This window comes from Microcebus murinus, chromosome 9, assembly GCF_040939455.1.
Source record: "Microcebus murinus isolate Inina chromosome 9, M.murinus_Inina_mat1.0, whole genome shotgun sequence".
Taxonomy (NCBI): domain Eukaryota; kingdom Metazoa; phylum Chordata; class Mammalia; order Primates; family Cheirogaleidae; genus Microcebus; species Microcebus murinus.
In genome coordinates, this window is record NC_134112.1 from 97,774,088 (window position 1) to 97,904,889 (window position 130,802).

The 130,802-nt window shown below is 46.6% G+C and overlaps 7 protein-coding genes and 4 long non-coding RNA genes across 17 annotated transcripts; 4 read left to right on the forward strand and 7 right to left on the reverse strand.

Moving 5' to 3' along the window:
• Window positions 1-2,296: 2,296 nt before the first annotated feature.
• On the reverse strand, window positions 2,297-7,207 carry GIMAP6 (GTPase, IMAP family member 6). Its single transcript, XM_076006728.1, is given in 4 exon segments — window positions 2,297-2,696; window positions 2,698-3,413; window positions 4,869-4,992; window positions 6,967-7,207. Coding segments are annotated over 3 exon segments (933 nt in total). The 5' UTR covers window positions 6,967-7,207; the 3' UTR covers window positions 2,297-2,603.
• A 2,737-nt stretch (window positions 7,208-9,944) lies between these two features.
• LOC142872885 (uncharacterized) lies at window positions 9,945-12,902 on the reverse strand. The gene is made up of 4 exons (XM_076006233.1): window positions 12,861-12,902; window positions 12,309-12,438; window positions 12,035-12,167; window positions 9,945-11,419 (listed from the first exon to the last, which is right to left on the reverse strand). Exons 1-4 carry the CDS (start codon window positions 12,900-12,902, stop codon window positions 10,699-10,701), a joined length of 1,026 nt encoding a protein of 341 aa, XP_075862348.1. The 3' UTR covers window positions 9,945-10,698.
• Window positions 12,903-13,004: 102 nt separating this feature from the next.
• LOC142872947 (uncharacterized) lies at window positions 13,005-18,824 on the forward strand. 4 transcript variants are annotated; one of them, XR_012921055.1, is made up of 4 exons: window positions 13,005-13,365; window positions 15,513-15,721; window positions 18,154-18,435; window positions 18,640-18,824. It is a non-coding gene; the product is annotated as an uncharacterized LOC142872947 (long non-coding RNA). The 4 variants fall into 4 exon arrangements; XR_012921056.1 differs by lacking the exon at window positions 13,005-13,365 and adding an exon at window positions 13,596-13,701 and having other exon boundaries at window positions 15,513-15,662; XR_012921053.1 differs by lacking the exon at window positions 15,513-15,721 and having other exon boundaries at window positions 13,012-13,365.
• A 7,949-nt stretch (window positions 18,825-26,773) lies between these two features.
• On the reverse strand, window positions 26,774-43,161 carry LOC142872948 (uncharacterized). The gene is made up of 3 exons (XR_012921057.1): window positions 43,027-43,161; window positions 30,907-31,052; window positions 26,774-27,493 (listed from the first exon to the last, which is right to left on the reverse strand). It is a non-coding gene; the product is annotated as an uncharacterized LOC142872948 (long non-coding RNA).
• Window positions 30,726-37,499, forward strand: LOC105883165 (GTPase IMAP family member 2). Its single transcript, XM_012786139.3, has 3 exons — window positions 30,726-31,108; window positions 32,029-32,064; window positions 36,176-37,499. Exons 2-3 carry the CDS (start codon window positions 32,037-32,039, stop codon window positions 37,159-37,161), a joined length of 1,014 nt encoding a protein of 337 aa, XP_012641593.2. The 5' UTR covers window positions 30,726-31,108; window positions 32,029-32,036; the 3' UTR covers window positions 37,162-37,499.
• Window positions 42,358-64,446, forward strand: LOC105883120 (GTPase IMAP family member 5). The gene is given in 8 exon segments (XM_020289666.2): window positions 42,358-42,612; window positions 44,909-44,957; window positions 46,148-46,506; window positions 53,180-53,195; window positions 58,398-58,469; window positions 58,472-58,566; window positions 62,035-62,083; window positions 63,352-64,446. Coding segments are annotated over 7 exon segments (1,557 nt in total). The 5' UTR covers window positions 42,358-42,612; window positions 44,909-44,914; the 3' UTR covers window positions 64,275-64,446.
• Window positions 64,447-65,168: 722 nt separating this feature from the next.
• Window positions 65,169-66,762, reverse strand: LOC142872949 (uncharacterized). The gene is made up of 3 exons (XR_012921058.1): window positions 66,650-66,762; window positions 65,681-66,010; window positions 65,169-65,298 (listed from the first exon to the last, which is right to left on the reverse strand). It is a non-coding gene; the product is annotated as an uncharacterized LOC142872949 (long non-coding RNA).
• Window positions 66,763-68,057: 1,295 nt separating this feature from the next.
• On the reverse strand, window positions 68,058-73,955 carry LOC105883166 (GTPase IMAP family member 5). Its single transcript, XM_012786141.3, has 3 exons — window positions 73,730-73,955; window positions 70,426-70,474; window positions 68,058-69,865 (listed from the first exon to the last, which is right to left on the reverse strand). Exons 2-3 carry the CDS (start codon window positions 70,466-70,468, stop codon window positions 68,982-68,984), a joined length of 927 nt encoding a protein of 308 aa, XP_012641595.2. The 5' UTR covers window positions 70,469-70,474; window positions 73,730-73,955; the 3' UTR covers window positions 68,058-68,981.
• Window positions 73,956-97,538: 23,583 nt separating this feature from the next.
• LOC142872950 (uncharacterized) lies at window positions 97,539-101,664 on the reverse strand. Its single transcript, XR_012921059.1, has 2 exons — window positions 99,466-101,664; window positions 97,539-98,910 (listed from the first exon to the last, which is right to left on the reverse strand). It is a non-coding gene; the product is annotated as an uncharacterized LOC142872950 (long non-coding RNA).
• Window positions 101,665-103,925: 2,261 nt separating this feature from the next.
• TMEM176B (transmembrane protein 176B) lies at window positions 103,926-112,943 on the reverse strand. Of its 3 annotated transcripts, none has more exons than XM_012786175.2 (7): window positions 112,876-112,943; window positions 108,440-108,648; window positions 106,144-106,254; window positions 105,759-105,815; window positions 105,319-105,546; window positions 104,363-104,482; window positions 103,926-104,253 (listed from the first exon to the last, which is right to left on the reverse strand). In XM_012786175.2, the coding sequence occupies exons 2-7, from the start codon at window positions 108,641-108,643 to the stop codon at window positions 104,161-104,163; spliced, it is 813 nt and encodes a 270-aa protein (XP_012641629.1). In that variant the 5' UTR covers window positions 108,644-108,648; window positions 112,876-112,943; the 3' UTR covers window positions 103,926-104,160. The 3 variants fall into 3 exon arrangements, with proteins under 3 accessions (XP_012641629.1, XP_012641627.1, XP_012641628.1); XM_012786173.2 differs by lacking the exon at window positions 112,876-112,943 and adding an exon at window positions 112,473-112,592; XM_012786174.2 differs by lacking the exon at window positions 112,876-112,943 and adding an exon at window positions 112,473-112,577 and having other exon boundaries at window positions 108,440-108,664.
• TMEM176A (transmembrane protein 176A) lies at window positions 112,804-117,442 on the forward strand. Of its 2 annotated transcripts, none has more exons than XM_012786177.2 (7): window positions 112,804-113,071; window positions 113,748-113,938; window positions 114,537-114,647; window positions 115,726-115,782; window positions 115,950-116,168; window positions 116,685-116,795; window positions 117,164-117,442. In XM_012786177.2, the coding sequence occupies exons 2-7, from the start codon at window positions 113,750-113,752 to the stop codon at window positions 117,203-117,205; spliced, it is 729 nt and encodes a 242-aa protein (XP_012641631.2). In that variant the 5' UTR covers window positions 112,804-113,071; window positions 113,748-113,749; the 3' UTR covers window positions 117,206-117,442. The 2 variants fall into 2 exon arrangements, with proteins under 2 accessions (XP_012641631.2, XP_012641632.2); XM_012786178.3 differs by having other exon boundaries at window positions 112,869-113,071; window positions 113,716-113,938.
• Window positions 117,443-130,802: the final 13,360 nt, after the last annotated feature.

Consider the following 130,802-nt stretch of genomic DNA (forward strand, 5'->3'; position numbering starts at 1 on the left):
TTCCTTCACAGCTGCTTTGACCCATCAAGGAAGAAAAAACTCTACTGATTCAAAGAATCCTCCAAATTCCTGTTTTTCATCCTTCACCCCAGTGTAGAGATACTTTTAGAAAATAACAAATTCTAAAGGTTGCTATTATCACAGCCTCGACCAAGACAGTCTTCTGTGGTCACCATCACCCCACCACTTCTTTCTTACTAGTACATAGACAGCAGAATTTCTAGAACATTCCCACACACGTCTTCCCCATTCTTCTCTGAGGCTGAGGAAGTGATAGCTATGCAGCAACCTCTATCCTTCTGCCTAAGATGTTGAGAGGCATCTTCCCTGCTATTTAGTCATAAAAGAGAGAAAATATCATATTTGAGGTAATTAAAACTGTTTTTAATGAACAACATGTTAGGGGGTATGAGAATGACATATTTTGAGTTACTTGCCATTTAGTTACTGGATGGATCTCACTTGGTCCAAGGCTTGTATTTTCTGTTACAAAATTAATTAAACTAATAGAGTTAAAATAATAACATATAAATTTTAAAAATGTACCTCCTGTGCTAACAAAAATGCAAATGATTTTTAGTTTCTACTTCAATACCTCTGGGGTTTTGAGTCTGTTCACTTAGAAACAAAATGGCCTTGATTTATACTTGAAATATTTACCAATTCCCTCAAACTTAATAAATACATAAACGTAAAACAATTCCAATTAGAATACCAATAGGGTGATTTTTGGGAAATGAAACAAGCAATTTTAACTTTCACGTAGAAGAATAAATGCCTGAGAATAACAAAATATAAAATTATAAACCAAGGAGAAAATTGGCTCACTACATTATAACCAAAGCCATTATAATCAAATTAATATTTTATTCACATAGGAGTAGAAAAGTAGGAGATATGAAGCAAAATGAAAATTCTGACATAAATCTTAGGGAGTATGAGAATTGAATATATGATAAATGTAGCATTTTCAGTCCAGTGGGAAATCAATCACTTATTTCATAAATGGTTGTGGTACAAAGGGTATCTTAGCATACACCAAAATATGTCTCTGTTCTGCTTTGAGACGCTTTTCTGAATCTTTCAGAAATACTTAAGCTTTCTCAGGCGTCTGCTGCGTCTGGGTGGGACGGGTCGTGGGCTTCTGGGCAGGAGGCCGCAGGGTGCTGGGCAGCAGACGGGCATCCACGCAGACCTGACGCTGTGTCCTCTTGATTTCTGACCGTCCCCCAGCATGGTCACCACCTCCATTCCCATCCCTGCCAGGATAACGCATCTAGATAGGGATTCTCTGCCACTCAGCTTGAAGAGGGATCTATTAGGAGGCATCTTCCTACTTCCTTCTATCCTCTTCCCATCCATTAGTCAATCTCCCCAGGAACATCTTGAACCTGAAAGAGGTTGAGATGCATCTGAGGTGCATCAGCTTCCTCACGCAGGCAGACAGCTTGCTGAGGCCAGAGCCAGGCCAACATCTGTTCCCTATTCATCCTGTCCAGTATTGCTTTATGAGCCCTGTCTGTAGGAACAGCTTTGCAGGAAGATACCCACGGGCTGCAGAGTTCTCCCATAAACCATGCAAGCTGCCGCACAACATGTTTAAGTCATTCGATTGCTTTCTTTGCAGGTCACCTTTCATCCTTGCCTCCTCCCATTCAGCTCCCACAAATACCTGCCAGGGAGCCCACGGGCCCACGCAGACACTCACCCCACCTGCACTCTCCCCTCTGCCAAGGGAGAGGGTGGGGCTGCAGGTAAGAGGAGGCAGGCTGAGAGCAGCCTTTGCCTCTGACAACAGAAGGCAGACATGGCGAGAGGGCCCTGCAGCCCAGGGAGAAGGGGAAGTGCCAGATGTACACACTCCCCAATCTGAGCCCACCTGGCACCTCTAGGGGCCTCCATGTCCTGTAGCCAGGGCTAGGGGTCCACTCTCTAGACCAGGACCCGGCTTCCTGAATACTCTGTCCCTGACTTCGCTCATCTTTGCCATTAGGAAGCTCCCAGGGGACTTGCTTGTGACTGCTGAAGAGTGAATAAAAGGGCTGCTCCTCCTGCCCCTTTCCTGTTCCTGCTCCCTGTCCTTCCCAGCCCAAGATCCCTTCCTCCACATGTCTCAGAGCCACCGCCAAGCTCTACCCAAAGGACACAGCAGGTGCCTTGACAGTCATTGTGTCTTCCCCCTTCGCAGGCAAGGACAAGGGCAGTGAAGTCACCTAATCAATGTCTCACACCAAGTTGCTGGCTCAACCTTGGCCAGGAAGTTGTGGGAGTCACAAGGAAGAAAAAGACACAGGCCTGCCCTCAAGAAGCTTTTATTCTGTCACGGCACAGACAAGTATCCCCGAGAAATGCAATACCATGAGATGGAAGGTCCCATATGCGGACAGGGTGCTGCTGGGGCACAGAGTGCAGAGGCCCCAAATGTTCTGGAAGAGGAATGAAGGACCTGGGATGTGAGCTGGGCACTCTGGGCCCCATCCTCGAGCCCCCTTCCTCTCTCACCACACCAGACGTCATGGCCTGGAGACCGGGCAGCGCTGGAAGGAATAGACAGAGCAACAGGGGTCGGACACAGGGGTGCAGGCGCTGAGGGAGTCCCTTGCTCAAGTCCAGCACAGGCTCAAAGGGTCAACCCTCCCCAGCAGGCGCCGGGGAATCTTCTGATTCCTCTGAATCGGGGACAGCCCTTCCTTCCAGCCGGGACTCTTGGAGGAGCGCTTCCTCCGAGCCTTGGCCCTGGGTTGTCTGTCTTTGCTGCACTTCTCTGAGCAGAGAGTTTCGCTGGGCGTGCTGGCAAGCCTCGCTGCTGTAGCAGCGGCCGTCGTTCTCCCACAAGATCTCCTCCACCTTGCCCATGAGCTCCCGCAGCTGGGCCTCCCGCTGCTCCGGGGCCGCGGCCCGGTTGCTGAAGCCGCAGTGGCGCCTCATGCACTCCAGGTCCAGCTGGGCCAGGGCCTCGTGCTGGGTCTCCCGCAGGTACTCGTCCAGCGAGCCGCCGGCCAGGTCTTCCTTCCGGGTGAACACCAGGACGGTGTGCGCCAGCACCTTCTTCCCCAGGACCTCGCGCAGGCGCGCCACGGCGCGCAGGTCCTCCTCGGTGAAGCGGCCCAGCTGCGCCACCAGCAGCACGGCGTGCGGCCCGGGGGCGCAGGCGGCCAGGGCCTGGCGCACGGCGGCCGCGCCCGGCTGGCCCTGCGGACACAGGATGTCGGGCGTGTCGGTCACCTCGAGCTCCGTGCCGTCCCACTCCCGCCTCCCGGTCTGGGCGGCCTGGGTCACGGGTCTGGTACTGAGCTTGGACTCAAACACCTCCCGGCCGAGGATGCTGTTTCCTGTCGCGCTCTTCCCACTTCCGGTTTTCCCCACCAGCAGGAGCCGCAGTCGCCTCGGGGTCCGCTGCCTCTGCCTCTCGCCTAGAAGCAGCAGGGAAAGCGGAGGGAACTGGGTTAGCACCCGTCCACTGCATTTGTCCTCGTCGGGCGCCCCGGGCGCCGCGGCACCTCAGGGCCAGGTTGTCCTGGGTTGGGGTGGGAGACACGAAGGCCGAGGTCGGCCAAGAAACCTGCCCCGGGCCCCGGTCTCAGCCTTGAAGAACGCAGGCGGGTTGGGCCTTGAAGGTGGGGCTGAACATCCTCACCCACCATCGGCTGAGAGAGGAGACTTGGAGGATCCAAGGAAACACTGAGAAACCTACTGTCAAGATTTTTAGGTGTGACTGGGGCAGAAGGCAGGAAGGGCATTCTCTCCTGGCCTTGCGGGTCCCAAGACCTGGAGTACATAAATAAATGACGAGTAATAGTTGATTTCCAAGTCTGGTCCCCATTGAATACATTGGTGGGTCTCAGATGACAGAGCACTAAGCCTCTCAGAAGCAGTGTGGGCACCTTCCTGTCCTGAGTCTCCTTAGCAAGGACAGGTTTTGCTGCCCGGGGCTGCCTGGCCCACAGCCCCATCCTGACTGAATGACTTTGGCTCCCTCCAGCTTCCCCCAGGGGCTGGAAGCGGATTTGAGTGAAGGGGTGGGACTTTCAAAGAAGCATGGATGGTGGATATTCATCCCTGTCCACCTGGCCAACGCAAAGGTGGGGGAGACAGTAATCCCATCTGAGCAGCCTGGAGCCAGCACACACCAAGGACTTTAAGCCAGATATATCACTTTAGCTCTGGAGATGATTTTGAAAGTAATATCTAACCTTGATTGCCGTAAGAAAAGGTAAAACAGGTGTTAGCACACATATTGGTAATTTCCTAGGTGGTAGATTAACCATTTAAGTTCATAAAGTCAAAATTCATTCATGTTAAAATACGTAATGAATCACAAATCATTTCTTCTGGCCAGGAAATGGGTGGGTTTCCAACACTCCTAAACTTTGCCTCCCCAGGTTAAACGACAAAGTTAGTCCCATGAAAAATTAAGCGCCTGACCCTGTGCAGTAATAGCTCTTGCGGGAGGAAGCCCCTGGGAAGGCTGATCCCAGTTCCGAGGCAGCAGCTGAGGATGTTCTGCTTGTCCTCAAGGTGCCCTTGACCTTTCTGCCCCTGACATGTCTGAGCCAGCCAACCAACCACGCAGGATCTGTTGGCATCCCAGCCTCGGTCCAAGGCCAGTTGCTTTCCTCAGGAGGGAAGTGCACCATGTGAAGACCCTTTTCTTTGGGACTGGCTTGGAGACTCAGTAATCAGTGCTACTTCTCATTCCTTTTGCCTACCATACCTAGCAGGGGGTCTGTCCCCTCATTTTTGGCTGGCGTAAAGAAGGGCCCTACCCCAAAGGCCCTCCAGTGGTGGCTGAGGTGGGTCAATCTCTGCAGGCACAGCAGGTGGTGGAGCACTGTCCCACCTGCACATCCGGTGATCCCCATCTGTACCTGGCTCGTGTGTCCCTTCGGCGAGGGAAGTAGTGCTACCTCCTGACAGCTGTCCTGCAGGATCCTGAGACAGTTCTCCTGGACAGTTGTCCGGGGCAACCTGTTCATATTCTTCTTTCTCCATCTGGAGAAAACAATAATATGTTTTACTGATTTTCCAACTGAGTTTTAACAGGCCCTGCCTTTTGCCTTTCTCTTGCCAGAGGGAAGTTTTTTGCATTAATATAGGGGTGAGGGTGGGGAGTGAATGAGGAGAGGGATGCAGGGGTCTGAGACTCTCTGATGGCTTTAGGGACCCTCTTCTCCCCACCACCCCACTGTGGTCGATCATGAGTTTAAGAAGTTTCATGGAGAAAGGTGCAACTGGCCCAGAACTGAGGAGTGCATGGAATGCACATAGACAGAGGGTCTGGAGCTGTTCTGGGAGGAGGAGGAGGAACAGAGGCACAGAAGCAGTGTGATCCTCATCCTGTGTGTCCCAGGAGCAGCAGGAAGGTCTGTGTGGCCATGTGCCTGGAGGGCATGAATGGGCAGGAAGTCATTGGGAGGGGACAGCTCAGTGGGCCTTGGGGACAGACTCTGGAGAAGGCTTGTCAGTGAGGACTGCAGGGGGCTGAGCTGGGTGGCCAGTTGTGAGGAAGACGACAGCCACTGGGACCTTCACAGTGCGGGCAGAACCCTGCCGGAAGGAAGCCAGAGGCCTCGGTGCGCAGAGGAGAGGCAGCCGTCAGTTAGCTCAGCCATCGGTGTGGAGGCTGGGCCTGACTAGATGCTCATGAAGGTCTCTTCCCCTACGAGATCCCAACACATTTTAGAACATTTTTTTGGAGCAACTCTTAGTCCTTTCTGCAAACAAGGGCAACATCATTCCCAACCAGGAACTCCCGTCACCCTTCCTATGAGAGCGCGATGTATCCTTACTTCCTGGACTAACATCATTCTCTATTTCAGGAGCCCATAGTGTTGTATCTGCTTGAGTTTCTCTGTAGGATTGGGGAGGAACCTGCATGGCCCATGACTGTTTTTCCAGAATGTGTAGAATGTTCACAGCCAGATGAAACAGTTCCAGATGACGTATGGGGGTATGGGAAAGCCTAACTCCAGGGGAACCTTGGTAGACAGGGTTGTCTCATTGCCACAACATTGTAGGATGTTTGTTCTACTCTGTTCACCTGGCAAACGCTCCAGTCCACTCCAAATCCCAGGAGCTAGCCCGTAGGAGGCCAGTGTGGACATTGCTTTATGACTGATGTCTTTATACAGTACAGGTCAGCTCTGAAATGACAGGCCGGGGATGGAGGGAGCCCAGGAAGGTTTGCTGACTTTCCAGGAGGAGAGAGGAGGCAGGCGCAGTGGACAGCCTCACTCAGACCTGGACAGCCGTGTTCTAGGACGAAACAGTATTTCACCTTTCAAGGGGAGGTCAGTGCCTCCTAACTCTGTGAGCTGGTGGCCTGCAAACTGTAGACCCTCTCCATCTCTTTGTCCCTGGCTTCCTTACATCTCTCGGGGGAACTGAGGCAGCTCTTCACCAACATAATCTCATTCCTCTTTTAGAAAGAAGGGTGGCTTAACAGAAAACAGTGGCTGGGTGCGACTAGGCTGGGGGTGGGAGGACCCTGAGAGCGAAGTTTAGGGACTGCGCCCTGCACGGCCCAGAAAACGGGTCTGCATCCAGGCACCTCGCTGCCTCCACCTAGACCCCGCCCCGAACAGCACCTCACACGATCGTCACACTTGTATTTTTTGTCTCCAACTCAGAAGATGGAGCAGATATAACCAACGTTGCCGTGCTGTTCAGAAAGAAAGCAAAAATCACAGAAGCATCGTATCAAATCTGAAGCAGCAAGTTTCCCGCAGAGCACAAAGTTCTCCTGACTTGCTGGTCCTAGCTCTTTCTATCACATCACACACGCACACACATATACATACACAACACACACATCACTCCCACAAACACACATACATGTAAACACATGCACACACGCACACACTCAGACTTACCACTCGGCCAACCCCCAGCAAGAGGAAGGGCCCCATTTCCTGTCTCCCGAGCCCCGCACTCCTGTGAACCTGTCTCCCGCCTTAGGGCCAATACCTGGTGAGCTCCTCGAGGGACGAGATGGAGGCGGCAGAGGAAAGCTTGCAAGGCCAAGGTGTATGGACGCGTGCAAGACGAGGCCAATGTTTGCTTACATTTTTCAGCAAATCGTGCTAGAGATCGCAGCTGGAGAACTGCTCGCAGAGAGCAGCGTGGCTGTGAGGAGGGAGGGGCAGGAAGTGGGCAGGAACACGCCGGGCGGTGGCCTCCAAGTCTGTGTAGCCTCAGAAACAGAAAAACAGGATAGCACTGGTGGGATCCTTTTTATCCTGAACCAGGATTACTAGAACTCAGAAGCTTAAATAGTAGCAGATCCCTCAGAAAACTCTGTGTCAGAAAAAGTGATTTTTGACTGAGTTCTCTTTTTTTGAACTTTGCCCATTTCCCAGGGAACTCCTCTGCTTCAGTATTGGGTCAGACGTGCATTGTCTACTTTCTCCCACCAACCTCTCCTTCCTCGTTTCTCTCAGAACAGGGTCTGATATTTATTCTAAGGCACAAATCATTGATCATTTCAATTTTTGTGTCTCCTGGAAGATTTGCACTCTAACAAATGCAAAAAGAATGTAGGACTTGGCCGAGCGCGGTGGCTCATGCCTGTAATCCTAGCACTCTGGGAGGCCGAGGCGGGCGGATTGCTCGAGGTCAGGAATTCGAAACCACCCTGAGCAAGAGCGAGACCCTGTCTCTACTATAAATAGAAAGAAATTAATTGGCCAACTACTACATATAGAAGAAATTAGCCGGGCATGGTGGCACATGCCTGTAGTCCCAGCTACTCGGGAGGCTGAGGCAGGAGGATTGCTTGAGCCCAGGAGTTTGAGGTTGCTGTGAGCTAGGCCGACGCCACGGCACTCACTCTAGCCTGGGCAACAAAGCGAGACTCTGTCTCAAAAAAAAAAAGAATGTAGGACTAAAAAAAGAGCGCTTGTATGGGGAGAAAGGCATTTTAGACATGGACAATGGGAGAAAAAAACCCTCAACATCCTCAAAAACACATTTTCTAGGATTTTACCCACATATCTGACCACCCTAATTAAAAGGAGGCCTTTGAAGGAAAAAATTGAGAACATTTGAGCATAGGGGATGATATCATTATCACATGATTTTAAAATGTTAAGATTCCCTCAAAAATCCCACTCAATCTAACATACTAGTTCTAATTTTCTCTAGTTGTTATTCATGGATTTTGACAATTATTACATAGTGTATATATCTTCCAATGTTCTACTTTAAATTATTCTGTAAATGCCTTAGCATGAATAATTCTTAGAAGTCATGTGTTGGTCTTTACCATTCCTTCCATGGTATACGTAATTAGAATATTATTACTGCACCCATCTATTTTGAATTCTAACGGTTGCCATTTTCTGAAGGCTGACCCTGGAGGGTTGCCAGGACCTGCAGCTCACTGAACAGGCATGAGATCCACTTAGCATTCAGCCACCAAGATTTTGGAAGTGTTTGTTACTGCAGCATAATCTGGCCTAACCTGACTGATACAGAATGTAAATCTGATGTTGGTTGTTTTGTTTGTTTGTTTGTTTGTTTGTTGCTGACTCTCACTGTCAGTGATTTCTTTTCTGGAGGAATGTCCACAGTCTTTGTGAATTTAAATATGGATATCCTGAGGACAGAGATCAAGGTGGCTTTACTCAAGAGAGGGTTTGCATATCTTTTTATCAGGAACTGACAAGGGGTGCTGGTGCTACTGAACCAAGACCACTTGAGCCCCCTTGTGAGATCTCTGGCTTAATACAGAAGTCCCCCAATCTACAACTCACTTCACAGCTGAGTCCAGGTTAAGGCTCCAGAGACTATGGCTGAGATCTTTATTTGCCCTTAGGGCTACCAACCTTCCCTTTGAGTTCATGGCTCACAGCTCCCATTTCAGTTTAAGTTGTGTTTTTTTGGTTTTTTTACTACTTTTTTAGTTTTTGCCAATATGGTGTTGTCACTTGCCTCCTGTAAGCCAAATAATATAGTCTGTTGTTTTGTGGAGGGACGGCCTCTCTGTGCTAATGTCTCAAGCAGAGTATGTCTACCAAGAGTGTAATTTACGGTCCCTGTCATTGTCTTGTTTCTTAAACCTCATCCCTTGACTGGAACGCAGTCACGTGACCCCAACCTAGTTGCAAGGGAGGCTGGGATATGAGAGGAGCATATGAACTAATGGTCTTGGACACACCATCCAGCTCTGAGCTTTGGGAGCAAAAATTAGTCACAGTTACAATTAAATAGCTAAAAAAACAAGCCCACATGGTTAATGAAAAAGAATGGTGACTGTAAAAATAATAAGTAACATTGTAAAGAGCACTTAGTGTACACTGGGCACTGTTTTAAGTGCTTCACATGTTAACTCATGTAATCCTCACAGTAATCGTATAAGGAGGAAATTAAAACACTAACACAAGTTCACCCGATCCCACTGGAGCTAGCATGGGCTCCAGACAGACTGGGTAAAACAGAAAGAAATAATACTCTCTCCATAAAGAATATTGCCGTGGTCCAAAGTATCTGAAATCAGATATGGAGTTCCTCCTCCAACCCCACGTAATCTTTATCCAAAACAATAGTAAAAGATGAGTAAGGCATGGTTTGGATTTGGGGATGCTATAAAAATTCGTAACTCTTAAATATGTAATCACACATGGGCTAGCACTTATACAAAGTTCATTATTTCCTTTTCACATGTTTATCACTCAGATGGGAACGTGCCCTGACTAGTCTGCTGATGCCTGAAGGAGAATGATTGGCATGGAACAGAGCTACGGGTAGCCAATACACAAGTGACGTGATGGTTAATTTAGATATCAACTGGGCTAAGCTATGGTGCCCAGTTCTTTGGTCAAATACCAGTCTAGATGTTTCTGTGAAGGGTTTTTTTTTTTTTTTTTTTAGCTGCAACTAATATTTAAATTGTTAGGGACCGGCTTCCTGCACCCCGCCAGGCAGACAAACAAAGACACCAAGGATGCAATCACTCAAGAGGAGCTTTATTTTCTGGCTAGCCAGGGTCCAGGCCCTAGAGTGCCAGCGCAGTGGTCGCTCTTACAGGCAAGGACCCTGACCAAAGCTGGGGCTGCCCTTTTATCCCCCCTCCCTCTTGAACACGCGCGCTGCACAAGCTGATTGTGCGTGTTAGTCTTCAAAATGATTGGTGGACTGGTAGCCTGCCAGCGGCAAAGGGGCCTTTCTCCCTTATCTGGCACCGTACCTACGCGTCTAGCTGCAAGCAAGCGATTCTCAGAAGCAGAAATATGCGTTTAGCCGATAGCTCTACCTTTGGGCCCCAAGCTAGCAGTTTCCAGAAGCCGATTGTTCCTCCCCTGGCCAATTTTCTGTTATCCGGGCTCTCACAAGTGAGCCAGCAGCTTTGGGCTGCAACCAGGCCCTTACATTCCCCCCTTTATTCTTGGGGCACTCTTTTGCCCAGTGCCCATGTTCTCTACAACAGGCACACTGGTTCTTGTCAAGCCTCTCTCTCTGGAATCTGGGCCCTGCTCTGTTCTCTGATCTTTCCTCCCACCTTCTCTCTCTCTCGGCTAGCAAAATTTTAGCCATTTCTTTATTTGCTTTCCGCATCTCTCTAGCCTGAAATTTCCTGTCTTCTTGTCTTATCCTCTCTGTCTTTTCTTCTGATGTCTCTCTATTATTGTAAACTTTTTCTGCTACCTCTAATAGGTCCTGTAAGGTTTTCTCTCCTAGTCTGTCTATCTTTTGCACCTTTCACCTTCTGTCTGAAGCAGCCTGATTCACAAAGGCCATCATGACAGCGGCCTTACTTTCCTCTGAGGTGGGGTCTATGGGACTGTACTGCCGGAAGGCTTCCATGATTCTTTCTAAATATGCTGCCGGGCTTTCTTCCGGGCCCTGACGCACATCTCCTACCTTGGCCAAATTAGTCGGCTTTCGTGCCGCCATGCGGAGACCGGCCATCAGGGTCTGGCGGTAGACCCGGAGACGCTCCTTGCCTTCAGCCTCATTGTAGTCCCACGGAGGTCGTTCAAGGGGGAACACTCGGTCAATGGTCCGTGGGTTCGTTGTAGGTCTACCATCTTCTCCTGGGACCAATTTCCTTGCTTCCCCCTGTATCCTTTCTCTCTCTTCCGTGGTGAAGAGCACCTTAAGTAGCTGTTGGCAATCATCCCAGGTGGGCTGATGCGTGAAGAGAACAGAGTCTAATAGGTTAATTAAATCTCTAGGGTTATCAGAGAAATTAGAGTTTTGGGCTTTCCAGTTATAAAGATCACTGGTGGAGAAAGGCCAATATTGGTAATTCTGTGTCCCATCTTCCCCCCGGGGTCCGACTGCTCGCAAGGGGAATGTTTTCACAGGCTCCGGGTTGGGGGTTCGACCTGTGCGCTGTCTGGTGCCATAGGCTGGCCCTTCTTCCCCTCCCACAGCACTCTGTTGGGGCGCTGTTGCCTCGGAGATCGTGGGCGCTGTCCTGGGGTTATAAGGAGGAGGGGCATCAGGCTCGGTCAGCCCAATCAAATCTGGGTAAAGGTTGGACTCCGGGAGCACCTCGGTGGATGGGGAGTCCTGCTGTTCTTTCTTAGTACTACCTCCCATAGTGAGGACCTCGGAGCACCCCTGGGTGGATGGGGAGTCCTGCTGTTCTTTCTTAGTACTACCTCGCATAGTGAGGACCTCAGAGGACCCCCTAAAGGGCGGCACGAATGCTTGCATCCAAGGTGGGGGATCTCGCACCAAATCCTGCCAAACTATAATGTATGGAATCTGGTCTGGGTGCCCAGGGTGCCCAAAGACTTTCTCTTTTACTTTTTTTTACCATGACTCTGTCAAAGGATCCCTCTCTAGGCCACCCGACATCAAACTCGGGCCATTCAACTTCACAAAGGGTGACTAGTTTGCCCCTCCTGATTTCCAGGGACAGACTATGGGCCCTTTCCCTCACGTCCTTAAAGTGGCCTGTTAGGAGAGAGAGAGGCGTTGTCATGGCTTGCCCCATGGTTGTGGCGGAGTCCGAGGGCGCGGGCCCCCCTCAGGGCTTAGGCTGGGGCAGGATTCCTCTGAATCTACTATGGGCAGGTGGCGGTACCGGCACTGGCCTAGGGCAGAGGCCTCTAGGGTGAGGATCCGACGGCAGATGACACAACGGGGACCTTTGGCCAATGCTGGTCTGCCCCGGATCGTGGCTCTAAGGTCCTCCTCTGCTCCTCTTCGCAGGTTTCCTAAATTGAAAATCTTGCTCTCGAGACCCATGCACACTCTCACTCTCCCCGGTGGTAACAAACAGTGATGACAGACAAAACGTGATGATAGACAAAACGGACAACAGAAGCTAGACAGATTACAAGAGACAATGCCCTAACCTGGTCCGGACTTCCTTTCTCCGAATTCCTCCTGTCCCCCGCCTCTGGCGGCAAAACCAGTACCGGAGTCCTCCCGGAGCCAGAGGACGTCTCCGTCTGGCTCCGACCGGCGACCCTCCAGCGCGTCCGCCTAGGTCTTGTGCTGGCTTAGCAATCCCGGAAATCGTTCCTCGTCCTACTACACACTCGGCTAGTCCGGGTGTGGGGTCTCGCTCACTCCTCCCTCAGCTTTGTGTTCTACTCAGCGGATTGCAGGGGAGCCTTATCCCGGGGAGCCTTATCCCGGACGAGCCCCCAAATGTTAGGGACCGGCTTCCTGCACCCCGCCAGGCAGACGAACAAAGACACCAAGGATGCAATCACTCAAGAGGAGCTTTATTTTCTGGCTAGCCAGGGTCCAGGCCCTAGAGTGCCAGCGCAGTGGTCACTCTTACAGGCAAGGACCCTGACCAAAGCTGGGGCTGCCCTTTTATCCCCCCTCCCTCTTGAACACCCGTGCTGCACAAGCTGATTGTGCGTGTTAGTCTTTAAAATGATTGGTGGACTGGTAGCCTGCCAGCGGCAAAGGGGCCTTTCTCCCTTATCTGGCACCATACCTATGCGTCTAGCTGCAAGCAAGCGATTCTCAGAAGCAGAAATATGCGTTTAGCCGATAGCTCTACCTTTGGGCCCCAAGCTAGCAGTTTCCAGAAGCTGATTACTCCTCCCCTGGCCAATTTTCTGTTATCCGAGCTCGCACAAGTGAGCCAGCAGCTTTGGGCTGCAACCAGGCCCTTACAAAATCAGTAGACTTTGAGTAAAGCAGATTGCACTCCATAATGCATAACACAGGTGGGCCTCATCCAATCAGTAGAAGGAGTTAAGGGTAAAGACTGAAGTTCCCCAAAGAAGAAGGAATTCTTCCTCAAGACTGAAACATAGAAAACCTGCCTAAGTTTCCAGCCTGCCTGGCTTGACCAGTGAATTTGGACTCAAGGCTGCAACAGCAACTTGCACCTGGATTTCCAGCCTGGCAGCTTGTCCTGTGGATTTTGGGCTTGCCAGACCCCACAGTTGTGTAAGCAATTCCTCAAAACAAATCTCCCTCTTTTGCTATTGTCTTTTATCTCTTATCCCTCTCTTTCTTTTTCTGGTTCCATCTCTCCTTGTCTCCTCTCATTCTCTCTTTGTCTCTGTCTCTTTCTCTCTCGGTAGATACACATGTAGATGCAAATGCAGACATGGATATGTTAGAGATATAGAGTAGATAGATAGATAGATGCTACTGGTTCTGTTTCTCTCGAGAACTCTAACACACGGCAGAACAGCAGTGAGGACGACAGCTGCTGACCTGAAGCCAGCCGAGGTCTGCTGAAACCCACCCATCCCAACCACAGACAGGAGTGATGAACATGTGAGTGAGCCACTGGGCGTGGAGGTAGTTTGTGGTCCAGCGTTATTGTGGCACGAGATAATAAATATGCCGTCAATCCCTTTTTCATTGAGAGTTTTTATGTGAATGATGCCTTATCAGCATCTATGAAGATGATTTTACTATCAAATGATTTTACTCCTTCCGTTTATTAATATGATGAATTATATTGTTAGATTCCCTAATGTTAATCCATATTTCCATTACCAGAAAGAACTTTCTTGGTCATGACATATTGTGCCTTAATATGTTGTTGAATTTTATGTCTGACAGATGTTCATGTTTTCATTGATACTTACAAGTGAAAATGGCTGCATTTTCTTGTCTTGTGAAGTATTCATCATTCATCCGGTTTTTATATATCAAAGATATAACCAGTACAGAAGACAGTGAACTATGTCTTGAAAATGAGTAGCAGCATGCACACACTTGAGGAAATGTCTACACATTCAGGCACACAGCTATATTTTATCAATCACATCCCAAATAGATCCAAACACGTTATGAGGCAAAAATGTAGGTTTTGATCCCTCATGTGCCTCTCCTGCCTGAAGGGTCTCGGCCAGCACTGCCACCCTGAAAGCTCACAGAGTCTCTGATTCACTGGCCAGGGATCCCATGTAACATCGCATCGGACCAGGGAACTGTCGAGAACTGTGCAGGGTTGAGATTTTACACTACGCCTAAGACAACACGTTAGCCTACCGACAGTTTCATAGGTACTGGGAGAAGACATGAGACTTCTGGGTCAGAGACAAAAGATAGTTTATTACTTTCGTGTAAGCCACAGTGGGTTTATATAGGAGTAGACTTCCCCAATAGCTTCAAAATTCATCAGAAGGTCTGAGTTATTCATGGCCGCTCAAGCACATGCATGTAAGTTCATGAATATCCATGATACAGACGGACTCTACTTAAACATGGTGCCTTTGTAAAGTGCACAAACCAACAGCATTTTATGTTGGCCGTGTTAACGTGTGTTCAAACTGAAGTCCTTATCCCTAATTCTTCCTTTGACAGCTCACGATCCAGTAGCAGTGGTCTGCTTCCCTCTCCAGATAAACACTCCGGGCTTGCTCGGTTGTTTCTGGCAGGGTTTGGCCCTGAGAGTTACTATACAGTTCCTCCAGCAGCTTCTGGATCTAACCACCACCTGTAAGCTGTGCTGAGAGCCCTGCAGAGCCCTGGGCCTCCCCCAGGCACACTTTCAGGCTCCCATCATATCTCTGCTCCCCACAGTGGCTCGCCTTGGTGGGAAGCAGTTTCATTATGCACTGATTGCCAATTTGTCTGAGTCCAGTGAGCTAGAATACCCATATACAAGTTATACACTATATGAATTATACAGTTATACAGTATATGAATACCCATATACAGAGTTATTGAATACCCATATACAGTACAGAGTTATTAGGTACAGGTAGGTAGCAGGGATAACAGAAGCCTAGGGTCATTGTGAGCCGGTCTCCCAAGGCTCAGGAAAGCTGCCTGTGGTGGATGGAGTCTTGACTGCATGTGCCCCACTTGCACTGCAGCTGAGGGACCCCAAAAAGCAGCCCACCCTGGTTTTGCACACTGAAATAACCAGAATTGCTGCAACAAAGCATTGAAGGACACCCTGATTCTGGGGAGGGGGATCTGGAACAGTTACACAAACTGTTTCATTCCCAGACCATTCGTCAGTTATTCTTGAGCACTACAGGTGAGAAAGCAGGGACACTGGGTTTGATCCAAGGTCACTCAGAGAACGGTCCTACGCATAACTCCATGTGTGCATCTTCTCTGCACCCCAGGGAAACGAAAGACCCTGGGCCCTTTTGTAGAGGCAGTCGAGGAGCTATTATGTTCGCCCATCAGGAAGGAGGCCTAGAGAGGTGATGTGAGGGCCTCAGTGTGGAGGCGAAGACTGTGCGGACTGGCAGAAGTGACGACTGAGCTTGCAAGTGAGGATGGCTCTGTGGAAGAGGAAGGAGGGGCCACATGAAATCCCAGGGTGGCAAAGGTTTTTAATTTTCTCCTTTTCATGACCTTTGCTTTTTCCAGCCTGCTCTGCTCACAGGGGCTTGATAAAAGTGTATATTCTAAGCTCCTGAAACTGACCCTGACCCACAGGACTCTCCTGTCGGGATTTGCGTTGGGCAGACGGTGGCAGCAGCTGGATGGGTACTTCTCGTGACAGTGGTGTCCAGTTTTCAATGCCACTGTGGCTTGATACCTTTCACCTTACCACGAGCAACTGAGCGGTGTTTAGGGAAAGGGAGGAGCAGATTACTTACCGATTTGCTATTGAAACTCTGAGGTCTCCCAACCTTGGAAAATGGAACCAAATGGGAATGGAAGCCCTACATTTCTATGCTCGTATTTACACAGAATCATGGTGGGCACCCACAGTTTGAAATGGAGGTTGTTCTGCTTGATTTTTGTTTGCATTTGAGTTGGTTGGTTGTTTTGTTTGTTGTTTGTTTACTTTTTACAAATGCCAAGTGGTTATTTCTTTAAAACATAATGCAGAAATTCTAAGAAAATAAGACTGTTAGCAGTTTAGGCATTACAACTGGGTATCAGATCCGGCATGGCAGAGTAAGGGTGCAAGGACTTGCTCCACATACATGGTCCTGTTGCTGGCTCCCAAGGGAGGCAAAGGCTCATTGTTGGAACCGTTTGGATGAGGCCCCGTGTGGGTTTGCAGACTCAGAGAAAAACTCTCGTTACTCCTGGGCCAGCACCAGCCTGAGGAGGGGTCTGGAGGGGCTTGGGCACATTCCACAAGGTCTCTCTGGGGAGATCCCCTCTGTCCCAGCCTGCCCCGCTAACCCATCCCGGGCACCATCCCAGGTGCAGGGGAGGGGCACGAGCCCTAAGTCTAATTCCGTCCTGAGCAGGGGCCAGGGTATTACGTGAAGGGCAAAAGTAGGGGAGGTGAGATAGGAAACGGCTGTGGCGGAGACGGCGGGTAGTGTTGCCGCACCCACACATAAGTTTACAACAAACAGTCTTGTTCTCATCATTCGAGACAGTTCTGGGAAATGAGCTAGCGTCAGATGTAGAACACAGACTTCCTGGGGACGTCCTGAGATGCACATGAACAAAAACCCATAGAATGTCTAATAAAGTGGCACGAACTTTTGTGGGTGATAGATGATGCTTACAAAGAAGAGATGTTGTGTTGACAAAGAAAAGGAAAAACCGAAAACAGTAGAAGACACTGTTCCAACCTACGGGCAAAGCCCTTGCGGGGTGGGAGCGTTCCTGAGTCTTGACACCTTTTCTTCTTGTCCTGGTCTCTGGGCAGACTTTGCTCCCTGTGGTAGTGAGGAATAGATAAGGGTTCAGGGTGGTTTGTGCTGGGGTGAGAAAGGGATCGGAGTGGCAGGAAGAAGGGGCTGAGTGCTGGCATCTCACAGCAGTCTGCCTCCCTGGTCATTCTGTGGCTGATGTACCGGCCCTCCAGTTTCTCCAACTCAACGCTTCTGTGCTGAACCCAGGGAGTCGGAAGCCCAGGGCGAGGGGGCTTTGGCTGCTGCTGCTCCTGCCAGGGCTCCCCACTGCAAGCCCCCCCAGAGTCGCCCGTGTCACTCCCCTGGTCTGGTCACTAGGTCTGGTCTCCATCAGGGATCACAGGTCCCGTGGAGTTCCAGCTGTGTTCCCGCCGGCTCTCTGAGAGCCGCGTGGGTGCGGGCGTGTTGGCCGGCCGGGCCGTGCTAATGGCTGGGCAGGCTTCCACGCTCACTGGGTAGGGCCAGAAATAAGGCAGACCTTGGGATGTCGCAGTAGGAAGAGACCTAAGCTCACTGACTGCAGTCCTCACTTTAACCTTCAAACAGGTGATGAGGCTCAGGGGCTCTGAGTCTTGCCCAAGGGCATGGCACGCGGTAGCAGCACTGTGCCCGCAGCCTTCATCTCCTGCGCCAGACTCGCTGTTTCCGCTGTGCTGTGCAGCGATTTCAGGAGACACAAATGCTAAATCACCACCGGGAAAGTCTGTGCTGACTTGGAAACCAGGGCCACCGTGCGGGCAGGGGTCCCAGTGTCACTGACAGGGTCCTGCCCAGCGCTGCCGTAGCCCTCAGGATGGAAGGAGACAATGTGTTCATGGAAAGGGGAAGAGATGATTTTAGGAGAAAATGGGCAGGAAGGGACGTCTGTAATTTAATACAGTAGAGAGAGGGCTTGAAGTTGATTCCCTCCCCGGTATTTCTCCTAAATTTTATCTCCTCAACAGCATGAAATTTGAGTCAAATAATCAAGGAGTCTAATTTGGGCACCTGCTCTGGGTCAAGTGCGAGTTTGATTATTTACATTGATTTCAAAATAATATGAAGAGATGAGAGGCTGGCATGAGGACAGGGCGCAGGGAAGATGCTGCTGCTAGGAAACATGGAGTCACCTGGGCATGGCTGGTTCTTATCAACTCCCCTCCCTTCTCCTCAACAGAAACATCATTCGGCTCCCCGAGCCTCCTTCCCGGAGCCCACCGCTCAGGGGAAGCACCCCGCGCTCAGCTGTAGGGATGGAGGGTGCTGTGCAGACCACTCCGCTGCAGCAATTCCCACGCCCTTGCCAGGAACTGCCTCGGGATCCCAGCCCATCAGAGCGTGGCCTTGACCCGGCCTTGGGTGTAGATTGTGAGCCGGGTGCAGGATCCCATCCTGTTGATGGGAGAGACTTTTGTTCTACGGCTGGGGGAGGCGTCTCTCTCCTGCTGGACGTGCTCAGGTAAGCGTGTGGCCCCAGCTGTGGGAGGGGAAAGGGCGGCTGAGGACCAGGCCCCAGGAGAAGCAGGACTAGGACAATTCCAGAGCCTTGAGCCGGGTCCCGACCAGACCACACCCGGAGCCTAATCGTACTCTAGATGTCCTGTCACGCGCAGCATACGCTACTTTACCTTTTTTTTTTTTTCTCTCTTTTAAAAAATTACAGTAAAAACATATGTAACAGGCTGGGTGTGGTGGCTCACGCCCATAATCCTAACACTCTGGGAGGCAGAGGTCGGAGCATCGCTTGAGCTCAGGAGTTCGAGACCAGCTTGTGCAAGAGCGAGATCCCGTCTCTATCTTTTAAAAAGCAAATAAATAAATAAAAATGTGTAATGAAATTTGCCACCTTAATCATATTAAGTGTACAGCTCAGCAGTGTTGTATTCTCCAGGTTAAATGAACTCCTAAAGCAAGTTCCCCGCAGAGATGCTAAGCTCGGAGAGGGTGAGACCTGGGCGTGGGAGAAGCCTGGAGGAGCTGGGCTGGCCGCCGCGGCGTGTGTGCTCACACTGTGGAGCCCGGAGCAGGCTCCGGGCGGAGTCGGGCAGGGCCTGGGGTGGCCATCCCAGCGAAGCCAGTGTCTCTGCTCTGCTTTGCAAGCTGCCAGGCCCACTGGCTCCGGTGCGGGGTAGGAGTGGGGGAAGGTGTGTCCCGTGAGGCTGGATAGTGCAGATTCCCTGACGTAGCAGGGTGGGGAGCTGGCACCAGGTTGCTAGCGGGCGCCATGCAAGACAGAGAGAGCAGTGAGAGAAAGGGAGGGGAGTGGAAGAGAGCACAGACCAAGAGCGGGAAAGTAGCACACAGTGTTGGGCATGGCGGAGACGTAGCGGAGGGGAAAGGACAGGGAGGGTTTCTGTCTTGTCCCCAGTTTCACTTCTTTAATTCAATCTGCATTTGCCAGACCAAGATTGTGTAGCTCAGATTTATCACGAGTCTGTAGCTCGAGAGCCTTTGTCACTGGAGGTCACGGTCCGCACTTCTTGGCCTGGAGTCGGGGGCTGTTACATCCGGCTGCCGGCTGTCCCGACCGCCCCGTCTCCTTCAGTTCTGCTGCTTCGCCAGAGACACAGCAATGGGCTTGGGGTCTCCACAGCCAGATTCCCGTCTCTGACCCCATACTCATTCTCTGAGTAATGTCGGTCAAGCCACTCATCTTTCTTGAGCCTTGTTTTCACTTATTTTGAAACAAAGATGATAATTTCTACTTCCCAGTGTTTCTGTAGGTGTTAAATGAGAGGAAGATATAGGGCACAGGGCTTAGCTGGAGATTTAATTATTTTATTTAATTTATTATTTAATAAGTTAACTGTTAATTAAATAAATGGTAGGTTAAATAAATAAATGTGTCTGCTCCGTGAAAGGTACCTGTTTACTTTCTCCTGCCCGTGCAATGCTTATTTTTACTTTGAAGCCATCATCCATATCGTTTCCTTCCACCTGCCTATTTGTCCCCAAAGCTCTCCATATATCCAAATCCTCCCATCCTTTACAGAAAAACTCCTCCATGAAAGCCTCCGCAACGTGAGATCATTGATTAATTCACCTCTGCCTGTCAGCCCGGCCTTGCCTCTGGGACTTCCTTACCCCAGGCGTGTTGGCTTGGTCTTCTCAGCACTGTGGGAAGACATCTATAGAGATGAAGCCAGATTGTTTCTCCTTTTTCCCCCTTACAGCCTCCTCCGCTGCATGACAGGCACACCAGAGACTCTGGACTCCACTTGGAGTTCACATAAAAGGCCCACTCACTCTGAAGGTCCCCAGAGGCACGGGACTAGAAATATCAGCTACTTTGCAGATTTACCGGTAGTTCTAGATCAGCAGCATCAGCGTGAACTGGTAACTTGTTAGGGAACGTGGGCTCCATCCCACACAGACTGAAACTCTGGGAGTGGAGTCCGGGACAAGAGTTTCAATAAACCCTCCAGGCGTGTCTGATGCACCCTGAAGGCTGAGAACCACTGAGCCAAGGCATTGTCTGTAGAAGGGCTTTCCCCTATGATTAAATCAGCTGAAATGGAGACCCTAAGAGTAATAGAAAAAGCACATCTGAAATTTAGAAGTTTTAGGTGAGAGAAATTAACACAGGGCCCTCTCATCTAAGATCGAGCTAGAAGAAACAAAATGCAGAGGAGCTCTGGGCAATCAGGAAACAGTCTAAATGTCCCTGAAAGTTGAGGTGCCTCAGAAATAACCCCCCAACTTCTCACTGTAGTTGGGCACAGGCCCCATTCCACTGGTCGGGGAGATGACCCAACTTCAACAAGGCAAGAGGTGACAATGCCCTAGGGCAGTAGTTCTCAAAGGGACGTCCCTAGACCAGCAGCATTGTTAGGAACTGAGGCCTTTGAGGGTCTTAGCCCATAAATACCCTGAGCTGTCAGAAGGTGTTTGATGGCCGTTTGGAGAAAGATCGCAAGATATCCCAGGCTTGGCGCCAGAGGCTGTTCGCGACTGATAAACCCTCCAGGCTTGGCGCCAGGGGCTATCTGTGATTGATAAACCCTAGGATGTTTGTAACTGATTGACCCTAAAACTGTTTTTGACCGATCAACCCTAACCCCCCCGCTGCCCCTCCCTACTTCTTTGTTTCTGTATGCTTATAAACCAACGAAAAACCTGTAAAGCAGACCTTGACAACCCTTTGCTTGGTCTCGTTCCTTTCTCTCGCTCATCTCTTTCAGGCATGGTTCCCCTTGACCCCCAAGAGTAACAAAAGGTCCCTCGGGTCGGGACACAGCATCATGGGAATTGTTAGAAAAGCAATTTTCAGGCTCCATCCAAAACCTACCGATTGAGAGACTTCAGGGACATTGTCCAGCCATCTGTAGTTTAACAAGCTCTTCGCGTGATTCTGATGAAGCAAAGGCTTGGAAACCCCTGGGAAAGTCACTGGGAATTTATGCTTTTTCAGTTTAATTCTGAAAATGTATACATTTTTCTATTCAGTTTTGACAAGTCTACTGAGTAGTTCGTTCACGTTTTAAGATGCGGGCAATTAGGCTTAAGTTTGCAGAAAGTCACTTAGCCGGTCAGTGGCCCTTTAAGAACTGGAACTCAGTTCTTGTCTGATTCCAAATCCCCATCTAATACAGAATACAGAATACAGAAGATGCATGTTGGCCATATGTGGACACTGATGGACTCAGTAGGTAAAAATGTATGTGGGAGGACTTCAGGGCGAGAGGAAGAGGAAAAGTTGGAATCACACAAATAGAGCAATCTCTGCTATTTGAATGGGTGATATTCAAGCCCAGGATCTGTAGCAAGTTAGACCTACAGAAGTCATCTCTTTTTTATAAGATATGGTCCATCCAAGAGTAATAGGCCATGGACTATGCCAAAGGAAGCTTCCAGTGGACACCCCACATTTAAGGTCTTGAATCTTTAACTCTTCACTTGAGCTCCTTGGACCTCCTTCTCAGTCTTGCCCTGTGTGTTATTCTCTCCTTACCCAACCATGGCCCTGGTGAAACACTTACGTGTAAGAGAGTAAAGTTAGCTCAAGAACAATGGGCTGCAGGTGCATATTTTGACAGAGGAGAATTTCTGTCCCTTCAGATCGCACAAGATAAAACAGGTCTCTGCTCTTTCTGAGGACAGAACTTGCCTCTGTAACACTCCCGGGTCTTGTGGTTTCCTTTCACATGCTGGACCAGAAAGTTATTTTTTGACTTTTCAAAAACACCCGGAAACTAATTTCCTTTCAAAACCCAGGGTGATCAAACTCGGGAAGGACAAGAAGTGAAAAAGAAAAGATCTTACGTGGGGAGTAGTTGGAGAGGAAATGGGGGTGCTGCCAGGGTTACAAGCAGAGGAAACAGTGGGGCGCGGTCCCAGCAAATTCGCCTAAAGGTTACAACCACATTCCTCTCCAGCTCACTTTGACAGCAATTGCTTTGTTCCCATGCACTAAGGGGTGAGGGGTGGGAGGATAGGTAAGCAGAGGAAGCAGAGAAGGACCCCAATAAAGCTACCAAAATTCAGATCATGCAAAGCCTACTGAGGGAGAGGGCTTTTGAATCCATAATTCACACACCCTACAATCACACACATCTGACCGTGATATATCTGGATTCAAGCCTAGAGTGATTTTCCATTTTCTGTAATAAAACATTCAGGATCCAAACTTAATAATGAGTCCCTGTACAAATCATCTGCCTGAATCTACAGCCTCCTTTCTCTGCAACCTGACTTCCCACCTCTAGGATCAAGCCATACTTGCCTTCCTTTGGTTACCTGAGAGCTCCATGCTGTCACTTGCCTTTCAATGTGCTGTTTCTTCCTCCTGGAAACACTTCTAATCTCTTTCCCTAGCTTCTACTCACTCTTCAATTTCAGCTCAAACGATGTTACTTCTAAGACGCCTTGCTCAATTACCCCCACCACTACTCTAGCAGACCCCTTATACGATGCCCAAACATCCCAGTGTTCTCCTTCATAACACTCACCGTGCTAAAGTCTGTGTTCAGTCTCATGCTTGCCCAGGGAAGGAGGCAGTGATGGGGCAAGGTGGTAGTGCTAAAAATTTTATTTTCTTAAAAGATGGAACCAGAATTCTTCTGGGGTGGAAGAATCTGTTCAGAGCAATATCATGGTCTATATGTTTGGAAGTGTTAAAAAGGTAAACTGAGACACGGTGCAATTTTAAAGAGTTTGCTGAGCAAACAATGATTCACGAGTTAGGCAACTCCAAAGCAGAAGTGGTTCAGGAACTCCACGGAAGGAACACGCAGAGGATGCTTTTAAAGAACACACACATACTGCGTTGCATGCAGTTATGCAGTTGCTTATTTGGTCTATCTTGTTGGAAAGTCCCTAGTCATATAAGTTTGTTGGCTGCTTCTCTTCGGCTGAGCTTAAGTTCTGTTTTTTGTTTTTTGTTTTTAAATATAAACATTTACAAGAAATAGCTCAAGTTAAGTTTCACTTACGTCTGCAAATCAAGCAAGGTTGAGGCCCCTGATGTAACTGTTTTTGTCTGCTCAGGGATTCCTCAGGCCTGGTCTCCACGTTAACTTACTTTAACAGAAGGAAAATGAGACCCTGAAACCAGACCCAGCTAAAACAAGGGCAGTCAGAGGGAGAATTGCTGTGTTTTAGAAATGGAGACAACCACTTAGGAATATCAATGTAAAAATCCTAAATTAGCTCTTAACAAATAGAATCCAGCAATACATTAAGAACAAATGATTCAGATTTGTCCTATGCATGCAAAGAAGATTCAATATTAGGAAATATTTTAAAATAATTTCATGTATTATGAAGCTATGGAGCAAATAATCTGATCATCTCCTTAGCTGTTAAAAAGTAATTTGATAAAATTCAACATATAATTATTGGCTCCTCTTTTACTCTAATAAAAATTTTAGTCTCAACCTCCAAGCCTGCATCTATTTTAAGGGAAACATTGAGATATTACCACACAAGTTAGGAAGAAGGAGGCCTACTATCCTTGTGCTTATTTAACATTCTTTTATTAATAGATACCAGAAATTTTTTTAAAAAATTCAAGAAAAAGAGGTAAATTATTACCTTTGGCCCCATAAAGAATTTCTACAAATCAATATCAAAATGATTAACATCAGAATTGAAACACGGGCAATAAATATATTAAGACAGATATCAATAAAGAAATAGACATAGTTCTTTCACGTACAAAAAATGACTCAACCATATTCATACTGAGTAACGTATATGGAAACCACACTACTACAGTTTTTCACCTGTCAGTTTGGCAAAGATAAAGTTATGAACAAGGATATGGGGAAACTAATAAAATTCTGGTGAAATTAATTTGGTTACAATTTTTGTTGTAGGCAATTCACTAATGTCTATGAAAATTACAAATGTATGTACCAATTGTCTAGAAATTCTCCTTCTAGAAATCTATTCAGGAGATCTCATTATCTATTGGTGCATTAAAAACTACTCCAAAACTCAGTGGCATAAAACAACATGTTTTTGTGTGTCAAGAATTTGGGCAGAATCCTAAGTGAAGTATCTAAAGAATGGAAAAACAGACACTGCATGTACTCACCATTAAATTGGAACTAACCGATAAGCACACGTGTGCACCGAGGGAAGTAAATCTCGGTGGAAATCAAGTGGGGGGAGTGGGGGAGAGGGGTGAAAATCTGCCTAAAGGGTACAATGAACACAATTTGGGTGATGGGCACACTTACAACACTGACTCAAGCCACGTAACAAAAACATTTGTGCCCCCTTAATATTTTGAGATAAAAAGAAAAAAAGAATTTGAGCAGAGCACAAAGGGTACAACTTGCCTCTGCTCCATGCAACTGAGCCACTCAGTTGGAGTGGCTCAAATGTCTCTAGAAGGTGGGGACAGAGAGACGAGGGCCACAGGCAGAGCCTCTGGTTGTCAACTGTGGAGAAGAAACAGGTTCTTCTCCATGTTGCACCTGCTGAGGCTGTCCTAGACGGCTTCTTCACTCCTTCTCCAAGGTGACAGCACTGTTCTCCTGGTGGTTTTATACTCCCAAAGCTTGTCACAGTATTGTAAAGTCAGAGAAGTGCAAAGGCACTACTGTCAGCTGCATTCACTGTTTGATGCATAAGCCAAGAAAGCAGGTTGTGTGTGAGCCTCGGGCCCTCAGATGCTCAGAGATGACAGACACCCCTGCCCCTTTCCTTCATGGCCTGCGGAACCTTCCGAGAACCCACCTCACAGTAGAGGCATCCCTTGTTCTGAATGTAATGCATCCAAAAACAAAAAGTTACATAGCAAAATTCCAGATTTAGGGAATCTGTACTTCATCATTTAAAGGGAAAAAAGTAACAATATATTTTTAGCCCATTTACAACCCCAAACAATTGCCTAAAACATTCTTAAGCAACTACAGTAACAATCGCCAAGGATTTCTACAAAGTGTAAGGCCATTCAATGCCAACCAGCTAATTTTTCAGCACTTTTATTCATTAGTTTATTCAACAATAAACTTGTAAGTTTGTCTACAGTAAGCAATGATATGAATACAAATAATCCCTTTTACCTCACTTCTATCAGCTAGCAGAAAAATGGGTTAAATATAAAAATAGGTTCATCATACAAATAATGAATTACAATTTCACTCACAAATTTTTTTAAGAGACCATTTAAAACATGTTTTTTTGCTGATCAGAGTTGCCTAAAAGAGATTTGGAGGAGAGAGGAGGAAGATCGGAGTCCTCACGGTGGCTGTTCAGTGGGGCTAAGTGTGCGGGACTGACTGGCAGGAGGAGGGTAGAACCATTTGTCCCTGAGGTTTACTCATGTCCCGTTCCGAGAAACGTTATGTCACCGCACTTGCCCCTCCACAAGGAAACGGTTGTGACCCATCATTTAAACTCATAGGCAGAGCAGTGTGATGGGAAAAGCTCACATCGGCCATCTCTTTGTGTTCCCTTTGCTTGCAAACATATACCTCTTGGTCATGTGACACTGTGCTCATAAACGCATATTTTAGTGGAATGCTTCTGCTGATGTCTTCTGTATGATTTAAACTTTCTTTAAAACTTTTTGAATTAAAAAACTTAGTCAATTAATCATTAAGATTATTTTCTGGGATTGACTCCTTCCAACAACTCTGATCATCATTTGCAATGAGTTCTTTGGCAGTATATTCTCTGCTACCTAAGGCTGATAGTCCTTCATATTTTTCAAAGTACATATCACCAAATCAAGACTCGTTTAAAAGATCGAGGCAGGGTCCTTTGTTTTTGTTGTTGGTGGTGGTGTTTCGCCTTGCACCTATCATTTCCATGAAACTTTGGAAGCCGGCCATAAATTGCCCCTGTCTCATAGGAGAAATTTTCACTTAATAATGTGGAAAAGACGATTCCAACAGTTAAAACTAAACTGCGACAATGTGGGTGGGAGACAAGATCCTGGCGGGAAGCAGCTGAGAGACAACTGCAGGGCGCTCTGGCCCCTCCCCCAGACTCACAGTGTGTTTGCTGGTGGGCATAGCCAGCATTGCTTCCACGGAGTTTCAAGTCAAATATTGAATTTCGGGTGAAACTGTTTGCAAGCTGTTGATAGCAAACATTCAAAGTGTGGGAGTTCAAATAGTGAGGGATACCTTGAGGTTAAACATCCTCTGAACTCTTGGCTATTCCAAAATATAATGATGAGTCGAAAACTGCCTAGCAGGGCGGGAAGCTACACATGCCTAAAAGAAGACACTGTAAGTTTTAAACTCATACTAAGAAGCCTCCCCTCTCCATGTTTTGGAACTTGAGGGTGTTAAATCCGTTTGTTCCTTTTTTTTTTTTTTTGCTTTGCAATTTCTCATTATATCTTTACCTGTGCACTCTTTTTCTTAAACACAATGTTTTATATTATCTTATTAAAAATGATATATTCTATAACTGCACTGTCCAAAATGGTAACCACTAGCCACATGTGGCCATTTAATTATAGGAATTAAAATTAAAATGCAAAATCCATCCTCAGTCGGGTCTTGTCCCGGGGCTGGGGTGATGCAGGCAGAAGGGAGGAGGGGACGAACAAAGAAAAAAGTGTAAAATTCAGCTTCTCCAACACGCCAGCCACACTGCAAGTGCCTGACGGCCATATATGGCTAGTGGCTGCCACACTGGACAATGCAGACAGTGAACATTTCCATCATCACAGAGTGTTCTCTTAAACAGTACTGCTTTCTAAATAAACCCTTTGCAAGAAACCACAGAGTGATTGTCAAATATATCTCAGTTTGCCCACAATGGCATGACCCATTTCCCAGAATTGCCTTGACACATGAGAATAAAATGAATTGTTGTAAATTCCATAGTTTACCATAAAACACACTCAATGCTCAGCCACGGCCCTTCCCATCCCCCTCCCCTCCCAACATCTGTCGGACCTTCACTTAAGGCTGTAGTCACATCACTCACAGGAGCACAGAATGCAGGCCTTGTATGTTCATGGGTCAGTGTTCAGAAGGGACTGAAGTAGGGAGAGTTGGCCAAGAAGTCATTTCATCAGGGAGATCTTTAAAAACCAAGCTGGGACATCTCTTCAGATGGCCCAAAGGATGAAGAGGGAGAAGTAATATTTTAGTCTCCAAACCTAGAAGAACAGTGTAAAAAACAAAACTATCCCTTCAGCTGTGGGGAGTATGCCCAGCGATTAGCTCTCAGCGTGGAGCTGTGTGCCCTGTCCAGAAATTGGCTCCTGCTAAAGACAGATGCCTTCTGTAAAGTCAAGTGTCTTTCCCAGGGGCAGCGTGCAACCGGGAGTGCAACCGGTCAGTGGAATCATAAAGTCCAGCCCCCTCACCTTCACTCTGAAGGTCCATCCAAACTTTAGAGCTCCCAGTGGAGTTGACATTCACTGTGACTACATCTCGCTCTAACTTCTCCCTGCCTGCTCCTGTGTTCTTCCCTTCCCTCCAGTGTTTATCCTGAGAGCACCCGGGAATCAACCTCCTTCATCTGCATTTGATCTTCCTCTCAACAGTCTGCATGCTTTGGAACCCATTTTTTTACATAAGCACACGTACCTATCACCTATATTAGGAAACTTATTAACGTAATTTACACTATCAGTAGGTCAATAGAGAAAATCATGGAAATATCTCAATGAATGTTAAAATTTTTTTTCCAGCTTTACATCTCAGATAAAGGCCTTTAATGGGAGAAAAGTGTGTATACACTGATTTTAAAATAAACTAATTAATTTCAATCACCAGCATCACAGTTAATGATAAGATATTAGGTGCCCTGCAGTTAAAATAGAAAATAATTACACAACATTAGTTCACTTTTAAAAAGGTAACAGTAAATGCAATCATACAAGAGAAAGCAACAAGAGGTAGTTTTGGAAATAGGGCTCTAAAATTGCCATTATTTGCACCAGAGTCTGTGATAATCCTGGGGATACTCCGAGACAATCAAAAGTAAATAAAAATAATTTTTAAATACTGAAACAAGTGAATTAGCTGGTTATAAAGTTAATTTATTGTATTTCTCGTCACAGAAATAAAAGCTCTTTGAAAAATAGGGTAAAAGGATAAATTCTGATTTAGAATAGTAACATGAGAAGTTAAATTCTTAGGAACAAACCTGGTAAGAAATATATGTGCTATGTATGGAGAAAGACCTAATACTCCACTGCAGGACACAGAAACTGCCAGACATTTCTCAGTGCTGTAAGATTTTACACGCCCATCAACAGGGCATGGGAGTTCGGGCTGTTCCAAATCTTCCCTTGTTGTCTGTCTTTTATTTTTTTATTTTAACCATTCTGAGTGATGTAGTGCTACCTCACTTTGATTTAAATTGGCATTTTCCTGATGACTAAAGATGTTCAGCTCACTTGCATGAGCTTTTTAGTCATTCATGAAATATCTGTTCAATATTTTTCCTATTTTTAGCAGGCTGTGTCTTTTTAATTATTCAGTTATAGGAGCTCTTTATCAGGAATAACAGTCCTTTCCCAGATACATGTTTTTGTGCATTTTTTCTCCCAGTCCGTGATAGAATTCCTTCCTTTCCTTTTCCCTCCCGCCCTCCCTTCCTTTCTCTCCTTCTTGCGGAAACTTTTACAGCTACATATTCCCTTCTAAGCACTGATTTAAGTGCATCCAACAAATTATAAGTAGTATTTTCATTGTCAATCAGCTTTTAAATTTTAAAATACTTGGACATAATTTAAACATCATATTGTTATTGATTTCTTATGTAATCCAATTGTCAGAGAACATAACGTAGTATAATTTCAATAATTTCAAATTTACTGAGACTAGTTTTTTTCCAGCATATTCTTTGTTTTCATGACTGTAGATGTGCATTTGAAAAAGAACATGTATTCTGCCTCTATAAGGCATTTTTTTTTAAGTATGAATTACATCACAATGGCTAACAGCGCTTTTCTGATCTTCTATATCATATGAATTTTTTTGTCAGGTTATTCTATCAATTTCTAAAAGAGTGATATTAAAATATCCAATTATTTGTCAATCCATTTCTTTCTCCCTTTAGTTCTAACAATTTTTGCTTTATGCATTTTGCAGCTCTGTTATTAGATACACACATATATATCATTTTATGTTTTTCCATAAAAAAAGAGTTTACTTTCTCCTTAAAAAGAGAGTCATACAAGAGGAAGATCATAATTCTTTTTCTAGACATTGTTGTTCCTGAGCGTAATTCATGGAACCATAAATCCATCTTTCTACCAAAATGAAGACACGGCCAGCACTCAAAATGGACAAGCAGAGGGATGGATGAGCAAAGTCATGGTGCTAATCCACAGAATCCACCAAGTAGACTGCCCCAGACTCCTGTTATGCTATCCAACAGCTTTCCCTTTTTTTGGTATTCAGAAATGCAATATTTTAAGCTTTTATAGTTTAAGGTGATAGTTTTTCTTACAAATAGGTGTTTACTGAGTTTCATAGATGATTTAGAAAATTGATGGGCTTTGGGATTGGTATATATTGCATTACATTTGTCTTACACATAAATAAAAAGGAAATGGGTGTGTTTTTAAACACAATGTTTTATTTTTAGGAATAGATGAACTGATATTCCGCAGGAGTTGCCCGTGTCATATTGTTCTGTAAGCACACGTAAGCGATTATACGGTAAAGGACCTGGGACAATACAAAACAAAGCAGTAACAGTGTGTTGTAAAGGTGCTAGTGCTCACCCACGTGCCAGGGGCTCCACTGCGTTTCCCAGCCTCCCTCTACAGCGAGTTTAGGGCCACATAATTGTTCCCGATCAAGGGACTGGGAAAGACAGTGACATGTGTCACTAATAATCTGGGGTATTTAAAGACAATGTAAATTCCATTTTCTCTCTTGCCCTGCTGTGGTGATTGTCTTACATATAAGAAAAAAAAATATTTGGATAATTTCAACTTTAACTCTTTGGGTTGTTCTTCCTGAACAGAATACTACATCCAGGTTATTGTCGTAGACATAGCCTAGATAATCTCTCCCCAGGGGTACGTTTCCTGAAATTACGGAGCTGGACAGGAAAAAACAGCCCGGATGCCCTGAAGCCATGGGTGATTTATGGCTAAATGTCTGGGTGGCTAATGACTGCTGCTCACGGCCACTCAGACAACGCCACCTGCCTTTGGGCTCCCTTTTCTGTGTCCTTCTCCCCTGGACAGTGCCTGGCAGAGGTGCCCCTCCTCCCGTGCTCTCCCCTCTCCCCGGCGGCACCTGCCTTCAAAACAGTCCCTGCTGCCAGCGTGGATGAGGTGTAAGCCCTTGTTAGAGGGACTTTTGCATTTAGGCAAACCTCTAACTGTTGGGACACAGCCCACATGGGAAGGAACAACATCTACTGCTCCCCTGGCAACATTGTCTTTCTTTCCTGCCCAGATGAAGTCATTCAAGCACTCTTTTTTCACTTTTAAAGAGAAGATTGGCCCATATGGTAGCAAATAACTACTGATTGACTTTCACATACGAACCATTTATTTTGTACGTTGACAGAAGAGAGACTTCCACACGCAGGCACTTGGTGGGGTTCTTTTGCAGCCGAGAAGCTCAGCAGAGATAAAAAAGAAGAAGACCGTGGGGAGCTTCCGTTTTCTTTTGTTTTTCTCTTCGAGCTGAGCTGGAGAGTAATAGGTTTGAGCGGGGAGCCATCTGTTTCTCTTGACAGCAAATCAGGTAAGCTTAGATTTACAAAACGTTCTGATCTTGGTTTCTACTGGGTCCCAGGCTATGCTACAGTTTTAACTTTTTATTAGAAAAAATTTGCCCTGTTTTAAGGGAAATAATTCAGAGTGACTTCCTTTAGCTTAAATGAAGCCAGGTTACAGGATAACTGTATATAATTTGCTCTACACATTACAGGCAAAGAGTTTCCTTAGCATTAAGCCAATAAAAAGCACTAACTAGAAAGAGTTTGGGCATTGACATGCGGTTACAAGTTTGCTGTGCTGGTAGGATGGTCTGTTCCTGCCAGATTTAAGCAAGAGAAACTATCTGATGAAAACGATGCTTTTCGCTGCATACGGACAGTTACTAGATTGCAAGGGCTCCACCACCGGGGACTGCTGGGAATGAGGAAAATTCAAGTAATTGATGGATCAAATGAAGTGTATGTCTGGTTTAAAGACTGTCTGCTTTCCAGGAGTCAGGCTGTTAATTCACTGAGTCAGCAAAGACTCGACAGAGACAGGAAGGGACCGGTTTGGGGTGGGCAGAGAAGAGGAAGCAGGTGAGGTGGGGGTGAGGGGAGAAAAGGAGGAGAGGACTGAGCCTCCCATGTGGGGAGGGGACTCCAAGAACGGACTCCGAGAGAAGTGAAGGGTGTGTGGCCAGGGAAAGCCAAAGAAGGTGACCAGGAGGAATTGTGAGAGGAAAAAAACACAGGAGAGCCGGGCATGGGTTTACAGATGAAACTCCCCAGCTCTCTGGGAGGCCTGGGCAAGTGACTCCATATCCCTGTGAGATAGGAGTAGTAATTCTCTTCCCACCCACCTGTCCATTACAAGCAGGCAAAGGAAACGTGGTTGTCTAGAAATGTAAGGGTCTTTCGTGATTGAGAACCGAAAAATAAAGTTCCTTGTCTCTCTGTCCCTCAGGAACACCAATGGACCAAAATGAAAGCCACTGTTCTGGTGAGAAAGGAACCTCCTGTGTCTGTGTAGTTGGTTCTTTCCGGTGATGTCTGGGCGAAATTTTAAACAAGTGGGTGGGGGGACAAGGGAACTTATTCTAACTCCCACCACTGCCACCGCCACCAGCTCAAAACTGCTAAAATATTCTATCAGGAGCCAAAACACGCACCCAAACGTTTCCCTTATACAGGGATCATTTAGATCTGCCTGGAATATTCCTTCTCCTGCCATTCACTCTTCTCTTCCCTCTCTCTCCTCTCTCTCCTTTCTGTAGGTTGTCTCTCTCTCTGTCTCTCTTCCCCATCCCCTCCCACCTTTCATCCTTCCCCTCCCCCCACCTGTCCCTTCTCTCCATCTGTGTGGGTTTCTCCCGGTTTCTGTCTCTGTGTCTTGTCCTCCCCGTTCCTGCCCCCTCCTTGCCCCTTGCCCTTCACCTCAGCCATCTTCAGTCTCTCACTCTAAGAAGAGCCCAGATCTCCCTCTCCTCCAAGTTCACTCACAACCCCTGTCTGTGAAAATGGGGGGGGGTCTCTGGCTTATTGTGTCTGGATCTTGTTTATTGAATACGCTGAGCTCTGTGAGATCCAAATGAGAAGCAACTGTCTTCCCTCCCGACGCAGCTTCTAACTATGCAATCTTGACTTCTTAACTCCATCTTAGGCAGATTCCTTTCTGAGGAGCACGGACTATAAGGACAGCCTCATTAAAATAACCATGACACATATGTCAGGTGTTGAAATGTCCAGTCCAGTCTACTGTCAAACTTGACATTCTATGCTGGCTTCCCCTTCCCCCAGTTCAGCCTCAGCCTGAGCGCTGGAACCTTCTAGAGGTCCTCCTGTCATTTCCAGCTCTGCTTCCTCAGCTCTCCTGTCCGTCCCTCCTTCCCAGTCAGGCAGGGGGAGGGGTGACTGGAGAAAGAGGACAAAGTTCTAGGGTCCCTTTGTCCTTGCTGTTGTCTCTGGGGTGGTCCTCACTGCCATCAAGTGCTGAGGCTCTGCACACTCTCTGGTGACCTCTTTGACTAGACCTCAGCTCCTTCCCTCAGCAGTAGCCCCCATATCTTCTTCCTGTCACACTCTCTTACCACACAAGGCAGGGGCCCATCAACACGACCTGCCATGCCTAGTTATTTTCTGTAGGAGCCATTCTGTCCACGGGAAGCCCCTGAGGCCATTATTGCTGGCCCTGGTCTCCTAGGTGGCTCTAGCCAACCTTCTAAATTTGGAATTCTCCAGAGAGGAAATGGACACCTGTGTCCATGTATATACTTGTCCTCAAACTCCAGGTGATATCTGCTTATTTCTTTGAAATATTTGCTCAAGAATTCTCTTCACTTTGCTATACTTGGGTAGGTTTACAAGTTTCTATAGTTCAGCAAACATTCATCTGGGAGGTGACATGTCTGTCTCTCAATTTCCTGAGACATGCCCAATATTTATGAGTGGCTGTTTAAGCGACACCCTTCACTTGGCTCTCGATGGAGAGAGCTCTCTCCCCTGTGCTCTCACTGTGAGAGAGAAGGACACAGCACTCCCTGGGGGGCCACCAACTAGGGACTCCCACCGGTTCTCTTCAATGACTCTTTCATTTACTCATTGTAGGTTAGTGAAGGTCAAAAAGACAGTTTGGCCACCACTAAGCAAGCCTTGGAGGGGTAGATCAGGAACTGTTTGGCTGCCGTTTTCAGAATGTAAAAATGTCTAGTGCCTGTTTCCTTTTAAGTAAAATTTCTATTATATGTCTATTGTGAGGCAATAACTACGCTGGGAAAATATGATAAGATGCCCACAAATTGCAGTAAATTTGACTAGGAGAGAAAATACTTACGTACATGCAACAAGGGCTGGCAGAGCAACATGACAAAGCACTAATGCTTCAGGCATATAACAAGTTAGAATGCCACCTTTTCCATCTGCAAAATTTGTGAATTTTAATAGCTCTATGTCCTTGGGCAAGTTGCAGGTTTATGCGCAAAATAGGGTAAAATAAGGTAGGAAAAAAAGGAACCTAAGGGTAAAAGATTAACAAACCCTTTCCCTTCCTTTCTGCATGAGAATTTAATCTTTGGTTAAACTTTCCAGCTATGACTCTCTAGTAATTTAATAAGAGTAAAATGTCTACAACATTATTAGAAACTTTGCTTGTGGTTGAAAATTTCCCATGATGGATGCATTATATCTACACTGGGAGCACTATAAATACACGGTAGGAAGTTATGTTTCAGACTCCCCTAAGCAGTGACTCTTGTAACTCCCCTGCTCCTTGCAGGGAATCTGGAGGCTAAGCCCCGGAGTTGTTACAAGAGACAGTGGCTCCCATGGGCCATGGCAGCTTCTGTACCTGCCCAGCGTGCCATCTCAGTGCCCTGAGATGTCCCCAGCTGACAGAGCGTGGTGTTCCATGAACTGGTGCATAGACTCCCACTAGGAGTAAAGCCTGGCAATGTCCCTCTGATAGGCTAAGTTTCCCATCCTTGAGTAGACTGGTGTCCCAGTGAGGCCCAAGCAGTCCTGTGAGCCAGAGAGGCCAGTTGAACCTAACAAGACCGCTGGTGTGTACCTAACCCTAACTCATACCATTGCCAGGAGGAGCAAATAAGGTAATGCAGGTAAACCAGGAGGTACAAAGCCCAGCACATCTTAAGCACTCAACAAAGAGTAGATGCCACCATTATTAACTAGCTGGGTGACTTTGTCTGAGTTTGTTAACCACCATAGGCCACAGTTACTTAATTTATAAGGACGCTACTTTAGAAAATATTAGCCTAATGTTGACTTAGTGATTAAGTGCACCAGTGTTATTTTACGTTCTTCATACATATTGCCTTGTTTTAATCCTTAGAACCCCACCACGTGGTATCAACCATCATTTTTTTCCAGGTGCAGAGAACTAAGCAGTTGTCCAAAGTCACATGGCTGGCAATTGGAACACAGTGAAAACTAGGCACCACCCCCTCCAGATTCTTTATGCTTTACCACTGCACACTGCCTCCCAGAGAGCTAATTTCCTTCATGCATTCTAAGCTCCATTTTGGCTCTGATATTCTATACTCTATGTAGAGTCCCTTTCTCCAATTTTCTCTAAGGCAATGGGCCTAGCAGGAGAGTCTTATTAGTTCGCTGGGAAATTCCCCTCCAAGATCTCCCGTCAGAAGGATTCTTCTCTTATTCATTCATATAGGTCAAATGTTCCTCCTTTACAGTAAAGGAAACAAAGGGTTGACCCTCAGGAGCCAGAGTCAACCCTGCCTGGCAAGTTGAACGGCTCCGTCTCTTCACTGCAGAGCAGCAGCTCGAGTCTGCAGCTCACCCACCCCGGACAGCCATTCCTTCCACCACCCCAGGACCTGCAGAAATGGCACTGTGGCTCCCACGCCTTCCCCTTTCATGTCTCTGAGACACAATTTTTGCTCAAAGCCTCAAGCTCCTTTATAACTTCTGTCCCATTCATTCCTCTCCCCAGAACCCTCCTACACACATTGAAGGGATACAGAGAAGGAGAGAAGGGAGTTTACCACATTCTGTGCCTACTTTATATAAAATTATTCTATCCTTTCTAAGCAAAACCATGATATCCTTTATAAACTATCGGCCGTTTCTTTATCAGTAAAAATAATTCACACTGCTCATTCTGTGATGTCTCTGGTCCAGCCATTTCCCTGGTGGTCATGACCGTAGTCTGCCCAGCTAAGGTCGGAGGAGCGATCTCTGGCCATGGAGCAGAGCAGGTTACTTGGCCCACCCTGAGATGGAACCCACAGTCTTGGCTGCACATCTCTGATCTCCGGGAAATTTGCCTTTGAGAGGGCCCCAACTGAGTGATTCGGGCAAGCACTGCGTGATGGCCTATGTTTCCCAGTCCATCTCATCCTCTAAGAATGTTCTTTCAGGGACCAATGTGGCAATGCTCTGCAGCCCTAGAGAAATTGAGATGTTTTAAAAACTGTAATGAATATGTTTTATTTGATGATGGAGTTAGCTTTTATTTCACATACACAGTACATTGTGAGAGTATCTTTCCCCATAATGAGGGATAACCTCTGTGTCATTGAAAATATTCCATTGCCATGATCAGTATAGTAGTAACACAGTAAAATTGTTCCTAACAGGACCACATACAAACAGCCAACGTGCCAGTGGGTCAGAGCTGAGAATCATTCTGGTGGGCAAAACAGGAGCCGGCAAAAGTGCCACAGGGAACAGCCTCCTCGGGAAGCAAGCGTTTGAGTCGAGGCTGAGCGCCCAGCCCCTGACCGAGACTTGCAGTGAAGGGCGGGGAAGCCGGGCAGAGAGAGAGATGGTCATTATTGACACACCAGGTATATTTTCTGAGAAGGACCACTCGGAAGCTCTGTACAAAGAGGTGCAGAGGTGCTACTCACTCTCGGCCCCAGGACCCCACGCGCTGCTGCTCGTGACCCAGCTGGGCCGATACACCGCCCAGGACCAGCAGGCTGTGCGGAGGGTGCAGGAGATCTTCGGAGGGGATGCCATGAGACACACGATTGTCCTCTTTACCCACAAGGAAGACCTCAGTGGTGGCTCCTTGATGGATTACATCCGTGACTCCGACAACAAAGCCCTCCGCACGCTGGTGGCAGCATGTGGGGGGCGGGTCTGTGCCTTTAATAACCGAGCTACGGGGAGCGATGGGGATGACCAAGTGGAGGAGCTGATGGGCCTAACTGAGGGCTTGATGATGGAGAGGAGGGGTGGCCACTATACCAATAGGTTGTACAGCCTCCTACAAGGGTCAAAATCTGGATCTGTCGGGTCAGAGGGAAAATTAAAGGATTTCAGAGAGAATCTCATAGAGTACATGGAAATTGAGAGACGTCGCACAACCATGCCCGAAGCAAATTGCCTACAAAGAGCCCTAATCAAAACACAACCGTGTATTTTATTTTGTATTCGATTGTATGTCAAATTGCTAATTCTGTTATTTTGTATATTGTACAGCATGTGCAATATGTTTTACTCCTTGCTGTTCAGCATGTGCAATTTATTTTGTAGTTTACTGTGTATTATACTCAAAAAGTTAATAATGATTGTGAGAAGGACCAGTGTGCCAGAATGCAGGTCTTCTAGATTATAGTTATAGATGAGTAATTATTTACTTATTGTCATTTAGGGATGAATAACAGTGCCTTCCCTGTAAAATGTGGTGCCTGATGTCATATTTGAGATTTTGTGAAATATTTAAATCTTAACATATTACACCATTTATTCATGAACCAAATTATTTTAAAAGTTACCGTTCGCTTTGAAATATAATACTAAAATCTTTTGATAACTGTCAACATAAAATTTCTCTCCTATGCAAATCTCCAAAGTCAGCTTTATGTTCCTGAAAATGCATTTTCTTCTTTATAATATTGATTTACTATTGAATGTGATAAAAAAATAGCAATAAAGTAATAAGTAAACTCTCAAGTTTCTAGGATTACATTATCTTTAATTCTCTTCATGATTTTGTCCTCAGAAGATGGTAAGTGGACACATGGCTCATTTACTCTATAACAGAATCAATTCATGCCCAGCAACAAGGACAGACAGACACACTCACACATCAATAGTCTGTTTTATATATATGAAATTTGCTTAACATCGAAAGGGACTTAACTAGATTTTAACCTTGGCATCCTTCAAATTTAGCATTGAAATGTACACATCAAGCAAGATGGTGAACTGGATATTCTGAAACATTATCCTGCTAAATGCAAATAGAGCCTAATTTATTAAAAGAAACAGAATTTTTATGATTGATGAGCTCATCAGAAAAGGAGAAGAATTCCAAGGGTGAAGCAAACAATATATATAAAAAAGAGTGAGGCGCTAAAACTGGAGACCCACAAGCTATAAACAAGCACGGAAGGCAGAGGTGATGAAGAGACAGATGCTGAGATCAATCCTGAGCCGGAGAACCTCGGCCCTGGGCTCTCAGTACAGTTGGAGAGATGATTCTGAGGTTTCTTTATTAGTGAGGACCTTCTCAGGAGACTGACGACATCTCAGATCAGTTAAACTCTTGACTTGAATTAAAAAATGAAACAGAGAAGACAGAAAGAGAGAAAAGAGGGAAAAAAGAACTATAAGACAAGGAGAAAATAGTTTTTAAAAATGACAGTAGTAAATCCTTATCAATAATTACTTTAAAAATAAATGGACTAAAATACCCTATAAAAAATACAGAGGAGCTGAACAGATTAAAAAATTAAGATTCAACTGTATGTTGTCTATAAGAAAACTCACTTTACATTTAAGTATACACATAGGCTGAAAGTAAAGGAATGAGAAAGATATTTTATGCAAAGTGTAACCAAGTGAAAACAGCAGTATGTAGTTATACCAGACTAAACTGTCTTTACAGGAAAAAAATGGTGTTTCATAATGGTAAAAGTGTCAATTTAACACACTGACTGCCACACTAAGAAAAAAAGATTTTTCCCTGTGGCCACGGTGTTTTATTAAAACAAAATTATCCTTTCTAATTTGTTATGTTTTATTTTCTGTGAATGAGTTATATGCCAATACAATCCATGTTTTTAGAATTAAATTTTCAGTATTAAACGTAACAATAAGAACATCCACAACCAAGACTTTCATGAACCAACTGAAGGGTTTGCTTCATGCGGGCCCCAGGCTCAAAACTAGCGTGAGTTAAATACAACTCACATGACAGTCAATGTGTTAACAGGAACATATAAAAATAGTAAATAGGAATGCACCCAACATCAGAGTATCTAAGTATATAAAGCAAATATTGATAGACTGGAAGGCAGAAATTGACAGCAATACAATAATAGTGGGAGACTTTAATACCTTATTTTCAATAATGGATAAAACATCCAACCATGAAATCAATAAAGAGTGGACTTGAACTATACCATAGATCAAATGGATCTAATAGACATATACAGACCTTTTTACCCAACAGTAAAAAAAATACATTCTTCTTAAGCACACATGGAACATTCTTCAGAATAGGTCACATTTTAGGTCACAATACAAATCTTAACAAATTTAAGAAGATTAAAGTCATTCCAAGTATCTTCTCCAACCACTATGTAATGAAACTAGAAATCGGACAGCAAGAAAACAGGAAAATTTACACATACTTAAAACTAAATAACATACTCTTGAATGACCACTGGGTCAAAGAAGACATCAAAAAAGGAACTATAAAAATATCATGAGATGAATGAAAACAAAAATGCAACTTACCAAAAGTATGGGATACATAATAAGGAATAGTAAGAGGGAAGTTTATAGCAATAAATGCCTACATTAAAAAAGGAGAGAGATCACAAATAAACAACCTCATCTTATACCTTAAATTATTACAGAAAGAACAAATTAAACCCCAAAGTAGCAGAAAGAAAGAAATAATAAAGATCAGAACTGAAATAAGTCAAAGAGAGAATCAACAAACTATAGGGAAAAAACTACAAAAGTAAGAGTTTAAAAAAAAAACAAACCAACAAACCCTTAGAGCTATACTGAGAAAAGAGAAAATAATAAATAAATAAAATTAGAAATTAAAGAGGAGAAATTACAACAGATGCCCCCAAAATTAAAAGGACTGTAAGGAACTATTATAAACAATTATATGTCAACAAATTGGATAACCTAGAAAGGGACAAATTCCTAAAAACAGACAACCTACCAAGACTGAATCAAGAAGAAACAGGAAGTCTGAACATACCAATAAGAAATAAGGAGATTGAAGCAGCAATCAAAAACCTCCCGACAGGGAAAAGTCCAAGACCAGAAGACTCAAGGTTCAGTTTTAACAAACATTCAAAGAATAATTAATTCCAATCATTCTCAAACTCTTCCAAAAAATAGAATTAGAGATAATACTTCCAAATTCATTTTGTGAGGCCAACATCACCCTGATACCAAAGCCACAGACACAACAAGAAAAGAAAATTACAGGCCAATATTTCTGCTGAACATAGATTGCAAAAATCCTCAATAAAATACTAGCAAACCAAATTCAACAACACATCAAAAAGATTATATACTCTGACCAAGTGGGATTTATGCCTGAAATGCAAGGTCGATTTACCATATGAAAATCAATTGATATAATATACTATACTAACAAAATGAAAAATTAGAAACACATAATTATCTCAATAGGTACAGAAAAAATATTTAACAAAGTTCAACACCCTTTCATAATAAAAACTCTCAACAAAATAGGTATAGAAGAAAATTTCTCCAACACCGTAAAGGCCATTATGAAAAGCCCACAGCCAATATCATACTCAAAGGGAACAAACTGAAAGCTTTTCCTCTAAGAACGGGAAAAGTCAAAGATGCTCGCTTCCACCACTTCTGTTCAACATAGTACTGGAAATTCTAACAAGAGCAATCATACAAGAAAAAGAAATAAAGAACCACCAAATCATAAAAGAAGTAAAATTATCCCTGTTTGCAGATGACATGATCCTACATGTAGAAAACTGTAAAAAGATAGTTGTTAGAAATAAAAAAATTATTCAGTAAAGCTGCAGGATACAAAATCAACATACAAAAATCAGTTGCATTTCTTTACAACAATAACAATCTATCCAAAATGGAAATCAAGGAACAATCCCATTTATGATAGCATCACAAAGAATAAACAGCAAATAAATCTAAACAAGGAGGTGAAAGATCTGTATACTCAAAACTATAATATAAAACATTGACAAAAGATATTGAAGATGAAACAAGATGAAACAAATAAATGGAAGGATATGCATGTTCATGAGTTGGAAGAATTAATATTTCTAAAATGTCCATATTAACCAAAGCAATACGCAGATTCACCATAACCCACTTCAAAATTTCATTGGCATTTTTCGGAGAAATAAAAAAAGTAACTATAAGGTATTATATAACTACGGAAGACTGCATAGCCAAAGCAATATTTGGGAAGAACAAAGTTGGAGATATCACATGATATTATGAAACTATAATAATCAAAACAGTATGGTACTAACATAAAAACAGACACATAGACCAACAGAACAGAGCAGAGAGCCCAGAAATACACCCACACATATATGATCAACTAAATTTTGACCTGGGCACCACGAATATACAATGGTAAAAGGATAGTCTCTTCAATAAACAGTGTTGGGAAAACTGGATATCCACATGCAAAAGAATGAAATTGGACCCTTATCTTACACCATACACAAAAATAAAGTCATAATGAATTAAAAACTTAAATTTAAGATCTGAAACCATAAAACTCTTAGAAGAAAACATAGGGGAAAAGCTCCTTGACATTGGCCCTGGCAATGACTTTTTGGATAGATACCAAAAGATCGGGCAACAAAAGCAAAAATAAACAATGGGACTACATCAAACATTTTTTGCACAGCAAAGGAAACAATCAATAAAATTAACAGGCAACCTAAAGATTGGGAGAAAACATTTGCAAACCACATATCTCATAAGGGGTTAATATCCAAAATATATAAGGAACTTACACAACTCAATAGCAAAAAAAAAAAAAAAAAAAAAAGTAGCCTGATTAAAAAATGGGCAAAGGATCTGAAGAGAGATTTTTCTGAAGAAGATGTATAAAAGGTGAGAAACAGTAAAAGTTGGGTCTCTCCCCTACCAGAAAAAAAAATGGGATGGCATGAAAGAAGTAAAAAAGCAGATCCCAACCAGTAGGCTAATAGTCAGGCTATCCTCCTCTGCACATAGAAGGACAGTCAACTCCAGAAAGCTTAAGAGAGTTGGGAGAGGTCCCATAGCTAGCTAATGACCTAACTGGGTATGGAGCCAGCCCCTCTGCAGCCTTCCCATCCCCCAACAATTGGCTCTTTTGCTGATCTTATGATGCTCTTGAGAGAAGACAGAGTAACTAGAATTGGTGATACCAACAAAGATGACTGGACTAAGCCTCCTAATCAGGCTAACTGAAAGACAGGGCAAAGAGGTTCATCCTCAGCATACCAGCCAGCCTCAAGTCCTTCAACAGCTGCCAAAGCCTTCCTTTCTCAGAGAATGGTGGGACTTGACTTCCATATTTTTCCAGCAGACTGCATCCTGGGATTGCACTGGCCACATGGAAGTCCAACCAATGGACAGTTGATAAGAATAGCTATCATGTTCTTTATTCTGGGGCAAGAGACTCTTTGGGCTTAGGGAAAAGCCCCTAAAGAGCAAAGGCAACTGAAAATTAGCTCGGTAACCAGATGTAGAAGTGAAGTCAGGCCTCAGGGCCAGCAATGCCCTTCCCTTCTTAGGGTATGGCAAGATATTTGATATCGCAGGGCCCTGCTGGATATACACACAGAGCTTGTCACAGCAGGAGGCAGATTCTGTAGGAGCAACATTGCCAACCCACAGTTCGATGGGAAATGTTTCTGTCTCTTTAAGTCATCAGCATTGGGCCCTCCCTGAGCTTCCTGAGTTCTGAAGTCTGAGCGACTTCCTCTGAGCACTGGCAGGAAAGAGCCTACTGCACTCACAACCAAAGGCAAAACAGCAGGTCCAGGCTTCTTGCAGCCGACTTCAGAGCCCATCACCAGGAAAGGTGAGCCCGAGCCTGGGAGCTGGCAGGGGCGGGGGTGGGGGGGTCTCTGGGAACCAGAAAGAACGGGGTCCCCAGAGAGCGTCTGCCTGAGCACCTGCAATCTGCCAGGCACCATGCGGGACAGCCAGGTCTGGGACAGTCAAGATCATGCTTCCAGGGGTTTCGGGGTGTTCTGAGTCTCAAACAGATCAAGTTCAGAGGAAGCTCTAGGAGCGTCTCCTGCAGCTCCGGAGAGTGCACATTCTTGTTGGGGGTAGAACCTGTCTCCTTCCACACTCCCTCAACAGGGTGGGGGAAGAGTTTGCTGGAGCCACTTTCAGGAACAAAGTACAGTTTAAAAGGCATTAAACGTTCCCCAAGCTGCATATTCAGCAAAGGTAAAAGATATTTCTATGGCCCCATAAGCAATCTAACCTTGGGGTGAGTTCCAGTCTGACAAGTTGGATACGCTGAACTCTCTCCTCACCGTCCGCGCCAGTGGCCCTCAGGAGGCATCTGAGGTTAGGAAGTTCATCTTCAACCCCCTTCCGTGCATGGTCCCTTAAAACACCTGCTCCCTAATTCGAGCCTCTCTAGCCACACCTACAGGGACACTTCAGATTCCTCACCTGTACAGTGAAGGGGTTTGGAAAATTAACGGATTCCCAAACTCTGGGCTGTCGGCTGATTATTACATCAGAAACACCTGATTCATGGACTAGACTCTCCGAGGATGGGTCCAAGAAATGTAAAATTGTTACAAAACACTTAAGTAATTCTGAAAAATAGCAGGGTTGGAGGCAAAGACCTAGATAAATTTTGAGGTCTCAAAGTATTAAGAATACAGGATTCTATATGCTTACATCCCTCAATAATTACGAGTCACTTGTCAGCTCATATTTCAGCTGGAGCTTACTTCCCTCTGAAAAATGTATTTAAAATCATTTCAAGCCCCAGTCTGAACTCTGGAGAGTGCCACTGGCCCGCCAGAGTCCCATGCCCTCCCTGCAGCACACGCTCGTTTTCATCTTTGACGAGGAGTTCTTGCTTCGGCTAAATGCCTGCTCTTTGCTCTGAATCTTGCGGCTGCTTGTTCATTTCTGCTCCGGTGTCTGCTACGGGAGCCTGCTGATTTCCGCCCACAAAACAGTGAATCACATAGGCCCGTGGAGTGGACCTTCCTGAAGGCTTTGGGGTGGCGGCAGGAGGGAGTTCCTGCAGAAACAGAAGCAGCTGTGGCCTGGGTACCAGGCAAACCTGTTCTCAAGGTCCTTTGCCAGAGACAAAGTACTCAGCCAGCCCCCCTCTCTGCTCTTCCTCCCCTTGTGGTGCCGCGGGGAGAGAACACGGGTAACCGGAGCGGCCAGGGCAGAAGACATTTGTGTGCACAGAGTGGCGAGAGAGGCCCTGAAATCCGCTGTTTGTGGCGCAGCTGACTGGGTGGAGGATTAGCTGGATAGGAGGCTGGAGGCGTAGCTGAGAGGGGGACACACAGTTGCACTCAGGTGCTCGTGGGATCAGGCAAACCGGATCACAGAGTGTTTGATTGTATTAAATGATGTTAGAATTCACTTTAGTTAGAAAAGCCTCGGATGGGGACACCAACGTCAGGACTGAAGGGGAGTGTCCCGGCCTCTGCAGCATGGAAGTCATACTTAGACAAGCAAATGACATTTGGCCTTGGGAGGGCGGAGTCAGATCTGCTCGGGAGATAGGTCTGTTTTCCAGTTTCCATAGGAAAATCTCTGGTTTTCTTTTTGAATTTTTCCTACCACTGTAAGGCAGGTCCCCAAATCACTGTAAATTTCCTTGTTCTCCGAGTTTACCTACGTCTTCCCTGGCTGCTGAGTCCCCTAGAAAAACTTAATATCTATAGCTTATGCCACTGACAGAATTACCCCAGAAAAAAATTAGTATCTAAAGTTTACCCATTGGCATAGAGTAAATGTTACAATCTACCCTCTGCTTTGAGTCCCCGAAAAGTCAAATCCAAGCTCACCAAAAGTTCTCTCGGTATCTTTCCAAATCAAGGTCAGGATACTGGCCCTTCTGATGTTATTCTCTAAAATTCTCATATTATCCCTAAAGGAGAATTAGCACAATTTATTATAATTGACAAAATGTACTTGTTTTCTCTCTAACCTCCTGCCCCTTCCCCAAGACACACACCTGGATTTTTAGACCTTTGCAGACAGAAACCACGTCTTTTCACTGTGCTGCCACCAGCTCTTTGGCCTTGGCCTGACACACTGGGAGTGGTTATGCCTATTTCAGGAATAAATAAATTAACGAACAATTGTGTCTGGGACTCTTTCAGGTAAGCATGGGAGGACGGAAGATGGCAAAAGATGAAGAAAGTGTCTATGGTAAGACCATGTCTCTGCACTGCATACTTGCCTCCCAGGGCTTGAGCTAGGACAGTAAGGAGAATGGGGCTTACTCAGGACTGAACAGAGATAAGTCCCAGAGGTGTCTTGACCCTGGGATAAAACAGAAAGCGCCCCAAGATTTGCATTTCAGTTGGATCTCTGCTGTGAGATGTTAAGTTCTTTAACTAGCCTGCCCCTCTGTTCCTGGAGTGTAAAATGAGGATAATAAGCCTATTCTGATCTCCACAGAAGAGGATACAGAAGGTGTCGAATCATGGACAAAAGTGAACATGATTTACCAGGTAGAACATTTAGAGAATAAGTATGGAGGGTTAACATGGGTATTCTTTTTAGGGAGCAAGTTTAAGAGAGAGAGGGAAGAGGAAGAAGGAAGGAAAGGGGGTGGGGTGGGAAGAAAGACAAGAGATCCTATCTAACTCTCACCAATCCTGTGAGAAACAACCCTATTTTCTTTCTTTCGTTTTATATTTTTTAGAGACAGGTCTTACTCTGTCACCCAGGCTGGAGTACAGTGGTGCCATCACAGCTCACTGTAATCTTAAACTCCTGGGCTCAAGTGATCCACCTCAGTCTTGAAATGTGCTGGGAGTAGAGGCATGGGCCACCTCGCCTGGCCCAAACCCTATATTATTATTCCCCTTTTTGCAGGAGAGGTTTAACACTCAGATTAAGCAACTTCCTCAAGGTTGCACAACTAGCACCTGGTGGGTCTATGATTCAAACTAGTGTGTCTGGGACTCCAGCAATTTCTTCACCACTGTGCAGTACTGCCCCTCTGTCCCACTCTCCCAGTCCCCCTCCCACTGCCCTCGCCCACCCATCCCCCCACACCCCCTGCCACCGCCTTTCTTCCCCGCATCTGGGAGAACATTGCAGACTCCATTTAAGTTGTCAAAAGTGGAACAGGTCTGCACGTGTGCGGGTGACCAGAGATAATGTAGGATGAAGCAATGGTCTGAAGTTACAAAGGCGCATTCTCTGAAACGTTCAGCCGTGGGCGGGGCACCTACAGGTGCACCAGGCAACCCACGCACAGCGGGAAACGAGGGACATGAACCACCCGGAGCTCAAACCTCCATTCTTCCCAGTTTTCCTAAAGGCAAGATTGCAGTTCCCAAGCCACGTCGCTGTAAGACGGGGAAGCTCACTAACAGTCTGTCCCGCAGGGCCAGGGGAGGACAGCCAGGCGCCGCAGGAGCCCACGCTGAGGCTCATCCTGGTGGGGAGGACAGGGACGGGGAAGAGCGCCACCGGGAACAGCATCCTGGGCCAGAGACGGTTCGTCTCCAGGCTGGGAGCCACGTCGGTGACCAGAGCCTGCGCCGCCGGGAGCCGGAGGTGGGACAAGTGGCTGGTGCAAGTCGTGGACACTCCGGACCTCTTCAGCGCCGGGAGCCCCGAGGCCGCGCCGGAGCGCGAGGAGCGAGGCCGCTGCTACCTGCTCTCGTTCCCCGGGCCGCATGCGCTGCTGCTGGTGACGCAGCTGGGCCGCTTCACCGCCCAGGACCAGCAGGCCGTGCGGGCGGTGAAGGCGATGTTCGGGGAGGACGTCCTGCAGTGGACGGTCGTCGTCTTCACCAGGAAGGAGGACCTGGCGGGGGGCTCCCTGCAGGAGTACGTGCGCTGCACGGAGAACCGCGCGCTGCGGGAGCTGGTGGCCGCGTGCGGGGGCCGCGTCTGCGCCTTGGACAACCGAGCCAGCGGCAGCGAGCAGGAGGCGCAGGCCCAGGAGCTGCTGCAGCTGGTGGGGGCCCTGGTCAGCAAGAACGGGGGCGCCCACTACACCAACAAGGTGTACTGCGACATGGAGCGGGACCTGCGCTGGGCGTGCCCCGAGGAGCGGCTCCGCTGGGTGGCGGACCAGGTGGCGGCCCACATGCAGCGGCCCTGGCTGGCCTGGCTGCTGGCCGCGCTGTGCGGGGAGAGGCGGAGGTCGCGCGGGAGAGGCTGGGGTCTCCGCGTGGCCGTCCTGCTGGGGGGCGCGATCCTGCTCTTGGTGCTGCTCTGCGGGCGCAGGTCTGAGGACTTAGCCGAGGTCAGACCTGGCTGACCGTTCATGCAGGCCCTAAAAGCTGCAGGCAACTGGGCAAGAAAGGAACTAAATTCTTGGAGCCGAAGGGAAAAATTAAAACGTCATTCCAAAGGAGTTCTGTAGTTCCAGACCCAGTTTTAATGGCACAGAACACTGTGAACTGCGTCAACCTTGCAACTCTGAAAATGCTCAAAGTTCATTTTATAAGTTTTAAAGTCTCACCTTTAACTATATGTATGCAGAGTTTCAAAATAAATTTGTCTACCTTAAAAACTTCCTTCAATGTTTTCCTATTCTTGGGCCCTCTTTCCCCTCATGAAAGATAGTGGAATGGCTAATAGCTTGTGGTGGGGAACAAATGCATGGCACGGGGAAAAGAAACACTTTTATTTTGAGGTTTGTTTGTTTCTTTAATTTACACTGATCCTCCTCAATAATTTTCTAGTTCTTACACATGGGTACCTATGTTCCGTTTGTAGACTTGTAGACTTGTATTACCATCAGTGAAAGAGACACCAGGGTGATGCATGTTCATGTTAACTTCTACACACCAGTTTGTTAGTTAATTAGTGCAATTATCTACTATCAAAAAGATCAGGGTAACTATACTGAAAATAACACAAGTTCCAATTTCTAGCATGTGTTATGGTTCACGTCTTTCCAAAATAAAGCAAGATGTTGGGAGGATAACATGTGCTATCTTCAATGAGGTTACTCAGATTTTTATGCCACATCTATGCACATACGGTATCTATCTAGAGCTCTTCTCCGATGGTGGAGAAGAGGCAGAGCAGCAGGTGCCCGGATGGAGAGCTGCCGCAGGTGAGCATGCTATGCTGGGCGGCTACAGCCTCGGGACTCACAGGGATGGGCCAGTCCACGAAGGTTCTTGAATACCACGTCATTAGAAAATCGGATGCTGACTGGTTATGCAATCCAAACAAGAGGATTTCTTTGTTTCCATTTCTGTGCTTAATAAGAGCTCTCTAAGGGAATTCATTATCTGTAAATCAGTCACCCCCTAGTTAGGAAACGCAGATGCAGGAAGGAAGCAGAATGCACGTCAGGGGGTGGTGGAGGAGGAAGGGAGTTGTGCGCACGGAGGTCCTGGCCAGTGGCATGTTGGGAAGGAGGGGTCTATGAGCATGTCACGAATGCCACGTCCCACTGAGAATCTCGGGAGGTTCAGGAGCTGCACTGCTGCAGGCTTAGGGCGGGCTGTGGTCAGGGGTCAGGCGTCCTGAGGGCCTGGGCGGCAATTGCAGTGAGTTGGCCTCTGTGAGTGGCTCGAGAAAAATTCATTCTCAATTCTCACCTTTAGCTCCCTCAGCATCTCTGCTGGGCCCACCCGGGGGCCTCGAGCCAGGGAGGGGCTCCTTAGATGATGCGGGTGGCGCGACCTTAGAAGGCGGGAGTCCGGGGAACATGGGGACATCGTCCAGGGCCACGTGTGCACCCGCACCTGCTGCTGTGGGTCGAGGGTTGCTTACCAGTGGGACTAATGCTAACCTGTACCTGTTAATCGTTATTTCATTGTCTCACATACAGGTGTCCGCACATGCCCTCTAATTGTTTGCAAATGCAAATGTGATTTTCAAAATAAATAAAAGTATCATGATTTTAAAATTCTTTTATGGACTGCAGCATATAGAATGTATACTTGGATCAAAGGAAGGCTTGACGTCTGTGAGTGGAATGCCAATCCTGGGGATCGCAGGGGGGTGAGGGCGGCAGTGGGGAGCCGGTGGAAGGGCCCTGGGCACTGCGGGCTTGTGTGTGAGCACAGGATGTTTGCTTTCTTCAGAGCCAGAACAAATATCCCTTGCTTTTACAGGTTTGCTTTTTATTAGGTCAACCCCACCCAGAATAATCTCCCTTTTGACTAACTCAAAACCAGCTGTTTAGGGACCTTAATTATATTTGCAAATTCCCTTCACTTCTATAATACCATGCAAACCAATCCTAGGAGTGGCGTCCATCCTATTTTTCCCACACTCAAGGGGAGGAGATTATCTAGGGCTTGTAGATAATCCCAGTGGGTGGGATCTTGAGGCCTGTCTGGAAATTCTGCCTACCACAACCACATAGATTAAAAGTAAAAACTGGGGAAAGAAATACCATAACAACACTGATCAAAATAAAGCTGGAGTGGCTACATTAATATAGTTCTGCAGTCTATAGAGTAAGGGATATTGTCAAGGGTAAAGATGGACATTACATAATGATAAATGTGTTCATTTATTAGGAAGACATAACAATCCTTAAAATGTTTGCACCTAAAAACATAGCTTCAAAATATATGAATCAAAACTGAAAAAAACAAGAATGTAATTAGACAAATCCAAAGTTACACATAGATACTTTAATCTTCTTTCTCAGTGATCAATAAAAACACATAGAGACAGAAAATCCATGCGAATATGTCCCGACCCGTGGGACCTTCTGTTACTCGCGGGGGTCAAGGGGAACCACGCCTGAAAGAGATGGGCGAGAGAAAGGAACGAGACCAAGCAAAGGGTTGTCAAGGTCTGCTTTACTAGGTTTTTCGTTGGTTTTATAAGCATACAGAAACAAAGAAGTAGGGAGGGGCGGGGGGGGGGGGTTTAGGGTTGATCGGTCAAAAACAGTTTAGGGTCAATCAGTTACAAACATCCTAGGGTTTATCAATCACAGATAGCCTCTGGCTCCAAGCCTGGAGGGTTTATCAGTCACAAACAGCCTCTGGCGCCAAGCCTGGGATATCTTGCGATCTTTCTCAGAACGGCCATTAAGCACCTTCTGACAGCTCAGGGTATTTATGGGTTAAGACCCTCAAAGGCCTCGGTTCCTAACACGAATAGAGAAGGCCCAAGACTGAATACTGTCCCTTTAAGTTCAGGAAAAGGCCAGGATGTCCCTTCTCGCCACCCCAATTTAACCTTCTAGTAGAGATTCAGAGTAATGTTCTGTCTTTCATTCCTGGTTTTGTTGCCGAGCCCCAAGGGCATCTGGCCTAGGTCTGATCACTCCACACTCAGAAAGCCAATTGCTGAGACAATGAGGATTGCCAAGGGAAAAAGGGAATTTATTACTGATGACATTCCCCGGGAATGGGACAACTGCCCCAAATCCCTTTCCAGCCTTCAGTTTCTCCCGGGGGGTATGGACTACAAAGGATACTGATCCTTACGTCAGACTCAGGAGAAATGGGAGAGAATCAAACCCTGACTTGAGGAAAGCATCTGATAGACCTGTGGTTCTTTTTCTCATTAAAAAGATATAAAACATAAAAATCATTGTAATAGAGATCTAGCCAATGACAGGAGGTGAGAAAAAGAAATAAAAAGCACACAGATTAGAAAGAAGGTAATAAAATTGTCTTTATTTGCAGATGACATGATTTTCTATGTAGAATTTTTTTTTTTTTTTTGTCATCCCGGCTAGAGTGCAGTGGCCTCATCACAGCTCATTGAAACCTCAAACTCCTGGGCTCAAGCAGTCCTCCTGCCTCAGCCTCCCAAGTAGCTGGGACTACAGGCACACACCACCACACTGAGCTAATTTTTTCTATTTTTATTAGAGACAGGATCTCAATCTTGCTCAGGCTGGTACTGAACTCCTAGGTTCAAGCAATCCTCCCACCTCAGCTTCCCACAGTGCTGGGATTACAGATATGAGCCATGATGCCTGGCCCCAGAAAATCTTAAAGAATCAAGAAAAAAGTTCTAGAACTAATAATTTAGTTTAGCAAGGTCAGAGAATACAAGATCAACATACAAAAGTCAATTCTATATTTGTATACTAGTAATGAACAGCTGGAAATTGAAATTCAATCATCGGTACCATTTACAACACCATTAAAATCATGAAATACTTTGGAATGAGGTGTAAGATTTTTATGCTGCAAAGTACAAAACATTGATGAGAAGAACCAAACAAGACCATGTTCACAGATCAGTAGATTCAATATTATTCAGGTGTCAATTCTTTTGAAATTAATCTATAGATCAATGTACCCCCAGTCAAAATCTGGGCAGGATTTTTTGGATTTTGAAAAAGAAAAAGCTGGAGAATTCACATCTCCTAATCACAAGATTTACTATAAAGCTGCAGTCATCATAACAGTGAGGTATTAGTGAAGATTAGACATTAAAAAAAAAAAAGAATCTTGACTCATATCTCACACCGTATACTAAAATTAACTAAAGTGACGATCTTGAATCCACTTCTCTACACTGGCCTCAGTCTCCTTATCTGCGATACTGGGGAAGGAACTGGTCTAGATGGCACCTGACATCCTCCCAGCTCTCACCTCCTACGCCTGTGCCCTCTTTTGCCTTTCACTTTCACAAAGCTCAGCTGCTCGCTGGGTTAAACTCGAGTGGCGCGCGCGCGTGTGTGTGTGTGTGTGTGTGTGTGTGTGTGTGCGTGTACGTGTGCATGTGTGTACGTCTCCGTGAAGCTTATGGCAGCAGCATAGGCTGTGGGTTTCACAGAAAAGCCACAGGAGGTCATGGACCAGGGCATGACTTTGTGTTGTCACTTAACTGTTTCTAACACCTCTCTGTGCAAATCAACCCCCTCATCCGCTCCACAGAGGAACGGGCTTTGCCTCCAGTTGTTGCTGTTGCCGTGCTGTGTCTTCCACTCCCTGAAGAAGCAAACAGGCAGCCACTGTGGTCCTGCCTCAGCTTCCCAGCACACAGGAGCCTCGTGGCCTGGGACTAGCAGGGACTGGTCTAGACAGAGCCCAGGGGCGGCAGGGGAGCACCATCTGGGGAGGAGTCTGACCAGCCCCTGACTGCGTGAGGCTGATGGGTTCGGGAGGGGAGGAACCAGAGCTCTGGAGGTGGGATGTGGTGGAAGGTGACGTGCACCCCAAGAGGGCTGGTCCAGTCCTACAGGTGTGCCTGGTGGAAATTCTGCGGCCCCATGATGTCAAATGTCAGCAGCAGGTTCAGAAAGAAGGAAAGTAAGACCGGGACAGGACTACTTGGTATATTAGTCTCTGTCCATCAACGGTACTTTTTCTCATCAAGGTCCACATGGTGGCATTTGTCACAGCACAGCGTGTAAACAGATGAGGCTGCCCTCTGCCCAAGGCCACCAATCCAGGCCTCTAGACGCTTTGTTTCTGTTTTTGATGTTGTTGTTTCTTAACAGGGTGGTTTCTTCCTCCCTGAGGGGGAAAATACCTCAACAAACCCATAACTGATTTACAGTTCATGGGCCAAGAAGTTCTGATGTAATGACACAAAGGGAAATCAGCCTGTTTGGGATACACCTCAGCGAGATCAGAAACAGTACTCATGACAGGAAGATCTAAGCTTGTGGACCCCAAGATCCTTACCAGGGGACACTCAGTTGCAGTTTGTAATGTCGGGGGGAGGGGAGGGTCTCATTAGACTCTCAGGAAGGTCTACACCCCACTCCGGATTCAGCAGGTGCCGTCTTCCAAGGTGCCAGCCCAGAAAGCTCCAGGGACCACCTCATCTGGGCTGGACCGCATCTAACCCATCCCATGAACAGCTAGAGGAGAACGTCAGGGCATGGATTCAGTCCTTGCTGCTCTTTCCTGGCCTTTTGGCCTAACTAAACTGGTGCAGGCACTACTCTAAACTCACAGCTATGGGATTAGAAAGGTGGGCATCAGCTACCCAGAAAACTCTGGAAGTCACGATAACAAGCTCCTACACCTACTCCAAGGCCCATCCTGTCCTGCCCTGACATCTAATACTCTCTGCTTCCTTTAAAACAACCACTTCAAAGGGCCCTCCGCCCTACCACGTCTCAACCCTGCTCCATGTCCAAGTCCTACTCCACACTTCAGGGCTTTTCCTTTGGGGTTGGCACAGTTTGATCTCTTTCCTTCCTAAAACCCTGCTTAAGATGTTATCTAAAACTGTGCCTTCCACAGTTTTTGACCACACCGTCGGGAAACAGTGCACTTTATACTGCTTCCCAGCATTCACACACACATTTCATGGGATTCATTTTGATAGTTTCTATTCTATTTCATTTTTTAAATCTCCTAATGGGGTGTATGAAATGTTTTACATTCATTTGGGGCCCAGCTCATTGTCTTTCATTGGCATAAGTCTTGCCTTTCTCATGGGACTATAGACTCCTTAAGAGGATGGCTTTTTGTCTGTGTTCCACAAGCTCTGTCTGGAATCACCCTCGTTAGGCCCGGCATGGTGCCTCGGCTCAGGAGAATAGGATAAATTTGCTTTAAGAGACGTCAGACATTTAGAGCACTCTTCATGGCATCATTAATCCTTCCTCCATGCCATGTGTCAACCACATGCTCAAACGGCTGCCCTGCATCTGGACCTGGACGTTTCTGAATCGTCAGCCCGACCTACTGGATTCACCCCAAGATGATCTCCGCCCCACCCTGAGGCTCTGGGAGGCTCCTCTGCCCACCTCCAATTGGAGACACCCCTGGCTGGGCCCCTCTCAGCCCTAAAAACAGTAGCCAAGACCCTGTCCTGACAGAAAGGACATAACCCTGCTGATAAGACAGAAATGCCTGCATTTTTATACTTTTTCCAGGAACCTGGAAAAACCTGCTCTTTCGTGTTCATAAGAGCATGATGAGGCAGGCAGGGCAAGTACTTCCTTCCCAATGAATGAAATTAGCAAACTCCATCTCAGAGCATGAACATTAGCTTCGTAAATGAAGAGCAATGGTGACAGTGGAGTTATTGCCTAACCGTGTGGGAGGCCTTCGCTTGATCTCTTTTGTTTTAATTTGTTCATCCGCAAAACCAGCGCTCTGGCCTGAAAGACATCTAAGGTTCTTTTATCCCTTTAAAAGAATTATTCTACAATTTCCCACACTGTGCTCACTTTCTGTCTCCTCGAGTGCATTTTGGCGTTCTAGGGATGGGGGGTGGGGGCTCTAGTGCACACCGTTCCTGAATTTCTGCAAAGAACCTTTTTCAGAGTGAAGATAGACAAGGAAGAGAAACCGCACTTCAGCATTTGGCTTCAGCCTCTCCCAACTCTGACTTGGGGTTTCATTTCCACATTTCCCACTGGGCTTGTTTCCATCATGGGTTGAGAAGAAGGAGGAAGAGGAAGAGGCCAGACAGTGGGAGCAGGAACGAGCGTTAGGAGGCCATCTGGTGACCAGCAGCCTCCGTTTGACGGGGACTGAAGGGTTTCCCAGGATGTGGGATTTTGAGTGCTAAATCCAGTCAAATTCTGGGCAAGTTGGAATGGTTGGTCCCCCTAGGAGCCCTCGGAAAGGTGTCTCCCCCAAATGTTTCAGAGATGTGGCTGTGGCATCCCCCTGGCTTAATAATACCTGGGAAATGGCCATTTTCCCTGCCCGCTCAGTGCCTGGGCCAGAGAGTCTCCACGTGCGAACATGGAGAACAGAGGAGACCAGGGATGGATAAGGACCTACTTTCGGCCATTATCGGCCGTGTTTCGTACCATTTGAGGAGTTTGGTAGAGAAGGAAACAGGAAGTGAGGAGGCGGCAGGTGGAGGGGAATCACTAGTCGCGCTCTCAGTCCAGGGAAAGGGATTGACTTGGTGTCACACAGAAGGACAGGGAAAATGGCCACTTCCCAGGTGCCCTAGGTTTCCTGGGAACCTCCCGGTTTGTTGCAAATCTGAGCAGAGGAACAGAGAGGGTGTGGAAAAGAGAGAATCCTGGAACTACTTTCATGTCTGGATGTGCGCAGGTTTCTAGAATTCCACTTTCTGAAGCGAGCTGCCTGAGATTGCTCTTCTACAAGAGGCAAGATGAGGGAATAGAGCATTTGAGTTGTACATTGTGTTCGTGTAGTCAATAAGTAATTTTGAGCACTTTCTAGGGCTGGGTTGTGGCAAGACCCTGACCTCTAAGTCAGGGTCTCAGTCCCTGCCAGTTTGACTCCGGGGATGTCTCTGAGCCACAAGAGGAGCCCAGAAACTGCTGGCAAGGAACAGATAAGACTCTCAGGGAAACCCCCAGTCCCTGCCAGCTTGACTCCAGGGATGTCTCTGAGTCACAAGAGGAGCCCAGAAACTGCTGGCAAGGAACAGATAAGACTCTCAGGGAAACCCCAGTCCCTGCCAGCTTGACTCCGGGGATGTCTCTGAGCCACAAGAGGAGCCCAGAAACTGCTGGCAAGGAACAGATAAGACTCTCAGGGAACAGGAAGACTCAAAGCAGAAAATCACCCCTTAGCTGGGGGGCCGAGGGCACGTAAATATAATGCCTGTGACTAGGGCCAAACCAAGGGCACAGAAGGGAGGGAATTTCAGGATGTGGCTAGAATGAAGTGAATTCAGGTTGGCTGCACTGGTAAGAATAGTTAGCCATGGTGTCCCCTCACTGTTTATAAGACTTTGATGCGAACTCTGCCAGGCAAGTTATTTATTTATTTATTTATTTATTTATTTATTTATTTCCTCATATTATGGGGGTACAAATATTGTTAGGGTTACATATCTTGCACCCACCCCACTTCCCCCACCCTGCTATGCCAGAGCTTCTAGCCTGTCCAGCCTCCAGGTGGTGCGCACCGCACCCCCGTGTAAGTGCGTACCCTTCCCCTCCTCCCCCCTCCTCCTGCCCACTTCCCGATTACACATTTTTTTCCAGACATTTTGGTTACAATGCATATCTTTGCCTCTCCCTAAAATGGGATAGAGGTAATCCCTTCCCCCCATAATGCTCTCCATTTCCTTAAGATGTGGGTCTCCCCCCACAACTCCCTGTTGGAGATACCTCAGACAGCTAGAAATAGAAACACCATTCGACCCCGCAATAGCATTGTTGGGCATCTACCCGAAAGAACATAAGTCTCTCCATTATAAAGACGTCTGCACCCGAATGTTTATGGCCACACAATTCACTATTGCACAGTCGTGGTAACTACCCAAGTGCCCGTCAGTTCATGAGTGGATAACTAAAATGTGGTATCTGCTCAAAATGGAATATTACTCAATCCTAAGAAACGACAGTGAGCTAGCACCGTTTATGCTATCCTGGATTAAGCTTAAGCCCGTAAAACAAAGCGAGACGGCACAAGATCTGGAAAATGGGCTCCACGTCTACTCGCCATCAAATTGGTACTGACTGACTAAAACTACGGTGCCCAAGAAACAGGCAAGTTTTTGAGAGACTCGGGCGGCTGCTGGGAGAGTGCCTCGTCCCCATCCAATGAGAGTTAAACCCCGGATGATCAGGCCACAGCCCTTTGCTCTCCTTGCCCTGCTCTCCTGCCCTGCCCTGCTGTGCCCAATTCACACAGACTGTGACTGTCTGCTGGGTTGAAAGTCCTTGAAAATGTTGAAAGTGTAAGGGCAAATAAAAAATTAAGAAAACCCATTAAGTCTCCACAGTGAGAAAAAAAGCAGGAAAGAATGACCCCTCCTCCCTTCTTTGAGTGTTTTCTTTAGAAAGTTGTGAGCTCGCTCTCTCTCTCTCTCTCTCTTTCTGCCCTTTGAGATGCAAATCTTTGTAAAAGCTGTTTGCAGTCGGACCCCCCATGACGGTGTTTCTCCAGCCCCTGGGAGCCGTCTCTTTGAAATGTAAACGTCAAGGAAAATAGCACCCGCCTGCTAGTCTCCCTGGGAAAGTGGGAGCCTAACTTCGGAGCCTAACTCTCCCAGGCACCTCTCTCCACGGGGCAAACCTTCCTCTTGTGGTAAAGATCCAGAGGAAGTTTACGTTTCCTCTGGGAAAAGTCAATTAGCTAACACGGATGGTGACCAGGTGAATTTAGGATAAATTATGTGCGACAAATTTGGTGCTGTCGAACTGCATGGGCTTTGATAATATTTACCACTATCCAGACCATGGAACCTGACTGACAAAACTGAAGAGAGAAATCCATTCCCAGGCATTCCCAATCCTGTCTCTAGAAGCCACCTTTTGCCTACATGTTCCTGTCATCTGTGTGGTCAGAGGCAACTCATTGTGTTTTGTCTATGTACACAGCATGTATGTAGACACGTCCATGTGTATATCTTGTCTATATCTTTCTCTGAAACTCTCAGTACAGGTTGGGATAGGGACCCTGGATTACTTGCCTGTTTTTCTAGGGAAAGAGCATCCTAAAAGCACCAAATCATAAAGCTATGCACAAGCCTAAATAAACAAAGTTCTTTTGAATATTAAAAAAAAAAGGTGCCATCAAGTCCGCTTACTTGAAGACTATGGTTTGTGTTGACTCCTGTGCAATGGGTTGTGTCTGCTGGGCTATGTAACAGGGTGAGACCTCTGCTCATCTTTGCAATCTCTGAGCTAAGATCACATTCTGATTTGACGCATATTCAGTCATAAAACTCTTTTCTTTCTCTTCTACTTTTGTGGAGAGGTTTTCTGGGCTGGCAGGAGAATGTTTTAAATGATTTTACCCCTAAGATCTTAGACAGGCCGGGCTCAGAGGCTCATGCCTGTAATACTAACACTTTGGGAGGTTGAGGCAGGAGGATTGCTTGACTTCAGAAGTTCGAGACCAGCCTGAGCAAGAGCGAGACCTCATCTCTACTAAAAATAGAAAAATTAGGTGCCCGCCTGTAGTCCCAGCTACCTGGAAGACTGAGGCATGAGGATTGCTTAAGCCCAGGAGTCTAAGGTTGCTGTGAGCTAGGTTGACGCCATGGCACTCTAGCCCAGGTGACAGAGTGAGACTCCATCTCAAAAAAAAAGTAGACATTTGTTATGATGTGACTCTAAGCCCACCTTCAAATGTCAACAGAGAGGAAGGTGGCAATGCCTGGGACAGGACCGGCCTCTGCCTAAGCCCACACGTGTTCTCAATCTTGCTTTATGGTCACTGCCCCAGCCTTCAGTGTGCAATCGGCTAGAAGCAGAGGTCCCATTGCCACACTCCCAGCACTCAGCTGGCTGAACGGACACACAAACTCTGCAGTGGCCCCCACAAAGCGGCTCTGTCACATGGCAGGGAAGGGGCAGCAGCACAGCAGCCCAGAGTCACAGCCCGAGAGGGCCTTGTCCAGGCCCCCTGTGGACCAGCAGTGCCTTTCTGACCCTGGTTAGCAGGAACATTCTAGAAGCAGAGCCTGTGAGAGGAGGCCAAAGTTTGTCTGGAGGAGCCGGTGATCCAGCGATGGGTGCAGAGGGCTGGCGGCTTGTGCCTAGAACACTCCACTCACAAGGGGGCCTTTCCAAGCCTGAGGGTGGGGGATCTGTCACTCCCTCCACATCCTCTCCCTCCGAATAGTTAAAGTCATAAAAAGGAAATGGGAGGCGGCACAACGCCCCCAGTAGGCTGCTGACAGGAAGTGACGGTCAAAGCGTCACAGCCAGTGCAGGCGGCTGGTTTTCGGGGTCCTGTTTTCATCAGTTTCCAGCTGACCCCAAGAGGTGAGTGCGGGGAGCAGGGCACTCTCCGTCATCCTGTGTTCCTTCTTCTCCTGCGGCCGGGCCACGCCACGTCGGCCCCAGCCGCTGGCTGCTCTTTAACTGCATCTGCTCAGCGTCACCGGTACGGGTGAGCCGCCTCCCCCGGGCCAGGGGCTGTCCCTGCTGCCACGCACCTTCCCGAGAGGACCAGCCTGCCGGAGCCCCGCTGACCGGGAGGACAGGGCCCGACGGCAGCTCCTGGTAAGGAGAACTGGGTCTGTGCTCTCGGAGACTTTGGGAGTTGGAAGAGCCACAGTTTGGCCACAGCCGCTGACTTCTGGTGGGACCTCACACAAGTTGCCGCACTCTGGGTTCCCTGGTCCGAGCGCCCTGGGCAGCAGATGTGTGGCTGGTGGGACAGGGCCTAGAGAGCCACCGCCTGGTGGTTCACTGCCGTCCCGTGTCACAGGGCAGCGGGCTTCTCCCTCCCCTTGCCTGTTTCTTGGCCCAGTCAACTTTCGAGAAAGTCTCAGGTAATAGAGGTGAGCTAGTCCTGTCTGTCATTCGCTGGGCAGACGATAAAACTGAAGCTCCCAGGGAGCGAAAGACTTTCCCACCAACGCCCCACCCCAGCGAGGTGGGGGCGTACTTCTCAATTTTACCCTCCTAACTTCTCATGTCCCACCCCAGCCAGACGTGCATGTCCCAGAGAGGCCTGGGAGTGGAGGGCGGAGTCTTAGGCCTCCATGGGGCAAACGTGGGAGCCTGGTGTTCCAAACAGGACCCCTCAGACGATCTTGCCTGATGACCTTGACCTTCTGAAAACCACCCTGTTTTCCCCTGAATAACCACACATTTTTATATGCCACGCTGTAGGGTGCTGCCCTGGGGCAACAGACTTGTGTCCGGGACACATGTGAACAAGCCCTTTGTCAGCTGAACGTGTTGTAGAATCGCAGTGACCAAGCTACAAAACATGTGGTTCCAATACCTGCAAACATAGGGACTAGGGCAGACAGGTGGAGGGGACACTTATAAACAAGGAAGACAAGCAATATTTTTATCTTTTTGTTTATCTTTTTGAAATAGTATGAGAGAGACTGCTGTCTCATGATTTGATTAAGTAAGATCCCATCATGGTAAAATCAAGTTCGTACAATCTTCAAATCAGAAGGTGCAGTAAGTTCACTCACTCCGACCGCCCCGCTAAGCTGGACCCTCCTGCCATCCCCGGCAGAGGCTGTTGTTCCTGCTGGCACTCTGCTTGCCAGCTGCTCACAACCTGGGTCCCATCTGGGGGAACATTCGTCACTTTTCCTCTGGAGAAGTCTGCCTCCTCTCCCAATCCCCCCACTCTCGTCTGCTCTGCAGATCAACACGTATCACCCTCCTTACGGCCCAAAATGTGTCCCCAGTCTTTTTCTAGGCTTCATTCAGCCCCTTTAGTGTCTTGCCTAGGACTCATTTTGGCATCTCCATCAGCATCTTTTCTGACCCACCTGTGGACACTTTCTTATTAGTTAATATCTGCCAAAAAAAAATCTATTCCTCAATGCAGTCTGCACTATTGAGAACTACTGAGAACTGTTGTTGCTGTGCTACAGCTAATGTACTGAGTTCGACTGGCTTTTTTGACAGCTATATGACTCCATTTGGGTCGCCTGGAGAATCAAGTCACGTGAAAACACCAGGCTGTTGTAACATACTGACTGCCATGTGAGTTGTATTTCACTCAGGCTAGTGTTAAACCCAGGGCTGCGTGAAGCAAAACCTTTCCGTTGGTTCGTGAAAATATTACTTGTTGATTTCTTATTATTACAATTAATATTGACAATTTAATCCTAAAAACATGGGTTGTGTTGCATATAACTCAGAAATTAGAAAGGATCATTTGGTTTTAATACAACACCGTGGCCCCCAGGAAAAGAATTTTTTTCTAGTGTGGCAATCAATGTATTAAACTGAAATATTTCAATTCAGAGCAACTCCTTCCCCCTGAAATTTTATTTTCGAATGATATTTAAAAAATGCACTCGAGATTTTGCAATACAATTCTCTGTGTTGGTTTCAGGGCAGCATCCATTTGAGTCCTGACCATGGGGTGGCAGCATTGTATGTGGTGTTCCAAGAGACTTGTTGACTTATTTGGAATAGTCTCCCCACCCCCCTATCCTGGACACCCTGGAATCAAGGAAAATACACAGGCTAAAGGAGCTATTTCCTGATGATGGCTCTGAGACACACAAATGATCCTGGATAGATCATTTGATGCTGTTTCCTAATATTTTAATAGAAATTTTAATACTAATCTTGACCATACCACAGGGAATTTAGGAGAACAATTAAAATAACGAACATGAAAGAACTTTGCAAACTATAAATGGATGCACAGAGGATTGTCAGGATGGTGAAGTTCATCATCAATGCCATCACCTAGTCAGTATTTTGACCTCAAACCTCAGAAAATGTCATCTAGGACAGAAAAGATGTCAGAGAATTGGGGCAGTTTTAGCAAAAGCCAGGTTATGATTTACCAGAGACAAGAACAGTGCGTGGGGGATGGTCGTGGTGAGAGTACCCTTCTCTGGGATGAAGGAAAAGAAAGAAGGGAGGGCGGGGGTGGGGCAGGGCAAGGGAGGAAGCTGCCACAATATGTCCTGATAGTGTGAAAATGGATGGTTTTCCCTAAAGAGGGCAAGGAAAATCCACTGAATAAATAGAAAAATGTGCAAAAGATAGAAATAACAGAACCAAACGTAAATAGCAAATAAACAATGAAAATCAACAATGTTTTAACTCAATGGTAATCAGTAAAACACAAGTTTAAACCAATTAAGATATCTTTATTTATGCACATAACGGTGACAAGAAATTAAAAGTGCAATATCATCAAGTGCCTGTGAAGATTCTTGGAAATCCTTACGTATGGCTGGTACAAACATGAGCAAACACAAGCCCCGTGGAGTCATCTTTGCCAATAGCTAGGTCGGGTGGGAAATGTATATCCCAGATAAATTGTTGCACTATGCTGGATATTATTGCACTGAGCAGGAAATGAATTTATCTTGAGTTTGTCTTGAACTTGATTCTTTATCTTCAATCACGGCATCACCTTCTCTCCAGCGACTGCTCCGTCCGGGTCCTCCTGCACTGCTTCCTGTCAGGGCAGTAACTCGACTCCCCAACCCCCAGTTACCCCATCCCATTGGAAAGTACATTGTACCTTTCCTCTTTGACAATGGAATGTCCACCAGACACAAAGAGTTTCTGGGACTAGAAATCCCCAGTGCTTCAAACAAAACAATGTTATTTACAGCAAGGCAATTTTTTCCCCCTCTATTCTGGCAAATTCAAAGAGACATTTTGATTCCAATTTTTTTAAAATGTCCCACTGTTTGTTCCATGGAAGAATGCTTTCTTCATTCCATGCCTTTCAAGTTGGGCGGGGGATAATCAACTGATTTATTTCAGAACATTTCCTGCTTTTCTGTAAGCTGAGAAAAAAAAAAAGAAAAGCAACAGGGCATTATGTTAGCATGACCTGGCATTGCCTGGTTTGCTTCAAGTTACTTACAGATGATGGGAGATAAAATGTGAGTCAGAAAATTAGCCGTGGAAGTGGATCATCTAAGGATAATTATTCTTAGGTCTCTGAGTTGAGGAGCTCTCAGGCCCTACCAGCTCCCACGTGATCACTTGCTGTTTATCTTTTTCCCATTTTTCTTCCAGAAGAGAATGGAAGGGCCCCAGAAGAGCAGATATGGAACTATGGCTGAAGGTAAGAAAGCCATGAAGTTTTCAAGAGCTCCAGATGCTTGGGGGGAGTCAACAGTTCTCTCCCTACCTATCCCCCACCTCAAACACAGCGGCAGAGAGCCAGTCATTTCCAACTGAAGAAGAAAAAGGCAACAACTATCACTGGGTTTCACCTTCCCAATCCTCTTGTGCCTCACCACACCACTGTCATCACACACACACACACACACACACACACACCCCGCAGTACGATGCTCTCCCCTGCACAGGGTACGAGGGAAATGTGGAAATGAATCTTTGAGTCAAAGGTCGGAGGGTCTAGAGCCAAACTGTGAATATGGTTTCTCTGTCCTTGTTTGCTCTTAGCTGAAAAGAAGGAAAGTTCCCCAGGGAGACGTGCTCGTTGTGTTTGCTGCAAAACACCACAGAATACTTAGGGAAAGGAAGAGCCAACTCAGAGGAGGATGAATAAATAATCCCTTCTTAGGATCCTAAAATTCACTTAGAATTCATGTGGGCTCATGGGGACTCTAGAAGTCTTCATGCCTTGAAGATTCCAGCTCTTGGCTCAGTGTGGCCCCCTCCATCCCCACTTGTATTAGAATTTCTTGTACTTAGACAATCTTTCCAACACACAAGCCTCTAATGGTCTTATCTGACACCCTCTTCAGCCATCCGCCCTAGGGTCACGCCCCAGATGTTGTCCTAACATCAACTGCAACTCTCCATCATCTCAATTTCAAGCTCCCACTTCCCATCCAAAGAGCGCGGGCCCAGGGACATGCAGCTGGCCCTTGGCGAGCGGGGGTCACAGCACCTCTGCCAGCCCTTCACCCTCATACCCACACGAACGCGCCAGGCACATCTGCACAAGTGTGCCTGGGAATTTGGGGGTGGCAGAGAGGTGATCCTGTCCTCTCATTTGTGACGTTTCATCCCTTGCCTCCCTCTAAACTCACAGTATTTTCTTAGCAACCAGTTCTCCAAGGAGCTGGCCTGAGCCCCACGCGGGGAGAAGCACAGGGAACAGTTTCCTTTCAGAAAAACTCTATTCGCCACGATGCGGATGAAGTGCCCGGTGCACCAGCGAGTGTGGCGGGTCTGACTCCTGGCTGTGGGTTGAAGCGTGGGCGGCCAATGGGGGCTTCCTGCATCCAAGAAACACCTAGGGTTGTGTGCGCATTTTCGTGTGCGAGTAAATATGCCCGCCTTTCTGGCATGGAGGTGCATAGCTGTCATGAGATGCCCAGAGGATTCATAACTTAAGAGTCTTAAGAATCACCAACTTAGGAAGACACAAACACTTCTCTTTTTGTTTCTTACGTACATTAGAAGATAACCAGTTTGCAACATCACCCTCCTTGAGGATCATCCTGGTGGGCAAAACAGGCTGCGGGAAAAGCGCCACTGGGAACAGCATCCTGCGCCAGCCAGTGTTTGAGTCCAAGCTGGCGGCCCAGCCGGTGACCAGGGCGTGCCAGGCGGAGACGGGCACATGGCACGGGAGGAACATCCTGGTGGTGGACACACCCTCCATCTTTGAGGCCCAGGCCCAGGACACGTGCAAGGACATCGGGGACTGCTACCTGCTCTCGGCCCCGGGGCCCCACGTGCTGCTCCTGGTGACCCAGCTGGGGCGTTTCACGGCCCAGGACACGGCGGCCGTGAGGAGGGTGAAGGAGGTGTTTGGGGCAGGGGCCATGAGACACGTGGTCATCCTCTTCACCCACAAGGAGGACCTGGGGGGCGAGCCCCTGAGCGACTACGTGGCGGGCACGGACAACCGCAGCCTGCAGGGGCTGGTGCGGGAGTGCGGGAGGCGGTACTGCGGCTTCAACAACCGGGCGGGCGGCCAGGAGCAGGAGTGGCAGCTGGCGGAGCTCATGGCCCTGGTGGAGAGGCTGCAGCGGGAGTGCGAGGGCTCCTTCTACACCAACGGCCTCTTCCTCGAGGCCCAGATGCTCCGGCGACGCAGGGACGGTGCCTGCCACGAAGACCACGGAGCCTACGGGCAGTACCTGGCCAAGGTGAAGCAGCAGGTGGAGAAGCACAAGCGGGAGCTGAGGGAGGAGGAGAGGAACTGGGTGTGCAAGGCGCTCCTCAGGGTCGAACACTGGGTGGCTTCGAACATTGTAACATCTGCCTTCATTGCCATATGTGTCTTGATTTTTCTTGCCATTGTAATTGCCTTATGGATTGCTCATGGAAACTGAGTGTTTTCAGGGGATTGCTACAATCTGCCTGTTTTTCTTTTGCAGAGTCAGCATCTCTATGTGTATACAGCACTTTGCATAATTTCTTTCTCAGTTTCTCTTTCTTACATCAAATGTGCCATCCACTTCCCTTAAGTGCTTTTACGTAAATAAAATCCAGTGGTAAAAAAAATTTCTCTTTTGTTAAAAATTGTGAGGGTAGACAACAGACCAGCTGTGTACTGACATGGAATATTTGGGGCTCACAAGAAGGAAGGTGCATGGACTGTTATGCTCTGAGACTGTCTTGCCCCTGGGCCCCACTTACTATAGCCGAGATGTCAAGGGGAGAAACATGTTATTTGAAAAGCTGCTAGCAAAATGCCTTATTCTTATTTCTTTTTAGAGACAGGGTCTCACTCTGTGACCCAGGATAGGGTATAGTGGCGTCTTCACAGTTCACTGCAGCCTTGATCTCCTGGGCTCAAGCAATCCTCCCACCTCAGCCTCCTGAGTAGCTGGGACTACAGGTGCACATCACCATGCCAGGCTCATTTTTTAAATTTTTTGTAGAGACAGGGGTCACTATGTTGCCCAGGTCAGCCTCAAACTCCTGATCCCAAGCAATCATCCTGCCTCGGCCTCCCAAAATGCTGAGATTACAGACACGAGCCACCAAGCCCAGTGTGAATGCCTATTTTATTCATAAACATACCCTGATTTCCTCGTGGCTGTAGAAGGACACGCCATCACCACCCCCACCTCCTAGGGCAAAGATGATGAGTAGGGTCTCCTGAACCAACAGCAGTGGTCCTGGAGGTGTGGAAGAGGTCGGGGGGCCTGGGGCCTGGAAATTAGGGGACAGGGAGCAGGGTGGCAGCGGCCGGGTAGGGCTCTGCCTCCAGGAGCGCAGGGTCAGCAGGCGGGAAATGCAGGAACTGGGAAGCGCTGAAGCAGGGGCAAAGGGCCAGGTGGTGGATATCTTGGACTCAGCAGAGCGGTGGACTCTCAGCTACTCGACTCTGCCCTTTGTGAACAAAGTTCTCTGAAAAGGAATTTGGAGGGAAGAGACTTGATTCCAGTGAACAATTTGCCAACCGGGGGGAGGCAGGCTCCGGTATGAAGGTGGATTCCAAAGAACAAAGAGGGAGCTGGGGTTTTGTAGCAAGAGTTCCCGCCCAGGTTCCCAATCAGGTCCATCTGTGCGAATGAAGAATTGGCATTTACTTAGTTCTGATGGGTCTATACAGCTGAGCCCTGAGAGGCCCAGGGCTAAACAGCCAGGTGGGTTATTTGGGAAACTGAGAGAGCCTGTGTGATCTCTAGTCAGCAAATGGCCGCTTGGCTGTATTTTAAATTTAGGCCCAGCTTGCCACCGGGAACCCAACTGGAAGGATTAGCTCTCTCAGGCTCACGTGTGTTCTCACCTTGTAGGCAAAAGCCACCATGAAGAAGATGCAGGTGATATGCCACGCTGCAGCCCCGAGGAATTTTACGAGCAGTAAATTTTGAATTTCACATAATTTTCACGTGGGCAGATGAAACATTATTCCTCTGAGTCTTCAGCCCCTGAGACATGTAAAAGCCCTTCTTAGCTCACAGCTGCACTCGGCCGGCAGAGGGCCAGATTTGGGTCGGGTGCTGTGATCGGTTTCAGAGTAAACTCTGCGCCGCTCGCCGTGCCGCGTTGTAAAGCGACATCTTCAACTGCAAACTCCATACGGTCCAGCACAATCTCCTGTGATGTCCGCAGAAATCTGGGGGAAAAGGTGGTGTTGCACGTTTTTTAATTTCTTTTCTTTTCTTTTATTTCAGCATATTACAGGTGTACAAATGTTTAGGTTACATATATTGCCCTTGCCCCACCCGAGTCAGCCCTTCAAGCGTGTCCATCCCCCAGACGGTGCACACCGCACCCGTTATGTGTGTATACCCAACCCTCCTCCCCTCCCATCTGCCCAACACCCGACGAATGTTATGACCACGTGTGCACTTAAGTGTTGGTCGGTTATTACCAATTTGATGGTGAGTACATGTGGTGCTTGTTTTTCCACTCTTGGGATACTTCACTTAGTAGCACGGGTTCCAGCTTCCAGCTCCAGGATGATACAAGAGGTACATTTTTGTTTAAGAGACAGGCGGGAGTGCAGAGAGCAGCGGCCATTCACTGGTGCAATCATAGCACACTGCAGCCTCGAACTGCTGGGCTCAAGTGAGCCTCCCCCCTCAGCCTCCCGAGTAGCTGGGACTTGAGGCGGGCACCACCGCACTGGGCTCCGGCGTTCCATATTTCGATGGCAGCAAAGGGAAGAAGGCAGACTCTGGGGTGAAATACGAGCAGAGCTTGAGCTTCAGTGGAAATGGAATCAGATGAGTCCGTGGGATCCCTCCCGCACCTGCTCCTTGTGGGTAGCTGCTGGCGTCTCTGACCCTCCGTGCCCTGGAAGGGAGACCTGCCGTCGTCCTGGGCGGCCTGTGACGGATGGGCGAGTGACAAGTATAGGGTGAATCTGAGGAACTCCACTGCGATGCCTCTTAGTGCCCTTCTCCAGCCCCACCGTTGGCAACGAAGCCCCAGCGTGGCCTCTGCGGCGCCGACTCCTGCGTCTAGCACAGACCTAACTCCAAACGCGCGCAGAGTGTTAGGCCTGGCAGCGCAAGGCGGCTCCACAGACATTTACTGCACGAGTGCTGGGTGTCGGGGTCGGTGCTCGGCGCCAGGAACGTCAAGTAAAGAATACCAGGTTTGCGCGCCACAGGAGTTACCATGGGCTGGGGGGTGAAGGCATGTAGCAATGGAGTTATAGGAGGAGGCTCCTTTTGGAAGTGATGTCGGCAAGAAGGAGACCGCAGCAGGCTCTGCAGAGGCTTCCCAAGCCGCGGTGGTGACGACGCTTCGGCTCACCAGGGACGTGCTCACCTCCCAGGGGAAGTCACCAGAGGCTGAGGGGCCGCGAGGATCAGCACGTGGGCGGAGGGTGCAGGGAGAGACACAGCTGGGCAGGGGCGGGGGGACCTCCTAAACAGCAGGAAGTCGCTGGAGGCCGTTGGGCAGGTTGGTGTACCTTGGGAAGGGCGGTGGCGGCAGCGTGGTGGTTGGGTTATGTAAGCATCGTTCTGGAGACAGGGATGACGTTTAGAGGGAAAGAACTCCGTATCGACATCAGGACCTGCGCTACAACAGCAATGGGGACGAAGAGGACAGATAGGGGACACCGAGGAGCTGGGTCAGGCGTCACGGCCAACAACCGCAATACCACTCAGGGAGGGGACCCGGTTCTGTCCTGGGGGACCCTTTGAAACACAGCCCCATTCACTGCAGTGGCCCTTCAGGGAGAGAGTGGACTGAGCAGAGAGAGGCGAGGGTTGGGTGTGGATGTGCTCATCGGTTCAGTAGCCCAGGGCTGGGCTCAGCCTCCCTCCAGGGAAGGCATTCTGACTAGGTGTAAACCTGCCCCGAGCAAGTGTCAGGAGCCGGGCTGCAGGAGCGGGGCCTCCCTCCAGGCTGGGGCTGGTTCATTCCCAGGCCTCTGTCCGCTAATGGGGGTCACTTTCACTGTGAGCAGAGTCCCTGGTACCCAGCTGGCATTCCTGCCATTGTCCTCCAGGGGGACAGAGCTGGAGAGTTGACCCAAGGACAGGCATGACTGTTTGCCAAAGTGATTCCTTGGCGAGTGTTCAAATGTGAGCTCTGTTGCTCTCGGGCTTCCTGCCAAATTGTGCACCGAGAAACAACCCCCCCCCCCCCCGCCTGGAGGTGAGCACATTTCCTCTGCCCTCTCCCACTCCCATTTGTCAAAACAATCCAACCAAAAGTGTTTTGCTTTATTCAGAGGTGAGCAAACGTCTACTACATAGCAAGCACTTTAGTAGGAGAGGGAGAGTATCCTAATTCCAGGAACAAGAAAAGACAAACCTATTCGTTTGTCCTGGGTGCCATTTCCTCAAAGGGAGCATGAGCACAGGGTAAGAAAGGAATAGTCCAGATGTTTCCAAATGCAGGCAAGAGACCTGAAACTCAAATAGCTTAAACAATTAGGAAATTTCTTGGCTGCCATGACTGGAAACGCAGAGAAAGGGTGGGCTGGCTTGTTCCATCTCTCAGTTCCTCTTGGCAGTGCTGCCTTCAACCTCAGGTTGGGGCACAACCACTGGCAAAACTCCAAGCATCACGCCCACACCAACGGTGCCCAGCAGAAGAAGAGAGACTGCCTCTTTCTGTGGGTCTCTGCCAGGAAAGGAGACCCCTCCGCAGACTTTTACCTCTCCTCACTGGGCTGCACGGGTCAGGCCAGTTCCTGAACCGTCACAGGCAAAGAGAACGGGTCAGGCTCCTGGAGCTGAGGCCCCGGCTCACGTGCGAGGGCTGGAGCCCTGAACGCAGCCGTATTTTGACAGGAGGAAGCTGCACAGAAAACAAGCAGTGTCCTCTGCAGACCCGAGAGTCTGTTTCTGAATCGATAGTGCTTAGAACAGGGTGCTCAAACTTATTAAACAAGGGGCCAGTTCACTGTCCCTCAGACCGTTGGAGGGCCAGACTATAGTTTAAAAAAAAAAAAAAAACTATGAACAATTTCCTGTGAACACTGCACATATCTTATTTTGAAGTAAAAAACCAAACGGGCAAAAACACCCGCATGTGGCCCGCGGGCCGTAGTTTGAGGACGTCTGGCTTAGAACAATGAAGCCAGGAGGTGATACTTCAGAAATGCTCTAAAATACAAAGCATTAAAGATGGTGAAAGATGATTAGGAAAATAAGAATAATAAGTAAGCTGCACCAAACAACAACGAACCAAGTCTCATAATGCAAAGCCGTCCAGTGTCCGGCCCTGAGGAGCGCCTTGCACACCCAGTTCCTCTCCTCCTCCCTCAGCTCCCGCTTGTGCTTCTCCACCTGCTGCTTCACCTTGGCCAGGTACTGCCCGTAGGCTCCGTGGTCTTCGTGGCAGGCACCGTCCCTGCGTCGCCAGAGCATCTGGGCCTCGAGGAAGAGGCCGTTGGTGTGGAAGGAGCCCTCGCACTCCCGCTGCAGCCTCTCCACCAGGGCCATGAGCTCCGCCAGCTGCCACTCCTGCTCCTGGCCGCCCGCCCGGTTGTTGAAGCCGCAGTACCGCCTCCCGCACTCCCGCACCAGCCCCTGCAGGCTGCGGTTGTCCGTGCCCGCCACGTAGTCGCTCAGGGGCTCGCCCCCCAGGTCCTCTTTGTGGGTGAAGAGGATGACCGCGTGTCTCATGGCCCCTGCCCCAAACACCTCCTTCACCCTCCTCACGGCCGCCGTGTCCTGGGCCGTGAAACGCCCCAGCTGGGTCACCAGGAGCAGCACGTGGGGCCCCGGGGCCGAGAGCAGGTAGCAGTCCCCGATGTCCTTGCACGTGTCCTGGGCCTGGGCCTCAAAGATGGAGGGTGTGTCCACCACCAGGATGTTCCTCCCGTGCCATGTGCCCGTCTCCGCCTGGCACGCCCTGGTCACCGGCTGGGCCGCCAGCTTGGACTCAAACACTGGCTGCCGCAGGATGCTGTTCCCAGTGGCGCTTTTCCCGCAGCCTGTTTTGCCCACCAGGATGATCCTCAACGGTGATGATCCTGGGGTTACAATGCCGTCTCCCCGGCCTGTTAGAGAGCATGGAAAGTTGATGTTCGATGAGTGCTTTCTGAAGAGGAGGAGAGCAAAAGACAAAAAGGAAAAACCCAGAACTGACATCCTGAATCAACGGGGACACCGCACCCTCCGCTCCCACCCCGACACCCGTATCCAGAGAATGGGGGAACTCGCTCGGGGGGTGTGGAATAAGTCACTCCAGCTGGCCAGAGTCCTGGGGACCTTTCCTTCTGGGACTGCCGGATCTGCCCCCTTTGCAGAGCCTTTGCGGGCCCAGGGCCCACGCGCTGCCGCGGCCGCTCAGAGCTTCCTCTGGCCATTCCACTTCCCCCAGCCCTGCCTGGTCTCTGTTTGCACAATGACAGAGTTTTGTGTGAAAAACTTGCCCTCACTAAGGAGAGCATGATAGCTAGTAGCTTAATATGTGCTATGTCCTGGGAGGAAATGCATTTTGTTTGTCTTGGGGTGAATATAGTCTGGCGCCTCCGCCTGCCAGGTGGGAGGTTCGCCCCAGGGCTGAGTCTGCGGCCCTTGGCTGAGCTGAAGAGTCCTCCTGGTGCGGCCTCCTTACCTGCAGGGAAGGTACCTTCTTCGGCCTTCGGAAGCCCTTCCATTTTGTTCTATGGGGGGAAACATACAGCGTGTTCACACTGGAGGTGGGTGTAATAGCCAACACAAAACACCACATTGACATTTGATAGATGAGGAAGTTGAGATAACGAAAAAATCCCTACTCCAGGTCTGCCGACCCTCAGACATTCCCAGCAGTGGCCTGAGCTTCCTGCTGGAGAATGTGCAGACAGCCCCGAACGTGAGCCCAGGCACGTGTTTCCCACGACCTACTGGCCAGGGGGAGGCGTGGAAATGCGCCGTCTGCCCAGACGACCAAGACGGCCAGCCAGCCATTCCCTCCTCATCAGCTGGCTGTCTGGGGCTCTCGTCTGCCTTTAGGGTCTTAGGGCAGGTGTGCAAACTAAGGTTTGTCTGGCAAAGTGTTCCCCTTCAGTATACTCACCAAAGAAATTCTTCCCTAAGTTTCCAGGCGATGGTGGCACAAAGGGTGACCAACCACCCTGGTTATGCCAGGACTGAGAGGATCCCTTGATCAAAGGACTTTCAGTGCTGGGCCTGGGGCAGCCTGGGGCACCCTGGCAAACCAGGGTGAGTTGTGCAACCCAAGAGTAGGGATTGTCATGAGTCCCGGTAGGGGGCGGGAGGGTAGGGTACATAACTGGAGGGAAGAACTGATTTGCTGGGCGTTGTTAGGGACCGGCTTCCTGCACCCCGCCAGGCAGACGAACAAAGACACCAAGGATGCAATCACTCAAGAGGAGCTTTATTTTCTGGCTAGCCAGGGTCCAGGCCCTAGAGTGCCAGCGCAGTGGTCGCTCTTACAGGAAAGGACCCTGACCAAAGCTAGGGCTCCCCTTTTATCCCCCCTCCCTCTTGAACACCCGCGCTGCACAAGCTGATTGTGTGTGTTAGTCTTTAAAATGATTGGTGGACTGGTAGCCCGCCGGTGGCAAAGGGGCCTTTCTTCCTTTATCTGGCACCATACCCATGCGTCTAGCTGCAAGCAAGCGATTCTCAGAAGCAGAAATATGCGTTTAGCCGATAGCTCTAACTTTGGGCCCCAAGCTAGCAGTTTCCAGAAGCCGATTACTCCTCCCCTGGGCCAATTTTCTGTTATCCGGGCTCGCACAAGTGAGCCAGCAGCTTTGGGCTGCAACCAGGCCCTTACAGCGTTAGCACACCACCCGCTCCTCCCAACTAGGAGGACGCTCAGACTTCCGGGGTTACGTACTACAAAAGTGACACGAAACCAGGTCTGTGCCCGAGACAGGGGTGACAGCTGTCGGGGTGATGCCCCTCCCCCCCGGCCGGCACGTGCCGCCACCCAGGCCACGCGCCCCCCGGCGACCCTGCGAGAATGCAGAATCCAGCCTGCGCAGAAAGGGAAGTGAAAAGGGGGCTTCTTCCTGGACACACCGAAGCGGTCTCAGGTTCCTTATTTATTAGTGTCTTTCTGAGGATTTTTTCCGCTCCAGTGGCAGAGCTGCCTCTCCAGCCCCAACCGCTGCTCCTCCCGCCAGAGGCTGTCCAGGTTTTCCGGGGACACCCCGCCCCCACTCGGCCCCGCAGGTCACCCCGCCCACCCTCCCGCCCCCACTCGGCCCCGCAGGTCACCCTCCCACACCCCCCTCCCGCCTCCCGCCCCCACTCGGTCCCGCAGGTCATCCCCCCACCCCCACCCCCACTCGGTCCCGCAGGTCATCCCCCCACCCCCCCCGCCCCCACTCGGCCCCGCAGGTCACCCCGCCCCCCCACCCCGCTCTGTCCCGCAGGTCACGCGCCCAAGGGCGCCCCTCCGCCCAGACACCGCTTGCTCAGTGCCGCCCCCAGAGCCGGTTGGTGGCCAGCCATCAGCCCACCGCGCTCACTGCAGATCCATCCATCTTTCCATCAATTCACTAGAAATGTTATTAAATACCTCTATTTATCAGGCGTTTCTCGCCTTTGGAGGATGGTTGGACAAGTTTAAAGACCATCTGCCGCCCGGGCGCGGTGGCGCACGCCTGTAGTCCCAGCTACTCGGGAGGCTGAGGCAGCAGGATTGCTTGAGCCCAGGAGTTTGAGGTTGCTGTGAGCTAGGCTGACGCCACGGGACTCTAGCCGGCCTAACAGAGTGAGGCTCTGTCTCAGTCAATCAATCAAAAGACCATCTCCTGCCCCAGACTGGGAAAGCAGCACCTGTGAGCTAATGAGAGTAGCGAATACCTCCTCCGTCCTCCTGGGAAGCCCGCGGGCCATGGACACTCCTGTGCAGGACCCCAGAGGATGGGGTGGGGGTGGGGTGGGGGGTGATGGTCGCCCGGTAGAGGTGGGGCCCTCCCTTGGACACACTGTGAAAGGCTCTGACACCGCTTGGCTGACCTTGTGCAGACTGTCTCACTCTAATTTGCCAAAAGTACTACTGATGCTCTGCTACGTCCCTGTCCCTCACGAGTGTCCAGACGACAGTGGCATGCTGATTAAGAAAACATCGTGTGCCCTGTGAGAATCCGCCTCTGCGAAAGGGCTCCCAGTCAGAGTAATTTCTCAGTACTAATGCCCTGGTCGTTTATAACTACATTCTGGCTAACCAGGAGGTTTTAACTAATTCTTTTTTAAAAATTTTATTTCTTTATCAGAAAAAAGAAAGCAAACGTTTTATGTGGGCAAATCAACTTGAGTCCTATTCCTCAAATTGTTCTCCCCCCTTTAAAATGACCTTCGCCACCAAGTTGAGCGTGTAGTCAACAACAAACAGCAACGAGAATGAAATAAGATTGAAATCCAAAGGTGAATTTTCAGCCTGTTCTTCAAAGGGCACCCCAGGACCTCTGGGGGGCTGGGCAGGGGGCAGGGGAGGGGGTTCAGGTGATCTTCCCTTGCCCTGCAATGTGTGAGGAAACCCGTATGTGCACCCAGCCAGGGCACAGCAGTCACTATGTGCACATACGAAAACGCTTTTGCACAAACACAAGAAATAAGCTCCTTGTATCACCAAAGGGACACACCTGGGCTCATTCTGTACAAAATTTTAGGTTCTGAAAAATACACCACCAGTAATACTTTCAGTTTGCACCTATTTGGGACTTAGAGTATATAACTCTTGGTCATAATATAGGAATAAGGAGATTGAGGCTTAGAAAGGTCACAGCGCCTTCTCTAGGTTGGCACAAATTGTTACTGGCAGGAATGAGGAGGGAGGGAGAGAGGAAGGGGGAGAGAAGGAGAGAGAGAAAGCAAGGGGAAGGGAGGGGAAGGGATGGAAGGGAGGGAAAGGAGAGGAGAGGAGAGAGAATGAAAGAAAACAAAACAAGTCCTGTTACCTGGTAGGTCCTAGACTATCTGGCCAGGTCTGCAGAGGGTCTTGGGGCAATCCTCCCTCCTCTCCTGGGCAGCCTCTCTCATTGGTTTCTAGTCTCTTCATAAAAACACAAGAGCAGTGAGAGATGAAAAAACTGTCCACAAATTTTGCCTGTCAGATAGAAGGACCCTGTCCCCTGGGGACAGGAAAAAAACAATGTGTGTGGGTTTCCTCTAAAAGCTGTCCTCAGAAAGTGACCCAGAAGCCCTCAGAAACAGCCACAGGAAGAGGTTTAAAAAAAAAAGAAAAGCAGCTCTGTTTCCTTTTCCCCACTGCACCTCTGCAATGCTCTGTGCAAAACAAACTCTCCACCGGAATAAGCAGAACAGTAACCCAACGAAGCCAGTGGACATCTACAGCCTGGCTGCACCCCCCTCCCGCCACCAGCTGCCTGTCACTGGCCCAAATGGGACCAACACACATTTGCCCACCCCTGCCATTTACCTTTTTCCTATAAAGGTAGTTTCTTATGTGGAATTCTAGAAGGCAGTGAGGGCTGAACCCAAGGGGCTCTCCAGGTTCCCGTGCACAAGGAGCAGGCATTGAGACATTCTGTCTCCCTCTCATTTCTCTGCCAAATGCCCTGCCCTTGCGTTTCCCACCTCTGAGCGGGAAAAGAAGGCTTAGTAGGTTTCCCCACCCAGGAGGACATCATTCCCACAGGAACCAGGGAGACATCTGACCCACCCGTGGTGAGATTTAGGAAAAGTGACAATGCTTACTTAACCGGGGGCTTGGCAGAGGAGGAGGGGGTGCCCTGGGCCCCTCACACTGCCATGGCTAACACCACCCCCCTCCACATCCTGGCCCCCAACCCAGCCTCTGTGTTGGGGGGATGGGGCCTGGAGCTTCTCTCTAGAGACTCTCAGGTGAATGGGGCAGAGCTTGATCACTTACTTGCGTGTTTAAGTTCGGATTAATTTTTTAAAGATACTATAAGCAGGAAAGTGAGATACAAGTAACTCATGGTGTCTTGTTTAGTTTGGAGAGGTGGGCAGCTCTACAAACACAACACATAGACAACACACAATCACGTTTTGCAATGATAATCAGGATTGACTTCCCAATTGTCCTCCCATGTTGAGGCTGTATTTTTAACTTTTCAAATAATAATAGCTATTATCCTGAGGAGGATGCATGCCCTTCTGCTAGAGAGGACAAAAAGGCAGGCTTTTAACATAGTATAAAAGATACTATTCTCGTTTAGCTATCTAACAATGTCTCTGATATCTCATTTTGGACAGAGAAAAAAGAACTGTAGCCTAAAGGCCAGTTCCTCTAAAACAAAAATAATTATTTTAGGTAAACATTTATCAGCTCTGACCGTGGCTTATCATGAATGTTTTTCTACCTGAAGTCAATGTATTAAGCTATCTTAGCATATATTTTATAATTACTTGATACACAAGAAAGGGACATTGCTCAAAGGTAATCAAAGCCACACATGCCTTGTTGAACTTTCATGATTGAGGTAAGCATGGAGTTTTACCTGCCTTAAGATATCTGAGGAAGGCCGGGTGCAATGGCTCCCACCTGTAATCCCAGCACTGTGGGGGACCCAGGCAGGAGGATTGCTTGAGGCTAGAAGTTTGAGGCTGCAGTGAGCTGTGATCACACCACTGCACTCCAGCCTGGGAGACAAAGAGAGACCCTGTCTCAAAAAAAATAAAATAAAATAAAAGATATCCAGACATCACGTGTCCAAGGTTTAGAGAGAAGACTGGATCCTGATCAGCTACTCTCTGTGCATTAGAGAAAATGCAAATTGACCACTGAAAGAAGAATCTTGATCTGTCTTTAGGCATTGCCTCAGCTGCGCTCTAGGCTGAGATGGGATGACTTTCTATTTGAGTCCATTGAATGCCTTTTCCTCTAGCCTGCTCATTCATCTACGTAGTTCATCTACTAGTTGATTTTTCTGTTAAGTTATATATACTTTGCTTGTTGAATAGAGAAATCCCTATGACCTCCTGTATGTCACGTGCCCATTTACAATCCTTTTGTGCCCCTTTCTTTTCCATATTCAGAGTTTTATGACCCTCAGGCCTTCTCTTTTCCTTTCATTGTTCACTGGTGGAATTCTAGCACTGGCCCTTCAAATAGCAGCGTTTCTCATTGCCGGTGAAAGAATTATCGGCAATAAAGGGGGGAAGTATTCTTTTCTCTGACACCTACAGAGAAAAACATTAAATATTATCTCTATAAGAGTGTGTGAGACGCCGGGCGTGGTGGCTCACGCCTGTAATCCTAGCACTTTGGGAGGCCGAGGCGGGTGGATTGCTCAAGGTCAGGAGTTCGAAACCAGCCCGAGCAAGACCCCGTCTCTACCAAAAATAGAAATAAATTAATTGACCAACTAAAAATATATATACAAAAAATTAGCCGGGCATGGTGGCACATGCCTGTAGTCCCAGCTACTCGGGAGGCTGAGGCAGGAGGATCGCTGAGCCCCAGAGATTGAGGTTGCTGTGAGCTAGGCTGACGCCACGGCACTCACTCTAGCCTGGGCAACAAAGTGAGACTCTGTCTCAAAAAAAAAAAAAAAAAAAAAAGAGTGTGTGAGATAACTAGTGCTTGAAAATTCTATCTCTGTCCTGTGAAAATAACCTTTCCTCTCTAAAAGTTTTATTTCATAATGCATTTTCCTAGTAGCGAGATGTAAATTGAAATCTGGTCATTCCTAACAGGTCTAAATATTTGTAAGATTTCTTGGACAAATCCTAAGGGAATCCCTGATACATCCCTATTTTACTGCAGACATTCAGGTAAGGAAATAAAATAGTCAAAGAGTTTGAGAATCTTACCTCGTTTATATCTACAGTATGACAAGTAAAAGAGAACTGTCAACTGTGGTCAAATGTCTTGCAAATACTGCCCCCTGCTGTTTGTCTCTCACATTAGTTGTGGTAAGTTTTTTGCTCAGTCATAAATGTTTTCTTCATGGCTTCTATTGTTTTTAGGAAGTGCTCCTTTTTCATTACAGTAGTTAAAAATACGTTACTTACTTACATCCATGCAAAAATCTGCATGTGAAGGTTTATAGCAGCTTTATCACAATTGCCAACACTGAGAAACAACCAACATGTCTTTTAATAGGTGAATGGATAAATAAACTGTGGTGCCTTCAAACAACTGAATCTTATTCAACACTAAAAAAAAAATATAGCTAACAAGCCACAAAAAGACAAAGGAAACTTAAATGCATATTGCTAGGTGAAAGAAGACAATCTGAAAAGGCTACATACTGTATGATTTTAACTATAGAACATTCTAGAAAAGGCAAAATGATGGAGACGGTAAACTGATCGGTGGGTGCCAGGGGCTCAGGGAGATAAAGGGAGAGATGAATGGGTGGAGCATAGGGGAATTTTAGGTCAGTGAAACCATTCTGTATGATACTGTAATGGTAGATACATGTCACTATACATCTGCCAAAACCCATAGAATGTACAACACCAAAATTGAACCTTAATGTAAACTATGGACTTTAATTAATAACAGTGTATGACTATTGGCACATGAATCTCAACAAATGAACCACACCAATACTGGAAACTGTGGGGGCAGAGGGGTGAGGAGTATATGCAGTCTCTTGGTACTTTCCACTCAGTTTTTCTGTAAACCTAAATCTACTTTTAAAAATAAAGCATACTAAAAAAAAAAAATAAAAAATAAAAAAATAAAAGCATACTGTTTATTTTAAAAGGGGGGATGAAAGGAGGAAAAATAGAGAAAGAGGGTATGAAAGGAGATGGGACAGGGAGATGAGGTGAGAGGGGATGAGAAGAGACTGGGGCAAAGGGGAAGAGGAAAGCAGGGAGGAGCAGGGAAGGCAGAAGGACTGGAGTCATTTGCACACAGCAAGCTCCCCACCCTGTAAGAGCTTACAATAGAGAGACAGCCAAGATCAGAGAAATGAGACTATGATATTTTAAGGTCTTTAACTATATGTGAATACATACAATATTATTTAATTACATGTTCTGATTAATTTAAAATGCATATTATAAATCCAATACTCATGACTTAAAAAAAAAATTTTTTTTTAAGAGGTGGGCTCTTGCTCTGTGACACAGGCTGGAGTGCTGTGGTCGAATCATAGCTCAATGCAGCCTTGAACTCCTGGGCTCAAGAGAGTCTCTCACTTCAGCCTCCCTGGTAGCTGGGACTATGGGTATATACCACCACACCCAACTAAAATTTTTTAAAAAGATACAAATAACATCAATGGAGGTGAAAAAATGGAATCACAGACAAAGCTCAATTAACCCAAAGCAGAAAAAGAGAAAAACATAAACAAAGAACAGATGGATTAAATTTTTTTTTTAAAGCAGCTAACGAGATGGTAGATTTTAATTCAACCATGTAAATCACCACATTAAATGTGAATGATCAAAATCTACCATTTAAAAGACAGGGTTGTCAGATAGGATAAAAAGGAAATAATCAACAGAGCAAACAGACAAAATACAGAATGGGAGAAAATATTTGCATGCTATATATCTGATAAAGGGTTGATAACCAGAATCTATAAAGAACTCAACCAAATCAGCAAGAAAAATCAAAACCCCATTAAAAAGTGGGCAAAAGACACGAACAGAAACTTTTCAAAAGAAGAAAGACTAATAATGGCCAACAAACATATGAAAAAATGCTCAACATCCCTAATCAATCAAAATAACCATGAGATATCACCTAACTCCAGTGACAATGGCTTTTATCAAAAAGTCCCAAAACTCAAGAGTCACATTTCAAACTAATTCTCACAAATATCATTCTCTTGCCAATCTGAATCAGAAACAAAGGGACAAGGAGAAATTTTGACCTTCCTTTCTCATTTGGACGCTGCAGACAGAGCTAACTTTGGCAAGAATCCTTCCCTTTTATCAGTGTTCATCAGTTCTCCCGGGACCCCATCCTCGGGTTCCAGAGCCAGTGGGGCAGCCCAGCTTTTTCCCGTCCTGTCTGGGCTTCCAGAAACTGCAAGGTGAGGACAAGATTGTACCTCAGTCCTCTTAGGGATATTTTTTCAGATTGTCCTGAGAATTAAATTGACATAAGACAGATCAACAAGAGAAAAGCATACAGATTTACTTAGTACAAGTCTTATGTGGTGGGAGAGCCCTTATAAGGAAATGAAGACTCAAAGAAGCTCTTAGAGTCAAACACTTATTTACTAAATTGGACAAAGAGTAGTAAGTTGTGAAAATGTGGTAAGGCAAAGGGCTTGAGCTAGGGTAGATAACTGGATATAGAAGTGATTAGGAAGACAAGAGATATTGGTGTAGATTTCTCTCAGCCTCCACTTCCTGTTTTTGGCGATACAAATGTTACCTTCCTTTTGGTATAGGGAGGGCATCTTTCACATGGGAATTTCATCGTCAGCTTTGATAATATGCTGAAATATAAAAAATAAAATAAATTTTAAAAAAGAATGTATACAAAGAATAGTCTTTCTAAAAAAAATGGTGTTGGGAGAACTGGATGTCCACATGTAAAAGTATGAAATATATACAAACTAACACAAAATGGATCATAGACTTAAATGCAAGCATTAACACAATAAGTCTTAGTAGAAAGCAAAAAAAAAAAAAAAAAAAACAGAAAGAAGAAGTAGAGCAAAGGTCAAAGTGCTCTTCTCTTACCTCCTGTTTTTTATGTGCCTTTAGCTCATAATAATTCTGATGCCAAAGTGGCATATTTGGGATGTGTTCTGAACTCTTTCAGAGATAAGAGGCAACCTGAAAGAGCTCCCCATGGCCAAAGTTTTCTTTTTATAGAAGTATTTCAGCTAGGAAATAGAAGGAATGATAACATTAGAGTATCATCATTTTGTAGCCCCGTAAATTAAAAGGTCTAGTCAATGATCACCATTACTAAAAGACAGACAACCAGACATATGCCTCCAGAGGAAGTGCACACACTTCTTATAAGGGGCAATGCGTGAAATTGTAACCTTATAAAGAAAGTGTAAAAAGAAATATATAATACAACTGGGGAACTATGAACACTGCCTGGATATTTGATGATGTTAAATATTTATTGGGGTTTTTTTTGGATGTGATAATAGTAAAGGAAAAGTCTTACTGTTTTAGAATTATGTGCTGAAATGTTTACAGACAAAATGATATAGTATCTAGGATTGTCTTTCAAAAATCAGAAGAAAGGATAGGGGTTCATATCAAACAACATTGCCCATGTATAATTTTTGATGCCTATTGATGGATACATTGAGTTCAATACACTATTTTTTCTACTTCTAAGTATTTTAGAATTTTCCACTTAAAATGTTCTTTAAATTTATTGACAAAGGTTCATCAAAGTTCACAATATTTAAGTTTTTTCTAAACATTTTAGATATATTGGGTTAAATGGGATACTTAACCTCTCAATGAAAGGTAAGAGATATAATTTATAGTCATTTGATAAGTTGTGGTAAAGGCTTTTTTACACCTCCTAGATATTGAGAAATCGAATGACTATAATGACTGGCCATCAAATCCTTTCGTAAGTCAAGTAGTTTCCATTATTTGTTTTGAACAAAAAGGAAGGCTGATGTATCCACTAATAGATTATTAAAAATTAATGATAGGCCACTGTGTATTTGGCATTTATTTTGGAAGGAGTACAAAGAATTGAATGATATTGCCAGAAATTTTTCCATTCCTATTGAGTCATTTATGTAAACAAAGCTTCTCAGTGTTCATACTGATCAAAATAAAAAGTAGAAATAGAATTAATATTGAACGTTGTCTCATTCTAGCAAGAATGGCATCATCCATGCATATATAAAATAAATGAGGAAAAGTCTTATCCATCCCATTAAGAGATACATTTCCAAAATTAAAACATTACTGTTACATTATTTTACAAATATTGTGATATATTAATATAGCCTTGATTAATTGTGTACTAATACTTTGATGAAAACTAAATACAGAAGAAAATTTTCATACTTCAAGCTTTGTGGTCACACAAATTTTTTCAATTTTCATATATACTTTTGTGGTAGAAATGTGTACTAGAGTGACCAAGTATATTTTTTGGTTTTGTTTTTGTTTGTTGTTTTTTGTTTTTTGGGTTTTTTGAGACAGCATCTTGCTGTGTCACCCAGGGTGGAGTGCAGTGGTGGGCTCATAGTTCATTGCAACCTCAAACTCCTGAGCTCAAGCGATTCACCTGCCTCAGCCTCTTGAGTACCTGGTACTACAGGTGTGCACCACCATACCTGGCTAATTTTTCTAGTTTTTGTAGAGACGGGGTCTTATTATTTTGAACTCCTGGCCTCAAGTAATCCTCCCGGCTCAGCCTCCCAAAGTGCTGGGATTACAAGCATGATCCACCACATCTGACCAACCAAGATTTCAAAGCGCAACAATCCATTATAAGATTCTATTCTGTCAGGAGGTAAATGGACGTAAAAGGAGAAAAAGGAGCAGCATAAAATTTCTTATTATTAGAAAAAGGCTTGCTCATGTATTTTTTAACTAGCTGAAGGTTTTATCCAATTGCTGTCATTTGTGTTATACTGGAAATATTTTAAACTGTGTAGTAATTTTATTTTAAAATGTTAACACCTACCATGTGCTAGAAATTATATCCTTTGCAAATACCCATGATGAAAAAAATTTTAGTTCAGTTTAAAATTCTCAAGAGAGGACCTAGATTCTTTTAGTGACTATACAAGCAAAAACATTTGAAGACTATTGACCTAGAGAAATCTTTACACAAATGCATGAGGATATTTTTATAAGAAAGCTCATGGCAGTAAAAAGCTAGAAACAACCCGAATATTTACCAACAGTAGCTTAGATGAACAGATTGTAGAATACTATACCAATGGAATGATATTATCAGTAAAAATGAACAAAATATAATTACCTGCACTGACAGGGACAAATGCCACATACATTATGTTATCTTTCCCTAGGAGAATACAGAGTCTGATTCCATTTTTGTCAAGATTCACCATGAAAAAAACAAAAATATTTATTGTTCAGAGCAGCAGACATAGGTGATAAAATTACATAGAAAGGCAAGGAAATGGTTCTCACAAAGGACAGGACAGTAATTCTACCCTGGTGAGAGGGAAAGGAACTCATGGAGGTGGGAAGCTTTGAAGACTATTGTTCAATTTCTTTTTTTATTGTTTTTATCATTTTATTTATTTATCTTAGAGATGGGGACTCACTCTGTTGCCTACATGGCGGGGCACTGGCACTCCAAACTTCTGGGCTCAAGGTAATTCTCCACCTCAGCCTCCCATGTAGCTAGGATTACAGGCAAAGACCACTGTGCCAGGCTTTAATGCTCTATTTCTTAAACTGGGTATTGGCCTTATCAATCTTATTTACATTATACATATACTCTTATATATGTGTGATATGCTTAACTATAAAAAGTACAAGCCAAATATCTGCTGTCTCCAGGAAATGCGTCTAAACCAAAGGACTCATTCAGACTCAGGTGGAGGAATGTAAAAAAAAAATATTGCATGCAACTAGAAACCAAAAGAAAGCTGATATAGGCATTCTGATATCATATAATATGGACTTGAACTTAACTTAAGACTTTTACAAGCCGGGCGCGGTGGCTCATGCCTGTAATCCTAGTTCTTGGGAGGCTGAGGCGGGCGGATTGCTCAAGGTCAGGAGTTCAAAACCAGCCTGAGCAAGAGCGAGACCCCGTCTCTACTATAAATACAAAGAAATTAATTGGCCAACTGATATATATATATAAAAATTTAGCCGGGCATGGTGGCACATGCCTGTAGTCCCAGCTACTTGGGAGGCTGAGGCAGAAGGATCGCTCGAGCCCAGGAGTTTGAGGTTGCTGTGAGCTAGGCTGACGCCATGGCACTCACTCTAGCCTGGGCAACAAAGCGAGACTCTGTCTCAAAAAAAAAAAAAAAAAAGACTTTTACTTAACAAAAGTAAAGAAAGACAAAGGCAGTCATTATTTAATGGGGAAAGGAACAATTCAACAAGACATAACAATCCTAAATAGCTATGCACCTGACACCCAAATTCATAAAGCAAATCCTACTTGATCTAAACAAAATGATAACAGCAGTGAGTGAGTGAGAACATGGGTTAGTCAGTCAGCCAAAAGAATTATACCAAAGATTAACAAAACAAAAAGTTGGTTCGCTGAAAGATAAACAAAATTGACAGGTCTCTCACTAGATTAACCTGAAAAGAAAAAAAAAGACCCTAATAGGCTCAATCAGAAATGAAAAATAGGACATTACAAATTTTTACCACAGGAATATATCCTCACTGAATACTACAAAAATCTCTATGCAAATAAATTTGAAAAGGTTGAGGAAATGGACAAATTCCTAAAAACATACGACCTCCCTAGGCTCAATCAGGAAGAAATAGAAGTACAGAACAGGCCAATATCAAGTAACAAAATTGAAGCAGCAATGAAAAAAATCTTCCAACAAAAAAGTTCTGGAACAGATGATTTCATACCCGAATTTTACCAGAACTACAAAGAAGAAATGGTACCTATCCTGCAGAAATTATTCCACAACATTGAGAAGGAAGGAATCCTCCCCAGTATGTTTTACAAAGCCAATATCACCTTGATACCAAAGCCAGGAAAGTACCCAATAAAAAAGAAAACTACAGACCAATATCCCTTTTGAATACAGATGCAAAAATTCTCAATAAAATTCTAGGAAACCAAATTCAGCTGCACATCAAAAAAATAATAATAATAATCTATTGATCAGGTGGGCTTCATCCCAGAGATGCAAAGATGGTTCAACATAGGCAAATCTATAAATGTGATTCACCACATAAATAGAAGCAAAAACAAACACCATATGATCCTTTCAATAGATGCTGAAAAAGCACTGAAAGAATTTAGCACCCATTTAGGATAAGAACTCTTAACAAAATAAGCATAGATAGAACATACCTCAAAATTATAAAAGCCATATATGACAAACCCACAGCCAACATCATACTGAATGGGGAAAAATTGAGAGCATTCCCACTTAGAACTGGAACCAGACAAGGTTGCCAATTATCACCACTTCTGTTCAACATAGTGCTGGAAGTCCTAGTCAGAACAATCATGCAAGAGAAGGGAATCAGGGTATCCAAATGGGAAAAGAAGAGATCAAACTATCACTCTTTGCTGATATTATCAGATATATAGAAAACATCAAAGATTCTTCCAAGAGACTCCTGGAATTGATATATAAATTCAACAAAGTATCAGGCTACAAAATCAATTTACACAAATCAATAGCATTCCTATATGCCAACGACAGTCAAGATGAGAATCAAATCAAAGACTCAATATCTTTCACAATGGCAACAAAGAAAATAAAATGTGTAAGCATACATTTAACTAAGAAGGTGAAACACCTCTACAGGGAGAACTACAAAACACTGAGGAAGAAACATCACAAAGAATATAAAGAGATGGAAAACCATACCGTGCTCATGGATCAACAGAATCAACATTGTTAAAATGTCTGTACTACTCAAAGTGATTTAGAGATTCAATGCAATCCCCATTAAAATACCAACATCACTTTTCACAGATCTAGGAAAAATTATTCTATGCTTTATATGGAACCAGAAAAGAGCCTGAATACCCAAGGCAACATTAAGCAAGAAGAACAAATCAGGAGGCATCAATTTACCAGACTTCAAGCTATACTACAAGCCTATAGTAACCAAAACATAATAGTACTGGCACAAGAATAGAGACATAGACCAATGGATCAGAGCAGAGAAGCCAGATATAAAACCATCCTCATATTGTCATGTGATCTTTAACATAGCAGACAAAAACAAACAGTGGGGAAAAGAGTCTCTATTCAATAAATGGTCCTGGGAAAATTGGACAGCCACATTCAGAAGACTCAAACAGGATCTGCACCACTCATCACTCACAATGGATACAGACTTAACCCCTTGCTAGGGAGAGGCAAAGATATAAAATGTAACCAAAATGTTAAAAAAAAAAATGTATCGGGTTTTGGGCAAGTGGGAGGGGATGGGTATTTGCATACATAGTGAGTGTGATGCGCACCGTCTGGGGGATGGACATGCTTGAAGCTCTGACTTGAGGGGGAAGGGGAGTCAAGGGCAATGTACATAACCTTAAGATTTGTACCCCCATAATATGCTGAAATAATAATAAAAAAAATTCTAGGAGAAAATGTTGGGAAAACTCTTATAGACATTGGCCTAGGCAAAGAATTTATGAAGAAGACCCCAAAAGCAATCACAGCAACAACAAAAATAACTACATGGGACCTGATCAAATTAAAAAGCTTCTGCACAGCCAAGAAAACAATCATTAGAGTGAGTAGACAACCTACAGAATGGGCGAAAATATTTGCATGCTATACATCCGATAAAGAGCTGATAATTAGAATCCATAAAGAACTCAACCAAATCATTAAGCAAAAAATAAAACAACTCCATTAGAAAGTGGGAAGAAGACATGAAAAGAAACTTTTCAAAAGAAGATACTCTAATGGCCAAAAAACATGTGAAAAACTGCTCAATATCCCTAATTATCTGGGAAATGAAAATCAAAATCACAGTGAGATATCACTTAACTCCAGTGAGAATAGCTTTTATCAAAAAGTCCCAAAACAACAAATGCTGGCATGGATGTGGAATAATAGGAACACTCATACACTATTGGTGGGACTGTAAACAAGTACAACCTCTATGGAAAGTTGTATGGAAATATCTCAAAGAACTAAAAGTAAAACTACCATATGATCCAGAAATTCTACTCACTACTGGGTATTTACCCAAAAGATAAAAAGACATTTTATTAAAAAAAAAGACACCTATACTTGAATGTTTATAGCAGCACAATTCACAATTGCAAAAATATGGAAACAACCCAAGTGCCCATCAATACATGAGTGGATTAATAAAATGTGGTATAGGTATACCATGGAGTGCTACTGAGCCGTTTAAAAAAAGGGTGAACTACTACATCTTGTATTAACCTGGATGGAGCTGGAGCCCATTCTTCTAAGTGAAGTATCACAAGAATGGAAAAACAAACACCACATGTACTCACCATTAAATTTGAGCTAATCGATCAATACTTATGTGCATATAAGGAAATAACATTCAGCAGAAATCAAGCAAGAGAGAGGGGGAAAGAGCAGATAGGTAAATTCACCTAATGGGTACAATGCACATTATTGGGGCATGGGCACACTTATAACTTTTACTCAAATGATACAAAAGCTATTTATATAACCAGACCACTTGTACCCCCATAATACTCTGAAATAAAATAAAATAAAATAATAAAATAAGGAATTTTCACAATGTTTTGTCATATCTAACCCTGAAAATTAACTGGCAATAGTTAATGATAATGCATTCACTAGCACCTATTGAAAGCTGTGAACTGAAATCTTATGCCCCTCTCTCTTTTGCATGAACTCTCTCTTGGCCAAGGGGACCCAGAAAAATTTAAAGGCTAGTTGCTGGCCATGAGAAGAGAGGTCAGACACACGTCATACTCTCTCCCATTTAGAGTTACTCATTATAACAAGATACTAAATCATTAACAGGCCTAAAACCAGGCAAAACAAAGGTTAAACCACTCCTGCAGACCATCAATTTACTTAACAGATTATTTGAGTTTTAGTAAATGACCCAGTGGCTTTTTAACAGATATCCTTGACTTAAAACATTACAAGCCTTTAGAAAAAACTTCATTTCTTTAACCAATTACAAATCAAAGAATCTTTAAACCCACCTATAACACATAACCACCACCCCCCAATATCCTGCCTTTTGGGGCCAAACCAGTGTATGCCTTCCACATATTGACTTACTATCTTACATGCAATTCCTGTCTCCATGAATGTATAAAACCAAACTGTGACATGTGCGCCAGCCTATCAGTCACAAACACTCTGCTCAGAATAAACCTCTTTACAAAGTTTCCATTAAGAAAGCATTTGTTATAAACCACTGTGCAGCTAAGCATTTTGTTTGCACTATTTGGCTTAAAAAAAAATTCAACCATATTAAAAAACAGGAAACAAGATCTGAACTAGTAGAAAAATATACCATGTTCTTATACTTACCACTATAAAAATATGGATTCTTCCAAATTGTCATATATATATATATAAAAATTCAATTCCAGTTTAAATTTGTACTTTTTGTGCATTTAATTGTATTATACTTTCTTATGGCTCCCATGGACAAAAAAAATGCCTTACCATAATCAAATCAGCCTAGTACTGGCATAAGAACATACAAATAAATCAGTAGGATAATGTTCGTAGTATAAAATTAATCCCTGCTCATAATGGAGTTAATATATGACAAAAGCAGGAAATAATGGTTTATTTAGTAAGTGCTGAGACACAAATGGCTTTCTAACTAGAGGAAACTAAAGCTGGGCTGCTCCTCACACTACACAAAAATCTAAGGATTAAATTCGTATCTGTAAAAAATAAGACAATGAAAATCTTAAGATAAAATATAGGAAACTATATGTATGATCAGAGTTTCTTAAACCAAGTCAAGTCATGAGATTATTTTTTAAAAGATAGATTTAAAAATTTTAATATGGCAAAGATGTCATAAACAAAATTAAAGACAAAAAAGATTTATAAAAAGATGAAATTTTAAAATCTATATTATAAAATGAGTTTACAAAAAAAAAGGAAAATGTGCAGCCCCTGTGTAGACTGCTCACAGATGAACGTCAACGGTCAATACACATGAAAAAAGATACTCAACTTCATACATAGTCAAGGAAGTGAAAATTAAAATAGCAATTCACAGAAATTTTTTAAAGTTATAGCATCTACTCCTGGCAAAAGATTAGTGGCAAAGTTGGGAATAAGGCAAAAAATGCTTTAACACACCGTGAGTAAAATGTAAATATTCCAGCCTTTTTTAAAAAATATTTATACCCTCAATGGAGCAATCCTATTCCAAAGGCTCCATTTCATAGCAATAAAAGCTCTAGTTAGTACAGCCCAGCACTGCAACATTATTTCTACAGGCAAAAACACAGGAAGGGAGATAAAAGTTCATCAGTTCATCACATTGGTATGCTGAGATCATGAAAATATTATGCAGTGTTAAAAAGGATTCGTTAGAATGGCTAAAATTAAACAGAGTGACCATACCAAATGTTGGTAAGGATGTGGAGGTACTGACTGGAATATAAAATGGTGCAATCACTTTGGAAGACAGTTGGTCAGTTTCTTTTTCTTTTATTTCGGTATATTATGGGGGTACAGATTTTAAGGTTTCAATAAATGCCCATTTCCCCCCCTCCCCCCACAAGTAGTTTCTTAATAAGTAAACATACACCTATGATATGACCCAGGTATGTTTCCAAGAAGAAAAGAAAGCTTGTGTCCATAAATGACTTGTACATGATCATTCACAGAACCTTTATCTGTAATAGCCAAAAACTGGGAACAACCCAAATGTCCATCAACAGGTGAAGGGTTAAAAAAAAAAAAAAACAACTATGGTATATTCATTCAATGGAATATTATTCTGCAGTAAAAAGAAATGAGCTACTGATATACATGACAACATGGATGGATCTCAAAATCATTACTCTGAGTGAAAGAAGCCAAACAAACAAAAGGAGTGTATATCGTATAATTCCACTTACATAAGACCCTAGAAAAAGGCACACTACTCTATAGTGACAAAAAACAAGTCAGTGGGGCCGGCGAGGTGGCTCACGCCTGTAATCCTAGCGCTTTGGGAGGCTGAGGCAGAAGCATTGCTTGAGCTCAGGAGTTCGAGACCAGCCTGAGCAAGAGTGAGACCCTGTCTCTACCAAAAAGAAAAAAAAAAAATCAGGTGGGTGTTGTGGTGGGCCCTGTAGTCCTAGCTACTCGGGAGGCTGAGGCAGGAGGATGAGAGCCCAAGAGTTGGGGGTTGCAGTGAGCTATGATGATGCCACTGCACTCTAGCCAGGGTGACAGAGGGGGACTCTGTCTCAACCAAAACATAAAACAAAATGAAGAAACTGAGCACCCCTCCTCACAACCCCCTTTTTAAATAAAACATAGAAAAATAAAAACAAAAAAAGCAAGTCAGTGGCTTCCTAGGGATGGGCGTGAGGAGTGTCAGGAGGAAGCACTGACAAGGAGATGGGGGCAATGGACATATGTCAAAACTTATCCAAGTGTGCACTTCACCTGTGTGCACACAGTTCATTGTATGTCAATCATGCATCAACACACACAGCAATCTAATGCGTACAAAGAAAACTACAAACAGGTGTGAGTAATGAAGACAAATTGCTTGGAAACAGGGAGATGAGTGTGGAGTGAGGGTGGTGGAAGGAAAGATGGAGAAGTTAGAATGAAAAAGAGGGTAAATACTGCAGTAAAAATAAAAACAAATATGAAATGTCCACCATAAACAACATGGAAAAGTGTTAAAAGTCACAAACTCCAGTTATTGGTTTTACACGTTTTTACAATCTGGGCACTATGGCTGCTTGTTTTAAAACTCCTACACACCTTTAAGCAATTATGTCCAGTCCCAGGAGCAATATCTCTAGATAATGTTCTGAACTTCCAAATGCTTTAACAAATGTTTGTGTGCTTTCCAATCGTGGTCCACCTTCAGCAATTACAGTCAGCTTTTCCCCTTCCAATTGTTTGGCAACCTTTTTTGACTTTTACAATTTTGTCTTCAGTTCCAAGTAAGCTGTTGATCAGTCAGGACCCTTTCTGTTGCAGAGTGAAGCTCAACTCACACCAGCTTAAGCAAAAAAGGAAATTTATCACATTGCAAAAAGTCCAGAGATTGTATTTAGTTTTAGTCTTGGCTCTGATTCCCTCTCTCCTCCGCTCCTTCCCTCTGCTCCCTCCCCTACTCTCTCTCCCTTCCTTCCTCCACAGCTCAGCCTGGCTTCCTGCCTTAGTTTCACCCCCAGCCAGGCCCTCAGCATAAGGGCTAAGGGGGCAGCAGCAGCTTACATTGCTTTTACAACGAGCAATCCAGAAAGAGTGAGTTCTTTTTCCAGCCATTTCGACAAAAATCCCAGGACTGAGTCTATGGGACAGGCTGGGATCACAGGCCATCTCTGAACCCATCACTGTGGCCATGGCGTTACAGTACACCAGTAGGCCAGGCCTGGACCACATGCTCACCCTTGGCATCACCGGACTGCAGAGAAGGTTTAGAGTCATTTAAAACCCAAGGACTGAGAAGGGAGGAGGAGCATTTCCTGCTCCAGGAAGGGGCAGAACCAGAGCTGAGCTGCAACAACATCTGATCTTTACTAAAGTTGTTCAAGAAAGATTAATCAAAAGTGAAGGTTGCATTTGTGTATTGATAATCTTGGTGCACACTAAAACAATGTGATGTTAGAACTCATTGATGCATAATTTAAGTAATTATATCCAATTTCTAAGTTATTTGGGGTTTTCTTTATAAATTTTTAATTTTTTTCTGCTCCTTCATGCAATAGCTGGATTGGATGCATTTTAAAATCCCAGTTCAAAATTATTTTCTCTCAAAGTTCTGAAGACATTACTCCATCCAGCTTATGTTAGGTCTGATACAAATCTAATTCCTATACCTTTGTAAGTGACCTACTTGTTCTCACTGTTTTTGCTGTTTAAGTTTAAGTTTAACTGTTTAAGTTTCACAGTTTTCTTACCCTTGGTGCTCTGAAACTGCATAAATGTGGGTCTGAGTATCAGTGTGGTTTTTTCCTACTTATTGTGCTTGACCCCAGGTGGTCCTGTTCACTCTACAAATCAACCTCTTCCCTAACTCTGTGCTTCTCTTCCGACTCTATCCTCTGCGGTCTCTGTCCTCTGCTCTCTCCTATTGGTGGATGTCCAACCTCTTGGATTGTCCTCTTTGGTTGTTACTTTTCTCTCTTGTTTCACGCCTCTTTCTCTTTTTCACTCTTTAGTTTTCTAGTTTGTCTTTGGGATTTCTTTTTAACTTGAGCAATTATATTTTTAATCTCTAAGTAACTCTCATCTTCTAGTTGTCCCTTGTGTACAGAAGGATCTCGTTGTTTGTAGATGTGATATTGCCATATGCTATAGTCTTAATCTCACTGAATATCACATTTGGGTTTTCTCAACTTCTCCTCTGCTTCTCTGAGGGTCTGTTTTTCCATCAGCTCGTTTAGTCTTCTGCTGTCTGTGTATCTGGTGATCCCTGATCCCCGGCTTTCTGTTCACCCTGACAAAGGAGTAGGCACCCTCGCTGCCTCTGCCTTGCCCGGCCTCTCCCAGCAGGCTGCTCTGCGCTGGGGACGCTGATTAAGGGCTGTGAGTCCGTCAGGCAAGGTTTCTAACCCTCAGTGTCCAGACAAGGGGACTTTGTTCTGCGGCGTCACAGCCACATCTGAAACTTTAGCTCTCCCAAGACAGACAGTCCAGTCCTTCTGGGGAAGGGCTCTGTGCTGCGGCCTCACTGCACTCTGGCTTCTCCTGCAGACCGGATTGTTCCTGGAGCCCGAGATGTCACGTGGTTGTCTCGTTTTAAAGAAGTAAAATGACCAAAGCAGATAGGTTTAGGAACAAAGCCAGAATGGTGCTGGCTAGAGATGCCAGGAAGGATCTCGGTGAAGTCTTCAATTTTTTAAAAAAATTAATGATTGAATTCAGATTACTTTCTTGATCAGGGAATATTCAAAACATACTTGCGGATATGCACTGAAACCATCCCCCATCTCCTAGATGCTCGGCTGCCCTCCATAGAGGCAGTCAACGTTACTGGTTTGAGCGTTTCCTTCCAAAACTATCCTATGCATATGCAAACAAAACATATACATATATCTACGCATATGTGTATTTGCACACATTGCAAAGAATATATGCAATCTGTTATGCCACACATCGGTTTTTGTAACCGCAACTCACTCATAATGGAGTGGTCGCTAGGAGGAGGACGGCGGCGTCAAGTCCCCCTGGCGCATGCGTGGTTTCTCCCCGAGGACCGCGTGTCAGCCCAAGCAGCCGCAGCCGAACGCCGAGCTCACTGCTCAGCTCCCACCGGTAGGCGGCGCGCTCGGCTACACGCGACGCCGGCTCCCCTCGCCGCCGCCTCGGCCGGCCTCGGCCTGGCAAGGGTTTTTCCACGTCCCCGCTGATCCTTGTGCGCTTTGCACTTGTCTTGTGTTATGGAGGTAACACAGCAGACTTGACAGTCTCTGCCAAGCTAACTTCGTCTTACTTTTCAAAGTAAACACGGTTTTTAAAAACCATTGTGTTTCCATATTTGCCAGTAATTTAACTTGTCTTTTTCACTGTACTAATAATTGCATTGTTTGGTAGGGTTGTTGTTTTTTCTTTTCTTTTTTTTTTTTGCGTTTGTTAGTGCCCTTCAGAAAGTCGCGTGGATTTTCAACGATGGGATCCAACTTTGACTTTCTCATAAGTCTGCTATTTTTAACGTGAGATTTTGTGGAAAGCAAGGTTTTTCAGCAGGTAGATGGGGTCTAGACTTCTGGTTGCATTCTGCTCCTCTAGCGTTGACATTCTGATAGATGCTGGGGCTTCAAGGTAGCCGGGCACTAATTATTCCACCTGGATGTCGTCTACGGTGTGAATTCTCTAATTCGCATAAACTGTACATTTCACATATACATTTGCAAAATGAGTGTGTACACAGCTTTGTAAGGAACACATCCCCTGCTCGATGTGAGTTGCCCCCGAAGTATCTGACTCCCCCCCCAACTTGCTTCCCCGCCCCTTGCATGGTATTTCCTCATAGCCCAGGTTGGCAAATACACCTGGAGTCACCCCAAAAAACAATGCCCAACTCAGCAGGCTTTGAGTGCAGCCCCTTAGGATCTGGGATTTAGAGATTACAGGACAACCAACTTAAATGCTAGTTTCTATTCCTAGTCTGTCACTCAGGCTATTAATTAGGACTGTTTCAACTGCAAGTGACTTAAGCAAAAGATTGTTTAATGATCACATACTAAGATGTTCAAGAGTCGATCAATCTGGCTTCAGGCACTGCTGAATTCAGGGCTCGAGTAATATCCCCAGGAGGTTTTTTGGTTTTCTTTTTTCCACCTCTCAACTCTGACTTCCAGGTTGTCTTCATTCTCAAGCTCCTGGCATGGTCTCTTGCAGCTCCAGGTAAACTTCTCATGGGGGTGGGGGCCAATTAAGACTTCTATTTCTACAGCTGACATCCTTCTGGGTTCAAGTTCAGCAGTTACAAGCAAGAGCCTGCTCCATAGTATAATCCAGAAGCCCTAAGATTTACTCTGATGAGACAGACTCAGGCCATAGGGCCACACCTGAAACTATCACCATGGCCTAGGGGAAATGACATGTGGTTTGATCTAAACTTGGGTCATATACTTTATCCCTGGAACTGGGGACAAAGCCCCACCATAACCACATAGCCTGACAAGAAGGAAAAGGTGGATCTACAAATGGAAATCTGGTGTTGTGACTAGAAGGAAAGAGAATGGGTGCAGGGCAATCTGCTTGTGGGATTCTATACGAACACTAACAAAGTAGTTCTCAAAAAAAAAAAAAAAAAATTCCCCACCACAATAAGTTTCAACTAAGAATGGTGGGAAAACTTGAGAAATCACCTAGATGATTCTGTTATATCTACTGGTGAAAATGTCCTTCCTTCCCAACTGAGAGTCACTGCCCTGCTCAATTACCACCCAAATATGTCCCGCTGATCATGATACAAACGTCAAGTATGAATAGCCCAAACACATTCCACCTATAGCTGGAAAAAATAATTCATCACATTTATTGATTTATCCAACAAATATTTAGAAGCTGTCCTCCTGATTGTCTCTACTACCACTCTTGTGTATACAAGGCAGGGGAGTTTGTTTGCCCTTAGAATCCATTGCTGACTTCCAAATTTATATGCACAGACCACATTCTCCTAAACTCCAGACCAACGTATCCAACTGCCTTCTCAACATCCCAACTTGATCTCTAATATGCCTCTCAAATTTAACGTGTCCCAAATTAAACTCCTGGTTCTGTCATGTAATAATGATTTTTTCTCAGTCTTCCAATGTGTTGGTAATTGACAATACTTTAAGCCAAAAACTTTCATTCGTCTTCTTTTCTTACAACCCACATTCATGCTGTTAAGGAATCCTGTACATTCTCTGCCCAAATGTGTTGGGAATCCAGTCATGTCTTGCTACATTGATTGCTGCTACCGCTACCCATCAGTGCCTGCCTGGATTATGACAAGAGTCTGCTCACTGTCTTCGCCCTTTATCCCCAGCTCAGGGTTCTGGATTCATCCTTCCCACCCACCCACCCCAATTCCACACACTTCCAGTTACAAGAGGCTCTAGAAGGAATTGTAATGAGAGGCATCTGGCCCTAGCTTTGCTAAAGAAGGTTAAAGCCCCATTTCCTCAGATCCCTGATTCCTGGAGCCTCAGCGTGACCACATGTGTCTGCATCTGACTCCTGGAACCACAACCCCGGACACAGAAACAATGCAGGCATAGGGTGTAGGAGTTCCCCGTGCAAATCAATTATCCCTTCCAGTGGCCACGGGGACCCTTCTCTGACTCAGCCACCCATTACAGCTGCTCCGGCACCTCCCATACTCACCTACACGACTGTCCTGTGTGCATGTTAGGGTGCTGACTTACCCAAACTGATCCTTAGATTCGATGCAATCCCCATCAAAATCCCAATGACGTTTTTTGCAGAAACAGAAAAATGTATCCTAAAATGTATATCAAATAACAAGGGACCTCAAGTACACAACAAAATTGGAGGAGGATGCACACTTCCTGCAATGGTTTGAATGCTTGCCTCCTCTAAAACTCACGTTGAAACTTAACCCCCAGTGTAACAGCATTAAGAAGTAAGGTCTTTAAGAGATGATTGGGTGATTGGCTCTGCCTTCATGAATGGATTAATCCAGCAGTCCCCAACCCTTTTGGCACCAGGGACCGGTTTCATGGAAGACAGTTTTTTCACAGACAGGTAGTGGGAGTGAGGCAGCTCTACAGCCTGGTCCCTAATAGGCCACGGACCGGGGATTGGGGACCACAGGATAAATCCATACATGGATTAATGAGTTACCAAAAAAGTGGATTATTGCCAGTGTGAGTCTGTTATAAAAGCCAGTTTGGCTCTCAGTGCACTTCCCTTGTCATGTGATACCTTGCATAAGCTCAAGACTCTGCAGAAAGTCCCCACCAGAAAGAAGGCCCTCACCAGATGAAGCACCCCCCCCCCCAATCTGGGACTTTCCAGACTCCATATCTGTAAATACATTTCTTTTCTTTACAAATTACCCCAGTCTGAGGTATTCAGTCATAGCAACTGAAAATGGACTAAGACAATTTCTGATTTTCAAACTTACTACAAAGCTACAGTAAGCAAAACAGTGGGGTATTGGCATAAAGATAGACAAATAGAACAAAGATATAGACTAGAAAGCCCATAAATAAACCATCACATATATAGTCAAATTATTTTTGACAAGGGAACTAAGACAATGCAATGGGGGGAAAAGTCTTTTCAACAAGTGGTACTGTGAAAACTGGATATCCATATGCCAAAGAATGAAGTTGGATCCTTACTTAATACTATAAACAACATTTAACTCAAATGGATCAAAGTCCTAAATATAGCTAATGTGCTAAAAGAATAAAACTTTTGACTAAAATATAGGTCAAAAGCTTCATGACATTGTATTTAAAAGGATTTGGGGGTATGACATCAAAAGCACAGGCAACAAAAGTTTTTTAAAAAAATTAATTGGACTTCATCAAAATTTAAAAGTTTTGTGCATAAAAGGACAGTGTTAGAGTGAAAAGTCAACCCACAGAATCAGAGAAACTATTTGCAAATCTTATATATGATAGGGGATTGATATTCAGAATATGTAAATAACTCCTAGAACTCAACAATGAAAAAAACCCAATTACAATATGGTCAAAGGACTTGAAAAAATATTCTCCAAAAAAGATATACAAATTTTCAACAGACATATGGAAAGGTGCTCAACATTACTAATTGCAGGGAAAAACAAATCAAAACTATAAGATACTACGTTACATACATTAGGTTGTCTGTCAACAACAAAAAATAACCATAAACACAAACAAATAAGAAAACCAGACAATTACAAGAAATGGCAAGAATGTGGAGAAATTGGAACCCTTGTGCATTGCTAGTGGGAATATAAAATGGTACAACTGCTGCAGAAAACACAATATGTCTCCTCAAAAAATTAAACATGGAATTGTTCTATGATCCAGCAATTGCTCTTCTGAGTATATACCCAAAAGAATTAAAGCAGGAACTCAAACAGACATTTATATACCAATGTTCATAGCAGCATTATTCATAATAGCCAGAAGGTAGAAATAACCCGAATGTTCATTAACAGAAGAATGGACAAACAAAGCACAACATATACGTAGCATGAAATATTATTTAGACTTAAAAACAAATGAAATTCTGGTACATGCTACCACATGGATAAACCTCGAAGACCTTACTTTATGTGAAATAAACCTATCACTATCATTATGACTCCATTTACTTGAGGTATCTAGAATGTCAAACACATGGAGATAGAAAGTGGAATAATGGTCCATCCAAGGACAGGAGTCAGGGGGGAAGACAGTTTTTAATGGGTAAAGTTTCAGTTTGGGATAATGACAAAGTTCTAGAAATGGACAGTCATCATGGTTGCAGAATGGTATGAATGTACTTAAAGAAAAGTATTAATATGAATTCTAAGATTCAGAATTCTTTAAAATAATTCATCAGGAAGAATTTTCAGGGAAAAAAATAAATCCACAAAAAGTCCTAAACATTTTGAAGTAAATCTTCAAAACACCAAAGACCAGAAAAAGATCTTAAGAGCAACTGTTACTCAGGGCAGTGCCTGTGGACCGTCGTTCCATGGTGCGATGCTGTCGAAGGTAACCCAGCATTTACCTCCCCCTCTGCCTCTGCCCAGGACAGCTGAGCACTGACGTCACCCCAAAGGCTGCCTGCCCAGCCGTGCGCATCTTTAAGGAGGAGGATGCCTGGGATCCTCGTGACCAGACTGACTGGAACTGACTTGGCCTGGGAGATTCAAGTCGATGTTCCACTTGGCCTCTAGAAACCCCTAGCTTCTTTATAATCACTTCTGTGCTAAAAGATGCTCCCACCAGGCACCTTGATGGTCACCATGGTGACGAGCAGAGGAGAGCATCCGGTGTTCCACGTTCTGAGAAATTCTCCACCCACTCCCAGAAAAGACACGAATATTCCACCCTCTGCTTTTAATCCCCAGCCCCTTCACTAAAAGAAATCCTGTGTTTTGACCCCCTCCCCTCTCACACAAGAAGGAATCGATTTGCGAGCTGTGCTCCTCCACTCCCTCACTCCTCCACTCCTTGGGCAAGCAAATAAAGTCTGACCCATCTAACACTCACTTTTGGTTTCGTACATTGGCTTCAAGACATCGAAGGAAAAAGAATCCCACCTTTTGTGAAAAAAACAATTATCTCAGTAACACAACCAGAGAGCAGACAGATGACCTATTCAAAAAAAAAGTCGGAAGGCAGTGGTTACCAGTGGAGGTGACATCCTTAAAGTGTCCACAGAAAACACTGTGAAGCTAGAGTTATATATCCAGTGAGACTGTCTATCCTGAGCCAGATATGATAGAGAATATTCTGATCAATAAAAACAGAAAGCTTACTATCAAGTAAGCTTTAAAAAGAACTTATAAAAGATGCACCTTAAGAAAAAAGAAAAATGAAATCAGAGAGAAGGCCTGAACTACAAGAAAAAAATTTATTTCTTAATACAAACATGGGTAAATCGAAACAAACGGTGAGTGTATTAAAATGTTTAATTTGCAGGGTTGAAATAAATTAAGATAGTACTAAAACTCAAAACAAGAATATCACACAGCAACGAGCAGCACCTAACAGTATTGTACTTTTCAGATAGAGGATAAAGATATTGGTTAGCTATAGAATATGTTTAATTAAACGCATATGATTTTTAAATAAGATTTCAAGGGAAACCACTAAAACACAGAAATCCTCCTGAGTGAGGGAAGAGGGGAGGAGAGGGGAGAGGGAGGAATAAAGTAAACCTGAAAGAAAGTGGGGAGTCGAGGAGGGGAGTTGAACGAGATGAATGCCGAAGTTCGCGGCGGCACCCAGCAAAAATGAACAATCGTATGTCTTCTTCCTACTTCAGAAGGGAATTTTTTTGTGAAGTTGACAGTTCTCCTCACACATAGTTGCAGTTTTTTACGTGCACACGTCTTTGGATCTGAGGCTCCAGGTGGTCTGTGCGGCGCCTGAGGCCAGGGGGCCCTACCCCATCAGCTGGGAACATCTGTGCATCGGACTCTGGCGCTGGCTGTGCAGGGGCAAGAGGTGGGCTAAAGCATCTTCCCACCGCAGGAAAGCCCGCCCTTCCTGCCGTTGCATACCCCTCTTCTTTGGATATGCTTTTCCTGGGCGTTCTCCTGGCTGACCCAGGCAGCTAACACCACAGCAGCGGGCAGGGAAATTCCCAGATTGCGCCACAAAAGTGGACGCCACCTCCACCTGAGCAAAGGTCACAAGCGTCTGCTGGACCTGGCCTGAGCCCAGACCCCCATCCCCTCTGCAGCCTTCCTGTCCCCTACAGAAACCCTGCCCTCTGCCCCTCTCCCCTGTCCCTGCTGGGAGTGGAGGGGGAGGACCAGTGGGAAGGGGTCTCACCCCAGACCACGCGTGCCTCCCCCACTCCTCCTACTCCGAGCAGGCTCGCTCTGATGACTGCCTTCTTTAAAATGAGTAGGGCAGGGCCTCGATCACCAAACGAAAGGCCATTGTAGTGACCCAGCCGTGGAGTCTGGAATCTGGTCCTGATGTTAAAGGAACCGAGATTCAACGGGGAGACGGCAAGTTAACAGAACACCACTACAAGCAGGGACTGGAAGGAAAGCATAAAACCATTTCCTGTTTATACTCTGGGTGGTTTTAAATCCTTCAGTAAATATGTTACATGGAACTAGGCCTGAGCCTCCTACGGGGGCCGTGCAGGCCTGTCCGCCTGCATCTGCGAAGTGTCACCACCCAGGACTGGGTTGCTCAGACGGCTGTCAGCTTCTCCACGCTAAAGCAGAAGGAAGGGCTGTGACATCTGATTTTCTACAGAAAAGAAAAACAAGATTCAGATTTCTAAGTCTATTCACAGGAGGGAGGGAGAGAGGAGGGGCCGGGGAGCGGGAATAGAGGAAGCGAGGAGGGCAGCGGGTCAGGGAGGGAAGACTGTCTTCCCTATCAGACCTGGAAACTCCAGCAGGCACGGGGAGAGAAGTTGCCAGACAGAAACAGACCATGTCATGCAACAACCAAAAAAAGGGGGGAGGGAAAAAACCACCCCACCAAGTTGACATTTGTTTACCAGAATAAAAAAGGAAAGGAATTTCTGTCCAATCTGGCCATAAAAGGACTAGCTTAGAAACACAGAGGAACAGAAATTAATACCATCTTAAGCTAAGGAAGAAAGTGAAGATGCCTCCTTGAACTTGTGATTTTAGTGTTTCTTATCACTAAAATTCCTTTTTAAAACTCCAAGGTTAAGAAGTTCCTGAAAAGAATTAAAACAAAGAGATTCAATTGTAGGGGCTGTGTTCCGTATCTGAATTCTCGCCCTGGAGCCGCCTGGCTGCGGTATCTAAACCGGTGCTCCTCCACACCTACCGAGCACACAGAGCTGCTGGGATCCTGTGAAAACACAAGTGCTGACTCCGCAGGTCTGAGGTCGGAGAGATTTTGCAACTATAGGAAGCTCCACCCTTGCAGCAGAAATTTAGGCCACCCACTGGCTGCCGAAATTGTCCTTTTACAGAATATGGAAGTGAAAAAGAAATCAACATTTTCCCCTTAAAAAAATTTTTTGTTGTTGTTTATTGAGCAAATATTTATTAATACCTGCCATGAGGTTGGGTACAGGACTAACACAGCTTTTTCCCAGCCCATGGAGAAGCAGGGGATTGGGGGCACTGTGACATCTTCCCTCTCTCCACTCCCTGCTGGGCATGACCCAGACGCCTGCTTTGCCAGTGCCAGCAGGTCAGCATTGCCACCATCCCTTGGGTGGCTGTGACCTGCCCCCTGCCCACAAAGGGGGCAGGTGGGTTTCCCCTACTCCTTCACTCTGCAAGCCACAATTTCTCCCTCCTCCGTCTCATCTGCTCCAGTGACACACCCCAAGGGACAGACAAGCCCCATCTGAGATAGGGCATCTCCCACAAAGTCCCACTCTGGGCTAGCAGAGCCATCTGCCCCAAGTAGAAACAGAAAGGGCAGAGTCTCAGGGCTCTGCTCCAGGGGACAGAGGACACTGAGGAGGAGCCAGGAGTGCTGCCATAGGGTAACTGACAGAGACAGGATCAGCCCCCCACTTTCCAAGTATTACCCCCTCCTCTCTTTGGCCACGTGGCTGGACCCCTGCTGGGAAGGCATTTCAGAAGCATGCCCTGGCCTCTGACAGTTTGGGCTAAAAGCTAAAGCTGAAAACACCAGACTCTGCTCTTCACCTTAGCATCTGAGCTCCCGGAAGAGACCACACCAGGAAAGCCCATGGGGTTTACTAGAAATCGTCCTGGAAGGCATTGTACCAGACACGCCTGTGAGATTACATGAGAGGGTTGGGAAGAAAGAAGAGGCGGGTGCGACTAAGGCAGCTCTGGGGGTGGGGAGATGTCCTGGAGCCCATGGGAGGTCTGATGTAGAGGGAGGGGATAGGGCAGCAGGATCAGCCAACGCTGAGTGACAGTGGCCCGTGTGACTGCCGATGGCTGTGTCTGTGCCCGGGAACGCCAGCCCCAGGGAGCTGCAGCTGTCCGCCCTGGCAAAGGGAGGTGTGGTCCCCAACCATCAGAGGCTCCCCTTTTTAGGAGGCTTAAGGCTGCATAAGGGGCTTCCCAACGGCGAACAGGGAAGGGACTTAAGAAGAGGGTGCTGGGGTGCTCCCGGTGCACCCCGGCCCCATGCCCCCAGCATGCAGGCTCACTAGGGCTGCCGGAACGCAGTGTCAATGACTTGGGGCTTAAATCGGAGACATTTCCTTTCTTGCGGTTCTGGAGGCCAGAGTCTGAGGCCAAGATGACAGCAAGGCTCTTCTGAGCCCTCTCCTTGCCTTGTAGGTGGCATCATTCTCCTGTGTCACAGGGTCCCCCTCTGGGGTGTCTGTGTCCTAATTGCCTCTTCTCATAAGGACAACAGCCATACTGGATTAGGGCCCACTCTGATGACCTCATTTTAACTGAATTACCTCCAATACAGTCACATTCTGAGCTACTGGGCGTTAGGGTTTCAACACACAAATTTGGGGTTGGGGTGGACACAACTCAGCCCCAAACACCCACCACCTCCCACCCTACCCTGAAGTGCACAGAATGGGGCCCTCCCCGTCCTCAAGGACTCTGGTACTCGTCAGGCCCCGGGACCACCCCCCTCTCTGCATGCTGCAGTGTAGACTAGGGTCTTTGCAGATGGAGTCCTGCATGTCAATATTTGTGACAACACCCCCTGCCCAACTTTGGCCACCGTTCCTTGGGGTCGGGCTGGTGATCGGGCAGGTAACCCAGGCCCGTCAAATGCGCCTTGAACACCGGGGTGTGAGCAGCCCTGGCCACTCTGTGTTCTCATGGCTGTCCCTGCACCAACGGCAGCCTCAGGGCACCCTCCCCAAGCGTCTGCTCCTTGGTGCCCTCCCTTCCTGTGTTCCTCGTCTGCCTGTGGTTATCAGCAAGCACAAGCATGCCTGCCTGCCTGGTGCGTCACTGACTTGGCAATCAGTCAATGCCCTTTCTTTGTAGCATAGGCTTTACACCTCACTTCCTAACCGGATTAGACTTCTTGATGTCAGAAGCTAGGTCTTAAGTCTGTGTGTGTCATCAGCTATATATATATATATATATATATATATATATATATATATTTTGAGACAGGGTCTCACTCTGTTGCCCAGGCTAGAGTGAGTGCCATGGCGTCAGCCTCGCTCACAGCAACCTCAAATTCCTGGGCTCAAGCGATCCTGCTGCCTCAGCCTCCACAAGTAGCTGGGACTACAGGCATGCGCCACCATGCCCGGCTAATTTTTTTTTCTATATATATTAGTTGGCCAATTAATTTCTTTCTATTTAGAGTAGAGACGGGGTCTCGCTCTTGCTCAGGCTGGTTTTGAACTCCTGACCTCGAGCAATCCTCCTGCCTCGGCCTCCCAGAGTGCTGGGATTACAGGCGTGAGCCACCGCGCCCGGTCGGCCATCAGTCTTGCATACAGTGGGACACAGCAGCCAGGAGCAGCGAAGGGTCTAAAGTCTAACCCTACATGCAAGTCAACAAGTCAGCCTGCCACAGGTTCACAGATGCTGGCAGAAGCCACAAAGCCCCTGGCTGAGTCGCGACAAAGAACAATTTGTTATGCACAGCAATCGCAGCGGCCAGAGGAGCAGCATTTTTGCACTGTCCCACGAGCCCGGTTCCCACAGGCATTGCAGGTGCCCCGCAGTGGCTTGGGTTCTGGGAGAGCAACCTGAGCATCTGGAACCTGATTCTTTTATAATAGGCATGCCCGTCCTTTGCTCCAGAGAGAGTCACTATTTTCCAAGGCTGCTCACAGGAGGTACAAACATCTTTGAAAAGAGTGTCTGGAACACAGGCAGTGGGTGCCGCTGCTCGCAAGATGTGCGGAAACAGGAGAGACCCTGGCGGAGGCTTTCCCTGAAGCCCAAGTGTCGCTTCCTCGGCCCTTCCCTGTGCGTGGGTCCCCCATCCCTGCACGTGGTCTGCCTCAACCCAGCTGCGCTTCTGGGCTCAGCTACAGGTACGTTTTCCTGTCTAGCCCAGAACGAGGGGCTTCCGTTTCTCCACTGCTCGGGGTAAAATGAACAAGGTGCAGGCAGTTCTAAGTGCCTTTGAGGCTCTAACTTCCTCCTTATTTGGGGGTGGGGTGGGGACGGCAATGGCCCCAGGTGTGTTTGACTGATGGTTTCTGGGCTCTGAACTCTGCAGATCAGGAAACTACCTGGTTTCACACACCTGCTACTCATGCAAAGGCTGGCTCCTCTGGGCCAGGACTCGTGAGCTCGCCACACGCCCCGGCCGCCGAGTAGAGCCGGCCGCTCCCTCCACTACCATCTTCTACATCAGCAGCCAGCAAACTTTTTTGTAAAAAGCCCGATAGTCAGTATTTTAGGCTTTGTGAGCCATTCGGTCTCTGTTAAGACCACTCATCTCTGCCTTCATAGCACAAAAACAGCTAAAGACAATGTGTAAACTAATGGGTGCAGCTATGTTTCGATAAAAATGCATTGACAAAAACAGGTGGCAGACTGGATTTGCCGCTCAGGCTGTGATCGCTGCCCCTGTCCATACCCGGAACTTCCGTCTCAGAGGCTTATTTACAAATGTCTGTTCCAATAACGGACAGGTGGAGCCCTGAGCACCCCCTCCTCGCAGGCCCCCCTCGGAAGCTCTGTGCATGGGCCAACACTTGTCACGGCAGCCCTGCCATGTCCAGCTCAGCTTCTCGGAGGACACAGGGCAGCTCCGGAGCCCACCTGCTTGGATCCGAACACTGCTAAGGACTGACACTGACGTCGTGGAGATTTCATGAAGCCTCAACCTGCTTTCCTGCCCCTCAGACACGATTACATCTATATATTTATATGTGTATAAAGAAAATCAAAAAAGCAAAAAAACAAATTGACCCTATCATTGACAATGAACATGAAGAACAGTGTGTGTTTGTGTGTGTGTGATGAGAGACAGAGAGAGAACTAACACCAATTACTGCAAAAAGAAAAAGCAGGAAAATAGGCAGGGAGGGAGACAGGGGAAAATCCTGCTCTTGCTCCACAATGTTCCAAAAAACTACAGGAGGTCACAGCCGGGGAGGTTTACACAATCTCAGTGAGTAGACAGAGTCTAAGCACGCTAGAGTTGCTTTCACTTTACCTAGGATGGAAGGAAATCATAAAAAGGAGTTCTGCCTTTGGGCTGCAGAGCAGAACGGAATTAAATTCGGTCTTACTGGGGCCTCGTTTCCATGGCATAAATCAGCTGTTGTTTGATTCCATTCCTACCAACACAAAAGCCTTTCCCAGCACAGCAGGTGCATAAACAAAGAGAAACCACATCCCCGGGCGAAATTGCTTTTCCTGGTTATTTCTTTTTAATCAGCATTGGGGGAAACATGGCAATATCTGTGCATGGATTTGCGAGCCCCAGAGTGCGAGCAGTGGGTGTGGACTGTGAGCGGGAGGCAGGAGGGGGCAGGACGGTGGCCCAGGGGGGGCACAAGCACAAGGACGGGGTTGGGAGGGTCCTGGGCAGCTCTGGACAAGGACGTAGCACAAGAGGGGGCCCAGCAGGGGCTCTGGCAGCTCACAGCACGATGGTGGCCGGGGTCTTCTCCTTAGAGGGGGAGGGGGGCACTGACTTCTCCCCCAGTAGCTTCCTCTCTGTCTCTTCCTCATTCTGTGGGGGGGAGGGGGAAGACAGAAGAAAACACCAATCCTTAGAGAAGAAAGGGATGGAGGCAGAGTTAGCTCCCTCGCTGCCCAGCCGCTCCCCACGGACGACTCACCAGGGGGCTGGAGCTCTGGCCACACAGGCTGCGAAGACGCATGCCCAGGGAAATCAAGGACACGATAACCTTCAGGATACAGATGGCCAGCAGCAGGGCTCGGATTGACAGGTACAAGTTCTGGAGGTCAAGGAACAAAAAGATAGTCAGGAGGCGGCTCCACCACCTCTGCCCACACCACCCCTTCTTCCCCGCCGCGCACAGACGGCCCCGAGCTCCGGCCGCCACGGCAGCTGCGTTGCCCGGCGATGGGGACAGCCACGGCTTCCACCCCATCTGCTCGTCTGCAGCGTGGCCCCACCACTCCCCAGCAAGAACTAGGGTCTCCTTCTCCAGCCTCTAGAATCCAGAAGGACCTGTGACTGCTTTGGCCACAGTGAAAGTAGCACCATATGGTGACAGAGGTAGCCTTTAACTGGCCTGACAGCTTCCACTTGCTGCAGCTTGAAATGCTCACAGTTGAGGTGGGCCTGTTGGAACCCCGCTACCATGCTAGAGCCCAGGCCACATGGAGAAGCCACTGTAGGCTCTCTGGCTGGCAGCCCCAGCTGCCACCCACCCAGCCGAGCACTGGATGACTTCAGCCCCAAATGACACCTGACTGTAACTGCCCATCTGAGTCCAGTCAACCCACAGAACTGTGAGAATTATTAATAAATTGTAGTTTTATTTTGGGGTGATTTTTAATTAAGCAATAGAAAACTGGAATACGCACACACAGGAAAAGGCAGGTGGCGGCCCACAATCATCTCTCTGCTCCCCATCCCCTTTGATTCAGAGAACCCCACCTGCCATGAGGGTCTGAGAAACGTCTTCAGCTTACGTTAAAACCTCCTGGAGCAGAGACCTAAGGTGAGGTCCAAGCTGGGGAAGCCTGCGCCTCTGTGCCCCCCAGGCCCGGCACCTCGGGAGCAAAGGCTGTGACAGGGCCCTGAGGACGGGACCCCGGCTCTCACCACCAGCATTCCCATGTAGGCCCGGCACTGCTCCTCCTGCCACTCTGGGCGGTCTTTTCTCTGCTTCCATATGTACCCAGTGGTGGGCTCGACAGCCCCTGGGCAATCACACACGGAGTCGATGTAGAAGAAGCCATCGGTCTGCCAGGTTAAGCTGTTCACACAGACGATAAGAGCAGCCACAGCCGTAGCGGCGCCAGCCAGGATGAGCAGGAAGGACACAGAGCCCTGGCAGAGAGAGGGTCAGGACACGACGCAGAGCTGTGAGGTCCCCGCCTCAAACCCATTTCTCCTCCCCAGCCCCTGTCCAGGAAAGCCTCCCCGCCCCTCTGGGAATGACCCCAGGATACTGGGAACCAAAGGGCAGAAGACAAAACAACAGAGCAGACACAGGAGGGGGTGGATGGGCAGGGTGGGGGACAGAGACATCAGAGACTCACCGAAAGTTTGCCCCGGTGCTTCTCGTGGACTATGGCCGCGGCCCCGGCTGCGATCGCCTGGAAGGAGAAGAAAGAGGCCTCCAACGTGCTCCCCTGAATTGGTCCTCCACCACCCTTCCTCCCTCAGTTCCCAGAACAGCCAGTCTGAGGCGGGCCCGAGAGACGAGCAAAGAACCCAGCACAGGGACAGGACCCAACTGTCCCCTCCCGACTCCGCCGGAGAGGAGAAATGGAGCAGCAGGGCTACACCCGCCCCACAAGGCAGCGTCCTCACGCAGGGCATCTGCACCTGAGTCTTTAGGTGCTCCCCCAATCCCCGGCCTGCTGGCTGCAAAGGAACTGTCTCCTGGCCCGTAACCACTCGCCTCCCCCCGTCCTCACTCACCACAGACCCTGCCCAGAAGGCGCAGCCCGAGGTGCGCAGCTCGATCCAGGGCCCGAAGCAGAGACACACCCCGATGGCACAGCTCACGACCCCCAGCAGGATCTGAGCCACCTGCAAGGCAGGATGAGAAACCAGACCCTCCCGTGAGCCCACGTGCCCTGCGGCCCCAGGAGCTGCTGCCCAGCTCCCAGCCAGGCGGCCCGCCCTCCTCTTCCTCTGCCTTGACCTCTTCACAGCTCTGATTCTGGAAGGTTCTGCATCCTTAACACCCATGAGGCTGCGCTGGCCTGGGTCTCCCCTCATCCCTCTTGTAGGCTTGGCTGTTTATTCTCCACTACTTTTTCCCCATTTCAACTCTTTCTCATCCCACCCGAACAGTCCCACCGTTTTCCTCCTCGTTTTCCCATGGGAGCCCCATCCCCCATCCAAACTCAGCCTGAGCTCAGCCTCTGGCCCCAGCCTTCAGATCCAAACACGCACTTCTGGGGGCTCGGTGGCAGACACAAAAATGTACTGCTAAGACCTTCTGCTGAGAGCCAACCGTTGTCAGCCCCTTTGGGGTCAGCCTCATCTTTCCAGCTGAGGGCACACTCTTTAGGGGATCCTCCAGCCACACCCCAGAAAATGATTAAGCAAGGCAGTGGCTCAAGGCCATTCTACCCGACGTGGGGCTCCTGCAGTGGGCAGTCTCTGCCAGGGTGCTCCCCTCTGGCTGGCAGAGTCTGCATTGTAGCCTGAGGGTTCCCTCCACCCAGGCCTGCACCCCCACCTTCCATTTCAGGGGTTTATACCTGAAATGAAATAAACCATCTGCACACCTAACTCCCATCAGCCTCTACTGCCTGGAGAACCCAACTGCCACAGCCTCTTGAATATCACCACCTGCATGTCCTGCCAGCATCTCAGATTGGTCACATCCAAATTCCACATCACCCCCCCACACACCTCCGATGTCTGCTCCTCCAATCTCCTGGTCATCCACACTTCAAACCTCTCCATGTTTCTGGACTCTTCCCTTATACCCCAAACCCATTCACTCCCAACTCATGGAATCCCTGTCCACAAAGGACTTAGACTCCTGTTTTCCTCACCACTTCTGCTACGATCATGCAAGCGCAGACCCTCGATACTGCTTGCCTGGACACCTCCCAACAGCAGCCCTGAGCCCAGGTTCCTGCTGAGCATCTATCCACAGCCTTCCCACTGCTGAAGCTGGTTCACCCCTCGCCCTGTCCCTCAAGGCTCTCGGCAACACGGCCCCTCTTCAGCCACGCGGCCCAGCCTCCTTGCTCTTCACTACTGCAGTGCTGCCCTGTGCTCTCTGGCCTCTTTGACTTACCTCCTGCCATTCCCATAACCTGGGATTCTTTCTCTTCCACCTTCCGCCTCTACCTGTCTAAAGCCACTCCTCCTCCACTCAGGGACGTTCCTGGCTTCTCATCTCACCTGATCTACCTTTAATTCGAGTTGTTTGGGTGGTTACCGGATCCCTCCCGATGGACACTAGGCATCTGTAGGAAATAGCCTGGGGGTTCTCTCTGTAATTTTCCCTGAAGTGCCCAGCTCATGGCCTCGCACCTGCAAGCCCCCAGTGCATGCGGGTGCAAGGAACTGAACGAACAGCCGCCAGAGGTTCTTCCTGCCGCCCCACCTCTGACTGGGACCCACCTCTCTGCACCAAAGAGGTTAATTATTCCTTTCTATACCAATCTCTGTGGGGAAACTGCCAAAACCTTTCCCTATGCAAGATGAGCTACAGTGAGTTCTCATGTCCCTCCTCAAAGGGATCCAACCCTCTTTCCTTTTTTTTGCACAGTATCGAAGAAATAGAGTTTCCACTGTGAAAGTCGGTCAGACGACATGAGCCCATCTTGTCACAGCCAACTAAAACAGAGTTTAAAAGCCAGAAGTAAAGAGCACTTAGGGCACAAAACTTTGCTCCAAGAATGTAATTCTCGGCAAGCGTGGCTGCAGACACGGCCTGCCGGGACTCTCAGACCCGTGGTACCCACGCTGTCACTCACCCATCAGACCTTGCCAGCTCCCCAAACCTTACTAGTGCCAACCGACTCTCTTGAAGAACAGCATGTAACATTTCTCCTTTTACAAACCTCTGACCTTCTCTTTGTTCTAAGAACATCCTGAAGACCACGTGGTTTGTGTGGATCCCCCTCAGTTGCGATTCTTGCCCCGCAAATGAGACATTTTAATGTCAGAGATTGGGCTCTATATTTTCAGTGGCTCCAACCCCACCATCTTTGTCACCTCCTTCATGCACCTGCCAGCCCACTCTTACCCCGAGAGCCAGCTGCCCATAGCTTATCCTGGTCTTGGAAGGCTGAGCGTCCTTAGACCAAGGAAGGAACTTCTTCAGGGAGCCCAGTGCCTTCAGCAGCTCTGACAGGGCCGACTCCTGGTGGATGTGGATGTTGATCTGGGTGGGCTGGGTCGGCGTAGAGCCCACAGCAACGCCATTCACAGTCACTGCGTTCTGCTCCATCGTGCCTGTTGGGAAGGAGACCTACAGAAGTGAAGTCTGGGAACTAGGTGACAGGGAGTACACAGCACGGGCGAGTGGAGAGAAAGTGGTCTCCTTGTCAAGATCCAAAGGGTCTTCCAGTACAGATGTCAATGTTACAGTGACCTTAATCTGGGATGTAAACCTGAATTACTTCTAGAGCTGCTCATCACATACATTCTTTGGTCCCCTCCCAAGATTATTTAATGCAGCTTGTCTAGGGTCTAGGGTGGGACAAAGAAAGGCATCTCAATTTTTTTAGTGACTGAGTGCATACACATTTATGTATACCATGTTTCCCCAAAAAATAATACAGGGTCTTATAAATTTATTTTTCTTCAAGAAGACACCCTAGGGCTTATTTTCAGGGGACTTGTTGTTTTCCCCTCAAAGCCTCAGCTTGCAGCACGCACAGGATGGCCGGGACCTGACAGGGGGAGCCGACCTTATTGGTGGGGCTGCCCGCACCTTTCCGGTCACCTCTGGGATAGTAGCTGTCACGATGGGGCAGATGAGAAGGGCTGCTCATCTTCTTTCCTGCTCCACGACGACGAAAAGCACGGGTTGTGCAGATACGCTGCGTAGCCACGCCCATCACTAGGTCTTATTTTCGGGGTGGGGCTTCTATTGTGCAAATGCTTAGAGATCCTGCTAGGGCTTATTTTATGGGTAGGTCTTATTTTCGGGAAAACACAGTAATACTTTTACTAGCTAAAAATTTCAAAAAACACAAAAGGGTATACCTATCTCCCATCTTTTTCTCCCAGCCACCTAGCTGCCTTCCAGATGGAAACATGCTATCAGTTTCTTATAAATGCTGGTGACATTTTCTGCATACAAAAGCAGGTAAAAACATTATGTCTCCCCCTGGCTTTTCCTGCAAACAGCAGCATACTAAACACACCAATCTGCACAATGCTGTGTTCACATGATCATTTGTTTTTAGGATAATCCTAATCAGTCCATAAAAAGTACCAAGCTAAGTAACAGAGAAAGGCTCTCTTTAAAAGAAATGATGGGAATAGACTGCAGTGGGAATACATGTGCCATAGGAAACCACATGCATATCCAGGGAGGTAAAAAAGACAAAGGATTTTAAAGGAAAAGTGGGGAGAGCCACAAAATTGTTTTAGGATAATTATCCTTGGCTACAACAATCGATAACAAAGGTGACACCAGTCCAAGGTTGGACAGGCAATTCCTGGGCAGATGTCCTGCAGAAGTATGTTTTGTGTAAGGTTGTGATGGCCTTAGTGCAAGGTTGTGGTCTTTTCAGAGTACTTTGTGATAGTTTTTGTTATCAGGCACTTATGCATAAGAACCCTTCCTTCATGGCCCTCCCAGCTCTATTTGTCAGGGCTTTTTGGTTTTTTGTTTTGCGTTAGCGCAAGCGACTCCATTTTGATTCTGACAACTTCTGTGAAAGCTTCTTCACTCATTTGTGTAATTACATAGGATTCCAGGGTCTGAGTCCATATTAATTTATTTAAGTGGTCCCTTATTGATAGACATTTCGGTTACATCCAATGCTTCCCCATTATAGTCAATGTGGAATTAGCAGGCCAACAGGACTGCTGCATTTGCATTTGCAATTTTAGCAGGTGTTGCCAGGTATCCTCCACAGAGGTGGTAGCGATTCCCATGCAGATGCACCATCCAAGAGTGGAGCTGCCCCTCCCACTGCCAACAGAGTGTGTTAACAAATTCTTTTATCTTTTTCAATTTTATATGGGGAAAATTACACTCCACTGTAGATTTTAAACAACCTCATGCAATAAAATGCCCCATTTTAAATGTAAATCTCAATGAGTTTTGATAAATGTATACATTCATGAAACTACAGCTATAATCAAGATGTACAACATTTCTATGTTGCAAAAATTTCCCTAGTACCCCTGCCCAGGAAAGCCCCCAACCACTGGCCACATGCAACCACTGATCTGCTGTCTGTAACTATTTCAGTATAGTTTTAATCTGTAGTTCTCCTATTAGGAGTAAGGTTGATCATCTTTCCATACATTAAGAGCCATATTTATTTCTTCTTTTGTGAGCTCCCCAGTTGTGTCCTATGTCCTTTCTGTTCTGTTTTCCTTTGGTCTATAGGAGTTCTTTGTTTATTCAAAAGACTACCATCTGTGATATGAGTTTCAAATATTTCTTTATAATTTGTGATTTATTTTTTGACCTTGCTTGTATTTTATATAATCAAAGTTTCATTCTTTTTCTGGTGTCTAGGTTTTATATCATACTTCCCCATTTTAAGATTATAAAATAATTCTTCCATTTTTCTTCTAAGTAGTTTTATGCTTTCAGTTTTCACTTTTAAAGGTTGATTTATCTAGAATTTATTTCATAAGTTGAAAAACATAGATCCAAGTTGTTGTTGTTGCTGTTCCGACGGTTAATTTCTGAAGAGTGTGCTCCATTTGCAGAATACATCATTTTTCTCTCACTCATTTAAAATTCTCTTCTGAGCAAATAGGAGGTTCCCACAGGAATTTAGGCCTATTCTAGTCTTTATATTCTGCCCATTGGTATGTCTGATGAGTCATGCATTGTTACCACAATTTTAATTCTAAGTGCAGAGTTTAATATGTAATTGGGCTGTTTCATGATCCTCTCACGGTTAGCTTTTTTTTTTTTTTTCAGAATTGTCTCCGCCATTTTTGCTAGATTACTTCACCATGTACACTTTAGAATCAAGTTGTCTACCTCCAAATTAAATCCTGCATAGGCCATTCTAAGGGGCATTCTGGTTAAGCATCACAATTTAAATCAAATATTAATAACAACTCTAATAACACCTCCCATTTGTGCTCTAGATACTTGTCAGAGCAATTTCACTTTCACCCACCTGGCCTCCTTTGAGTTAAAAAGGACAGGTGTTTAAGGGGGCAGCTCACACCTGTAATCCTAGCACTCTGGGAGGCCAAGGCAGAAGGATCACTTCAAGTCAGGAGTTCAAGACCAGCCTGAGCAAGAGCGAGCCCCCTTCTCTACTAAAAATAGAAAAAATTAGCCTGGCGTGGTAGTAACACCTGTAGTCCCAGCTACTGGGGCGGGGGGGGGGGGGGGGGGGGCTGAGGCAGTAGGATCGCTTGAGCCCAGGGGTTTGAGGTGGCAGTGAGCTAGGATGACGCCACAGCATTATAGCCCAGGTGACAGAGCGTCTTTGTCTCCAAAAAAAAAAAAAAAATACAGGTGTTTGACAATTCTGCAGATACACAAAGGAGATTCAGACTTACAGACACACAAAAGGAATTCTAGCCTTGATTTTTTTTGATTCCTGCCAGATCTTGCACGCCTCAGGCTCCAGCCGGGTACCACCACCGCTTCCTCGCCCCACCCGAACCCCAACCTGCCTCACCAGCCTCTTCCCCTGAGGAGGCGGATCTGATCCAGGCCAGCCACGGAGGCTCCAGGTGGTGGGGCTCTTCCCTGCCGCCTGGACTTTTCCCTGCCCAGCTCCTCCTGGCCTGGAGCTGAGGAAAGAGGCCGGCAGCCCTGCCAGGCCCTGGGGCCGTCCCCGCAGCCATTCCACCCTAGGGCACCGGTGTGTCGCAAAGGAGCCTCGTCCACCCCAGCCAGGCACAGGCCTCCCTTCCCCAGCCTTGTTCCTAAGGTAACGTCCCCATCAGCTATTCCTCCCACCCACGCGAGTCCTGCGGGAAGCCAGCAATGCGGGAAGAACGGCATCCCGTGGACAGGATGGGGCTTGGAGGGTGGTCTTGGAGACTCTCGAGAGAAGGGTGCTGCGGCAAGACAGACCCTGGCAAAGGGGCCACCCGGGCTGTGAAGGGCCCCGCCTCACCTGCTGTTCTCCAGGCGCCAGAGCAGAGCGGGGCTGCCAGGAGCCGACCGGGAGCTGGGGACCCGCGGCGGGAGGGCGGGGACGAAGGGAGAGCGGGAGAGCGACAAAAAAGAGGCGGAGGGCGAGGCTTGGCCTGGGCCCTGCGGCTTCCCGACAAACAGCTGGGCGGAGGGGGCTGCAGAGGGGTTCGGTCTCCAGCCGACGGTCTGCGGCAGCAGGCGGGGCCCGCGCGCACACTCACGCGCGCTCACAGCAGGCGGCACGCGAGGCGCGCGCACGCGCCGCCAGGCCCACCCTGGTCCAGAGAGCCCTGGCTGGGGGCTGGGGCTAGGACGAGCTCAGGCTTTCCCGGGCGGCCTCCCTCGCACTCCCCACCTCCCGCGCCCGCAGCTCAGTGACCCACCGGCCTCTGGAAAGCCCCGGAGGGGTCCCTGGGCCCAGCCGGCTGCCGGGAAACCGTGGGCGGAAGCCCGCTCCTCCCCTCCCTCCCCTCCGTCCCCTCCCTCCCCTCCGTCCCCTCTCCTCCCCGCCTCCCGCCCAGCCGCGGTCCTCGCCCAGGCCCTGCGCGGCACTCTCGCCAAGGGCCCCGAGGACAACAGGTGAGCGGCGCCCCATGCCCTGGCCCCTGCAGGAGCTCTCGGCACAGGACCCTCCCCAGCGGTGTCCAGGGCCGCAGCCCGGCCCTACCCTGCGCCCTTGTAGCACACTGGACAGGGAGAGGGAGGAGGGTCCCCGCACAGGGATGTGACTCCAGAGAGGGCCCGAGAGAGACCAGGTGCGCCCGCCCGTGGCCTTTGACCTTCCTCTGCGCTGCAGACCAGTCCTTCCCGGGGCAGGGCGGGCTGGAGCAGGCCGTGGGCGCGGGGGGGCCATTAGTAGAGAGGGAGGTCGGGGCTGGGACCTGGAGCCCAGCCGGGGCGCAGCTGCTGTAGTGGGAGCTCCGCAGGCAGCAGGGCTGGGGCTCCGTAGAAGTGGGCAGCATTGTCACAAGGGGTGAGCACGACAGAGGGGTGAGAAGGCCCAGGGAGGAAGAGGAGGAGGACTGAGCAGATCTGGGACTAAGGGGGAAGTTCCAGAAGGCTCAGCAGTCTCGCAGCCCCAGCAGAGTCAGAGTGCCCTGACAGATGCCCTCGGGGGCCAGGAGGGCAGCCTTGTGACCAGGGGCAACCATTGGGTGTCCCTGAGCCCCCACTGGCCTCTGACCTCCCCAACTCCAATGAAATGTGTAAAAATCTTCTGTCAGCTCTTCCTCCCTGCTGCCCCCTTCTCCCTCAGAGATGTCCCTGGCCATGGGGATGACAGAGGGTGGTGAGCTGGCCCCCGAGGCCCCACAGCCCACCCGCATCGACGTGCACATCCATCAGGAGTCAGCCCTGGTCAAGCCCCTGCTGACCGGATGCTACTCCTGGCTGCAGCGCCCAGCCAGCAAAACCCCAGGCAGCAGCCGGCTGCTGGTGGCCTCATGGGTGAGTGTGGCTGCTGATCTCATGGGGCTGGACACCCCAGCCCCCTCACAGCAGGCCAAGGACGGGCTCTCTCCTTGCCATGCACACCCTCTGCCAGCCTCTCTCTGAATGGACGAAGAGCCAGCTTATCTATCCTCTGACTTGGAAGGCAGCTCCCTGGCCTTCTCCGTAGGAGCTGTGGGGAGGAAGGCTCGCATGGAAGGGCTGCAAAGGAGCTGCTGGCCTTGCACAGCCCGTCCATGGAGCCCTGAGTCTGTCCTCCCCTCCCCACACTCAGGAAGGGCAGCCTCTCCTCCTCTCTCCTCTTCCCTAGCTGCCCTGCCCTTCTCTTTCCGTCCTTCCCCTCCTCTCTCCCTCCCTTACCTCCCCCTCCTCTCCTTTTCCTCCCTCCCTTTCTCCCTCTTCTCCTCCTCCCTCCTCCCTCTTCTCCCTCTCCCTCCTCTGCTTCCTCCTACCCCATGCTCTTTCTCTTTCATGGGTTTTAGCCATGGATACCGAGAGGAGCAGGCCCACAGAGCTCTCCTAGGGCTTGGGGGCAGAAGGCTGCCTCTGTGCCCGGGCAGCTGGGAGCTGGGCTCTCAGGCCCTTTGTCTTGCAGGTGGTGCAGATTGTGCTGGGCATCTTGAGTGGGGTCCTGGGAGGATTCCTCTATATCTGCATCTACTCCAGGCTGCTCGGCTCAGGGGCCGCCATCTGGGCAGGCGTTGTGGTGAGTCGGGCAGGTGGGAGGTTGAGCTGCAGTCAGAGGTGGAGGTGCTGCTGTCCTGTTGCCTTCATACCACCACCTTCCACGTGCTACAGAACGCTAGCCATCGGGAGCACCCTGATTATCCAGGCCCATTCCCTGCCAAGGGAAGTGGTGTCATGTCCAAAGCCACATGGTCAGCTCTCCGGGTTCCCTGCCCAGTGCTTCTCCCACCAGGCTGGCTGCCTCTCCGCACCTCAACAGCAAACATCAACTAGGGGTCTAAGGACCCACTCACCTGCAGATGCATGCATTGAGAGGGGAGGCAGAATGTGCCAGACAATATGTGATCCACAAGGAAGTGTCACCTCCTGGTTATTCCCATTGTCCCCTGCAGGTCCTGCACACAGTAGGACTCGGGGATTAATGTCAGCAGTGCAGTCTGCATAGGAGCTTGGTAGGAGGGAGCCACCTTTGGACATATCCACACTCTCAGAATATCACCAAAACACACATATTTATTGAGAGAGGAGCCAGAAGTAATCATCTTTATCCATCCAATGGCAAAAACACACAGATTAGTTACAGAGCAGCCAGGTGGATTTAGGTCCGTCTGTCCCACGGGATATACTAGACTTCCTGCTCTTCCAGCCCAGCTAGGCACACTGCCAGAGCGCTGGTAGGCTTCTAGACCCGAGGCAGCCCAAAGATGCGTGCCGCACTCACGGCTTCTCCAGCACACCACGACTTCCAGCCACAAGATGCCAACGTCCCTGGGATGTTCATAAAGCACTTGGTGTTGCTTAAAAAGGAAGGTTGTGGAGGAGGGAGTGCCTGGCTTGACCACAGCACTGTCTGGTGTCACTGTTTCAGTGTTCTGCAGCCTCATGAGTTTGGTCCAGACTCAACACCCCCGACAGTTATCTTAACACAGACACAGAGCTTAGCACAGAACTTTGTACCCATCCACGTAGCGGGTGCTGGGGAAGGCCTGGCCACAGGTCAGCTCCCTCTGCAGGGTTACTAGGAAAACAGAAGCAGGCAGTGGGAGGGAACTCGCAGTTCCTGTGCTAACCCTGCTCCTGGCTTAATCTCTCCCTAGGCTGTGCTGGCTGGAGCTGTTGCCTTCATTTATGAGAAACAGGGTGGCATCTGCTGGGTGAGTTCAGGAAAGGGCAGGGGAAGGGACCATGCTCAGGCTGGAGGCCACCCCAAGCTCCTGCCCCTTCATACACCGGCTCCAGTGGGCCTTGCCCTCTTTCCCCCGGGCTGGGCTCTGGGAGAGACTGAATCTCTGAGGTCTCCCTCTGCCTCTTCCCTCCCCAGGGCCTGCTGAGGACCCTGCTGGCACTGGCAGCTTTCGCCACAGCCATTGCTGCTCTTGTATCTTGGGCCAATAGTTTCCGGCACCGCTATGATTATAGCGACTATGTCTGCAGATGTGACTCCTCGTCAGGGTACTGGTACACCCCACCCCCCAGCACCCAGAGTCCGGACGAAGTCAGAAGGCTACACCTGTGCTCCTCCTACGTGAACATGCTGCAGGTAGGTGGCGAGGGGAGGGGCAGCAGCAGATACTGGGCGGGGGGGGGGGGCCAGGCTGGGAACCAGAGTCAGGCTCGCCACCAGAAACAGGTGTTGCCTCTTCTGCTCCAAGCTTCATAATTGTCAACAAAGACACAGCATTGAACAAAGCAGAAACAGCTCCGGCAGTAGGGGGTGTAAATGCAGACATTCTTAAAATGGTAACAATTGAACCAAAGTTGCAAGTGTGCACGTGCTGCAGAGGTGCTAAATCGGTGTTCTTCCTTGATCCTCTCAAGTCTTGGAGGTTATCAGGGAGTGAAATCACAGCCCACGCCCAGCTCTGTGTGGGTGAGGACACCAGCTAGTGAGAGGGGCTTCTGGCTGCATTCTGCACACTTGGTACATTACCCCCTCCAGAAGCCATGAACTTGGGGATGTAGGGGTGGAACGTGACCCGTGTCAGTGAGCAGTGGGGGGACACAGCAGGAAGGCAGTGTCACCCTGGTGCCTGAAGCCTGGGTCCTCTGTCCCCAGGCCTTGTTCATAGGCCTTCAGGCCATGCTCTTGGGTATCTGGATTCTGCTGCTCCTGGCCTCTCTGGCGCCTCTGTGGCTGTACTGCTGGAGAAGACTCCCGTGCAAGGAGGTGAGTCCCTGGAGTGCATGTGTGTGTGTCTGGGGCTGCAGGGCTGTTCAGAGGAGACAGGAACAGAGACTGGATGGTCTGGAGTGGAGAAAAGGGCCCGTTACACAAGTCCCAGGTAGCATATGCCTATCTTTCCACCCCAGTGGTGGCCCAGCCCAGAGAGTCCCTGTCCCCAACCAAGTGGCCCCCGAGCAAAAGACCCCAGGAAACCAGGGAAGTCTACATCCACGACAAACCTTGGGGCTCTCCACATCAGGGCCCAGGCGGCAGCATGGGAACCGGCCAGCTGCAGAACCAAGCTGCCCTGTAGGAGAGAATGCACCCTTGCTCTCCCAGTCAGGGTGGTCTTGCCCTTCTCCCTCCCTTAGGAAAAAGACCAGAAGAAGCTGCTGGAAGTGAGCGGCAGCTAGCCATGCCCGGCGTCCCCTTCTGCCATGGCAGCCCTGCCTCTGCCTTCTGGAAGAAGAACCAGGCGGGGAAGGAGGCTCTGCAGTAGCCCCGGTCCCTGCTGCAGCCACGGCCACTGCCCTGCTCCACCTGCTGTCACAGCAGCGCCTGCCCCTTTCCTGCTCCCTCACCACTCTGCTCTGCTGTGGGTCCCCTCTTGAGCAATAATTTGATAATAAACTCTCACGCTGTTGTTCACAGCTTCATACTCAGTTATTTCAGGGACTTGCTCTTGGCTGGGGGAGGCAATGGAGAATGAGCCGACAGCAGACCTGGGTCCAGAGTGGCCAGCCCTGCAGCCAGACCCTCTGAGAGGCCGGGCCTGGGCCTGCAGGTCCAGGGCTGGGGAATGAAAGACAACGGGGACCGAGAATCTGTGCCTCTCTCCCTGCCATTCAGATTTAAGAAGGTGAATGCTTGGCAATTTGAGAATTGGATTTTTTTTATTTTGACTGTTTGGAAAGATTAAGAAGCAGGCAATATAAGACCAAAATGTAATCATTTTAGAATCATTTTTATAAGACAGGGCATCCAACAAAATGGTGAAATAGAAATATTAAATAAAAATTGTCCCATGAAAATACCTAAAACTGCTGGATAAAACATGGATCATATCATTTTTAATCCATGGCCGAATTGTCCAGAAAATAAGGGAACCCGTCAAGGGCTATAATAGAAGCAGGGGTCTGAATTCAATCAGCTGGGTCTTGGGACCAGTATCTGCCCATGTTGGGGTCCCACAGCCACCCTCACACCCAGCACTCCACCGGGGGACCCACAAGGCTCGGCACGTGGCTGTTCTCATGGATGACTAAGTTTTATTACAGCATAAATATACACAGCAGCAACAACAAGGGGAAAAAACACATTAGGTGGACTCTGGAAGAATCCAGATGTAGGCTTCCTACATCCTCCCACGAGTGAGAGGCCACACAGGGACACCCCAGCCTTTCTGCCCAGGAAAGCCTGTCTGAGACTCAGAGACCAGGGATTTTACTGGGGGCTGGCCACGCAGGCACCCTTCTCCACCTGCGGTTCAAGACTCCCAGGGGAAAAGCAGGGGTCCACCTGAAGTCGCACTGTTTGTACAAACAGTCTAGGCATGCTGACACAGTGGAATTTAGTGCCCAGGCACACAAAACCACCTTGTCAGCATAGGGAATGAAGCTAGAACAATGCTCTGGGAGAGCTCAGAACTCGCGGTCAGAGACCCGAGCACAAATCTCGGCACTGCTACTTGCCAGCTCTTTGGCCTTGGGCCAGTTACAAAAGCCTCCTGAGCAACAGTCTTTGCATTTGTAAAATGTGGATAATTATATCTAAAACCCACAGCTAATGTGAGGATTGAACGATAAATTTAAATATGGAACTGTCTAAAAATTGGACGCCCCACCATATGAATTAGTCGAATAAATGCGGATTCCTGACAACAAAAACTTGGGAGAACAGAAAGTACTCATCAAATCCCAAATTCTATCTCCCCCTTTCTTCAAAGGAAGTAAAACAAAGCCCCCAAGTGGGAATATAATCTCATTCCTTCAAACTTCTAGAATGGGCATTAGGCAAACCAGAGCTATATAAATCAGCAGTGGGACTGACGGGTGCAGACACCACAGAAGGCCCGGTCCTCACTGCACAGGAACAGCACGAAGGGGCCTTCCGCAGAGACTGGCGTTGTTCTCTAATTTTCACTCTTTCTTCCTGTGTTCCTTGTAATAGGCCCCCTGGATACTGACTGGGCACATAACTTCTCTGAATAAAGACAGATTAAGTATATTGTTAAAGACTCAAGAGGAGAAGTAAGTACCCAGATATTTACCATGACATCGCTCTTCCCCATCCCTAGTGAAAGATACTTCACTGGATATTGATTTCTGGATTGACAGTTCTTTTCTTTTAGCACTTTTCAGTGTGGTGCCACTTCCTCTGGCCGCCATGGTTTCTGATGAGAAATCCACAGGGAATAATAAAGAAGGGAAATTGAGTAAATAGAAAACAGAAAAAAAAAAATAGGGAAAATCAGTGGAACAAAAACTGGTTTGTTGAAAAGATCAATAAAATCGATAAACCTCTAGGAAGAGTGGCAAAGAACATAAGAGAAACTACACAACTTATCACTATCTAGATTGAAACAGAGATTATCACTACAAGTTCCACAGACATTAAAAGATAGGGAATATTATGAACAACTCTATATGTAGAAATGTAACTACTTTGATGAAATAAACCCATTTCCCAAAATCACAAACTACCAATTTGAATTAGATGACATGAATGGTCTTATAACTATTAAAGAAATTGAATGCATCATTTAAAACTTTCTGAAAAAGAATTTTCCTGGCCTGGATGGTTTCACTGGGTAATTCTACTAAGTAGTCAAAGAAGAAATAACACCAATTCTACACAATCACTTCCAGAAAATAGAAGAATAAATGCTTCCAAACTTATTTTATGAGCTCACACATTACCCTGATACCAAAATCAGACAGACAGTACAAAAAATGATAACTACAGACCAACATCCTCCAAGAAGAGTATAAAGAAGAAAGACCATATCAATCGATGTAGAAAAATCATCTGATAAAATACAACAGGATTTAAAAAAAAAAAAAACTCTCAGCAAACCAGACATAGACAAAGAGAGAAACTTCCTCAAACTGTAAAGGGCATCTACTGAAAACCTACAGCTGCCGTTGTTCATAATGGGGGAAGACTGGATGCTCTGGCCCTGAGACAGAGAACAAGAAAAGGAGGTGTACTCCCACTGCTTCCTTTCAATATCATACTGGAAGTCCTAGCCTGTACAGTAAGGCAAGAAGAAGAAATAAAAGACATATAGATTAAAAAGGAAGAAGAAAATCTGTCCCTGTTTTCGCATAACAATTGCCTGTGTACAAAATCCCAAGGAATTTGCACACACACACACACACACACACACACAAATGAAGTCCTAGAGCTAATAAGCAACTTTATTAAGGTCATTAGATACAAATCAACACACAAAAATCATCATACTTTAATATACTAGCAATGTACAATTGGAAACTGAAATTAATATGTCATTTACAATAGCTCCGAAAAAAATGAAACATTTAGTTATAAGCCTGACAAATTATTTACAGGAGCTATATGCTGAAAACCACAAAATGCTAATGAAAAGTCTCAAAGAAGACCTTACTAATGGACATATATACTGTGTTTATGGATTGGAAGACTAAGCATAATAAAGATGTCAATTCTCCTCAGATATATTTGTAGATTTAGCACAATTCAAATCTCAGCAGAAATTTTCTATGTGTATATGTAAATATATATACATAAGCCAATTATAAAATGTATATGAAAAAGCAAATAAACTACAATCACTAAAACAATTTTGAAGAAGAAGAATAAAATTGGAGGAATCATTTGGCATATTTCAGGAGTTGCTAACAAACCTACTGCAAACAAGACATTGTGATGATGGTGGAAGGGTACACACATAAATGGGTGGAACAGCCTACGAAGTCCTGAAATAGTCACACAGATACAGCCAAGAGATCCTTGACAAAGGTACCAAGCAATTCAACAGACAAAGGGTGGTCTTTTCAACTAATGGTATTTTAACAACTGGACCTCTATAGGCAAAAAAAAAAAAAATTAACCTGAATATAAATCTCGCAGTGTAGGGAAATTTAACATATGAGGTATAACAGATCTAAATGTAAAACATGAATCCATAAAGCTTGTATAAGAAAACACATGGAAAAATCTTCATGACCTGAGCTTAGGAAAAAAATTCTTAGACATGACCCTAAAAACACGGTCCACAAAAGGAAAAAATTGACAACTTTGACTTCATCAAAATTAATAACTGTTCATCTATAAAATGCTTGTTAAAAGACAAACTACATGCTAGAAAGAAAATATCTGCAAACCATTTATGTGGCAAAGGACTTGTATCCAGAATATATAAAGAACTCTCAAAACTCAACAGAAAGAAAACAACCTAAGGTTTAGAAATTAGCAAAAGACTTTAATAGACACTTCACCAAAGAGGGTATACAGATGGCAAATAAGTACATACAAAGATGTTCAACATCACTAGGCAATAGGTAAGTTCATATTACAGCCATGATCAGATACCACTGTATCCATTTGAATAGGCAAAGTAGGAAACACGAACAATGGCAGGAACGCAAAATGGTCCAGTGTTTTCCTGCCACAGTGTTTTCCTGCCACAGTGTTTGGCAGCTTCTTCTAAATTTAAGCCTACACCATGTGACTCAGTGATCACACTCCTGGGTATTTACCCTAGAAAATTAAAGCTCTATTTACACGAATACCTGTATGTGAATGTTTACTAGAAACAGCTGAAATGTCCTTCCATGGATGAATGGATAAATTGCGGAAACAGTCCTACACACTAGATTACCACTTGCAATAAAAGGAAACTAATGATAAAAACAATACGAATGAATCTCAGGATCACTATGCCAAAGGAAAGAGGTCAGTCCCCAAAAGTTGCATATCACATGATTCCATTTATATGATACCCCCGAAAAGTAAAAACCTTAGTGATGCAGAGCAAATCAACGGTGTCCTGAGTTAGGGAGGAGAGGAGGGTACGACAGACAAAGGTATAGCCTGGGGGAGTCTTGGAGGGTGATGGTACTATTGCTTCATCTTGATCATGGTGTTGGTTACACGAATCTATTCCAGTATTAAAATTCACAGAACTGTACACAGAAAAAAAAAAAAAAAGGTCAGTTTTACTATCATGATAATCGATAATAATAGGAATATAATGATAAGGAGATAAGTTTGGGATTAATTTGCCTGTCTCTATCTCAAAATCCCAAAATTATTTCCAAGTGTGAATATTCATTTTGCTCATCAAGACAGGAACTTCAAGTCTGTGGCTTTAGCTGTATTTTCAAATACACAAATTGCTTTTGAATTTTTTTTTTTCTAATGAAAGGGCAGGGTGAGGTGACATCTGACTTCCTAAAAGAGAAAAACCAAACCTTCAGGACTTTCCAAGGCTGTTGGGGAGGAGGCGCCCGCCCAGGGTCACTGAGGGGACAGCCGGAGAGGGAGGCGTCTGGCAGAGAGGAGCTGTTCTCTCACACTCAGATCCTCCAGATGCAAGAGCCGAAGGAAGCGGCCAGAGTTTGACAGTAAGAGACCATTTCTGAGCAGAGGACAAACTGAGTCGACACTTGCTTATCTGAATGAAGAATGAGAAGTATTTATATCCAATCTGCCCATAAAAGGACTGATTTGGAAGAAAAATTTGTACTGTCTTCAGCTTGAGAAAAAAAGTAATTTACCGTGGTCTTTATTTCAGCTTTACTCTGCCAGTGTTTCTTAGGACAATATGTTTTTTGAACTTAATGATTAACGAGTTCAACAACAGAATCAGAACAAGCTTGATTTTAAATGCAAATGCCTGGTTCCCTGAATTCTCTCTCTTATGAGGCTTCTAGCTGCGATTACCTTCGCCATCTAGTGGCTACAAAAAAAAGTTTTCTTCAGGAAAAAATAGAAAAGAAAAAAATTACATTTTTTACGCAATTCTTTGCAAATTATTCATTCATTGAACAAATATCTATGAATATCTCCCATGGGACAAGTGCTTTCAGTACTGGAAATGGAAGTGGAAGCAGGGTGGATGGTTCCCTGCCTCCCCCAACCCGCAGTGACATTGAGGAGTAAGGGACAAGAAATCATGACATCACTTCAGAAGAGAATTCTTTTATGGCCTGATTTAGGGGAAAATATAGGAAAAGATCAGAGAGACCTTTGTCCTTCTGCTGTTTATTCAAATACCAACCTGCTATATTTGGGAGTGGTGTATCCAAACTCTATCAACTACATTTATAAAATCCAGGACCTTCTGGGTCTAAAGCAAATTTCTCTCTACCTTGATATTATTGCCTTAAAATTCATTCATCCATGATCTCTCTCTGGCAAAAAAATTTTTTAAACCTTTAAGACTCATTCGTGACACTATATGTCTTGAATAAATATTTTTAAATTTCTATATTATTTTCCTCACTAGATCATGTGAAGGAAACACTTTGCTGATGTGACACAGTTATTAAATGCCTGGGATAAAATTTATAATGTACTAAGAATGTTTTCTCTATCAATATGATGTAATGGAAAGAGCTGAGGTCTTGGAGCTGAGTGTAAATTGACACCCCTGGGCTTGGACTACAGATTTGCCATTTTTATGGAGGAATTTGTTTGCTTGTTTTAAATGGTAAATTTCTTAGAAAATAAAATATATGTATAATGTCCATGCTTTATTTTTCCTATGAAATGTTAACAAATGTTCATTCAACTAAACAGTTGCTTTATTTATAAAATTTTATTTCTATTACTTTCCTAAATTTGAAAACTGGAATTGTTTGGGGTTTATTGTTTTTCCTTTTGTTTATAAAACAAATGCATTTTATTGTAAAATGTGCACAATAAATAAAGAAAAAATTCCAGACAATTCATAATTCTATCTCCATACACTACATTTATTCTGCCTATGTTTGTACATGCTAATATACATGTATAGATATATATGTATACACAGGTGTGTATGTGTATGTGTGTATAATGACATATGCATTTACAACCGGCTGATTCAACAAATTATAACTTTTCATTAAATTTCCCATCCTGTAAAACAAGAAACAACCAAAAAAAAAAAAAAAAGTGATGACATCTCCCAGCTCCACCATAGGGCATGCCCCATGCCACCTGCTCTGCTTGAGCCAACTGGTCAGAATCATGCCCTTATACTACCACCAAGCCCTAGAATTACAGCGCACCCGCAGGTAGGGTTTTTCCTATTGCTCCATTGTCTCCCATCAGTTTCCTCCCTGTCCCACCTCATCAGCTCCAGGACCCACAGTTCAGGAAACAGGCTCTTCAGCTCTGAGCTGGAGTCAGCCCCTGATATGGCCCACTCTGCCTGAGCATCCACAGTGAAGTTGGCTCAGTCCTGCCCCGACCCTGGCCCAGTGAGACACAGGTCTGCTGCTTCACTGGGAAGACTCTCCGCACTCGATAGAAGGATATGGAAACAATCTGCCAGAAAGGATCTTCTTGGAAACATGGGTGCCACCAAAGAAGGAGCCCAGGAATGGGTCTCCTCCCTCCCTCAACAAGCCAAAGCTGGAGGTGCAGAGACATCAGCCCTCTCCCCAGTGGAAGCAGCGAAACCCAGAGACCAACCTGGAATGCCCTAAAAATACGGTTCCAAAACCCGGGCACGATCTGGTCACCTTCAGCCCCAAAGACACAGATTTCTTACACAAGACACAAAAAGCATCAGCCACAAAGGAAAGGAGCAATAGGTCCAAATGCACTAAAATTAGAAATTTCTGATTCTTAAAAATTGAATAAAGAAGGAAAATAAAAAGATAAGTTATATAATGTGATAAAATATACATCAGCACATAATTAACAAAGGACCAGCATCCAGAACATAAGTTGAACCATATGAAACTGTCATTTTTTATAGGTAAAAAATGGTCAAATGCCAAAATTTTCATGAGAAGAATTCTTATACATCATTAGAAGAGGCATTCAACCCAACAGAAAAATTGGCCAAAGATTTGCGCAGACATTGTGCATACAAGGAAATCAGATGGCCAACAGACATAGGTAATGTGTTCAACCCCATTGATATCCAGGTAAAGTCCAATTAAAACCACCAATAACATAACATAAAGTAAATCCACTATATTTGCAAAAATGTTAAAGTCTGACAATACTCTGTTGTGTTGATAAGGATGTGGAGCATTGGGAACTCTTGTATACTCCTGACAGGAATGTGAACTGGTACAACCACTTTGGTAAACATGCATGAACTAGTGAAGTTGAAACATACGACTTATGACTCCACATTGCATTCCAAGGTATACACCTGCATACACAAATTCACCAGCTCATATGCACAAAAAGCATTTATAGATACATTGTTCATAATATCCCCAACAAGAAACAAGCCTGATATCTACTATCAATAGAATAGATATTAATATATCAATTGTTGCAAATTCTCAAGGTAGAAAACTACATAGCAATGAACAACCCACAACTACATTAAATTGAGCAAAACATACAAGCCAAAAAAAAATGCCTTCAATAAGATTATGTTTACATAAAGTTCAAAACAGGCAATCTATATCAATCCAATCTATATCCTGTGGGGATGCATACATAAATGGCAAAAATCCAGCATGGAGACAAGCAAAGAAGTAATTTGCACAAAAGTCATACAAGAGTCATTATGTGGGTCACTTTTGGAGTGAGGGAGAAAGGGAGGGGTTGTTATTAAGCAATTGAGGTACTTCTGGGGCAATGAACCCTTTCTTGACTTGGTGTTATATAAGTTTCCTTTATAATTAATATTTACTCATACAACAGTGAAAGTTGATCATGCAAATGGGGTCATTCTTATACCCAACTAAAGCAGAATGGAGAGGACAGGGGGAAAAGAACTCAGGGCATAACATTGCTCCAAAAATGTAATTTTCTTCAAGCCTGGCTACCGAAACTGCCTGCTGTCACCTGAAACCAGTTTTAGCTAATAGCTACTGAAACTACCTGCTGAGACTCTAAGAATAGTTTTACCCACTGCCACCACTCACTAGTCGGAACTCTCCAGCTCCCCAAAACCTTATCAGTGCCAATGAGCTTTCTTGTAGAACAATATGGGACATTTCTCCTTTTTGTAAAACCTCTAACATTCTCTTTGTTCTCTAGACAAACCAAAGACCACCCAGTCTGCGTGTATGCCCCAAACTGCAATTCTTTCATCCCAAATAAAACATTTTAATTTCAGAAATTCATCTCTATATATTTTTTATTTTTTTAGAGAGTATCCAGCAACAGTATCTATATTTTATTTAACCTTGACACAACTATATTTAAATGTTCAATGTTCATCTGTATGTATGCTATATTTTATAATTTAAAAGAAAAATAAAAACTCAAAATTCTGTCAAGGTCAAAGATCTTTAGACAAATCTCAAGGACAAAAGGAATGAAAATTCCATTGGAGTAGTGTCATGATCTGGGTAGGAGTTTACAGGTTATAAACTGATTTGAAAATCAGAAATTATATGCCCCAAATCTAAGTGAGACAGCTAAATGATCACCTCTCTGTCAAAGTCAAATAAAATATAGAGATGAACATTTCTAGCTCCTGTTGCATTTCATTCAGTCCTTTTGTCTGGCCTCAGCTTCTTTTACTGAGTGTCCCACCCTTTCTGGCTTCAAACATTTCTGGAACTAGCCTTCCCTCCTTGGGCACCTGGAATATAGAATCCTTGGTCTCCATGTGGCGAAGCAGTTTTGAAGGTTTCAGGCTTTGTTGGATAGCCGGTCACCACATGTTACACAGAGTGGGCTTGGAGAATGTGAATCACCTGTTGCAATGAACCAGTAATTGAAGTAGGACTCTTGGTATTTTCATTTAAATGCAGCTTTCATTTTGTCGGCAGGCTTAGAGTCTTCTGCTGTCTCATCATTGGGTCTTTCCCCTTCTCAAAGAAAATTTTATTTCCCTCTTGTTGGAAGTGCCGCTCAGCATACGATTCCTTTTTAAGTGTAGCTCCCAATTTGGGGGACTGTGTTCCCAGCTTGCTAGACTTCTTAACTAGAGTATTTGGTTAGGATGTGTCTGCATCCATGTTGGTGACACTAATAAGACCCTCTAAGCTCTATTTACAGTCTAAAAGAGGGACTTTGTTACTTAAAGAATGTGAAAGTTGATCACACAAAACGGGTCATTCTTGTTATACCCAACTCCCAGAGTATGAACTCCCATTCCATGGCTGAATTCCCAAAGGGCCATGTGGTTTGAAGGGCAGGGAATAGATGAGAGGAATTTAGAAAGGTGATACTATTCCCTCATGAGCTTATGGGATGCATATCTGTCCATGCCTCGTAGAAGTCAGCACCTGGCATTGTGCCTGCTCACAGGTAGACAGGCGCTAAACGTTTGCCAAGTGAATCCAAAACCAGAACAGGAAGGTTTCCCGACTCCCTGAAGCTGCGCTACCAGGACACGAGGTGGCGCCGTCCCCAATTACGGAGTGGGGAGGCGGGGCTTAGAGTGCCTAAATCAGGGCTCCCCTCTCATTGGCTTTTAGAGAGTGAGCGGCAGGCAGGTTGTCCATTGGCTATGAGGATATGGCCGCTCCGCGACTGAAGGGACTTGCCCCGACACGCTGTGGCCCTTTAACTCGACTTGGGGACCACGGGGCCTGCCGGCAGGGCGGCCGGCTGAGAAGGCCAAGGTCCCTGGGCCGCAGATCGGGTCTAGAGTCGAAAAGACTCTGAAGCCGGCCGCCTCCGGGGCGCCCCTACCGGGTCCCCCAGCCCACCCCGACTGTCCCCTGCGGGGCGTCCCTGCGCTGGCCAGGACCTCCCGCCCCGGGAATCTTCCCGTCCCTCCTCTCCGGGTCAGGCTAGAGAAGGGACCAGCCCCTCCGCCCTGCCGCGTGCCCGGGGAGGGAGGGCACGCGTCCGCCCGCGCCATGGTCCCGCAGCCACGCTTGTTTTGTGCAGTCACTCCGACGCCATCTCTGAGAGGACGGTCTTGCTCACAGGCTAACGGGAACAGTAAACTTCCAACCTGCAGCCTCTTAGAAACCCATGAACTCTGTCTGTAAGATTAGATACAAGGGTATCTCTCCTGCAGAGATGTTTGCGTAGCAATTAAAAGGAGCTGAGCAAACAAAAGAGCTGATCAATCCACATTCCAGAGATAGAAGAGTCTCCAGGAGAGGGCGAGAGTGGGTCAACTATCTGATTGGCTGTCATTGAGTTTCACTACCTATAGACTGAAAGTTTTTTCTTTGAGTTTGTTTAAATAGCCTTGAAGAGTTACTGAGCGGACAGCAGGGGTGCAAACTTCCCACCTCTTCAAGAATCAAAGGTACCAAATGCCTCCCATTATCAGTCTATAGCGGAGAAGAAAGAAAAGACCAGTTCCTGTTATCAATCTGATACAGGAGAAACAGGAAAAGGCGGACACAGCAGTTTCACAGCTGTCTCCTGTTAATTGGAACATACCCATAAATTTTCTTTTACCTTCCCTAATAAAGCCCCCAAACAACTGGGCTTTGGGGTCAACACACCTTCCTCTTCCTTTCTGTTGGTGTTGTGCCCTTTCTCTTAGGAGAAAGTAATAAACTTTGTACACCTTTCTCTATCCTAAACGCTCAAACTCTTTTGAAAGCTGAGATAGGTGATCATGCACCAGCTGGGAGGCAAAAGGCCGTGGCTCAGTGTCTTTCAAAACTGCCAATGTTTGAAACAAGTAAAAAAGCCTAATGTTCATTTGTTGCCCCCATAATTCCAGTCTGGCTTTGAATGCAGCCACTTTATCTGCCCACTTGAAGACAGTTGTCATTCTCCCTTGAAGTGACAGATTGAGTTTGTTGAGCAGGTTGAATATGCCACACAAGTAAGCAATTTTTGCAACCCATTCTATGTCACGAAAATATGCTGCCAGAGGTGACTTTTTCTAAACGAAATCTCTGGAGTGGCTCTCGTAACTCAAAAGCTCTAGCTAGTGATCTACCTTTGGAAGCCGTCTCACTTCTGTGTATTAGAGAAGACACGTGTGCTCTGCACCCATCCCCTCACAGAGCGGTGTGAACAGACATGAGTTAAGGGCAAGTACTTTAATGTGGTTGATAATTTTAATCACATCCTGCAAAACGTTGTTTAGTTCAGATGACATTTTTCGGCTAGCCAGCATTTCTCTATGGATGACACAGTGCGTGGACTCACATTCAGAAGTGACCTCCTTAGCCTGAGTAGTGAAACCAGAAAGCCACCCGGTCATGGCAGCCCCTCTGTCTGTGCATGTAGTGACACACAATGACCAATCCACTTTTCCTGATATGGAATCATGCAAAGACTTGAATAGTTCTGCAGCGGTGGTGTTGGTTGGCAACAAAAGCATCAATAACCCTTCACACACATCCTCCTTAAAAATGTGTCACACAAAAACAAGCATTGTTGCTTTGTTGTCAACATCAGTAGACTTGTCTACCTGGATTGGGCACCACGGTGACTCATTAATCCTTTCTAACAATTGCGCCTCAGTGTCCTCTGCTGTCTCATCAATGCATCCAGTTACGGTGCTAGCCAAATGAGGAGCACGTGCCACCTTTTGAACTGCGGCCTCTCCTAAAAGTTCACGGCCAACGTCCTCAGCAGCAGCAGGATCAGCTCTTCACCAGGAGTAAAGGGCTTGTTGGCTTTGGCCATGCGGCAGCCACTCAGAATGACGCTCTCAGTGCAGACACATTTGAAGAAGTGGTGGCCTTCGATAATTGCTTCTGTTTTTCGTGTTCACATAAAAAAAAAAAAAACCCTCCAAAGGCTTGTCTTTTAGCGCGGGGTGCTTGGTCTCCATGTGGCAGAGCAGTTTTGAAGGTTCCATGGCTTTGTTGGATAGCCGGTCACCACATGTCACACAGAGTGGGCTTGGAGAATGTGATGCACCTGTTGCAATGAACCAGTAATTGAAGTAGGACTCTTAGTATTTTCATTTAAATGCTGCTTTCATTTTGTTGGCAGTCTTAGTATCTTCTGCTGTCTCATCATTGGGTCTTTCCCCTTTTCAAAGAAGCTCTCCAGCAATGTTTGCTTTTTACTCATTTTTTGCTAAGATTAGCTTGTGGGCTTGCCAACACTGTGACTGAGACAAGTGCACAGTGCAGGAAAGAGGCACGGATGGAAAATATTGGGCAGGACACATGAGAACTAAAATAAGTGTCACATTCTGACTTACAGCCTGCCACCAAATGCAGCTGTACAATCGAAGCACATCAACTCACTTGCCACTGTAAAGCCTGCCACCAGATGCACCTTAATTGTCACTTGCCACTCACTGATAGGGTTTTGATATGAGTCTGCAAGCAATTGACTTATTGTGGTCTCTGTGCAGTCAAACCTCTCTGCTCATGATAATCTGTATTTGCAGCCGCTCCCCAGCACTAGCGTCACCACCTCAGCCCCAGCTCAGGTCATCAGGCATTAGATTCTCATAAGGAGCTGCAACCTAGATCCCTCGCATGCGCAGTTTACAGTAGGGTTCTTGATCCGATGAGAACCTAATGCACCCGCCGATCTGACAGGAGGCAGAGCTCAGGCAGTGATGTGAGTGATGGGGAGCGGCTGTAAATACAGATGAAGCTTCCCTCACCTGCTTCTCACCCCCTGCTGTGCAGCCCAGTTCCTAACAGGCCACGAACCAGTACAGGTGCACGGCCCGGGGGTGTGGGACCACAGCCCTAGCTAATGGGTCTCTTCAAATGTCACCCGGCCCGACCTAACTCCTGCATCAAGCTAGTTGTGTTTACCTGCTCAGAACAGAGTGAGGCTTTACTGTCAAGCCATTACCTGGGAAAGGGACCTGCTGGATGACAGGTGGCACAGAATTCCTCTGGGACTCCACTCCTTCTTCAGATCAGTCTTGCCCATGATTCCGGGCCTGATGTTTTCCACTGGAAAACAGGGCGTATGGAGTGGGCTTGGATACTCAGAATAGAG

What these genes read in the sequence shown, in the direction of transcription:
- LOC105883165 (XM_012786139.3), top strand. Translation starts at nt 32,037, where the DNA reads ATGGACCAAAATGAAAGCCACTGTTCTG. An exon ending in AAATGAAAGCCACTGTTCTG is followed by an intron (nt 32,065 to 36,175) that starts GTGAGAAAGGAA and finishes TGTTCCTAACAG; the next exon opens with GACCACATACAAACAGCCAA.
- TMEM176B (XM_012786175.2), bottom strand. Translation starts at nt 108,643, where the DNA reads ATGGAGCAGAACGCAGTGACTGTGAATGGCGTTGCTGTGGGCTCTACG. An exon ending in CCTACATGGGAATGCTGGTG is followed by an intron (nt 104,483 to 105,318) that starts GTGAGAGCCGGG and finishes CTTGACCTCCAG; the next exon opens with AACTTGTACCTGTCAATCCG. An exon ending in GCCAGAGCTCCAGCCCCCTG is followed by an intron (nt 104,254 to 104,362) that starts GTGAGTCGTCCG and finishes TCCCCCCCACAG; the next exon opens with AATGAGGAAGAGACAGAGAG.
- TMEM176A (XM_012786177.2), top strand. Translation starts at nt 113,750, where the DNA reads ATGTCCCTGGCCATGGGGATGACAGAGGGTGGTGAGCTGGCCCCCGAG. An exon ending in GGCTGCTGGTGGCCTCATGG is followed by an intron (nt 113,939 to 114,536) that starts GTGAGTGTGGCT and finishes TTTGTCTTGCAG; the next exon opens with GTGGTGCAGATTGTGCTGGG. An exon ending in CCTACGTGAACATGCTGCAG is followed by an intron (nt 116,169 to 116,684) that starts GTAGGTGGCGAG and finishes CTCTGTCCCCAG; the next exon opens with GCCTTGTTCATAGGCCTTCA.
- LOC142872885 (XM_076006233.1), bottom strand. Translation starts at nt 12,902, where the DNA reads ATGGTGCCAGATAAGGGAGAAAGGCCCCTTTGCCGCTGGCAG. An exon ending in AGAAAGGAAGTCCGGACCAG is followed by an intron (nt 12,168 to 12,308) that starts GTTAGGGCATTG and finishes TTTTCAATTTAG; the next exon opens with GAAACCTGCGAAGAGGAGCA. An exon ending in TCTGCCCTAGGCCAGTGCCG is followed by an intron (nt 11,420 to 12,034) that starts GTACCGCCACCT and finishes TTATAACCCCAG; the next exon opens with GACAGCGCCCACGATCTCCG.
- LOC105883166 (XM_012786141.3), bottom strand. Translation starts at nt 70,468, where the DNA reads ATGGAAGGGCTTCCGAAGGCCGAAGAAGGTACCTTCCCTGCAG. An exon ending in AGAAGGTACCTTCCCTGCAG is followed by an intron (nt 69,866 to 70,425) that starts GTAAGGAGGCCG and finishes GCTCTCTAACAG; the next exon opens with GCCGGGGAGACGGCATTGTA.